Source organism: Calidris pugnax, unplaced genomic scaffold (assembly GCF_001431845.1).
Source record: "Calidris pugnax isolate Ruff unplaced genomic scaffold, ASM143184v1 scaffold20, whole genome shotgun sequence".
NCBI classification, from domain to species: domain Eukaryota; kingdom Metazoa; phylum Chordata; class Aves; order Charadriiformes; family Scolopacidae; genus Calidris; species Calidris pugnax.
Genome location: NW_015094510.1, coordinates 22,222,762 through 22,348,116, shown reverse-complemented (window position 1 = coordinate 22,348,116; position 125,355 = coordinate 22,222,762). Strand labels below are relative to the sequence as shown.

Genomic DNA, 125,355 nt, shown 5'->3' with positions numbered 1-125,355 from the left:
CCTGGTCAGGCGGCCTGTAGTAGACTCCTACCACAAGGCTCCCTTTGTTGTCCCAATCCCTAATTCCTACCCATAAACTTTCAACCTGGTCATGGCTACTCTTTAGCAACAACTCTTCACATTCTAGCCACTTCTTTACATAGAGGGCAACACCTCCACCCCTTCTTCCACTCCTGTCCCTTCTGAACAGCTTGTACCCATTGATGGCCACACTCCAGTCATAGGAGTCATCCCACCAAGTTTCCGTAATTGCTACTATGTCATAGCTTTCCTGTAGCAGGATAGCTTCCAGTTCCTCCTGCTTCTTGCCCATGCTGTGTGCATTAGTGTAGAGACATTTCAGCTGGTCTGCTGGCCACGTCACGTTCTTAGAGGGACACTCCACTGATCCCCCAAGATGCTTTGTGGCTGCAACCCTCCTGTCTCCTATTACCTCAGGGGCTCTTGGTCCATTATTTCTTGCTTCAAGTCCAATGGCAGGCTGGAGGGTGTCCTTAAGCTCGTCTCTAGTGCTCCTGTATTTAACCCCCTCCCCCTTCAAGCCTAGTTTAAAGTCTTAAAATTAAAAAAGGAGGATTTAAGTCAGACATCAGAAAGACACATTCTAATAACGAGAAGTAAATACTGAGGTAGACTTTTGCATAGTAGCTTCTAATGGTATTTCAAACAACTGTCAAAGTAGTTTGGACCCAGTTAATTGTGCCTTCTGGCTGGAACTGGGAGGGAGGAGACAGAGGAGGACTAGGGACTGTGGTTGAAAAAGTGATGTGCTGGATTGTATTTTTGTTTTCTTCCTGTAGGGGCTACTCAGCTGATAGTGTACCTTTTGGCTTCCACAGGGTTCGGAGCTCAGTGTCAGCCAGGAACTGGGAATCAATGCATTGCACAGCTGAAAGATGCTTTTGATTTCTGATGTCTCCATGCTTTGAGAGGTAGCAAGGGTCCTGCTGTGAGCAGATACGAATGAAATTACCTTTTGAGGTTTCTTCCAAGTCCTGTCTGATCCCACCCCCTGATTTTAATATTGTGCATTCTGTAGTAGGGTAATCTGCTGGAAACAATAGTTTGTCTTTCAAACTTATTATTCAGACCGAGATCCCAAATCTGTTTACAGTAAGTTCACTGCCAAATAATGGTGATGAAAAGACAAAATTGTTACTGTTTTAGAGAAGATGGTTACCAACTGTTAGGCGTTGACCCTGGCTGAAGGTGAGCACTCGCACAGCTGCTTGCTCACTCGTTCCCCCAGCACAACAGTGCATAAAGGAAGAGCAAAAGCAAGAAAACTTGTGAATTGAGATAAAGACAGTTTAGTAAGTGAAGAAAAGAGAGGGAGAAAGACCAAAGTGATGCTCACCAACTCTCAAAGCAGAGCAATGTCTGTACAGCCTCCAAGCAACAGCCACTTTGGAAGAGAACCCTCCCCACCTTCTTCTAACCCAGCTTTTATTGCTAAGCATAACTTTATATGGTATGGAATATGAAGGATAGCACCATCTGGGCTGCTATGAAGAAAGTTAACTCCATCCTGGCCAGACTTGGTACACTGTCTCTTTACAGCTTTTTAGGTGAAATTCAACAAATGAGTTCTTTTCCACACCATCTACATAAACTTCAGTTACTGAGGTTTACTGTGTAACTTATAGGCATTTTCTCAGGATTGGTGGTGGTTTCTGTAGAGATGTGTAAAGATTTGTTATTGCTGTTAAGTAGCATAGCATACCGGGCATGTCTGCAAAGCAGTTTTTCCAGAGTCTTAACTGAGTGGTTTTGGTTTAGAACTGTGTTTTGGGGTGTTTGGCAATGCTTTTCTTAATGATTTTGACATTAATCTCCTGAACATCTTCTGACTTTTATATTTCCTCTGTGTAATGTTCACTTGATGTTGCTGTATTTGCACAGTTCTGTACCGCATGTGATGTTCTGTGTGTTTTGTGATCCAATTCCATCTGACTTACTGTATCAAAGGCAGAATGAAATAGTCCTAAGGGAGCAATTGCTGGTGGATGTAGTCTAAAGCTGCTGTGAGGCTAATACAGGCTGCAATGAGTGCAGTTGCTCTGAAGCGACATCAGGCTGTAATGGCTCCTAAGGGCCATTTCATAACTAAAAATTTCTGGAATGAGGAGTGTTCTGGTTCCTACTGTCAGTTTTGCTCAATAAGCTCCTCATCTGGTTAACTGTCCCAGCCCTTGTTTCCCCTTACTCCACTCAGCAGGATGAGGCAGATGCCTACCTTTGAGGGAAGAAGAGCAGAATTCAGAAGTCCTTTTCAGACATGATCAAACTGGTTTTATTGCACAGAGCATGGTTTTGTGATTTTGTTCATGTCAAGGGATGGTTGTTAGGTGACTTCATTACTGAGCGAGGATGGTTGGCAAGCTCAGAATTAAATCATTTTACCTTGAATAATGATTGACCTTTCTGCCAAATAAGAAAATTTGCTGTTTTGTCAAAGTGAGGGCCTTCAACAGGCAGCAAATACCAACTTCTATGCTTGGAGACAGTTTACAGACCCAAAATTATAGATTGATTTTGTCTGTAGGTATGTGCCAGGTAGGTGTCATGTCATTTTCTATTCTTCTCACTACTGTTTCAGAATAAGAGAGTAATTTAAGACTTCTTGAGGTCATCCAGTCCAATGCCCAGCTCAAAGAAGAGCTGCATCTGAAGTTGCTCAGGCTCCTGTCCAGTGAGTTCTGAATGTCTCCAAGGATGGAGATTCTTCAGCCTCTCTGGGCAAGCTTGTCCCAGCATCTATCTCTGTGATTTTTTTGTTATGTTCATTTAGAATTTCCCTTACTGCAACTTGCTTATTCTCTTATTCTCTTATTCTGCTTATTCTCTTACAAAGGCTTATTCTCTTGCTGTGCACTTACTGAGGAGATTCTCTAGCTTTCCCTCTCTAGACAATTGCAGGCAGCAATTAGATTCCCCTTTAGTCTTTTTTTCCCATCTACCTTGAACAATCTGTTACCTCGGACCTGCCTGGTACACCACGTGTTCCAAAGCCTTAACCACCTTAGTGGCTCTCCGGTGTATTTGCTCCAGTTTGACAGTCTCTCTTGTGCTGGTGGGCCCGAAATTGTACAAAGTACTCCAGGTGCTACCTCCAAGTAACAAGTTGAGGGTATTAATCACTTATTTTGTCCTGCTGACTGTGCTATTGCTTGTGCAGCCGGTTGTATAGTTGGCCTCCATTATCACAAAAGGGCACTGCTTTCTCACGTGCAGCTTGATCACCAGGAGTCCCAGGCATCTTCCAGCAAAGCTGCTTCCTAGCCAGTCAGTCCCCAGCCTGTTGGTATTACATGAGGTTATTCTCATTCAGTTGTATTTGTTGAAAAACATTAAGGTTTCTCTCAGCCCATTTTTAATGCATATCAGTGGCCTTTTGAAGGGCAGCCCTTCCCACCAGGGTTTTGACTGTTCCCCTAGAGCTTGGTGTCATCTGCAAACATGCTGAAGGTGTGCCACCCAGGAATTGTTCAGAAGAGTGATAACAAAGGCCAGCAGCTGCCTGTGTAGTCCAGAGTTCTTGGTGTGAAGGCAACTGCTGTATTTTATCACTCTGTATGAGGTAGCTTCAGATATCAGGGCAGAATGTAACACTATGATATCATTGCAGAAGCTTTTTGGGGATCTATGAGGTTTGGACTCATTCCTGTTTTCCTACTGTATGCCAGAAAATGTTCCTTGCTGATGATGACCACAAGAAGATGATTTGTTAACGTACTGGCCCTCTGTTAATCAGTCCATGCAATTTGCAAGCTTTTTGACACCCTGTGTGCTGGGATGCTGTGAGGGTACCCATGTTTGAAAGCTACTCCTATAGCAATGGCATTGGCATTTCTATTATCTCAATTAGAGAAGAGATTTCTCTCAAGTGTTGTTAAGATAAGAACATACGATATTTAACATAGCTACAAAGGTTTATGGAGGCACAGATGACAAAGTGAGAAAACTATGCCTAATCTAGTTATATTAGAATAAAATGCAGAGACCTACCAGCTAGTGGGGATTTTCCACCCCTGCTTGTTCAGAGGCATGATTATGTGCACACCCAAGTTGGTTCACAAGAAACATAGTTCAGCTAAAGAAACCAGCTCTTATATTCCTGCCATTGCTTAGAGCGATCATATCTAAGTGTTAACCTGCACATCTTGGGATTACTGCCATTGAAAGCTGTAGGCCAGACATACCCCAAAGTCTTTGGCGTCACCATCTTACAGGATGGATTTTTTCAGGGTCTAAAATGTAGTTCAGATGTTACACACTGTTTGAACATCTCTGGATGTTACTGTGACTATTTGTCTCTTCTGCTCCCAAGGATTACTTTTTAAATTATTGCTTTGAGGTTTTTTTCTGCCAAATTGGGATGTCATAACAACTTTTGAGTTGGTTCATAGTTTACAGTGCAGCTGTAATAAGGTAAAACAAAGTATGCAGAAGCCGTTTGTGAGACATAGAACATCTTGAGGCAGTAATCCCAACAGCTGATGCAGGTTAGTCAGCCTTCAAGGGATCACATTATTTACAGCCCATCCAAAGAGCAGAAAAGTTAGAAACAAGTTCAGAGGATGTTATTTGACTACCCACTCCAGAGTTCCTTGAGCAGTTCACCTTGTTTTCATCCCTGCTACTATGATTTAGTACACAGTGAAGAAGGCTAGGTGATTCTTTATACCACTATTTCTCACTATTTCAGGAGTAGAAAGTAGTCAATATGGCCTAAGCTCTTTAAGATATATGGAACCATTCTGTTCCTACATGGTTTTGCTCAGTTAAATCCCTTCCTGTGCATCTATACTTTGACTCTCGGTTGACAAGGTAATGTTTTTGTATGTTGATAAAAAGACACTGTCAGGTAGTTTAGGACTAACATTTTGTATTTTCAAATAGCTGCACTTCAGCAGGGAAAACATAAAGAGCTCAGATACACTTGGTAGAGGCAATTCTGTGTCAGATGGAAGCAGCAGGAGATGAAACAGAAAAGAGTATAAAGTCTGACAGTTCTTTTAGGCAAGCTGTTCATTTGACCAAAGGAGTGGGCAATATGCCCTTGGCTCATAATTGAGACTGAAAATTTCAGTCCTCTACATCTGCCTGTAGAAGTATTACCCTTGTTTCTCCTTGCCTGTGTGCACTACAAAGACAGGAACGTAAATCATCTTCCTCTCATCATGCATTGGTTGCAAGAAATCAAAATAATGCATTTTCTCCCTAGTTTTAACCTGGCAGCCATTTGTCTGCAGATAGATTCTGAAAAGAGTTTATACTATAGATTTTCAGGAATGTTGTACTAAAAATAATTCATAACTGAATCTTCCTGCCAATATCATATGGGTTTAAATAATTTCAGTCAGTTCTGAACCTAGATAAATTTATAATCAAATTATTTTATTTTAAAAGTAATCTTATAGAACAAAACCAGCATTAACACTGACCTTCCAAAAGTCGAATAGGAAAAGAAAAAAAGGCCAATGGTCTCTTGTGGGCTCATTAAAAAGAGCGTGGCCAGCAGGTTGAGAGAGGTCATCCTGCCCCTCTACTCTGCCCTGGTGAGGCCCCATCTAGAGTACTGTGTCCAGTTCTGGGCTCCCCAGTTCAAGAAGGACAGGGAACTGCTGGAGAGAGTCCAGCAGAGGGTTACAAAGATGATCAAGGCACTGGGGCACCTCTCTTATGAGGAAAGGCTGAGAGACCTGGGCCTGTTTAGCCTGGAGAAGGCTGAGAGGGGATCTCATCAATGCTTATAAATATCTAAAGGGTGGGTGTGAAGAGGATGGGGCCCAACTCTACTCAGTGGTGCCCAGGGACAGGACAAGGAGCAATGGACACAAGCTCCAGCACAGGAAATTCCACCTCAACATGAGGACAAACTTCTTTATTTTGAGGGTAGCAGAGTGCTGGAACAGGCTGCCCAGAGAGGTTGTGGAGTCTCCTTCTCTGGAGACATTAAAAACCCACCTGGACAAGTTCCTGTGCAACCTGCTCTAGGTAGACCTGCTCTGGCGGGGCGGAGCAACTAGATGATCTCCAGAGGTCCCTTCCAACCCCATACGATTCTATGATTCCTGTCCAGCCTGCTCTAGGTGACCCTGCTTTGGCAGGGGGGTTGGACTAGATGATCTTCGAAGGTCCCTTTCAACCCCTACAATGCCATGATTCTGTGAAAACTTTCTAATAGCACATAGTTGAATGTTACAAAATATTACTACCAACTTAGGGATAATAAGGTCCTTTCCACAGGACTCTGACAGTCTGAATTCCTTCTATGATACCATAGCTCAGTATAGTGATTTTCAGGTAGATTGGATAATCTTGTAGGAGGGCTTTTTTAGTGATTAGATATACTGTAGCTAGAACAAAGCCAAAGAAGGGGTAGACATTTAGGAGTGCAGAATGAGTAAAGCCAACATGGTGACTTTGCAGGGAGAATAAGAGCTGTAGAGAAGATCTGAGGATGTTCTACGATCTAGTCAGTGAAATTTAATGTTTGAAACAATATGGCAAGAAAGACAAAGTGGATTCTGCAACTAAGCTATGATCCCGTGGGAAGGAGGGATAGTCAAGTTATTGACTGAAGTGGAGGAAAAGAAATGGGAAAGGAGGTTTCAAGCAGGGGAGGGAAGGAGGGAATTTAGATTCTGGGTTCACCTTCCAAAGGATTCCAAATTCCAAGTTGCTTCTCTCCCACAAACCTGTTGATTTACTGTTGCTGTGTGTTTTAAGCCAACAATCTAAGAAATGTGAACTTGACAAAGCTGCAGCTATATGTTAAGTTCTTGATGATACATGAATAATACACGTAACCATTTTAAGTTTCCTTCCTGCTGTTTCATTGAGATTAAGCATTTCAGAAGGTAAGCCACACCTGGAATCTAGCAGTCCGGAGGCAACAGATTTTCAGTGATGCCTACAAGAATGATCTAATCAGAAATTTCAAGATGTGGTTTATAAGGGAGATTGAAGCACTGATTGAAGCAGCATCTAAGTGGCTGCTTTAAGGCACTCTGGGAATCTATGTCAAGTTCCACAGTCGGAAAGATCTCCTGTTTCTCATCTGTGGCTTACTCTGTAATGGTTCAAAGATGTGTACTCCCCCAAGTGTATATACTCTGCCTCTTGGACAATCCTATCATGAGCTCCAGAAAATATGCTACATAAGGTATTTTCAGTGTTTCTGTGCCAGATGACAGAGCGGAGCTGGCATTATTGGCCCATAGGAAAGGAATCATCTTTGATCCATCTTTATAGCCTGTTACAAATCTGTGACTGATCACTTCATGCCCAGTTGGTTTTTTTCTGGTCTTTTTCTAAAGAGTGTGTAATCTAATAACAGTGGTCTCGATCATGAGAAATTGATTGGTTGAACTCTGTCCCCAGGACTCTGCTACAGCCCCAGACCAGTTTTCTGTAAAGCTTTGACTGAATGCCCTAAGACTTACCTCAAGATGGGGTCCTCAAATTTAAACAAAGAGCAAGCACTTCTATATTAACCTAGAGAGAGGCTCAATTCAGACTATACTATGGGCTGCCACAGGGGTTGACTGGAGCTGGCCTCCCTCGGTGGTTTGGTTGTCAGGCTTAACAGCATGCATGTGCTCTGGTACTGCAAATTTGTCAATTCTTCTCAACAAGATGGGGCAAGTCCCAGGCCAAGTGTCACTTGACTGAGTCATGTCTACAGCCAGAGCTCAGGGCTTTCCCCACTACTGCAGATTTCTCCCAGGGAGAGCTATTTAGAGTGGTCCAAATGGGACAAGGGAGTGTCATTAAGAGCTGAGCAATGCAGACAATCAGAGCTCCCAGGCTCAAGCTCGCTGCCTGGCATGTGACAAATGTAGCTGTGCTCCCAGGGTGCTAGCTGGATATTGTGATGTTAACAGAGCTATCATTGAATTACTCTCTTGAGTAGCTAAAAGCTGAGAAACTCAGTTTCCAGATGTGTGTTGTGATTCAAAAAGTAATTGTGTAATTCTGAACTCACTTGGGTTGGTTTTGCTGACTTCCGCAGGATTATTCAAGGCTAGAAGTTGTGCCCCTGCTTATGGAACTTGCTGAGCAGCAGAGAGGGGTCAAACTGCAGCAGCCTGAGGAAAAGCTGGGACAGAACTCAACTCATGTGATTAATAGGCCTGCCTCTGCTGAAAAGGCTTCCCCACCCCATCCATTGCAAGAAACCGTACAAGTACACTGTCATTCTTGGATTACTTAAACATTTTTCAAATGGCTACTATAACAAAGTAGTTCCAGTCAAGTTCTCTAACTCAGTAATTGCTGTTGTGTCTGCTGAATAATCTCTCTCTACTCCCGTAGTATAGTTCTCCTACAAAAGCAGGTGACAGAGCCATCAGAGCATCCTGCATCTCTGCTGGGCTCCCTGTGCACAAAGGGAAACCACCCTTGAAGCACACACCAGCCTGGCCAGTCTCAGGTGAACATTGTGGTCACCCATCTCTGAACTTCTCCCACAGCTCCCTTTTTCTCCTGCGTGGCAATCGGAGCACGTTGTTCTGAGCTGGAAAGGTTGGCTGTCCCTTGGTTTATGTAAAGGAATGGGTGAGTAACACATTAGCCCAAATGGCAAAGTTGGAATACAAGTAGAGTTTGTGCAAACTGTGGAAATTTATCTTTATGGTTGATAAAATATAAACATAGGCCATAGCTTCAAGCTTATTTCTCCATTGGGCCTCCAGATTCTTCGCTTTCTTGTAGCCATTTGATTAATGAGAAAGGTTAAAATAGTGACACTGGGTCTATGGAAACGTATAAGGACTTACATTTACCATATGAATGGTCCTGTTGATTTCTTGAGTGCTTGTGCTCATAAAGTGTTTTCAGGACCAAAATCATAGGTGAAAAGTTGTCTTCATTCCAGTCACTGACAGTTCTCAGTTGATGAAACATTGCTTTGTCTCTTGCATCAAATTTCTAAACTGAGGTAGATAGGCAAAACTTCCACAAATCCATAAGAAAAAATGTCAGATATTCTACAGGCCTCATAATCCCACAATTTATGATACAATACTAAATGTTAGTAACTAAAATGTAGTAATTTGGATGCAAAATTGCTGCATCAGTTGGTATTATAAATATATTGAAGGACATAGTCATTTACTTTATTATTTTAATTACTCTTTTTCCAGAAAGTCCAGGTTTACTTTTCATTCTGGAAAAAATGCTGGTCTTTTGCTTTTTTTTTCCATTTAAAAATTTAACCTGTGATGAATAATTAATTTTAAATGTATAAAATTGTATTTAATATCTGTAAAAGATATCCCACCAAGACAAAATAAATTTGATATACATAACTTTATTTGTGTATAGGTATATATATCTGACAGGATTTCTTTGTATTTGCCACCCCCCTTGTTAATCTGAGAGGTTGGGACAGCAATGGTGCTACATTTGAATTCTTTATGAATGTAAGAGATATGTAATACTAGAAGGAAAGGAAGCTTGGTGGTGCTCTGAACCTCTGTGTTTCTTCCCAGAAAGTTCATTATTTTCATCCTTCCCGAGATGGAAATTCTCAGTGGGGTAGTTAGAACAACAAACAAACACAATCTGGGTTTGTATGTAGAGTAGAATTCAAGGAAAAGATTTATTTCCTCCTCCCAGCCCAGAATGTAAAATTTAAAATAGTTAAGTGCTATTTTTCTTAACAGTTGGAGAACATTAGCTTTCATGATAGAGTTCCATATTTCTAGGGAGGTGGTTACAATGAAATTTCTCTTAAATTTGTGAGAAACCAAAACATTGATTACATCTCAGCAAAAGGATGTGGGTTTTTTTGTCTTTTACCCTTGCTGACTTGCTGCGTGGGGAAACATTTGAACATGAATATATCTTAACCATTTTGAAAGTGAAAAGTCATATGTTTATCCCAGCTGTTGTGGGCATGATCTTTGTGACGTGAATATTTACGGAAACCAGCAGAGAACAGAGAAATGGGAGAAAGGGCAGGAAATGCTGTTGCAGCTTATAAGGAAAAACAAGCAAATGCAGATACATGTGTTATGCAGAAGGATTTGCACCTTTTATCTTGTTATAGGTATAGAAATGGAAGGATAACTTAACGCTTTTTTTTTTTCCTGGTGATAAGCATGCATGTGTGAAAGTTGTGTGAAAGTTTCTATTTAATTTGCACAAAACTTATTATTCTTGAGGACAGTAACTTATTTAGTGAAGCAGAATGTCAGCAACAAGCAGTTGTTCTGTAAGGTGAATAACAGGCTGTGGTTGCTCACATTTGTATCCCATTTTCTCTCTCTACAACCTCATGCAATATAAGGGGGGTAATAAATACATAAAGTAAGCCTAATACTCCAAGGAAGTCTGGCTAATATATATTTCTCATTGAGATAATTTTAAAGGAAAGTGTGAAGTTTACTACTACATTACAGCGATCTAGATGTGCTTGCCTGAACTTGCAGCAAGAGTGAACATTTATCACTGTGAAAATATTTCCATTCATCTTCAAAATCACCTCTCTGGCAAACTTAAGGTACGCTGTTGTAAGCGCTTGATCTGTCAGGATAAGAATGCAGTAGGTCTAAAAGCTGCAGAGATTTGGGGAAAGGTCCAAGTTGGGTCCTATGATATTGGCCTTACTGGATTACAAATACGGGAAGTTTATGGCTGGCATGGATGTTGCACAGTTTGTCTCCAGTATTTGATGGGAAAATGTGTACGCACAGACCTGTCTGGAATTCATGTCTACGTGTACCAAACGTCTAAGGAATGGGTACCTCGGGGCACCAGGTGTTGCGCTCAAAATCGTATTTAAGGGCAAAGAGGAAGCACTTCTTTTATGTAAGGAAAGCCAAGAATTTCTTGTTATTATAGTTGAAATGTGAATGATCTAATCAGTATTAATACAGATGTAATTGTGATGGAAAAAGAAAGTGACAACGCAGTGAAAATTTTATGCACGCTGCCGGGTTTCTGCACCTTTTCCTGGTGTTGGGCTCCAACCTTCTGGGGCTCCCCTGGCCCTGAGGGTTGGCAGTTTCATTCTGGGGTGTACAGGGAGCGTTGCAGCAAGTTGTCAGCATCTGGAGTCCTTCACTGGGACAAATCTGATGTTCTTGTGGGTGATTTCTTCTTCCTTGCTCCGGGATCTACCTGGGGTAATTTTTTGTTTGCTAATAAGGTTTTATACATCTGAATTTTCTTTGTTGGTCTGCATCTCTGCATTACGTCCAGATTTACTATCTATATGGAGCCTTTTACATGTTAGCTACTTTGTGTTCCCTGTTACCCCTTAAAACCCGTTTTGTGTGGCTCCAGGTCTGCATTTCTCTGACCAACTCTGGGCGAGTGGTTCATAGCTGTGGAGTCCCGGGTGCCACGGCTGTGTCCTGCTCCTGTCCTTGTCCCAACTCTGGGCTGCACCCTGTATTTGTGCTCCTGGGATTAAAGAGTGGCGGTCTGGAGGTGTAACATGCTCTTTTGGGGGAATGGGTTGTGAGATGGGATGTGGGGATGGGGTCTGGAGGTGTAACACGCTCTTTTGGGGGAATGGGTTGTGAGATGGGATGTGGGGATGGGGTCTGGAGGTGTAACACGCTCTTTTGGGGGAACAGGTTGTGAGATGGGATGTGGGGATGGGGTCTGGAAGTGTAACACACTCTTTTGGGGGAACGGGTTGTGAGGGTTGTTCTAGAGATGAACTAGGTCGCTTGTGATTGTGGACCAGGTTCCTGTCATAGTGGTGGGTATCATTTGACTGGCAATATTTAGATTTGTTTGTGAGAGAAGAAGGATGAAGCTATTAACCAAAAAACGCTTCTTTTGTCTGAATTGGACAACCTAGAAACCTCGTTGGAGGACTTTTTTGCGGTGTTAATAATGAAGCATGAAGAATCAAAGCCATTATTAATTGTTTTTGGCAACAGTTACGGAGAGCTGTGCTCAGGGGGATTATTTTGGGCGGGATGCCTGGCCTGGAGCCATCAGCGGGGCTGTAGGGCTGTCCCGGGGAGCGGAGCCATCAGCGGGGCTGTAGGGGGGTCCCGGCACCGCCACCAGCCGGAGGCCGCTCGCCCGCGCTCCTGCGGCAGAGGCGGGCAGCCGGGCGCACCGTGCCCCTTTCTCCTCCGTGCGGCTGGGCGGCCCTTGCCAAGATGTCTCGGGAGCCCGGCTGCAGCCGCTGGCTCCTTTTCGCTGCCTGCGTTCACCTCTTCTTCCTTCTCCCGCCGCTCCGCACCCGGGGTGAGTGGCCGGGGGGCCGGGACGCCATGGTCGAGGTGAAGGGAAGGAGACCCGGGACGCTCGGCCCCCTCCGCCGAGGTGATGAGGGGGAGGAGGGCACGGGGCAGAGCTGGGGGGTGCGGGGGGCGCCGCCGCTTCCTCCCCCCTTGTCCCGCCCCGTGAGGGAGGCAGGAGGTGCCCCTTCCCCCGAAGTTTGTTGGGGCCCCCGCCGGCTCCCCTCAGCCGCCCGGGCTCTGAGGCGCCGGTGCCGAGCCGCGATCGTGTCCCGGCCCGGGGCCCGGCGGCAGGGTGCGGGGACGGGGCGGGAGGGCGGCCCTGTCCCCCGGGGCGGTGCGGGGACGGGGACAGCCCTCGCCGCGGAAACCGCTCCTCACGGGGCCAGGAAACCGCCACGGAACAACCGGCCCGAAACCCGCCGCCAAACTACCCCTGCCCCGGTGTGAAATGGCCCCTCTCTGACCGGGTGCGCTGAGGGGAGGCGGAGAGGTCATTCCGCCCGCTTAAAATGTCAGCACAGAGGGGAAAAAAAAAATATTACCGTGTTTTAGAGACGTTTTTAATGTGTCTGGGCAGGTGGGAGAAGATTAAAAGAGAAGGGTTAGTAGTATGTCAGCAGTTGGATCGCTACAGGCTCTCGGAGTTAGGAGCTGTTGCCGTGAGTGCAAGAGGCAGAAATAAGTGTTTACATCTGTTCTGCTTCCCATTATTGCTGTTCCTGAATGTTTCCATCTCTGTCAGCATAGGCTTGTCAGTTTGCTCCGAGCCGCTGGATTTGATTCTCTTCCACTAGTAGGGCTTGTGGATCAAAATCCTGCAGGGGAAGCCTCATAAAAATACGTTTTCAGCAAAGTAAAACTGTGATGTTTTGATTTTTCCCTTGTAAAAGACTTTTCCTTTCATCTATGCAGTTGGTTTTTGGAGTCCTAATACTCTACTGCTTTTCCTAAAGCTGCATTTTATTCTTTCTGGGGTGAGTAGTTCAGCTCCAGTGCTTCAGCAAGGTACCGTAGCGCTTATAATCTCCAACAGATTGTAATCACAGTCAGAGAATAGCAGCCTCGATTTTCTCCATGTGTGTATGTATATTTATTGGACATCCATACATGCATGTAGAAGGCAGAAATGGAAACACTTTGGTTCTTGCTTGTGCAATTACTGCTGCTTTAGTAGGTCTTGATTAATGCTTGTATAGAATTTGTTCACCTGAAGCTTGTTGCAGTATCATGGCTTTCTTGTAGTTTTTTTAAATACACTTTTATACTAAAATCCTTTCTTTCGTAAATATCCCATGCTTTTGAGATGGCCAGGAGAGTAAGTTTGCAAAACAATCAGCTTTTCTCTTAGAAAACAGAAATAATTTGGGTTGCATTTCACAGAAGAAAGTAATTTGTCTGTTGATAGTGAAGTCATTTCATAAATTCCAGCTTGCAGAACAGGAAAAGGTATTAATGTGATCTTGTTTGGTCTAGCTTCTAGACAATCAGAAGGGATAGTCATGATGTTTTTTCTTCTGCTGTTTTTCTTTGCTCACCTTTTATAAAGATGCTGGTGTACACAGCAGTCATTTAGACATTACAGTGGTGATTTCAGCTGCCTTCTTCCCATATGTGCCATTAGCCTAAAGAAATTTAATAAAGAAATAAAATGAGTTGGTTTTATTTTATGAAAAGCTTCAGATGCTGGAAATTTGTGTGCATCACCCTCTCTTCTTCCTCCTCCCCCCTCCTGTCTCTCCCCATTTTGGGTTGCTAAACCTGTAAGTCTTCATTCTTACCTGGCTAGACCAGGGTCTTTGATGCTGATAGGGTAGCCACAATGGTGAAATTTTATAAAAGCTTGCATATAAATACATGAAACTAATTTATTTTGCTTGCTAGTGCTCCTAGGCTGTCTCATTATGGAAGATCCCTTCTCTTTGACAGCACCAGTGCAGTTTTTCTCTGGAATCGTGTCAATCCATAGAATCCTGTGTTCTTTGAGAACTTAGACGGGGGAGGAAACCCAACCAACCTCCAACCAAAACAAAAATAAGGCTTTAAATTACAATTTGAAGTATAAATACGTTCTATTTTAAATGTGTTGTCTACATTGTCTCCAATCATCAGCTTTTGTTATTTGAAGTGGTTATTGTTAGTCGTGGTTTTGCCCATACATAATTCATAGAATCATAACTTTTTCGTAGCTCATTTAAACTGATCCCCAGCCCTGTGAGGTGATTGGAATGACTCTGGGGTCAGTCAGCCTTGAATCAGACCCTAAAAGAGGAAGATAGCAGAAGTGTTGCCTTTCTGTGTCAAATGGATTCTGTCTGTGAAAGCAAAAGAATTAACTCCTCGGTCTTAACATCCTTTGCACTTAAAGTATGTATAATTTTAAGTGTTTTGAAGTTGTCTACACTCAAAAGGGTAGCACTGAAGAATGGATAATTCTAATTTATAATATCGTATTATATCATTACGTATATTTATACAGTATCCTGTATTTTAACACTACAGTTTTAACATCCATTTTCCTAGTAGTTTGTTGGCACGTGTTCCTGCAGTTCAGCTGCCGAACAATGAAAATAAATGACTGAGATTTACTTTCTAGTGTTATAAGCAAGTCTGTTTACTCACCAAAATTTTAATGGAAATAATGGAACACTTGAGAAAAAATAAACAGGAGTTGAAGCTGCTTGCATTACATTCTCTGATTAAATTTCCAGGTATTGAATAGGTTTGAAAATGCTCTCTAGCTTTTTCAGTGGATTTTAGTCCTGCTTTCATAAGACGTAAAGATGTGACTGATGAAAATAAAGAGCGTTAAAGTAGTTCTAAAATTTCTTTCCTTTTCCTGCTTATCCTCAGTTTTTGAGCATTTAGCAAAAGGAAGGGAGGACTGGAAATCGACATGTTCAGCTTCTGTTTGTGCCAAGTGATGTGAATAGCTACCTGTGTTAGCTTCAAAGTACACAATGCCTTAAATAGTGAAGTGACAAATACGGAATTGCAAGTTGCATTTAAGACAGTACTTGCTGGGTTTTTTTCTGCTTTAGATAGCTTGGTTTGCAAGAAATGGTACAGTTAATCACCCTGGCCTTTTTGGTAACTGTAGTGCCTGCACAGTTTGAACTTTTACCGGTTTCTTCTTGCATGAATTTTTTTCTGTGCTCTATGGCAAATCAGTCATCCACATGAGGTGTGCTTGCATTGCATCAGAAAGGACTAGAGGAAACTCTTGATTTAGCAGAGGTGCCTCTAGCTCCAGAGATTGATGTGTGTCTTTGTGAGTTCATACAGTAAGAAATCTATTGCAGTTGTCTGAATTTATAATGTTTGGATGTGAGAAGTTACTGTTTTGTTATACTAGCATCTGATAGCCCCCAGATGGGTCTTTGTACCTGCGTACTTTACACACAAGAAGAAGATATCCTTGCCACAGAGAGTTTACAGTTTCTGCTTGTGCTGTGCAACTGATCTGGTCATGAGCTGCATGTGTAGTTAGAATTTTTCTGTCTGTGGTCCACTCCTGGGCACACCTTTTTCAAAAACCTCTTGGGAGTTAATTGTGGGTGGGTCAATTAATCTTAGAGATGTCCATCTGCACCCAGGCACTGTGTTTCATACCTATGCTGTGGCCCATTTGTTGGTAAGTCATATGCCAGCTAGATTTACTGTGTTCCTCTTGTGCCACCCTTCTCCCAGTAAATCCTTAGAAGAAGATATTTATTTCCAGGCTGAGAGATAGGTTTCTTAGCCAGAACAGTCTTGGCCATATATTAGGAAGACTTGAATTTACCCCACAAGTGGATCAAATTATGTGTGCATAACAGATTTGCTAATAAGGTTATAGAGGAATAAGGTTAGATTTGTTGCTGAAATAAATTCATACAGTCTGCCTGAGTGAAAAGCTTGGTTACTGTTGGGTGAAGACCCCTGAGGCTTTTTTGCGGCATCTTCAGGGGTCTGCTAGTCTGTTCAGTGAATGGTTCTTCAGTAGTTTAAAAATAACCTGAACAGTTCTTGTCTTATCATTAAAATGTATTAGCTGGAAAAAGTCTTCCTGGAACATTTAATGTAAAAGATATCGATTTATTTAAATATATTTGTTTGTTGGAAAGGAAGGGGAGGCTGCATGTCTGAAATCACTGGGAATAAGAATAATGTTATATAGAGAGACTTTAACATTGATCGTAATGTAAATGTTTGTTTAATAAATGATGTGTGTGAGTGTTGAAGTTGCACTGTATGTCAGGGCAGCTGCAACACAACTTGTTTTTAGCCAGGCATATTCAGTCTACCACAGTCCTCAAGAATACAGAAAGGTTGGTATGGGAGGTGGTCCAGGAGAGCTGGTTGATTTTCAAGGTTTACTTCCTACAACCTCAAGAATTGTCCATCCCCACATGCAGGAAGGAAGCACAGGTGGCAGGAGGCCCGCATGCATGAACAAGGAGCTCCTGACAAAACTCAGACATGATGGACACAAGAGATGGAAGCAGGGTCAGGTGACCCCAAGAGTAATATGTCTAAGAGTGCAGGTATGCTGTTAGGAAGGCCAGAGTCCACCTGGAGTTGAATCTGGTGAGGGATTCAACTTGTGAAAGGCAAGAGAAGAAGGGTTTCTACAGCTGTACCAGCATCAAAAGGGAGACTAGGGAAAATTTGGTCCTGCTTCTGAATTGGGGGAGGGACCTGTTTAAAAGGGGGATATGGAAGAGGGTGAGGAACTCAAAATCTGTTCTGATTGAACACTGGAAGAGGTTACTTAGAGAGTCTGTGGAGTCTCTGTCCTGGAAGATAATCAAAATGTGTCTAGTCACAGTCCTGAGCATCCTGCTTTGGAGGAGGGTTGAACTAGATGTTTTAGAGGGGTCCTTTCCAACCTCAACAATTCTGTGGTTCTGTAATGTGAAGATGAAGTAGGTTGTTAAAATAATTACCCAAAGAGCTTATCTGTGCTTTCAAAGACATAGTATGAAATTATTTCAAGGATCATGTGCCTTAATATTTTATAAATCTTGGAAGCAGTGTGGCATGGGTTATTGAATGTTACAGTGAGAGACGCAGCATCTCTTGTCAATCACAGTTGTTTCAGGTCTCATGTGTGTTGTTTCTCGACTGCATATTAAAAACTGAAAGTCATGAAAATTCTGCTTGCATTCAGTTTTGCAAATAAGCTGAATTTATGAGGCTATACTTCTTGAGATTAATACTATGTAATTAACACATTTCCTGCAATAAGGGTGTTTTGATCTTCTTATTAGGATCATGTCAAATAGAAGATGTAGATCTAGTTTGGGTAGGGGAAGATATTCCTTATCTGGAGCTCTAAGTACTGTTATGTTGGAAGAGGAGGAGAACAATGATCAGGACGTGCTGTCAGCAAGGGATATAACAGTTAGATGGATGTATTCTCTGTGCACTTTGGGGATATCTGGACCTAGTGGTGTGATTTGAGATTCAACTTAGTCAGGACCTGAAATGTCATTGTGAAACTCAACTCGTAGACACTTGACAAAATTTGGTCTCCAGTTGATAGATCTTAGGGCTATAGGTAATCAGAGATGGAGCAGCACAGGCTTTGGACAATCTCATCTTCTTGCTTTCCTACATTCCAGGTATCAAGCGTGTCAAGGGAATTGGCAGTTGCTAGCAATTCACTTTGAAATCAATTTCAAGTAATAAATAATTTAAACTTGCAGTGAGGCACTCCACTAGAATCTATTTTTTATCTGCCCCAGTTTTTAGGAAAACCATAGTTTTGACCATGATATAGTATTTTGAGTTCCTTCCAAATTATAGCAATTTACTTTCATTTGCATCTCTTTAGTACCTTTAAGAAAAATATTTCTTGTGAAGAATCTTAGCAAAGCTTTCTTATGTTAAATGGAACTACTTTTACAAATAAGGAAATTGAAACAAATTGATTAGACCAGTGCATCAATGAGCAAAAAAACCAACCAAACAAGCAACCACCCCAGAACCCTTTTTTCTGATTATTTTTCTCATACAAACCAAAAATATATGTATAGGGTGGTGTCAGTATAAAAGGTTTAAGGTAATGCTAGGTCTGTGCAAATTAGCTGTTTGGGGTCTCTGTTCCTTTTGTAAGTGTTTACTTAGGTCTCTTTTACATTAGCTAGTTTGACCCATGTTCAAAGATGGCATTCAAAACGCATGACAGCCATCTTCAAGTTTGAGAGAATTTTTCATCAGCTGCTGTCGGTTTCAGTGGTTCCAAATGAAGCTTTGGTAACCCAAACTTTAACCTGAAGATAGAGTGGAATGCAGGTCTCCCGTGTGATAGCACATTATGCTGTTGTCAAGTGAACTACTGGACTGAACAGATTTGATTTTTTTTTTTTTTCTTTTAGATGGGATTTATTTGCCTTGAAGCCAAGATGAATTGGCTTCACATCAAAGAGTGATCTTTTCAGCAATGTGCAGGAATAGAATTGTCAGGCAGCAAATGTATAAATCCTGCAAGAACGGACTCTCTTATGTTCATAAAGATTGTACTAATATAGTATCATTTAATGTGAAAACTACATGGTTTTTTTTTCTTTTGCTGCGAAACTTTGTCAAGTGTGAAAATGAGCTCCTATAATCTGAAAAAAAGTCTGCTTTTTCTTTCAGCTTTTGCTGTAAGTGTAAATGCGGAAGGTGTAGAAGATGAGACTGAACTACCAGCGCTGCAGGTAATAAATTTTAATTGCCAGAGCAGGAACATTTTACAGACATTATAAAATCATCTAGAAGAAACCTGAGCAGAAAGCCTAACATTTGTGACATTGATTATTTTGATCATTGACTTCAGTGGTACTAAATGCCATATGATGTCTTTCTGTTCTGTGTGGCATATAAAAGACTTTTAATGGGACACAAGTTGCATGCTCTTCTAGTATTCCCAGGATCTTAATCTATCCTATTAATTCTTAGAATTATTTGAATAAACTTGCACTTAGCACTTTTGATTTCTTTCTTATGCTGGAATTTTCTGACTTATACTCACATTTGTATTAAGAGAATTAGTTTTTTGGGCGTTTTGTTGTAGAACAAAATTACAATTTAGAAAAAAAATTCTTTTATTTTTTCCAGCAGCAGTTGATGCTGGAAACTTAGAGTAAAAAAATAATTGGCAATTTTGCATAGCCTCTACAAGTTGGTAGTGTTATTGCTGTTGAAAATATTTTTTGAGTATATAATCTTTATTAGTTCAGAGACAGGTTTTCCTTTTTTCTGCTTTCGTTAAATATATAATACATTGAGAGGGAAATGGCTGCCTCTCTGCTTAAATTAGCATTATTACATATCGCTACCCAAGTCACGGCTCAAGTAAAGCTTGCATATGAAATTTCAAATTAACAGATCAGAAGAACTAATGGTCAGAGCTAGCCCTACCATAAAACAGCATAGTGGGTTTTAGGTATCTATGTCTTTAACAGACTTCTATACTAATTTTTATATATATATATATATATATGTATATATATATATATATTCGTAACAGGTATTTGTATATGTATAAAAGAAATCTCAGGGAGGAAAGTCAAATAAAAGTACTGGAATGAATCAAGAATTAGAATCTATAACTGCCATTTAGATCTAGTCATCTCACATCAAATGCAATAAAAGTATGGTCAGATACACATACCTAAATAATTTCTGGTTTTGATGATGGTTGCTATATCTACAGTAATTTTCATAAATGCAAAAGATCCCTGTTGCAAACTGCTGGCCTGCTGCAGTGTTTCTAGGAGAGTAGGTATGTCATTCTCTTAATCTTCTAAGTCGCTGTTTGTCAAATTCCGTGACTGTCTCAATCCAGCTGTTTAACCTAATTCTTACATCAGATATAATTTATGAAAGCTTTCCAACTATTTTAGTTTCAAAACCTTCCCTTGGATGAAGTCAAAGGTACCTCCTAGAACTCTTCAGCCCAAAATATTTTTTTTTTTACAGGAATGTAAAAAATAGCAATTATTTTGTTTTGTGTTTTAATGAAGGTAATTCTAAAATTTTGTTTGTCACACTTTGTACCACAAAGCACATACATTTTTGTTTGCATAGAAAATGAATCTTCTCGTGTCATTTATGGTATAGGTAACTTAGAATTTGGTGTATATGACACTGTAAGGTGGCAGTACTGTGTACAGTCATCAAAATAAATTAGTCTTATAAGATATTTTTTTTTTAAACTTTAGACCCAGTCAGCAAAAAAGGGTCAAAAGCATGGGCCTATCGTTCTTGAAAAGGTTTTAGAGATGGCTACCAAGGAAATGGAGCTTTTGCATTTCAGTATACAAGTCAGATCTGGACAAAGGGAGAAATCATCTGATGCAAGTAGCACTAAAAGGAGTAGATGGATATGATATTAAAAGAAAGGAGGGGAGGAGAAATGTGTTTATAAATAGGAATTAAGTCACAAGGGTAGGAAAAACCATATATGAGCTTATTACTGAGGAGTGCCTTGTATGGCATTTCTATCTGAAGGTCTTAAAACATTTGAACAAAGATAACTCCTACAACATCCTTATGCAATTAGTAAAGATGATCTTGATTTTATATGTGGAGAAACCAAAGCGCTGAAGTGCTGTTACCAGGGAGAAATTGTGCAATAAATGAAGACTCTGTTTTCCTTCCTACAGTTTTTGTAGGAAGCGCAGAGCTATTTCCCTAAGTCATGTCTCTCTACCAGTCAGCAGTTCTTAAACAACACCTTTTCACCCAGCCTCTGTTATTTAGAAGTAATTGAATGTGCTCCTAAGGTATTTTGTGTGTGTCTTGGTTTCCTGGTTAAGGATGCAACTGCAATGTCACTGTTGCCTGTTCCTCAACACTCTGTTAAAATTCCATCAACAATGTATGTGATACCAGAATAAATCCCAGAGAAATCACATTATGTATAACAACCTTTTCGCATTTACTTGTCTTGATATAAATTCCTTTTGAGTCTTCTTTTAAGAATTGTATTTCAATAGGTGCTTAATAGGTGCTTGCTAGTGGATTTAATAAGTAAGAGTGTATTGGTTTTTCTTTGTTTTTTTTTTTCCACACACCAAGGAGGTGTCTGTTTATTATAGAGTTCCATATTCCAAACTTTTTGCTTAGGAGATGTGTATTTTAAAAAACCAACCAAACAACAATACACTGTTAGTATTAATTTAAGGAGCTCTGGTATAAAGTGTCATGAAAAAGCATTCCCTCTTTTTTTTTTTTCCCCTCTTTTTATTCTTCCACTGCATTGTCTAAGTAATAGTGTACAAATGTAGACTATCTATTTCAGTTCTCAAAGATGAAAATCTTTTTACATCAATTTTTTTATTAGTTCTTAATTTAAAACCTCTCTGTATGCATTTACAGTCTGAATGCTTTGACTCCCTGTGCTTCACTATAGAAATATTTTGACTTCTTGCATGTATCCTTATTTTGCTTTTTCTCCTTTCTTCTAGAAGTCTGAAAAAAGGGGAACAATTAGTAAAACAAGCAGAGGTAAGCACTGTATAGTCTGTATTTGTTTTCACTTGTGGCTGCCTTTTTAGTGTAAATAAAATATGGTTATGCTTTGAAAAGAGACTCTGTGAATAGTCCTTAAAGGCTCAACAGCATTGTTAGTTAATTGCTGATTCCCAAATACTTTGTATGTTTTTCTTTGCTTATGTTTCTCATCAAACAGAAGCCTCTCGGTCTTTGTGTTTGCAATTCTTGTCATTAGTTTCTGAAAATGTGCACTTGAACTATGAAACTGATGCATTGCTTTTTGTAGTATACAGTATTTTAAAATCAAATTTCATTATATTTAGTAGCAAATCTTGTAAAAATTTGACATTTTTAAAACTGCATTTTACCATTCTGCTAGGCTTTCATGTAATATCTAGGGTTATTGTAAATTACTTGTAATAATGTAGTAACTTTGTGATATCTGGAAACAAGAAATATGTCAAACATGCACTGTGACCTAGGGCTGCCTCTGCTGTGCTGTAGTCGTTCAGTTCTTAAACCAACTTGGGCTGTTGTGGTTCTTCTCACTCTTCTAAACCGTGAGCACTTGGCTCTGCTTCTTCTAAAAAGAGCCAGCTTGGCCAGGTTTCTGTTGCAGCAGTTCCTGAGTAGTTGTGAGTTCATTCTGACATCAAAGCTGAATGGCAGGAAGACAGCATGCTTTTAGTGGAGATGCTAACAGAACTCTGAGCAGAGCTGAGGATATCTTTTTGTTTGTTTGTTGGTTGGCTTTTTTTGGACTTAGTTGCAAGCTCTGTCCCTAACACAGATAGACACTTTTATGGAAAATAATGAAGTCCCTTGTCTCATTTATCTCCAATTTTACCATTGAAAGGTCAGGACTTGTCTATAGAAGTTTTATTACTCAGTTTATCTCTTCACCAACCTTTGTCTGGTGTCAGAGTCTGTTTTCTCTTTGTGTTCTTTCATCTCTTTCCGTACAATCTCATAACACATCCAGGTGCTAGTTGCTGCCTTTATCACTCCCAGCAGACCTGCTGTGTCTCACTTCATAAAGCACCCGGGGACACATTGACAGACTTTCTTTTTTTTTTTTTTTTTGACTTTCAACAGTGCTCCGTTTTCATAAGTTTTAATATAATCGCATTACTTGGGAAAGTCATATTTAGGAACATTACAGTGGTACATTAGTGATGTAACTACCATCTGTCATCTATTGTTTGTTTCAGTAGGAGATCACTTTAAAGCAGACAAACAGAAGCATTTTATGCAGCAGGTAGCAAAACATAGGAACTTGTTACCACAGGAGGTTGTGGAAGCAGACCATACCAGCAGTTGCAAAAGGAGACAAGTCCATAAATGTATGGTAAAATTAATACTCAGCAATGTTTCTCCTGGCATTTCGTAATATAGTAGTTGTGGATGCTGTTAGAAGCTGTGAGGAGCACTAGAGAAAGTGAAGGTCGTATGGTGTCCCTAAATAGCGTTTCCCTGTTGCTAGTGATTGAGACAATTCTTTGGACTAGATGGACCATTGGTCTGATCTAATACATCATTTCTTGTGTTCTCTATCTTTTTTTAAACGAAATTCTGGCTCTTCTTAAGAAAGATTTTTTATTTTTTTTTAAAGTCTCTTTTAACCCATTTCTGTGGGTAAAATCAAGGAAGGACTTGAAACAGAGAACAAAGTTCTTGATGGTTCTTAGTTCTGTGATTTTTTCATTCTTCTTTTTCAAACTGTTACAGAAGGAAATTCTTTCTCCTTTATGAATAAGCTGTACCTTTGTACCAAGGAAGAAAGTTACCATCTGTAGTTTTTCTTTCAGAGTGTTAAGACATCTTTTTAAGTGTCCTTAGACCAGCCTTTGAAGATAGGGAACAACCTCTTGATATCCCAGTCACTGGGAAGACAAGTGTAATACCAAGGAGACTGAACTTCATGTTCTCATGTTTGCTTTGCCTGCCCAGAATGTGATGTAGTCTTCTGGGGTGGCTGGTGTGCCAAGAGTTTCATGCATGGATATGTTATAGTCCGGCCAAAAGATCAGTTGATGCGTCTTACGAACATTGACTCATCAGTGCAGTGTCATGGCAAAAATCTTGCCCTGCAGGTGGATGTAGAAGTACTCTATTGGTGGCCATATTTGGCCTCGAATGGTAGGCTGTATTGCTGACCAACACTGTTTTCTGCTTTTAGAATATTTGGATAGAAAAAGCCAAATCTTTTCTTGAAGAGAGGCACTGGATATTTCAGGCTAGTGTATAAAATTTTGATTTTGTCTTGTTTGGAAATTCAAGGAAGCATCAAGCTTGGGAGTGTGAATTTTCTAGATTTCTTAAGTAGTCTGCGGAAAGAGAGGGGCACTTGCAGAGGGTGACTGAGATCCAAAGTAGGTTGAGTCATTCTCTCTGGAGATACTACTCTCACCTCAAGACTATGATTCTGTGATTATCGACTAGCTTTTGGCTGTGCAGCGAGGTTGTATTTGGTTAGGGTTTTTTCTTTTTTTTTTTTTTTTTTTTTAATATGTGTGTTAAAAGAGAGAAGAATAAAGTAGTCTTGAGGCTTTTTTTTTTTTCTTTGGATTTATTTCTTGCAAATATTGTGATGTTATACTTCCTCTGATCTGCAAATATGTGCAATATTCTGAAAGGATCAAAAGTATTTTTCACAGTTATGGCCTTTTAATATCCTGCCTGGTCTAGGCTTTCTAGGAGTTTGTGAGGGAAGATTGGGTTCGAAAGGTGAGAACAACATGCAAGGTTTAAGTAATTTATTTTCTGTAGTATCAGAGCAAATGAGTAGATGATGAACTTTTTTTTTTTTTTTGTTAAGTAAGTGTTAAGACACATCATGAGTTCTGAAGGGGTAAGCAACATACTTTATGTATTACAAAACTACAAAAGGGTGCACAGTTTGAGGAACAACTGCATACTATTTCTAATTTCAAGAAGTAAACAAGTGTACTAATATGTGGTGCATTTGGAACTGATTTAAAGGGGTTTTTTGGATGTTGCTAAGGGAAATAGTTTACTAAAATTCAGGAAATAAAGTTTCAGAAGTATTCAAACTGTGTTGAGAGAGAGTGACGTTAGGATGGCTTTCAGTTCTTATACTGCAGGCCATAAACAGGTAAAACAATCATGGCAATACTTATTGCAGATATAACTAAACAAGCACACACGCAGATTGTGTCTCTCTATCTAGCTATCTTTGCATCTCTCTATATGTATACACTCCCTTTAATTCAGAAAGATCCCAATGACTTTTTGTAAACACATTTAGAAATTATTAGTGTGAGAAAAGACTGGTCTCTGCTTTTAACTGTGGAAGCTTTATACTTAGGCTACAATAATCTGCTCAAAATATAAGAAATAAAAGATCCTGATCTGGAGTTTCAGATGGATTTTAGAGTTGGTATAAAAGGAGGAGAAAGCCTACAGAATATGCAAGTGACCTAATTTTTCTAAACGCAAATTGAAAGCTGAGTTTTCTGACCTACACAGTAGAATCTCTGGCTTGTCAGTTCAAGCACCAGTTTAGTTTTTATCTGTTAGGTAATTAGGAAACTCAGGAGCCATTTTCACTCTTCTCCGTTTCTAGAGCAATAGTAGAGAAGGAGGGAAAGCCACCTCAGAATATACTCCTGGAAATGAAGAGACTGACTTGGAACGGCAAAGACCTACATTTGGGTCCAAACTACCTTACAGATGAGAATTTCTTGCATCCTGGGTGAATGCTTTATCTTTTGGCTAGCAGAGGAAGGCTAGCAGGCAGCAGCATCATCTTAACGCTCTTCTAGGAGCTTTCTTCCTCCTTTTTCTTTTTTCTTTTTTTTTCTGAAATGTTTTTTTTTTTTTTTTTTGGTAGCTTTGACTTGACTGAACCAGCCTTTTGTGGTGAATAAACTTTGCAGGAAAAAAAAAAAAGAAATCGTGCAGGTACTCTATTCATCCTGGTCATTATACTGCAATCTTCCAAATAGCAGTATTTCCCCATTGTTGTATTTTGAACTGATTTAGTGCTAATTTCAAAGGAGGTGTATTTTGCATAGGGGCATTGTATACTGACTAAAACACACATTACTGTTAATGGCTTGTTGGAAGTTAATTAAGGCTCCATTCTGTTTTGCAATGAGACATGGTAGTGGTAAGACTCAGGAAGTTTCAACATTCCTGTTTCCTAATTTATTTTTTTTTTCTGTGAACTTCCAGTATCTTTCCAATCAATGAGCATTTGAGATTGTTGAAGTTATTTTCCAGATATGGAAATGTCTTCGGGAAATAAAGTATATCAATAGCTCTTTTTGGATATTAATCTTCCAAAAAACTCCATTCTTTGTCTTGCTTGGTTGGTTATTTCTGAACTTGAGAAACAATTTACGTGTTTAAAATTATACATATTTTCTGTTAACATTTTGATACACTGAATATTTCTTTTAATGAACGATTTTAAAGTGTCTATAGCAGAGGAAACTATTGCCATTGGGTTAAAGCAGTAGCACCAAAGTAGTTATTAGATTACTCCTAGAAAGTATTCTATTGTGGGATATCACAGCTGTTGTTAAATGTACCGTAAATGAAACTGAGCATAATTCAGATGTTTGCATATCTGTAAATGTACTGATACTAAACCAGTAATTATATAAAGCAATATAGTTTCTGCTTTTTATCTCTGGAGGTATTTTCAGTGTTGTGCATGTAGATTTAGCCCTTTGACTCTCACTAGCCTCGTTGAAGTGTAATTTTAATTACTGCATGAATTTTAATTTTTGCACAGGAAATCTGGCAAATTTCTTGCTAGATAGCAAATAGCTGCTGATCAGATATTTTTATCGTGCATGAGTTTTTAAGACGTTTGTTGGGTGGGTCAGAGCGTGAGGGAAAGCTGCGTGGGAAAAAATATGAAATCAGAACTGATACCTATGTCAGTGCTTATGCCATCTCTGCAACTTTATCACCAGAAACCTCACACAATTTGACATTTTCAGAGTTTGTCTTGGTGCATAAGCTAATAAATTGAGAGAAAAGAGTACTGGGGAACAGTTAGAAAAACATTTAATTGCAGCTCTGAGCTGTCATAGGTCTAAATTAACAAGTAACTGTTCAGAGGAACAAAGGAATGTAATTGATGGTCAGGTCTTGGACACGATAATCTTCTCATAATCTTAGCAAAGATATTTGAGGTTCATGTTGGTTTTGTTGCCACTGTTTTTCTTGTGATCCTGCTTCAAGTACTTGGTTTTTCCTCTTTTTCCTTGAAACTCCTATTTTCCATCTCCAGACATTTATTCTCCATCTTTGTTCCACTGTTCTTCGCTCATTCTTCTCTAACTGTGAAGTTAGCATTTTTAACCTGGAGGTCAAGATCTTGATGTGCAACTTGGATCTTTTAGGTTGACTTGATCTACTGTGCAAGAATATACATGTTACCAAAAAATACTGGATTATGTAAAACTTGAATTTATACTGAAGTGAAAGTGCAGATTAGAAGTGTTGAAATACTCTGCTGGCTGACCAGAAGCTTCACATCCTTCCTCTAAGATGCTCTGTCCTTGGGATATTTGTCTTCACACAGATGTTTCTTGAAGTAAAATCTGGCAGCTTTCAGTCAGCTGTGACTTTCTGGATTTTCTCTATTGAATGTTCATCCTGAACTGCCTTCAACTGGAGATCTCCTGTGTCTCATTGAAGGTTTGGTTTCAGTGGAATACCAGTAACTTTTCTTAGAAAGCTTTCCTAGAGGTTTTATATCTTTAGTTTCTCTGTCAGCTTTTACAGTGTTGCTAATGATGGTGGTCTAGAAGTTCTGCTTTTCTGAAATTTGACTCCTACATCATTTTTTGTTACCTATATAATTTTTTTGGGTGTGCACTTTGTTCCTTCTCCACATTTTTTGACGTTCTGTGTAGATCCCATGGGAGGTCATCTTTGGTTTCTTTCCTTTTGGTGCTATCTTGGAGTGATGTCATCTGTAAACATTAACTCAGCAGCCTTTTCTGTACTGTCACTTCCTTGAATTAACTAGAATCTGTTAACCTCGTGTGCCTGATCTGACTGTCACTTCGAGTGACAGAATTTAAATGCAGTTCTCAATCCCTGCCCACCTTTCCCACAAGTCGTCTCCTTATCTCCTTGAACACCGAACATCATTACTTTGTTTTTTGTTCCTTAGGCCGTAATTAGTCAGTCACTTAATTGTACCTCTTAAGTTAATAGGCCCCAGATTTCCTCGTCTGCACGCTTTCTGCATAGTATCTATAAAGTTCAGGCTTTTCTGGCAAACCAAACAGAAATAGCAATGTAATGTCTCCTCGTTTTATACGTTGCTATTCTGTTATGGTCTTGGGTGGACTGTAGAGCGTAGGTCAAACCTGTAAAGAATTTTGGAAAGGACATCTGTCCTTTCCTCTTTGTTTCACCTTCTCATCCTCTGCTGCATTCTAACGGGATCAAATCTGCTAGTTTGTCTTAGCTTTCCAAGTGCTGAGAGATTATTCTATTTACCGTCATCAAGAAAATTTGGCTATCTTCAGCTCTCCATAGTATCAGCCTTCATCACTTATTTCTGTCCATAAATGTTCACAAAGCTGCTTCTCTTCTAATTTCTCATTCTCCTCTCCTATCGAAAAGTCTTAAATATGGTGCCTTTAAACATGTGAGCACACATTTGAGGTGTTAGTGCTGTCCTATCAGACAAAAGTAGTACCTCATTATTCTCATATCTCTCTCTTTATCTGATGTTTGTTTCTGGGTAAGGTTTTCAACTCTTTATTGAGGAAGCATCTTTTTCCATTTCATGTTCATCCATTGCCCAGTGAGAGGAGATGCTGATCTGTGACTGACACCTTTTAACTCTGGTAAATAAGGAGTGCTGGTGTATTGGAGAAAAAGGAACTTTATAAATGTGGTTACTGTTAATTGGGGGCATAAGCTTCTTGGTTGCTGCAGATCTCCTAGTCATGTCATACTTTATATATGTGTTAATCCTTAAAAGGACTGGTTTGGATTTTTTTTGTCTGTTAAATAATGCCTCTTTTATTTCATTAAATGTTTGTGTAACTCAAGAAATAGCTTGCTATACAATAGGTTCCCCCCACACCTGGCTTCTCACTAGCTTTGGAGAAAAACTAAAAATAACTTAATTTGTCTTTAAATCTTCTTATTTTCTGGTTCACAGAATTAAAAGAAATTGTATTTGTCATCCAGAGTCAAAGTAATTCTTTTCATTCCAAGAGAGCAGAAGATCTAAAAAGAGATATTTTAAAACAGGCTGCAGATCTTGGAAAGGTATGTTTAGATAATATAGATTGCACCTTGTTATTTATATTTGTATTGCATTTACTAAAAATAGTTTTTTGTTGTGCCTTTTTTGATCCATTTTATTCTTTTTATTAATTACCTTCTGTGTGCTTACCAGAGAATATTTCAGTGGGTGTTTACTGAGTGTATGCCGTGATGCATCACAAATAGATTTAATTTGAACCATCTACCTTCCGTATAATTGGTTTTGTTTGGATGGCATTTGATGTAAAAGTGGTAACAAGAAAGACTTACAGTGTACCTTTAAGAAAAAGTCAGATGCTTTCTTTATGGAGTGAAAAAACGTAATCATTTAAACAATGATTTTTAGGTGAGTATATTATCAGAGCCAGTGAAGATGCTGTGATGTAGATACTGTCGGAATTCCATTGTACAACTGTAGCATTTCCCAGTCGAGCAGCAGTGTATGCAGACGTTAAAATCCTGACACAGGATTCCCTGCAGCAATGGTCCTTCACACCTCTCTTATCCTCAAGCTCCCCCCCGCAGCAGCACCTTCCCTGACGCCCCGTGTTCCTCTGCCGCCCCACTGCAGACTGGGCGCTCTGCCCCTCTCCTGCTGATGGGCCCTGCTGGCCTGGGACCTGCACGTTGTACCACTCTGATTTTGATTTAACACTCTAATTTGAAATTTTACCTGTAAAGCTTTAGCCTAGAGAGAAGAGCTTTTTAAGAGGCTTACGTGGAAAGTTAAGCGTGCACGAACAATGCTTTATTTTCTTTAATAAAAATAAGAACTAAGTAGAGGAATGCATCCTCTGATACGAAATACCTTGACATGAGGTTATTTGACCTATTTTTCAATTCCAGGTTCTTTGTTATAAGGGAAAAAATGTCTGATTTAAATTATATATCTTGGCTTTGGAGTGCCTAAATCAGGTTCCTGGATGTTTTAGGCTTCATTTATCCAAGCTTAACAAACCTGTTGTAATTAAATCCATTCTAAACACAATTTTTAATCCCTTAATGAAATCAGTCATGTGAACAGCCTTTGTTCTACAGAGTTCTGCTCTTTCAGAGTCTTCTTTGGGACTGTGACAAGTGTTCAGATACAATGTGTGTATGGGTGTATGGCTTTAGTTGTTAAAAACAAGGATTTTAGTCGAGTTCTGTAATCAGTGTTGCAGAATATGAATGATGAAGAGATCAGTAAGTGGAAGTATAAATAGTTTCAGTGAGACAGGAATATAGGCATGTTTTATGGCAGAGAGGTAAAGTCTCTTTTGTAATCATAGAGTTGTGCCTGCAAGTACTTCTGCCTTCAGCAAGGTGAACTGGCTTGTAAAAAAAACTTTATTGTCCAATTAAGGAGATTCTTTCATGGGAATGCTGAAATAGTGATGCTTTTCCGATATCAAGAGGTAACTGTTAAACAGCATTTGTGGCATATTAGAGATGCAGTGATGGAAATACGTCACACCAAAAATCTCATACCTGAAATCTGAGAAAAAGGGAAGGCCACCAGTGTACACGAAAAAAATGAGCATACTCAGGGTGTACTTGACATGTCTGGTTTTTGTCAACTTGCAGTTCCACTGTAGGCCACTGCGCGGCGTGACACAATAATATTAATTATGGAAAAGAGACAGAAATCTCTTAAATTCTGCACATCAACATTTGAAGTTCACATTTTTCATTAAACAGCTGATGTTTAATGGAAGCTAGCTGCTACATTTGTGTTATTTAATGAAACCAGAATGTCTGCATTGTTTTAAAATGGATTAAATCACTTACATTCATATTTACTGTGCATTAAACTTTACAAGTAATCTGACCATTTATTTTCTTTCACTGTTTACTTAAAAAGTGTTTTCACGTGAAACTAATCTGTAATTCTGGTCACCAGTAGATGTCATTATTGAATTCATGCTTAAAAACATATTTAACAGAAATTTATTCAATATTAACTAAAACTCTTAAATATATTAAACAATGGCTAGAACATAGCAGTGAAAAAAATTCCTTAAAATTTTCACCAATTTCCTTAACTGTCTGAGGTTTCTGCATTTAAGAGGCTCTGTAAACTAGGCCTTCCTAAGAAATACCAGATAAGGATAAGGAGGCTGTCAGAGTGTAAATGATAATATTTGGGATGGTTGCCTTTCTAGCTTCTTAAAAAATTGAAAACCAGCATTACTTTTTTGGCTGTTACATATAAGACTGGAAACCAGGTAAAATGCAGTTTTTGAGAAATGATAGATTTTGTGTGAAATACTGTTTTAGATGAAGTTAATGCTGTTTAATTGCCTGGAATCGTGACATTGTTTTGAAGATAAAAGTCTGTGTATTTCTTAATGAAAATTGGTCCAGTACAGTAAATGCCTCTTTTTTTTTTTTTTTTTCTCCACCTTCCTCCTTGTGGTTCTTACTTTGAACATCCTCAGCCAATTCATTACATTCAAAAAAATTTATTTTTCCTGAAAAGCCTAGACATTGAATGGTATCCTATGTATACCAACCAGAAGAAATATAGCAAATTTGTAGTACTCATTAAGGAGTTTAAAAAAAAAAGTACCACAAACCAATCATAGAGTCGTGTAGGTTGGAGAAGACCCTTAAATCACCACATCCAACCCATAAACCTAACACTGCCAAATCCACCATTAAACCATGTCACTAAGCACTTCTACGCATCTTCTAAATATGTCCAGGGATGGCAACTCAGCCACTTTCCTGAGCAGCCTCTTCCAATGCTTGACAACCTTTTTGGTGAAAAATGTAAGAATAAGATTTTAAGACTGATGCGATGGAGTATTGGAAAATGAAAATTAGTATCACATACTTCCATATGAATAATAGATGATGTGAAGTATGACCTCTGTTCTATAGAGGTGTTGTAACTATAATTTGCAGTTTAAGTCTTTGGTTTACTTTGTTTTGCACAAAATCCTGTATTTTGAACCATCTCATAGAAATTGTTTCACAGATTTAAACTATCCCTACATATAAAGGGGAATATTGCTTGTTGGTGAGTTTGAGGACTGTTACTGTAGTGATTATTAACATCAGTTTAAAAGAAACAAGTACAGTCAAAAGTATATAACTGTACATAGAAAACCTCCATATTATGTTGCTTGAGTAAATATTTGCTTCAGTTAAGATCCTCATTAAATTTTCTTAATTCTGTTTCTTTGCCAGCATCCCAATTTCCAGTTTGGCTAACATGAAAATAGGGGACAGATGTTAGGAGCATCCTGTAGTTGTATTCTTGTTTATTTAAAACAATTTTGCGAAATCCTGTTTCCTGAAGCGCAGCAGGAACAAAAATGATCAGAAACCCAGCTGGCCTGTGCCTCAGAAGTTCAGTCTCTTTGTTATGTTGCAGGATCGTGGTTACAGAAGGTTCTGTTTTTCTGCTTCCAACACACGTCGAGTGTAACTCAGTATCCTCGCTGCTGCATCGATCAGGTTGAAAAGACTCTTGGTGCCTATCTCAGCTTTATTATGTCATTAGAGTCATGGCCACAGTTATCTGTTGCCAAGTGCCAATTGTTGAGTATGGCATATGTGCTTTAAAAATCTGTTATTTTTAATTGCCTGGGCTGTACTGGTGGCAACATTACACTATTTCAATAATATGGAAGATTTCTTTGTTATAGTGTTGGAGAGGGGAAAAAAGTGTAATTAGTTTGCTTGAATTGTAAGCCATCACCATATTCTGAAATGATCTGTCTCCAAATTCTTCCTGCTCACGTTTTAGCCATCTGCGAGAGACTACTTTCAGGGAATTTGTAGACTGTTTGGGTTTTTTTCCTTCATTTCCAGTGGGACATGTATTCCCTTTCTGGGTGAATTAATGTTTTCTGAAGATCTTCCTAGCTCTACTTCCACATCTGATTTCAGATGCTGGAGTGAAGCCAGCTTAAGTTCTGTTGTCCAAAAGCCTTCTTAAATATTCCTCTGTTACTGTTTGATACTATTTCCACGATGAATTCTGACATGTATATCTCACTTTAAAGAGGCTTTGAAATACTATCAGCCTATGATGGAAACAGTCTGAAAATCTTTCTGGATTTTTCTTGGTCTGTAGTAGTAGTTGCCCAATTTTATTCCTTGTTAGATACATTCCACAAATGAACAGGCATTCGTTCCTCTTCCAGACCTATAACACGCTCTATAGCTAAAATTTCCCTATGGTTCTTACTCTTGGAGTAAGTCTGACGTGTTCTGTGTTTTACCCTTACTGTAAAGCTCACATGCATGTTAATAATGCTATGGCTATAAAATCTAGCGTAAGGATTTCTCATTCACTGTAACAGAATTGTTTAAACTGATCTGTATATTTAGACTTAATTTGTTGGAGCCCCTTCAAAATTAATACTATAAATGAAGGCAATCCATGATGTATCTGTTGCTTCAGATTCTAAATTTCTTGCTCAAATTCTAGATTCTAGTCTGAAAACCATTTCCTCCTCTCCCTCCTTTAATGGTTTCCCATGCCATAGAAGCTACTTCCAGCTGAGACGGATCAGATGATTGATTTTTGGATCTTGAAGTTTTAACAAGGTTTAACTGATTTTATTTAATTGAAGTGTTTTCCATAATATCAAGATCATCCTATTTTTTTTAATTAGAACAGATATATTTTATTCTTGTCAAATAAATCCTTCAGTCTCATGAAATGTGCTTGTCACCTTAGTTCTTAAAATGTTTATTCCTTAGCATGTAAGAGTTTATCCTGCTGGGCAGTGGACAGGTTTTGTTGACTGGATTTAGGAAAATCAAGGCTCTTTGGCATACCTTCTCCATTAGCTTTCCATCATTTTTCTCTCTTTGTAGAGCAAAGATCAGGTGCCAGTCTGTACCAGAGCTGTTGGGGAAGATCCTGTCATACCATCTGTGATATTAATCTTGTGTGTCACTCTTCTTGGCTCAGGTCTTGCTGGTCTTTTACTGATCAGCAGGACTCTTTTTCCACAGCAAAATGATGAATCTGGCACATGAGTGGCAGTAGAACTGTGTGACGGTATCTTGCTGAGAGGACAAGTCCTGCACTTCTCTGTGGTGAGGGCAAAGACACTGATGGGGTACCTGGAGCATCTGGCACTCTTTCATCTCAAAGAGATGAAGTCTGTGCAAGGGGTATCTTATGGACTCAAAAAATTCATTAGGGAACATGGTACTGTAGTGAAAGAGAGGGACGAAGAAGTTCCAGCCTTTATCGGTGGCCTCCTGAAACCACACAGATCCTTGTCCAGAAGTTCTGAGTATCATCACCCAGTACGTGTTCCTGTTGTGATGCTTTCTTCTGTCTGTATCGCTTGAGTCAGATCATAGTATCAGTAACTACTAAAAGCCCTGGATCATCTCTGGTTTATGAAAATTCTGGAATTTAGAAAATTCTGGAAACAAGATTTCTTTGTTCTTTTCATTTCCCCCATCCCCCTTTAGTCAATATTTTCCATTTAGGGAATGAACACCTAAATATTGCCATACTGATTTTTGTCCTGAAAAAACAGACAGAAAACAAATTAGTGGATTAATTTAGCATTTTGGACTTGCCCTCATTTTCAGATTCCTGTATATAGTTTAATTGGACCTTCATTTTTATCCAGTCTTTTTTTTCTCCTCCTTTGTCTTCTGTTTTGCCTGACTTCTATTTGTAACATCAACCTAAACTTTCATATTTATACACATCTTCCAATTCTGTCCATAAAATTTCACTTCTGTTGTGTGGGTAGAGCTTGCTGTATAAAAAAACTTGTCTCTAATCAGTGTGTGCATTTAAGTGTTCAGTGTATAAAATTCTTATTTCCCCTTCCGTGTCTATATTAACATGTGCATTTGGCTTGTTCTACTTACATACATTGTCTGATATCAGCATGTTCTTGGTCATTTTCTTTCCTGTTGCATACATAGTTTGTCTTCATAAAGCTTAATTTCTGTCAGGATTTGCATTTTAAAATGCAGCTGCTCATTTTGGAGCCTCAATATTTGTGTGTTCATCTTCTGAAATCCTCCTAAACTCTGATCTGTTGAAGGGTGAGGTGCCTCCAAGTTCTGAAAATCAAACCTTTTCAAAGCGTTTCGGCAAAAGTGTACAAAAGTATGATTTAATTTGGAAAATGTATTTCAGAGTTGTCTTGAATCTTTTCTCTTCAAGGTCATCTTGCAGGGCTTCACAAATTTGACTGAATTCTCTTTTATCTCTGCTTTCCTCCAGCTGTTCTCGTGGCTTTTTGTTTGAATGGTTTGATCTCTGACTTCCTGATATGCCTTTGCTTCTTATTCTGCAAAAGTAGCAGAATCCTTTGGACAATTGCTAGGCTTTACCATCAGCAAAATCCGTGTCTAGCTATTAACTATTTTATGCTTAAAACTGTAAAATTTGTTCCAGTGTCTCACCACCCTCACAGTAAGGAATTTCTTCTTAATATCTAATCTAAATCTCCCCTCTTTCAGTTTAAAACCATTACCCCTTGTCCTATTGCTACACTCCCTGATAGAGTCCCTCTCCACCTTTCCTGTAGGCAGACGACTGCCTCAAACTTGCTGTTGGTGAACGATGCTCCAGCCTTATCTGTGAATATAAAAATCTACTAAGAAATAGAAATACTTAAAACTTTCTGTAAGACTGAGAATTTTAGTAGATATTGCAATAAAAAGTTGAAGGTTGGTGAGTTTATATTGTTTCCATGGACTAAAGGGAGAGAAAAGCAGGAGACAGAAGTAAATTGTCGTCCGTTTGTGTGTACAACACATGGAATTTGCGGACCATCAAATGCTAGAAGAGACTCTATAGATTCTGAAGGGACAACTTGCTAATAGTAAAATAACCAATAGAATTGCATAAATACCTTAGTTCTGTTGTTTGAAGTGGTTCTATGTGCTTGTTCTGACGGAGAATGGATTTTAGTATTGTGGCTGATAATGTGTAAAGTGAGTTTTTACTTAAAAGAAAAATCTGTCTTAAACAGCTATTCTAAGTAAAGAATCTTATTCAGATCAGTTGGCAACATAATTATTATGGCTCACCATTAATACTTACTTTCATGAATAATAGGTGTGTACTGGTATATCATGTCTGTCTTCTGTATTATTGCTTTTATTTAGAATTCTTGCAAACTGTGAGCTGTGGAGACAGTATTCCTGACTGGTTTTTATCCACACAAGTGATAAGGAAATAAATGGCACTTTAGTGCAATTACTTATTGTCATTTTAGGCTACTGTCTCATTTTGTATAATAAACACTCTCTCTTTTTTTATAATAAATGCTCAAATCTTTTCCAGATTTTTCCACTTTTTTTTTTGTCGTGTTACAAAGTAAGACTTACTTTGGGATGCTGATGATCATTACCTCTCAAAAAGACAAAACAGGAAAGATGGGGGATATCTAGGCGGAAAATAGGGGATTCCAGGGGAGGAAAAAGAAAATGAAAAACAAATCGGTGAGAATTCTTATATTGGTTAAATTTCTTCCTACAAAGGTATACTTTTTAAATAGCAAGTTAAAATACTTGTCTCAGTTTTCAAAATTCAGACAGCCTCTATAACTAAACATTAAGCTGAGTTAAAATCCATGTAATTATGTTATTATTTTGTTAAATCCCAGCAAACTGAAAGTATGGCAGATGTGCCATATTCACTTGCACAGCTGGACTAATATTTGGACTATCTCTACATTAGCAAGTAGTTTGATGCAACAGGAGCAAACATGTAGTGCAGTGCAGTTGTTTCTGAGGAGCTGGCGCTGGTGTTACATGACATTTCAAAGGGTTTTACTTTGGACTAGTTCTGATTTGATTCTCTGGGGTCCACTAGGAGTTGCAGCACATCTTCTAGTTTGGTTTCATCCCAAAGAAATACAATTTGTGCACTCTGTGATGCAAGACAGTGCAGTGAGTGGGGAAAAATGCTCAAAAATGGCCTAACTTTGAATATATGAGGCAGTGTTAGGAAGCTGTAGGAGCTGCTTTTAGTGTAGGTCTCAGTCTTGCAATAAGGTTTAAACTTTATTTAGTAAACGTGTCTTTTTTTTCCCCTAGGTATTAAGATTTATGTTAATAATTTAGAAATGGATCAATACCTCTGAATGTTGTTCACATCTCAGTAATTGCAGGAATGGAATTAGGTTTTTATGTTGCTCAGTTTGAAAAGTCAGGACTTGACGACTCTATCAGCAAGCACTAATCGAACACTCCAGGCTTCATTTGATCTCTGAGACGTGTAGTCCAGTCTAGATTAAAGTAGATGAAATTAGAAGTATTTTTATGGTTTTTGACTAACTGGGGAGGCAATACTCATTTGTTGATAGACATAAATTTTGAATTTTATTTTATTTTTTTAAATTTAACAGTTTCTTGAGTCTTCTTACGTCCTGGTCATCTGAATTAAGATTTATTCAGGTTTTCATCTATAAGATTGAAGGCAGTTGTATTGATGTCGACACATTTTCTGTTCCTGATCGTGGAAAACATAGGCATGCTTACAGATTCTGTGTATGGCTGTTTTTCGGTTTGCTGCAGGACAATTGTTTGTACTAGCAGTTGAGGAAAATCTTGTGGTGTCACTTCAACATGATGTAAAGCAAATTAACAGTGATTACTACTGACCACAAGCGAATTATTTCTGGATCACAAAAACCTTACTGGACCTTTGATTTTTCTAATTGTGGGAGCTCTGGGCAGCATGCTAGCAATTGGCAACATTGCAATATGCAATTTACTCTGATTGTTGTTGAAGAACAACCCAGTAAAATAACAGTATCCGTGGCTACCAGAACCTTTCCCACATGAAAAAGTTACATCAATAATTACAGGTTTTTGAGACAGAAATATATTGGTAGTAGAAAGCTTTCTTTTTGATAATGAAGTAGTTTATTGCATACGGATTAATATTCTAGCTAACTGCCTAAAAAGTCCCTTCAGTCACAGAAACTTGCTGTGGCTGTTTTCCCAGGCAGTGAGTTGTTGGATCTAGCGTGCGAGCACTCGGGAGTCAGTGCTTTGGTTATGCATTCAAGTATATTTTCTCACAGCTAAGTTGTGTTCTGAGGATTTCAGTATAAAGTACAGTAGGAAAAAGGAATAAAATTACTTCCTCCTCATTAAAACTCTCCTTTTTTCCCCCTCATCTGAAGATAAGATCTTAGTCAGGAACACTTCAAATCACTTTCTTGAGTTGCAGTTATTACTTCCATATGATTGGGTAAGCGCTTCTATCTTTTCTTTAATGGTAAGATCCTTTGACGACAGACTTACACACAGCATCTTGATTTATTAATGCAGGCTACTGCTGTGGCCTTTCACTGAACCCTTAGAAACTGCACATAATATATTACAAAGACTCAGTTCTTCTTTAAAGTGATAACCAGGCATCTGAGAGTAGAACAGAAGTAGAGATTTTTCTCTACCAGAAAATAGTAGATTTTACTTCATTACTTTAGGCTTCCTAAGGAGCAAAAGACAAAACGTCTATTTATTGGATATTATGCTTTGTTAGCAACATGCTTTTAAAAAAAACCTTATTGTGGCCTTTCAATACTTAAAGGGGGCTTATAAGAAAGATGGGGACAGACTTCTTAGTAGGGTCTGTTGTGGCAGGACAAGGGGTGATGGTTTTTAACTCAAAGAGGATAGATTCAGACTAAGTATATGGAAGACATTTTTTTACCATGGTGGTGAGGCACTGGAACAGGTTGCCCAGAGAGGTAGTAGGTGCCCCATCCATGGAAACATTCAAGGACAGGTTGGACAGGGCTGTGAGCAACCTGATCTTGTTGAAGATGTCCCTGCCCATGGCAGGGGGGTTGGACTAGATGACCTTTAAAAGTCCCTTCCAGACCAAACCATTCTGTGATTCTATAATGGAGGATGGAAAGAGCTTGGCTTATTTAACCTTCCAAAGAGGGCTGCAAAGAGGGTAGGAAGGCTAGCCCTGAATGGGATTTTAGGATTAATTTCTGAAAAGAACATAAGAGAGATGGGAAAATGTTGTTGAGTGCTTGTAGAGCAAAAACTAGGAAAGCATTTCTAGTTCTGGAACTGTGCAATTCAGCAGCATTGTTTAGGATTCCTCTTCTTGTCCCTCGATTATGAGTTTCATGAGGCAATTTATTAAACTTACAAAGCACAGAGATATATGCAAGACACCTCCAGATGCCATTATAGTGGACTCAATAAGAGCAGATTCATATACACTACTGTATTTTTCTATAACGTGTTATAAGTTTGCTAATTGGTCTGATCAGGTGATTCAGTAATACCACAATAAATATATTACCGTCATGTTTTGCATTTCATTGCAGTTCTGTATCTGTTTATATGTTGTACTTAGAATATTGTGTCACATAGGGCATATAATGAATAGTGGTGAGCAACATCCAGGTTGAATTATGTTCTAAAAATCAAGTTGCCAGTAAGCCGTACACTTAGGGCAAGGTTTAGTTATGATTACATGAAATTCAGTGGACTCTGTTCTGCAGGAAAGCATAGCAAGCGCAGGTCTGCTGGGGGTCTTAGAGGTTTTGACCTTGCTGTGGCTCTGGAAATCCCATTTTAGCTGGGGATGATCTCTTCCATTCTGGGTGCTTACAGAGCTCCATTTTGCCCTTGCAGTCTATGAAGTCTTAGCCCTTTTCTTTGTTTTTTCACTGCACTGTTTTGTTTTCTAGAAATTGTGCATTTCTCATACAGGTTTTGGTAGATTAATACGAAATTGCATGTAGTACAGAAAGATTTCAGATACTTGTTTCAGGTTAGCGATTCTCTTCATTATTTCTTAAGAATTCTTTTATTCTGAGTGATCTTTTTCCTCATTGGATATGCTATTCCCCCAAGGTTTTTCAGGTGTTAATGAAAGAGGACCTTTAATGTTTAGATTAAAGAACCAGAGTTTGATTTTGGCTCTGTTGATGATTTGCTGTGAAAATGAGCGTGTGCTAGCATCTTTGCACTTCAACTTGTATAAATAATACGAACTGCTTTAAAGGTACATATGAGGCTGTGCCAATGTCTTTTGAATTGGTTTGAAGATGTGGATCTAACCGCTTTATTCACACTTGGGTTTTCTGTTTGTGAAGAGCTCGCAATTGTAATCTGTGGCAGGTATTAATGCTCTCTGTGCTGGTATAGTAGGTGCTATTTGGGATAAAAATGTCTTATACTATATCTCAGACCACAAGTGATTCTGTTTTTTTGGTTTTGCCCTTTTAAAGTCAGCTCAATCGTGAAAGTGGGTAGGGTAGTTTTTTTGGTCTTCATAAGTGATTAAATTATTTTATTTAGATTAAATTTGACTTATGCTTTCACACTTTACATATGGTATATGGGCTTTGTAACTTTGGAAACAATAGTTACAAGGTAAAATAACCAGGGAATACAGTAAAGGGTATGGATGCATTTGTAGGAGAGTTTTATGAGATACAGACAGAGTGTGAGGTACTTATCACTGTCTTAACTATCTAGCCATCCCTCGATGAGCAAACCTGCACATGCCCTTTTTGCCCCCCAAAGCTGGCATAAGGTACTTTTGGCCTTTTGTTCTTTGTGCTGAAAGTAGAACAAATAAAATGTATAGGTCAGACCAGTTCCACTACGTTCAGAGTGAAAATACCTAAAATGAGAAAGGAAAAGCAAGAGACATCCTCCTGTATTTTTTGGAAGAGGCCATTTAACCTGCACAGTGTTTTTTAAGCATCTCCTTCATGAAATCAGAATTGATGCATTGTTAGAGATGAGTGGAAGGAAAGGTATATGGAAGATACGTATTTTCACGTTTTAGAGGGAGTTGGGTAGAGAAAGAGAGCAGGCTTACGAGGATGTCTAAAAGGAAAGATGCCTTGCAAAAGTATGAGATTAACTCAAAAAAGAGTCCTTTTTCTTTATCATCAATCCTTTGATCTGCATAAAGGAAAAGACTTGGGGGTTTTTTTGTTAAAGAGGAGGTACCTGAGTATATGGTACAGCTACCTAGCTGTCATTTACTTCATACCTTTTCCATGGGAAAATGTTGTTTGTATCTGAAATTAATACAATTTCAGCCTTTATTGTGATGTAGACACTGAATAATTTGTTATTAACTACTATGTCTGTCTGGCTCCTATTGTACATGAAATACATGGCCACATACAAATACTAGCACAACTGCAGGGTTGGTATGCTTGTAAAAACAAATGTTCCTGTAAAGCCAGAGCTTTTCCCTTTTATCTTCCTATCTGCAATCCCATAAACAAACATATTTGTATGGTTTTACCATGAAGTGGTTACACTTAGTGAAATGCTAGATGTTGATCATACTGTTACTAAGATTTGCCACTTCCACTTAAAACCTCTACATTTCTTTGGTTTTGCAATAAACTCAAACATATTTGATAGATTGGCTTGAACTAGAACCATAAATCAGAACCGCTGATGTTTTGGATGGAGGTGAATTTCCAAATCAGAGCTTTGGCATTGTTTCTTTCCAATTTGTGTCATTCACAACAGCATAAGTATTTTTAAAACCAGCAGATTGTTATGTTTTGATAGGGTTGATGCACTCCCAAGAGACACAGTTCTTCAGAGTGGTAAAAATGTTTTCTTTAGAGTATGAAGTTTGGAGGTGTTATGTATTTCTAGGTACTGGGCTTAATTGCCTTTAAAAAGGATTTAAAGTAAGCTTGACAGAGTCAGCAAGCAGTGTGAACTTTGTCTTACAGCTTTTCTTAGAGAATAAATTATTTTTGTGTTTAAATGTAAATTTGATGTTAATGGAATTGGCTTATATTCATGAGACGCGTTCATCGAACAAAAATGTTTGGCATATGCATGGTGTAAGTGGAAAGGAATTAGGCCCTTGAGAAGCCAAGATGGTTTGTCCCAGGAGCTGCCAAATCTGCTGCAGCTCCTTGTCCCCAGGTCCTGCCAGTAGCGGGGCTGTGAGTGTGTTCCCAGTAGGCACATACGCGTCTATATACACAGGCTTTTCTGGCAGGAAGATTTTTGCTTCATTCCTAGTGCAGTTACCTAACCCAAATGGTTTAGAGATATGTGAGGTGGTTGAGACCCTAATGATGCTGCAATAGAGAATTGTACTTGTAAATGAATAGGTGGTTAATCAATGGAGTCACAGGTGATAGGACAAGAGGAAATGGCCTCAAGTTGCACCAGGGGAGGTTCAGATTGGATATTAGGAAAAATTTGTACACTGAAAGTGTTATTAAGCATTGGAATGGGCTGCCCAGGGAAGTGGTTGAGGCACCATCCCTGGAGGTATTCAAAAGACAGATAGACGTAGTGCTTAGAGACATGGTTTAGTGATGGGTTTTTATCAGAGTGAGGTTGATGGTTGGACTCGATGATCTTAAAGGTCCCTTCCAACCTAGACAATTCTATGATTCTATATATTATGGGAGATACATATATATATATATCTCCCACTTTTTACATCTATGAACTAATGAATATGTTATGCAGTTTGGCTTGTCAGAGGGCCATGTTTAAAGGGTGTTTTCTTGGGAACTTCCCCAGAATGATTGCTTGTCTGCTGGACATCTGCATCTGCCACACCAAAGAGATTTCAAATAATAAAAGAGCAAAGAAATTTATAGAAAGATTTTGCTTTGTAGGAAACTTCTTTTGATTTTTCAGTAAGAAAAAATCCTAATTCCTCATTTTGATTTTTGCATAAACCCATGGGGTTTTATTATGTTAATGTCAGAGGTCAAAGCTGAACTTAAAGAGTGTTACAACTTTCACATAAGCATTGTGTAACGTGGTTGTCAATGGAAGCCTTTGCATAATACTCTACATAAAAGACTGTCTTTACAGTATGGGATTTTATGATATGATAAAGAAATGAGTGTGATATGTTGCTTAATTGATTACGTGGAGCCTATACAAAGCATTTCACTTTAGGTGTATTAGCTTTACATCTAATACAGAATTAAGAAATTATGATTTGAAAGAAGCACTTTCCCTAAATTGCAGGTCACCTTGTTTTGTACCATCCTAAGTCATCTATTCTGCAGAGCTACTTGCCAGTAGAAAACAATGAAGAGCTAAGTAGTTGTTCCAGACTAATTATTTTTTTTAAGATTAGTAGGCATTTAGGGGAAGAAAGTGCATAAAATTCAAGTTTAATGGGAATATTTTTCTTTTTCTTAAAGGAATTGCCTACGGTTCTGCTTATTCATCAGATGGATGGGCATGAAGGTGCATGGACGGTATTACCGTTAATGAGAGAGTAAGTGTAATGAATGCTAGTTATTTTAAGAAGCATATAAATATTAATTACTCAGACCTCTTTTTTTTCAGAAGCAAAAATTTTTGAATGAGACTTGCAACCTTATCTTTTAACTTTCTTACTCTTCCTTTTTAGTTTTCCAAAGCAATTAATGTTAAATTTCATTAAATCAGAGAAAGCCATAAAAGAACAACAATAATATAATGTAACTGAGCAGCTACCTTCTTCAAATCGTTGTGGGTTTTAAAATCATTAAGGAAGTAAGCTAGTCAAAAGAAATACCATTTTAAAACGTGTATTTTCCTATTTGGTCCCCACTTCTCACAGTCTACAGTGTGAGATATTTCAGAACTTTTGACCATTCGGATTACTTGACTGAATGAAGTGGATAAATCTTTTTTTAAAATACATAATACCTTTGGGGAGTTTCTATCTTTCATTTCTTATAGTGTTTCTAAGAGGTGGTACACCTCTGCAGTGAAAAAGTAAGTGTTTTGACATCTTTTTAGAAGCTTGTATGGCCAGGTTTCATCTTAATATGGTCAGATGACAGGTAGTCTCAAATGTCTTTTCTTCTTAGCTTATTCTTCTGAGCTTATCCTGGCTCCAAGGAAGACATGCAGGATTTACCCTGTAGTATGTTGCAAACTGTTAGGAAGCAATGATTCCTGTTTCAAAAGGTCCTAAAGCTCCACAGTACTGCAGGCTATCCTTTGCCTAAAACTTGCATTTGAAACTGGTGCCAGAGGTTCTGCAGCCTCTTGAGGTTTAATTTAGTTAACATAATTTATTAGAGTTACTCAAAAGGTTGGTTTTTTGGTTTGGCGTTTTTGCATCAGACTGGTTGCCGGACAGGATGGTTTCCTCTCTTCTGCTTTCCTTTGCTTTCTCTGTGTATAGGAATGTGAAAAGAGTGCTTGTATAAGTAGCTATCTTTGAGATATATGTAAACTGTGAAAAGAATTAAAAGTAAAGAATTAAAGTAAATGGAAAAACTGTGAGATTACGTCATTTTTGGTTTTTCTTCTTACCTCCTGTTTCAGTGACCTTGTGGTTCCTCTTCTGAATTATTTATGTCTTGGTGACAGGATTTACAGGCTGAATGCCTGAATGGCAAAGAGTTGCCCAGATTTTAGTGTTGTGTAGGCAAAAAGTATACACTTTTGTGAACTAAAAGGATGAATGAATTCTGAGTTTTTCTGGGTATTACAGTTCAGCAGATTAAGGATCATAAGCAGAAAGCAGTGAATAATCAAATGCCATTGCAAGACACAGAGGAAAGGTAGCTCTATAGGAAGATAGTTTGTCCCAGATTTAAAAAGGCTGAACTAGTTTAGCACCTGGCAGCCATCTGGTGCATCTAGCATGTAACCTACAGACCTGCAGATGCAGGTATCACATGTTCTAGCAGAAGTATTTCTCAGAGAGTGGGTTTGGGGTTTTGGTTGGGGGGTTTTTGTTTGGTTTTTGTTTGGATTTTTTAGGCAAATACCGTTCCCTAAGACATAAATGATCATGTCACTCTTTTTTACTTGTTTTTTGCTCACTTATATCACTGCACTTTATTTTCATTGCTAATTTTATCAGTAGACAACGCTGTAGAGGAAGAAATCTATGATGTTTATAGGTGCTAATTTTCTCCTCCGTCTCCTCAGATTAAGTCAATTAAGTCAATGTAAAAGCTATGCAAAGGAAGCTGGAAAAGTAAAGACTGGCTTTTTTTCCATTAGGTTGTCATGCATTAATAAGGCTTTGTTTTGTTAAGTAGTGGAAGAATTAAGCTGGGAGAAGTAGAGAGATAAGGAATGCGAATTTTCTGAAGGGGTCAGGAATCCTGCTCTGAGATTTTTCTTTTGAGGAAGGCAGGGGAGTCCCTTCAGTCTGTGTAGTTTCACTGCACTGAGAAAGCTAATAGAGTTTTTAAGTTGCGAATGATGATTATGATCAGTGTCAACCAGCTGTGAGAAAACCTATCATTAGGCCCCTTCGTGATTGTTGGAATGGTGTTAGATGCCCAGCAGTGGGGCTCCTTGGAAGAAAGTTAAGGTACAGCGGGGGAAGGTAACCTTAACCGCTATCTGTAAACTTCTAAATTCATAGGTGATTATGTCTGTAGTACCTTAGGCATTTCTGAGTGCACATTTTTTATATATCTCTATTCATTTCTTTTCTTTCTGGAATAACAGGTGCTATATAAATAGATAGCAGCAGAGGCCATGTCTTTATCTGTTCACTGTAGTCCTTTGATATGTAATTCTAAGTTGCTAGTAAAAGTTTCTATTTCTGTGTAAATGAGTAATTGATTACAAAGTACTTATAATTGGGGAGTGTGGGTTGAATCTCTCATTCTGTTCATAAGCCAGTTTATTAGTAAAATGTTAATTTCTTTTGTTAGCTTCTCTGTTACCTATGGTAGGAACTCCTCATGGATTTTCTTCTGTGAAGAAGATACAAGAGTACACGTTGTAAAGCTGCTAGAAACACTTGGAAGATTTGATGGGTCTAAGGTGAAGTAAAAATGTAGATATTTAACTTTCCTTTGAATGTGCTTGAATAGGTTTTCAGAAGAAGCATGTGGAATCATTTTAAGCAAAAAATTATTAATACAGAAATTTAGGATTTCTAGTTACGGAACAGTTTCTGCGGTCCAGAATTTAACTTTATAGCACTACCTGGAGGGCTTATAACTCCAAACATTGGAAAAGATGTTTGGAGCTATAAGCTTAAAATAGGGGATAGATTTCTGTTGCTGAGGCTGAGAGCGAGCAAGGTATTTAACATGAAGCAGAGTATGAGTGCCTGTCTAGCTGTTGAAGAACTGTTAAAATTCAGCAGAAAAAAGATTCCTTCTGTGGATAGCCTGAAAATGATGTAGCATCAGTAAAAGATGGATATAGTCTGCTGTGTGGTCCCCTCGCCCCCATTTTCCTGTCTGTCATCAGTTCTGATTATCATCAGACAGAATGACTGACGTTAATTTGACTAACTACCTCTGATCTAATATAGTAGGGTGTTTTATTTGCATTCTGTTTCTGAACTGCCTTGATAATAAGACAGTTTTCTTTACCTGCTGGAAAAGAAACACCACCAAAAGACTTGCAGAACAAAAGAAAAATGCAGTCACCAAGGAACAAAGTAAATTTGGCTATGCAGCTGACAAGAAAGCTGTTAATGTTTAGAATTCTGAACATTCAGAAAAAAAATCAGCTTGATGTCCGTCCTTTGCTTGGAATAAGAGAAGCCAAAAATCTCCTGTGCAAAATATGTTTTGCCTCTTTATTGTTACCTTGACTGAGTGTTGAACTCTGCTTCAGGTCTCACTTTAGCATATTTACTTCTTTTGTAGACACATGGCCTTGTCGTATTTTCTCATGGTTCTTTCCTGCCATGGTAGTAATAATAATAATTCAGAGATCTTACGTTTTTAAACACTCTGTCTTCAAAATGGCTGACTGAATACATTCAGACCTTTGGAATAGCCATTTATTTCTGTTTCAGAAACGCTCCTAATGGATGTTCTCAGAATAGAAGCAGAAACAGTTTTTTCTAGATGCTGCCCTTACGCCAGTTTTAATTTCTCCTTTGCATTACAAGTAAATTCTATTACAATAAGAAATTATGTTCCAACCTGCATTAAAAGGAAAATAATATGCTTTGCTTTTGTACATAGTAATTGTCATCTTAGTTAACAGTTCATAATTGATTCCTTTATATAGAGTAGTAGTCCATCAGTCAAAAATTTAAGATGAGTTAGACCAGAATGAGCTCATTCATTATTAATTTTGAAATGTCAGCAGTCTGCATAATAAAAATCTGGTATACATTAATCACAATAAAAGGTCTACAAGGGGCATGTGAATAGTTGATGAGCAGCTTTTCAATCTGGATATATAGAGATTAGTAACAGAATTATTGAGACTGATATGAGTGTAATACTGAGTGACAGCCCTAGAGATACCCAGGATGAGTAAAACCAGCTGGTGGGCAGCGATGACTTAGTAGCTGTTGATACCTAAAGGGTATAAAAGATCTGCCTAAAGAATAGTTTGTCTTTGAGAATCAGAAGAACTCATAAGGTGCTGCAGTAAGACACAGTGAGAATGTGTCAGACACAAGTTTGACATGGATGAATTTGGTGCATTTGTCTTGGTATTTGTGAGTAAGCGGATACGTAAGTGGGTAGAACCAACTTGATTAGCAAATTAGGTAAAGTCACCTCTGCCCTCCCTGAGGTCTGATACTGAGTTTTGTTGCATCACGTTCCTTCAGCTGTTAATGTCTTCTATGTACTTTGGAGCGCTCTTACTAAAGGTGGGTAATTTTTGCCATTTTTGAAGCACAATATATTAACTGATCCTGTGGATGGTAGTTATCCATAATGCAATAAATCACATTCCTTCTTTTTAATCCACATTTTTGCCTATATGCAATTTGATTACCATAATTCCTTAAGTTACTTTTTAAGTTCCTTTGCATATAACTAATTTAACACCTCGTAAAGCCAGCCTGCACAGATTGACTTGTCCTACATATCAGTGTAGTAAATAAACAATGTTATGACTAAATTAGCTTAGGGAGTATTTGCTGTAACCTGGAATGCCTTCACTGTGATTTGTGGCTTAATATTGCCAGGAATAATAATATGTGACAGCCTGAGGATGGTATATGTATGGGTTTAATTTTCCATGTTTTATAGAGAAAGGAAAGTAAGATTGGTTGGGTTTTTTTAATCCATAGATTGTTTTGGTTTAAAAATTAGCATGCACAATTAGGCTAAGTAAGGATTTTTTTTTTTTCTTCACTCAGTAGCATAATAAAGTGGAGGTCCAGATAAATATTGTCTGTCTGTCATATTAAAATATTACTATGTATTAACTATTTCTGAAACAGAACGGTGTGCTTGTGTTATGAACATTTTGAAGCCTTGGAGGCCCTAAGAGAGTTTAAAAATGGTGTGCAGCAATGTTTCTAAAGAATTATTTTGATTCTTTTAAAGCAATTATCTTTTGTGCATAAAAATTAGTATGTTTGCCCATTTTCTTCTACCTCCCAATATTTTTTTTCTTTTTTAATCTGGTTCCTGGCAGAGGTGGCATCCTGTATCTTTGGCTCATGGTTGCTTGTGTGAGTCCTGGCCATCCGTGCAGAGGTGGGATTCTTGAAGCAGGCAGCACCCCGTAGCTTTGTCTTGGTGTGTGCAGCAAGCCAAGCATCCCTGGTAGCTCCAGGGGATTGTTCTTTTATTGCCTTCTGGGCAGCCAGGTTGAGTCCTGGCTGGAAGCCAGGAGGTTGCCAGGCTGAATGTCCTATGGGGGCAGCCACATTTCCATACTCCTGCCAGGCTTGGCCAGTTGGTTTTGGCTGGAGGTGTCTCCAGGTGCATGCAGACCTCTCTGCTGCTGTTTGCTGACTGCCGTACTCTGACCAAATCTCACCCGTGCCTCCTCGTTGACTCTGGGGAGCTATAAAATTTTGCTCAGTCTGTATAGCAACATCTGCTTCGAGTTAGAAAGATGGCTATGGAGAAGCAAGATCCTCTTGGGATTAGACTGGGTTGGGTTTTTTTGACCAGCTGTTTCTACAAAACTTTTGCTTGAATATTTTCCCTTTTGTCTGGAATTCTGTGTAAATTATTTATTTAGCTCATGTGAAGTGTGTGAACTGTGCTAATGCCTCAAAGGAATTTTTCACTGTCACTGATAGTTGCCCCTTTAAAGGAGGGGGGAAAGCAACTATGTCGGAGAGAATGGAGAAAGAGAATCTTTTTTGAAAAAACAGTTCCCCTAACTTTGAATCTGTTTTAGTTATGAACTTGTAAATTGCCAGGAAAAAAAAAAAAAAGCCTGAGTTACAGTCAAAACGCGAAGAACTTCACACATTAAAGATTTAATATAACCATTAAGGTGATTCAGAATTCTGATTCATCGTTTGTGCTTACAGGCCTGAAAAGGAGTTTATGTATGGTTTGGTTTTTTTTTTTAATTTTATATATATATCACACATATATTCTTTTTTCCCTTCACCAGAGTCCTTATTCTGCAAAAATTTGGGGGTATACTTGTTTTATATCCATTCTAAAGAGAAAGATTAGACCACTGACAGTAATGTTAAAGAAGTAGTATTTAGGTCAGTTAATTATTTTCAGACGCAGTGGACTCAGTAGTAAATCCTTAAACACAGTTATTAAAAACTCTAATAATAATAGTAGTAGTTAATTTTTTACTTTACAAATGGGACCGTCTTCATTTAACTGTTTTGAAGATCAAGGTATTTAAAGTGTCTTTTATTTCTAAATTCCCTAGTGTAAAAGAGTCTAGACAGATGGAAATTCAAAATGGATACATATCAAATTCCCGAATCCAATGCTTTTTGTGTGTCTTGTCTAGTCAGTAGTCGGATTGGGTGGTCAAACACCAAAACAGGTTTCCCAGAGAGGTTGTGGGGTGTATTCAAAATGTGACTGGACAGAGCCCTGGGCATCCTGCTCTGGCTGACTCTGCTTGAGCAGGGGGATTGGACTAGATGATCTCAAGAGGTCCCTTCCAGCCTCAGCCCTTCTATGATTCTGGGATTTGGTGCTCATTGAGCAGGTGGAATCCAGAGCCTATGCTGCAGTTGAAATTACAGTGTATATTTGAATTTGGAGAACTGCCTTTAGTTTCATTTCTTACCAAGTACAATTTTTGTCTGGATTATTATGAACAATACGCTTCCCTTGTTTTTGTTTTCAGGTTTGCTTTATTCAGCATGAATGCAGTCGACATCTTCACTAAAAGGATGCTGTAGATGAACAAAATTGTTTCCTATATTCCTTTACAGGAGTGGTTTTTAGGTAAAGCATTACATGATGAAGAATCTACAATAATTCACCATTATGCCTTTGCTGAAAATCCTACAGTCTTTAAATTTCCAGATTTTGCTGCTGGTTGGGCACTTAGCATTCCACTTGTTAACAAGTAAGAATTGAATTTCTAATCACTTTTTCTTTGTTGATAGTAATTAATGTTTAATTTATGCAATTTTTCTAGATGCTAATAAATATTACCTTAGTGAATTATGATTTCGTATGGATTACTGTAATAGATGAAGGTGTTCCCTGCAGTACAGTTGAAGGTCTTATTACAGATCATGTAGATACGCAAAGTCAACTTTTAATTTTTAGCTGTCTTTGAATTGAAGCCACTGATTGCAGCTTAGCTGGGGCAGACAGCTTGGGATGTCCTCAGCCAGTGCAGTCTGGACTCTCATGGATTTGGCTTCAGCGCCTTCACTGAGATTTTGCTGCTGCCACCTGTATTGTCTGCATCCCTGCGACAGCTGTAAATCTGATTTAGTTTGAGAACCCAAGGCACACAGCAAGGCATTCAGCCGGGCGCAGTGATGTGCAGCTGGCTCTGGGCGTGCCTACACAGGCTTGTGCCCCTGCTATAAACTTACCCAGAAAATAGTCCTTCAATAAAATTCCCTTTCTTCCTTATTCTACACATTGCAAGCATAATTATTATAATTAAACACTTAAGAATTCGTTATTACGTGAGGGTACAGAAATAGGCTTCTGGGAGTTTCCGTAGTGTAGTGGTTATCACGTTCGCCTAACACGCGAAAGGTCCCCGGTTCGAAACCGGGCGGAAACACCACTTTTGTGTCCAGTTTCGGGCTCCCTACCATAAAGACATTGAGGTGCTGGAGCGGGTCCAGAGAAGGGCAACAAAGATGGTGAGGGGTCTGGAGCACAAGTCTTATGAGGAGAAGCTGAGGGAGCTGGGGTTATTGAGCCTGGAGAAGAGGAGGCTGAGACCTTAATAATAATAATAATAATTAATAGACCTTATTGCTCTCTACAACTACCTGAAAGGAGGGTCTAGAGAGATGGGGGTCGGTCTCTTCTCCCAAGTCACAGGCGGCAGGATGAGAGTAAACGGCCTCAAGTTACGCCAGGGGAGGTTCAGGCTGGATATTGGGAAAAAATTTTTCACTGAAAGGGTTATCAGACATTGGAATGGGCTGCCCAGGGAGGTGGTTGAGGCACCATCCCTGGAGGTGTTCAAAAGACGGGTTGATGTAGTGCTGGGAGGTATGGTGTAGTGATGGTGTTGCTTTTTGTTTGTTGTGCGAGTGTCTATTTTTGTCAAAGTTAGGTTGACGGTTGGACAAGATGATCTTTAAGGTAACCTAGAAGATTCTGTGATTGTTGCTGTGCATGTGATTAATTTTGCTTTACTCTGCCAATCTAAAAGTTAGTGTCATGTCAGCTAGTTAACAGTTGTCCAGTACTAGTTGTTCAACTAGTTGAATACCATCTTTTGTCATTTTAAAAATTTATTCCCCCCCAGGCGGCAGTTTTGTTCCTGGATCTTAGAGTGACTTCATTACCCTCTAGAAGTATTTCTCATGCTATAGAGACAACCTAGATGTTTATTTCAGATTAGGTGCTTAGCTTTTAAATGAGATTTGAAAAGTTCATAGATTTCAGAAATTGAATGCATCTTGCTGATGCAAGGATTGATGTTTTCGTAAATTGAAGGTGTCTAAATACTGTGCTTTGGAATGCACAGAAAGAGAATATTATTTGAGATGCTGATCAATATTCAGCTTCAAACACACTGCAACTTTTAATCTGTTAAAAATGTCATGCCAGATTCTCCATCTATTCCAGATGAGAACTTTCTTCTTGGGCAGGAAGAACATATCAAAATTTGTGTGCTGAAAACTAATATTAACATCATCACACTTTGCTCAGGTGAAAAAACAATTGATATGAAAAAGAAATGCAAGTTTCTTCTTGGGGCAATAAATACAGAAGTGTGATTTTTTTTATATTTTTTTTTTCACTCCCCATTTATAAGATGGTCAATAATATCAGCCACGCTTTGCTGCATACACAAGTGATTGATTTTTTTTTTTTTTTAAATAAGTTCCTTTCTGAGTAAATTTCTTCATCTTTGATTGTATAGGCTTGCAAAGAAGTTGAAAAGTGAACCACTGAAGTCAGACTTTACAATAGATTTAAAGCACGAGGTAAGCAGTGATGTGTTGAAAAAAAATTAATATCAAATCTATATGTGTCAGGGGTGATGAATGATAATGGAAATAGCAACATCTAAGAAAAACCTGTTAAACGATTTGACTGCAATTGCATGTTTAATTTATTTCCATTCCTTTAGTATTGTAATACTTTAAAACTATATTTCAAGCATAGAAGGATTTATTAATAAAATTGCATTCATATAGCAATACGTATGTGGTTTTCTACAGTAAGGGATCTTCTACAGCTTGCACTATAAGGAAAGAGAGATGCTTCCAATTCATGAAGCATAAGCTGATATGAATAGTGTCTCAGATACTAGCTGGCCTCCCTCACTTTCTAAATCAGCCTCTAAGAGCTAAATAATAATGGGAGTTTGGATTAAATATTCTGAGGAACTTAAGGCTTGTGTGAACAACCAACTCTGCAACTTGCAGCACAGAAGTCAAGAAAATATTTTTTGTCGCTGGTTTGCAACAGTTTTGAAATGTAGCCACTAGGTCTTTCAGAGAATAAGTGAGTTGACTAGAAGGAACATGAGAAGAAAGGAGTGGGGAGATCCGAAAGAATATCAGTGCTACTTTTTCTGAAGTTTTTTTTTTTTTTTTCCTGCCTTCAAACTGTTTGTGCAGCTCAGGGTTTTGTACTGTCACCAAAATGAACTCCTGAACCAGAGTGGAAGGGGAGGATGAATCTGGAATAAGCTTGCTGATTTTGGCCTGAAATTATGAGTGATGTTGAATTTGTTTTAATTTTTTAAAACTCTTAAAAGTCACTCCTATAACTCCTAAAAACCACTGCTGTAAATTGTGGTTCTGGCCTGGAAAAAAACAAACCCACGCCTTACTTAAAACTACTGCTGCTGTTTCAGGTCTTTGTTCCGTAATGGTTATAAACCTCCCTATTTCCAACATAAATCTACAGCATATTTACAGAGTATAAGTTGGTAGCATATTTAAATGAATTTGGTTTTGTGCCAACACTATTCTTTGGCATAGTTTCCCCTCCCTGACTGGTGTATTTCTCAAAAGCAATTGGACCCCTCTCAGCTTTCATTTTGCTGCATGAAACAAGCCAACAAGCTGTTTCTTTCTTCTTGTTAATTTTTCTAAATGCAAGACCTTGGGCTTCACACTGTTAATCTTCTTTTTGTAAGCTACCTCAAAGTCATTCATATATTCCCAATATTCTAGTCTACCTCAGTACTGACAAGGCCTTTAAACATAATGTCATTTAAAAAAAAAAAAAAAGTCATTATCAGACATTTCTTTTATGTGCCACAGATTGTTTAATGAAAAACAATTGATCACTCGACTGGCGAAATTACTTCCATGCACTTCTTACTCTGTTAGCAGTTCTTTGCATATGTTTCATTTCAAATTTATTACCATTGATAACCTACTGCAGCCCTGGCAGTTATTCTTTCTGCAGAGTCTCGTGTCTCCCTAGAGGCAGCTCCATTCCCCCTCATTTATTTTATAAATCACCATCTTCTGCTCCTTAAATCATTTTTATCTCTACGTCGTTATTATGTGAATCAAGATTGACAACAAATCAAAGGATATAATCTGTGATCTTTAATGATTGTATGTAATGTTTAAATTTATGAAGGATGATAAATGTTTTAAGAAATGTTTTAGTTTCATAGGGTCCTAATAGCATGTGCCTCTAGTCCTTGGTATTTTATTGTGCTCTGCATCAGTTTTTTTTCACCCTATTAATTTCCAAGTTCCTATTTCTTATATCCATAATATTTGTATCACTTTCCATCTGGAAGGCCTGTCTTGCGAATATGGTAAAGGATTTTTTTCATGCTGCTTCTTAGCTGTAGATTGTTTTTTAGACTTTTTGTAACTGCACAATATATAGCATATTGCCTGATGAATATTCAAAAGTGGAAGTGAATAATGGATTTTTTGTATGTCTAACATTAGTATTAAACTAGGGCTAAGACTAAGAATATCTTTTGTCTTTTTATTGTGACTCCATTACCATTGTTTTCGGAATGGTTTGTCATATTGTTTTAGAACCTTAAATGGCACTCTAACCTCCCATCTGAAATATGGCAGCTTCACACCATTCTAAGGCTTTCAATTGGAGGTCTCATTTTTCAGTGGGAAATCTTAGCATATTATGAACTTTCATAAATAATTCATGTTGAGTTACAATTGTTAAATATTCTTTGTGCTGCAGGAGCATTTCTTTTTTGTTGGTTCATGTGATAGACATTAACTCTAACTAGCTGAATTCTGAACTAATACAATCTTAAAATGTACTGTAAGCTCGTTAGAAATCCCTTCCCTTGCTGTTACATAGTCTTCGCGCTGCAATGCAGGGTCAGGAACTACTTGAATATGAATATGGTGACATCAAATATGGCCACAAGAATATGAATGTGGTGACAAGGCAAGAAGATAACCTTGGAGATGTATATGTGATTATTGGCCGCTCCTTACCACGAGCGTGTGTGTGTTACGTGCTGTTTCCATACTTCTCTACTCCAAGTGCCATCAACAGTATTTATCTAAACCGCCACTCATGCTTATGCATTTTCCTCCCTATAGAGTGGCCTTTCCCTCCAGTATTTTGTTGAACTCATCTGTAATGCTAAGATCATCTGTCTTTTCAAAAGATGGTGAGGCTAAGAGAAATTAGAACTTGCAAACTAGAAAACTTGTTGTATTGAAAGAACCTGCAGCTGGGTTACAGGGGTTTAGCAAGTCACTATCAGCTGAGAAGCAACAGGGACCATGTTTGTACTCAAAGCTCCCAGTCTGCATCTGCTTAATTACAAGAAAGAATACAGTAATTTAAACTCTTTTCAGTGCAATCAAACGAAATATTTTTACTTTGCAATTGATGTGGTCTAAAAGTACACGTGTAGCTATGACAGCCCAATTACAATCAGCAACTTGCTAGAAAATCATCAGTTAATTGTGTTCTAGTATGTGACTGTACCCTATCAAAAGTATTTCAAATCTGGAAGCTTCAGTTTCAAAAATGTGATTGTATTCTCAAGCCTGCCCCCAGTCCTAACAGGGCCTGTACCAAACTGGCACTTCTATTTTATTCCATCTAAATTCCAAAAATGGCTGAGTGCAGGTAGATGGGATCTTCTGAGGATGTTGAGACCTAAATGAGTCTGATGACTTGGGCTTGTCCTGACCATACTTAATGCTCTTGGTCTGCGCTGAGGTCTTCCTTAGCACTGGGGAGAAGGAAGTATTATGCCCTTTTAATAGTAGCTTAATGATCACATTATTTGCCTGAAGCTAACAGTTCCGAATTAGGCATAAAACAGTGAAAAGGAGAATCATCTTCATGGCCTTTGGTGTCTGCTGGGTCTGGTCCCATATTCCAGTGAAGCATTTAGTTTGTTTTCCATTCAGCAGGAATATGTGTAAATAACATGGGAAACAGGAACTAGAAGCTGTAACTTTAACTTCTGACCGAGTTAGGCAGAAGCAGACCTAGAACCCAGATCTCCTACATCTTGAAGTTACGTTCAAACAGCTCTTGTCCAAAGGTACTTTCACGTCTTTGGCCTATCCTCAAGAGAGACCAAGCATTCCGAATCGGGAGTGTATGGCAGTGCAGCTGGGAATCTCTGGATCCACATAGTTACTGAGATGGTATTTACTGCCTTTTAGATTTTTGAGAACTTCATTTTGTTCTCACAGGTTTCTGAAGATTTTTATATGAAATGAAGTTAATTTTTTTAATGGTCTGAAGTAAGTACCCAGCGTAGAACTCTCCTGCCTGAATGCTTAATCTGGCAAAGTTATAAGCAGTAACAAGTATTGCAATAGAAATGTTGGGCAGGTCTAAGTGTTCTTGACGTGTCGTGAAGTACAGATTGGAATATTATGATTTTTATTAGGAATTGAATGTAAATACAAAAGGGTGGTTTTCTTCTCTTCATACATCACTGGTTTGCTTCCTTTTCTCTGTAAATTTTGGCTGGCTATTTTTTTATTTTGTTTTTGCATTTAAAAAGGACAAGAATCTACTATAGGATAGCATATCTACTACATTATCCTTCATTGTATTTTACAGTTTCTTAGAGTTTAATTACTGATTTCGAGCATTTTAAATTGTCACCAGAGAATGAGTGTATTTTGAAAAGCTGAAAACTGCCATATAGGCCTAGGTATTCCACATTATCAAAATAATTTAAGAAGAGCAGCACAATAAGGATTTTTGTTTACTTTAAAAGGTGTAAATATTCACTCTGCCGCTTCTTAAAAAAGTTGAAGTTGTTTTGATATGCTTAAATATATGAAAATAATTGTGATTCTGTGAAACAAATTTTAAAACTTGTCTATCTACAGAATTTCTTTCATAGCAAAAAATTACGTTGGCTCTATAAAGGCAAGCCAGAAGTAAGGTATGCAGCTAATTAATCAGCTAAGGGACAAATCTTGTACAGCATCCCGTATTTTTCAATTTTCCTGTAAAGTTTGTCCTGTAATATGATTTCTTTATATGTCCTGAGAATTTTTATACAGTTTCATTACTGATATAAATGTTTTCTGTTTTGATAGATTGCCCTGTATATTTGGCAGAAAGGAGAAGGACCACATCTTACTCCAGTGCCTGAGTTCTGCACAGATGATGTGACCTCGAATACGGTTGATCATTGTGCAACAACATTCAGTAATTTTCTGCCACTTTGTGTAAGTACCATATTTTAAGTACCATTTGCTTAGTAATGGTAAAACTTTTCCTAAAATGCATAATACTTGACTTTAAAAATCTCAAACCTTAAGAAAGTATTTTTCAACAAGTTAAAAAAAAAAGTGGCATTTATCTATTTTTGGATATGTTTTCAGCCTTCAGCTTTCAGCACTGGATATTTCGTGGCAAACAAATATTGCATATGTTTTTAGTAGGTCTTTCTACCACAATGTTTGATCAGACCGTGATCTATAAAGTACTTCTTACATTTCTGTGCGATACTGAAGTATACATAATCTTTTTTCACAGATGGGAGTCTGAAACTTGTTGAGGCTAAAGATAAAATGTAACTGGAACACAAGAAATTTCATCTCAAGATGCGGAAAAAACTTCTTTACTTTGAGGGTGGCAGAGCACTGGAACAGGCTGCCCAGAGAGGTTGTGGAGTCTCCTTCTCTGGAGATATTCAAAACCTGCCTGGATGCATTCCTGGTTTTGCTTTGGCAGGAAGTTGGACTGGATGATCTTCGAAGGTCCCTTCCAACCCTTTGCATTCTGTGATTCTGTAACATTTTGTGTTTGGTGCATCACAGTACAACCCATCCCTTCCACCTCTTGAAGAATCCATTTATGATATTATGGGTTAGCTGTTGATAGTGGCCAAAAAGTGTTCCATGCTTCCAAGGAGAGCAAAAATCTAGGTGCCAAAAAGGAAATAAAATTTTAAAAGTTAAATTATTTTATTACAGTTGAGAAAATTCAAAGATCTCTACTGTGTCGAATTTAAGCTTCTTTTTCCAAGTATGATATACTTCAATATGTTGTCATAGCAATTAATTTCAAAGAAATTAAGATAACATTCTTTTTCAGATTAATCATTCTTAGTTCAACAAGTTCTATTACTGGTTCTCTTTTCCTAATGGTACGTGTTTTAGTTCATGTTAGAATACCGTATCAATGGAAAAAGTATTTCAATAATATTATTTCAGGAATTTTAAAACACTAGTTTTTTCCAAGAGACAAAAATGTGCTTTGTACTGTATTACTGGTACGCTATTCTACTTTATAAGCTATACAATGAAAAGGTATTTTCTGTTTTATTATATGCGTAGACATACATATCTTATAAAATGTTACAGCCAGAGTCTGCAGTTACAAAATTCTTTTTTGTTCTGTTCATGTAGGGAGAGCCAGTGAAAAAGGAAGATGTCTTTGTTGCTGTAAAAACATGTCAGAAATTTCATGGAGACAGAAGTAAGTTGATGGTTAGTCAAGGGAGTAGTTCTATGCGATATAGTGTATGAAATTAATATTTAAAAAACAAGCTGATATACGCTGTCTCTGTAGCTCTTTGGGACTAAATGTTTGCAAAATCCACTGGGAAACATGAAAGCTTCAAAACTGTAAATAGCTTATTCTTTAGGTAGAATTTGCTATTCAGAGTTCTTCAGGAGTGCTGCGAAATGTTTAAGACAAGAAGTTGTGGTCATTTGATGTTTCATCATTAGTGATTGATTGACAAAAATCTTGAAGTTGAATACCTAAATTAAAAATTAAAAATATGCATAAAATTAGCTCATATTATTGCAAATTGGAGCTGTTGCAATATTAATTAATATAGTAGCTATTAATATCCTTCAGTGTGTTTCCCCAGGATAATTGGTTCAGTTTTATTCCTTGTACAAGCAGTGCCAATTATGCAGTGGTATGGAGGCTGACTTAGAAATTTAAACAAGCTGAAAGCTCTCTACCCTCCTTCCTTTTGTCCTCCCCTCCAGTCAAAGATTGAGCAGCTTAAAGAAAAAAGGGTCTAGGTGTAGCACAAATAAAATATAATTAAGAACTTAGAGCTGACTTTTTTTAAGTATCTCTGTAGTGCAGTGTTAAAACTTCAGTGTGATCACGAGTATTAATCCATATTGATAAATATTTGCATCAGCAGTCAGAAATTTCAAATATTTTTTCTTTCTTTGAAACATAGGAGTTTTAGAAATTACCAAGTCTTGTGGGATTCAGTTTACCATAAGCATTAGTCTGGACGGTAACACTTCTGTCAAAACAATCAAGGAAAAGAGGAGGACACTTTAGCCAGTAGCCCCCTGTAGACCACTTAACTGAGGTGGGACTCAGGTCCCTGCTTCAGTGAACTTTTTTTCATTTATGCAAAAAAGTGAGACTCCACTGAAGAAACTGAGAGGCTCAGTCTGAACAGCAAATAGTTCTGTGTGTTAAAGCACCCTACTGAGGTGGAGGTCCTTGGCTGGAGAACGGTGAAACAGCTTTTACTGGTGTGTCTCTTCTGCCAGGTGAACGTTGGAAGAGTTTTGTGTATCTGTGACATTTCTGTATCAGGGCCTTTCTGAAAGCTTTCTGATTTTTTTTTTTTCTTCTGAGAAACACTTTTAAAATAGAACATTTCCACAAAATAAGAAAATAATTTCCTGTCTACCTGTTTTTTTTATTCTATGTGGGGAAAAGTGTACATGGCGTTTCCTGTCAACACATGATTTTGCAGTTGTTTTATAATGTAATGCAGCATTTTTGAACAAAGGAGTTAATGTACTGTGGAATTCCCAGCATTGCATTTCAAAACTGCACTATTATACTGTATGAACATATCTTTTGTATATGATTCCCTTTGGATTTTTTAATTCAAAAATTCAAGAGCAGTGTCTAAAATGTGTCTAAAAGCAGTATCATCCATTGCCCAATGCTACAGAAGTGGAATTATATTTTTTCCAAATATTACCCTTTCTACTGAGTTCTTACTACTCTACCCTAACAGTCACCTTTCAGTTCATTTTAGCCTTATCAAACTGACTGTTGGTCAGTCAAGAATAATAAATCCTGCAAGTCTTTGTGTGATCAGGTTAGGGGGAAGTGAGCAAGTAGGTAGGCAGCAAACATCAGATTAGGTGATGGATGATTCCAGCAAGGGGCTAAAATGAGTTGTTCAGAAGCATCAGAGTTACACAGCAACAACGGGAAGTTATGTTAATACATCGTTTAAAGAGCTAGTTACTGCTGGTTAATCTAAGTCCTGACCATTTAATTTGTAAAATGGAGAAAAAAAAATCAATGGTTTTAACCTGATCATTCTCTTCCAAACACCCTGCAGGTGTTTGGCTGTTTTTTGTGTTATCCATAATTTATTCACTTCTGGATACAATTTAAACATTTATAGCATCATTATTAGTATTTTCTGTGATCAATTTTAACTGTTTATGCCAAATGGCAAACTAATAAGAAAAGGGTTGCCCTTGTAGAGAAGCATGAAGCAGTCCGTCTTTGAAAAGAGTCTCCATGGGGTAAAAACTGGTTGTATGATATTTATGAATGTCCTTTTGTGAGTGTGTCTCCAGAGACAGGTGTTTTTGAGTTTTAACATGCTGTTGCTGTCAGATATGATGTATATATCACACGTGTATATTTCAAAAGGTGCATTTGGTCTGTTTCTAACTCAGAATACTTTACATGCTGTACAGTTGGATGTGCTGTTTTTAAAATGTGACAGTTTCAATACTGGAAGAATGATTGATCTCTGATAGTGTTCGTGCTGATGTGTGCTATAAAGTCTACCATAGCAAGTGTAAAAGTAATGTATTCCATACTTTGGTTAGCATAGATGTGAACATCACAGTTTTCAATGTAATATGAGTGAAACTGTAGTCATATTTTAAAAGAAAATTTATTACTGTATAAATAAAAACGCCCTGACTGGCTTTCATAAAAATGTGGAATTGTTTCTTTCTAACTATTGTAAGAAGGAAAAAAAGAATGAACATGTAGAACCATGATGCTGTATTTGATACAGCATTTTTGTTGCCATGCAAAGGAGTATGTAGGTTAATAAGATGCATAAACGTTTTCATCAGGTACTTATTGTAAACAAGTTACTTATGTTTTAATGTCAACGATTGTTTTTGCAGTACCAGTTGTAAAGCAGACTTGGGAAAGAGAAGCTGCCCTTATTGAATACTACAGCGATTACGCAGACACCTCCATTCCTACTATAGATTTGGGCATTCCCAATACGGACAGAGGTGAGCTACTGACTGTTGTCATCAGTTTTGCGTAAATAACTGTCTAAAGATGCTAAGTTTTATGGAAGATATGTATATTTCACGTATAATGTATCATTTAGAAATTCAGTATTTCTGTAGCACATTTGTGCTGTCTAAGCTAAAAGAATGCTTTGCCACACGGGAAGTGGATGGACGGAGCTGGGACTGTTTAGTTTGAGGAAGAGGAGGCTGAGGGGAGACCTCATCACTCTCTATGACTACTTGAAAGGACACTGTAGAGAGGTTCGTGATGATCTCTTCTTGGAGGTAATTATTGACTGAACGAGAGGGAATGGCTTCAAGCTTCAACAGGGTAGGTTTAGATTGAACATTAGGAAAGAATTTTTCACCGAAAGAGTGATAGGGCATTGGAATAGGCTGCCCAGGGAGGTGGTTGAGTCACCATCCCTGGATGTGTTTAAGGGACATTTAGATGTGGTGTTGGGGATATGGTGTAGGGGAGAACTTTGTAGAGTAGGGTTGATGGTTGGACTCAGTGATCCCAAGGGTCTTTTCCAACCTAAATGATTCTATGATTCTATGAGAGTACAGTTCACCTATGTAGGTAGAGTGTTCTTTTTTTGTAGAAAACTAAATACTGTGAGTATGAAAGCACGGTACACTGATATATTCCAAGAGACAAAAATTGGTCTTATTACTCTGGGTAGGAGTAATAACTCTTGAGTTATTGATGATCTTGACTCAAGATCGTAAACAGTAGCAGAAGTCATAGCTTTATGTCAAAAGACCTCAGACAGTGCCAACTGGTTACTGAGCATAAACTCTCTGCCATATGGTATTCAGATATTAAAATCTTGTGCCTAGTATGTCTTGATTTAAGCACAAAACCTAAATGTTAATAGTTAATGAAAATAGTTAATGACAAATAATGTGGTTTTAAAGTATGTTACTTTGTGTTTGAATAGAAAAAAGGCTGTGGATATGATGGCTTCTATGAGTTTATTAATTTTAGGGTTTTTTCTGAAAAGGGTTTTTAGGGTTTTTTCTAAAGGATGTGATTTAAATTTGCATCTCAAATATGTTGCCTGTCATTTCCAAAATGTTTTGCATAGTGCAGTAAAATATTTATTTAATTTATGAATAACTGTTTATTACAAAATCTCACTTTATTTAAATGTATATATTCTGTTATTTCTCCTCTTGTAGGTCACTGTGGGAAAACTTTTGCTATTTTGGAAAGGTTTTTGAATCATAGCTCTCCCAGAACTCCTTGGCTAGTCATAGTGGATGATGACACGCTGATAAGGTAAATATTGCAATACTTCAGGAGTGACCACTGTTTGTATTGATTTTTCACTGTGAGGGTGGTGGAGCACTGGAACAGGTTGCCCAGGGAGGTGGTTGAGGCCCCTTCCCTGGAGATATTCAAGGAGAGGCTTGATGAGGCCCTGGGCAACCTGGTCTAGTTGGGGGTGTCCCTGCTGACTGCGGGGGGGTCGGACTCGATGACCTTTGGAGGTCCCTTCCGGCCTGGACCATTCTATGATTCTATGATAGGATTTTTAGCAATATTCACCTCCTCTTCTGTATTTAAGAGATACAACTGCTTTATTAGTTGTGTAGTTTTATGTCCGTTTAAGGGAAAAAAATGGACACATCAGCGTTCCTTGACTGATATTAAAAACAATGTAGTCTTGTAACTTGATAAAGACTATGCATATTAGTGTTACTATGTAATCATACAGTCTGACTATGATTACTCATTGTGATCATTCACTGTAGGTATGTCTGAGCTACAGGTATATCGTGATCATTCACTGTAGGTATGTCTGAGCTATAGGTATATCAGTGGTGGCCAGGACAAGAGGTAACGGGCACAAAATTGAACATAGAAGTTCCATCTAAACATGAGGATGAACTTCTTCACTATGAGGGTGGCAGAGCACTGGAACAGGCTGCCCAGAGAGGTGGTGGAGTCTCCTTCTCTGGAGACATTCAAAACCTGCCTGGACAAGTTCCTGTGCAACCTGCTCTAGGTGGACCTGCTGTGGCAGGGGGCTTGGACTAGATGATCTCCAGAGGTCCCTTCCAACTCCATATGATTCTGTGAGCTGATTGGCTTTAGTCATATGCTAATATACTTTCTAAGATGTATTCCTCACATAAATGTGCCAGAAGAAAGGTTCAATAAGCTGGAGTCAGTTGTCAGAGCACTCAGAACTGTCTCCAGGGTCTTGCCTTCATTAAAAAATTAGATCCCATTCACATGGAAACTGACACTGTGGTGTAAGAGAAATAAAGCACAGGGATCAACCAGCAAGATCACGTGGTCATGAACATAAGTGGTTCAAGACAATACATTAATTCACATGACAGAAGAATTTGGAAGGGGCTGTAATTGTAGATAAAGCAATATTTGTGTAACGAAATCCACCTTTTTGTTTGCATTTCCTGGGGAAAAAAGATCATTTGCTAAGATCTTACCATTGTTTAGAAAAAATAATTTAGTGTTTTCTCTGAGATGAGACTCAGTTTTGCTGAGAAACTTTGCCTGCTTCTTCAGAAAAATGTTTTAAGCTAATTGATTTATCATTTCAACAAATTCAGTAATTATATCTCATAGCAAAGAACCCATCATAAATTTCTGTTTAAAAGTTTGTAGCTCTGTTTTTTGTAGAAATTCAGAATTTCTCCTATTATTTTTGTGCTATTTTGTGCGATCTCTGTTTTAAAATGAATGTCTACATGATTTTTTAAATGGATTTTCACATTATAGTATTTTCAGACTCCGAAAATTACTCAGCTGCTACGACCCAAATGAACCCGTATTTCTTGGAGAGCGTTACGGTTACGGCTTGGGAACTGGAGGATACAGTTATATCACTGGCGGAGGAGGGTAATTTATTTAAACTCCTACTGAGATCTACATCAGTCTGATACTTCTGTATCTTCTTAGTGTTTATCTCTTAGTTTCTGTTCTGTCATCTGGATGTGGAAGTTTGGGGGTTGTTTTCATTCTCAAGTTTGAGCAGACAGAGACACAGATCATCCGTTTTGCTCCATACCCTGATTTTGAGAAGGTTCATTGTAAGCAAAGAATTCTATATAACTGAAGGGACACATTCCAGATAATCAACTAGCAATTTACGTCACACCTTCTGTGTAGCAACATATGCGGGTCACAAGTCTTAACTCTTGTTTTTTGGTTTGTGGGGTTTTTTTTTTGTTTCCCGAGGCTCTAGCTTATTTTTCCTTCTCTGTTTGATCTGAGCACTGAGATATGAATTTTTTTTTTTTTTTTTTTTTTTTTTTCTTTTTATGATACATGCAGTCTTCAAAGTTTCAGTGGTAGTGATGGAGTATCCTGACAGTATTCTCAGGTCAGTCTTTTTGCCTCAGCATTCAGTATCTGTAGAAGTTTTGCCGTGTCCCGGCGCCAAGCGAAGGATTGTCATAGAGTGAATGAGCTCATGAAGCCATGTAGCAGTTTTAGAGTGTGAATCTTCTTAGTACAACTCATAGTAGCCAGGGGACCCTGTATTCTGATCAGACCGGGTGGGTGATGTAACCTCAGAAAAGGCAAGAGTATATTCCCTCAGCTGTTGAATTAAAGACATCATCGTGTTTCTGGTCTATTGAAGGCTTATTTTTAGTGATAATGATCTAACAGCTCCAGGCTGTGCTTGGTATTTAGTTGAGCAAGGAAGCTGGGGTGAACAGAAGAGCCTTGCAGTGGCTTCGAGGAACATTTTTCACTTGCAGAGGGAACTCTATATAACAGAGGATTCGGGGAATGACAGTTCAGGTTTAGAGTTATTTTCATTTAATTGCTACATGGTAACTAACTGGGAAATAAATTGGAGTAAGATAGAGGAAAATAACCCTTTAAACTCGTGGGCAAATGTAGGATGAATTAGCTGCAGCAAAAATGGTGGCTAGCTAAGTAATTGTTGGAATGAAAAAAAATTGACATAATTGTTATAATTAATTTTGATTATATAAAGTAATTGTCTTTCAGAAAATGCCTCTTAGACTACTTGTCAGTACTGACTTCTCAAGTTTTGAAATTTCAGGGAATTTGTACAAGGGGGCTACGTTTCGTCTTGCAGTTTTTATATAATTTAGCAGTATTTATTAATTACAGTCATTTGGCTTCTGTAGTAGTTATTGTCTTATATGTTTAATTTGATTTTCTTATTCAGGATGGTTTTCAGCAGAATAGCTGTTCAGAAACTGCTCGCTAGTAAATGCCGGTGTTACAGCATGGACGCGCCTGATGATATGGTCCTTGGGATGTGCTTCAGTGGCTTAGGAATCCCTATAACACATAGTCCGCTTTTCCATCAGGTCAGAGAGTTATTTTTACCAGTATTTAAAATATATTTTATTTTTTTAAGTGTACACTTAAAACAGGATTAATAAATATTTCAAACTCAGTCAGTGTGTAGTAACTATCATCACGATGCTGCTGCTATACCTTATTTCTCTCCAGAACCAGTTTGATCAAGCAAATAACATGGATTACTACAATGCTTTAGTAGTTTATAAGACATTTCAGTTACCCTGTGACTACATTTTATAAAAAATGCATTTGTCAGAGGTGGGAACTTTGAAAAGTATAATTAGAAGCTACATGCTTTCAGTACTTGTGATATGTCCTCTAAGAAAAGAAAAAAAAACCAAACCACCACACCACTGTACTTTTTTCTTCAGGTAATGGAGCGCTGACTGTGAAACATTTCAGTAAATTTGTGTCTCTGCTTACCCAATTTTTCTATTGATTCAGTGTTTACTATTCTGAAATACATCATTAGTGAAGATATAAAATGTAAAAGAATTCCTAAAACCATTGCTTTTGTGGTAGATTCTGAAGAACGGTATGAACGGTATATATATATGATAAATTGCCCGGTGTGAGCACAAGCAAAAATGGGGTCACAAACCATAATTTTCTTATAAATATATTCTACAGTTTGGTAGAAGTGGGTTGGAATAGATTTGAATTTTGTTTCTGTCTTCCAGAGTATTTAACAATCTAACTGCAGTGTCACAGTGAAAAACACGATGCGTTGAGTCCCAGAGAGATTTGCTGCCTCGTAAACCAAATAAACACTTTCACTTCCTCCCATGGAATCAAAGAGAAGAAGCACTTACAATTTTTCCCAAGCACTAGATTTAAACAAAAATAAAAATCAGCCTTTAAATCAGTGTAGCGTTTGATGTTTTTCAGGTGTTAATCTCATTTGAAAACATGGGAGACCTGTGTACCTGAATATTAAATGAGATTAAGATCATCAGCTACTTGAAAATCAGTAAATTGCCATGTAATTCAAAGCAGCTGAAGTGTTAGGGGGGATGTTTGCTATTTAAATTATCCATTTTTTCCTATATTAGGATTTTCTTTTTGATTCCTATTTAGAGAAATGGGCAGACCGTGAATGTACTATTCGATGTTTTATTTCTTTGTCCATATAAAAAAAATCCTATTTGTTTATTTTCCTGTTTTGTTTATCATTGCTTACTCCTTTCAGTGTAAGTATGAAAGAAAGCAAGTAAAGCATCTTATGAAATCAACTGTTACTGAATAGTTTGTTGCTTCCACAGGTGTTTTAAAAGACCCAACATCTAATTACAGGAAAGTTGGAAAGAACAGAACTCATTTTATAGATTTGTAGGAACAGCTCTTATACAACAAAACAAAGTACTTCCTTGTAGTCCTTAATAGTGTGCATTTGGTACTGAGTCACTTTGAAAGTGAAATCCTAGCAGTTTGATTTTCCACACAGAAAATTACACTTGAACTGTAATTCGTCTTTACTGCTGCTTATAACAAATTCCAATTTAACATACCTTGAACAAAAATTAACCCTGAGGGGGAAAAAACTACTGAATGAAAATTGAGTGTGCTTATTCTATGATTCCCCTGTTATGCAACAAGTACTTTAAAAATGAGAAAACCAAAATTGGATTTTCTCTCAACCAGAAAATTATTTTTTAAAGGCCTGACGGAAGTATTATGATGTACAATGTTCCTTGAAGTACATGAATCCAACATTGTACTGAGTATATATTAAGAAACAGAAGCAAAGATGTCTTGATCCTTGGAGTGCCCGTGATGTGACAGCGTTTGCTTGTTCTTACTGGTTTTTCCTCTTTGCTACAAGCTAAAGTAGATACGTGTTCTGTAATCTGCCCCAGAGGCCTCTGACATGATGAGACTCTTGAAGAGAAAGGAACCTCCCCATGCTGAGTAGCAGCCAGGATTGTGGTCTTAAAATATAAAATCTGGGCAAAAGCAACACGTTTGGCTTTTGTGGAATACCAAATACAAATCCTAGCCCCCCCCCCCCAAAAAAAAACAAACCCTAAGTTTACAATAACTGATTCTGCAAAATGTAAGAAGGAAGAAATTAAGGGAATTTATATCTTAAGGTCAACCACCTATAAAGCGTTATGATTCTTAGAGAGCAATATAATAAAAATTGTAGTTACTAGAGCAAATCTCATGCTTTTAGAATTATCAGAACACCAAAATTCTGTGTATAGCTCAGTAAAAAGCTGATTGGTTTTCTGACAGCAAAATATCTAAAAACTGTTTCTACCCAAATTAAATTATCCAGTTTTTTGAAAACTAGATGTTCGTTAGTTTTTTTTCAAAAGTCTTGAGGGAGGTAGGCTCCCTCTTGATTTCTCCAGTGGAATTTTTTGAAGTACTCTGTGATTTAAATATCAAAATTAAACCAACAACAGCAACACATATTTAAATATCTTAATGTCAAATTCTGTTGCCTAATTTTATGATTGGAGTGTACACGGAACTGCATGATGAGTGCAGCGTGTAGAATTCATTAATAGCAGTGAAGTGTATAGCATTAAATCAGTTCCCAGCTCAGGCATCAGATCTGAGATTCAGTATCCAAATCACTCAATTTTCTTGTATTTTACATCTAGAAAAAAACCGAATGCTTTCATGCATTTCTCTTTACAAAAACTCTGTTTACAATGGCAAAATCTGGTTATTTTACCAGGGACCGCTACAGGTGGGGCTTTTTTAGATAACGATAACTGTCAGAGGAAATGAAATGTGCTTGGTGCATTAAGAAGTCAGATGTGATGTGGCTGTGCTGTGTTGCGATTCCGTCTCTTCTGATATCACCTGATACAGAATAACAGTGCAGTTTTCCAGCACCACAATATTTCCTGCATTTGGCAACCATCCCCCATGATAAAACTTCATATATTGTGGTTGCTTATGGCCTTATTGGAAACCTGTAATCACACAGATAGTGCTGGCAACTCTTAGTAAGAGGAAGAGCAGGGGAATATTACTTAAATTTATTTTTTCTTTATTTTTTCTTTATTGAACCAAAGTGATATATTACAAAGATGCGATACAAACTACAGCTTTTTAACAGTTGCTTTCACAGATGGTGACCGTTTCATCCTGAGAAACAGGGCATACTTAATATCAGTGTGTTCCATAGCGTGATCATTGCAGCATGAGTTTAAGATCTAAATCTAGAATAATGTAAAGAAAACCAACCCTTTATTATCATCTTGCATGCTTTGACAATGCCACATTGCTTAGTTATGATAGGGAGGCAGCTGAATGATGATACTTTCTTGTTCTGAACTTATTCTTCGTCACTGAGTACTACTGGTTTTGGTTTATTCTTCCACCTTAGGCACGGCCAATGGACTACCCAAAAGACTACCTCTCTCACCAAATTCCAGTATCATTTCACAAGCATTGGAATATTGATCCAGTGAAGGTATATTTCACGTGGCTGGCACCAAACACGGAAGAGTCTCTTGATGGAAAGAAAGTTGGGTATAACAGAGAGGATTTATAAGTAGTGGAAGAATTGAAGTGTTGATTAATGTACTGCAGATGAGAGCAGTCACTACTGTGATTTTTGTGTTGTTCTCACATTGTTCATGTGTTCATGACATTGAAGACAATGTTTTGTTCCTGCTTGTTACATTCCTTCAGAGCAGTGGAAGAAGGCACCTAACTGACTTTTGGGTTCTTCATTACTCTTGGGTTTCTTTCTACAGTGTTTTTGGGCTTTCTGCACCAATCAACTTGACACACATGTAAAATGTCTCGCACAACTTTGTTTTCTTCTTTGGACATTGAGTCAGACTCCATCAATTTACATTTCAGGAGTGATTCAGGAGTGATGTATTTGAGAGCCTAGTACTGAACATGTGTTGAACCTCTATTGAACGTCATCTCTCATTGACCTACAGAAAACAGTTCCCTAAACTCTTCTGGAGCAGGTTCCTGAGAAATCAGAGAGGAGACATGACTTTCTGTGCCCAGGAACTAGATTGTGTGAAGGCTCTGTTCGTTTTTACTCATTTCATATAGAAATATTGTGGTTTCCTGGGATGAATGGGCAGAGTGTGGACCACTGTTGTACCTTCTAAGTTTACCAGCATTTGTGAGGAATGTCATCTTCAAAATTGAAAAAAAGGTTAAGGACAGGGATTTCATAGGTGGCCACGGGAGGTCACTGTGGCTCCTTTAGAAACCTAAGTCACTGTGTATCTGTTTGGCAAGTATAAATGTGACTTCTAAGGATTTTTGCAGAACTAACACTTCAGTACTTCTGATGTGTGCATTTCAGTAGTATATGGATGCCAGCTTTAAAAAGTTTGTAGTATTCCTAATTTATATCATCAAGATAAGTAATTTTATGCATACAACTTGTAAAAAGTGAATCATATTTAAAATGTTCTTGATTTTTTTTTTCCTTTGAGTAATTCAGTTTTGTAAAGATGTTTGTACAAAAACTGGCTTTAGTATGTTCTAAACTAATTTTTATACTGTAAAACTGCTCCTTTTAAGATGACAGTATATGGCACTTGTATGCTGTTATTTAACTTCACTTGCTTATATTGTAACCAAATACAGGGTCTTAAAGCCATACTGCTGAAGTCATTTGTGGTTTGGTTTTTTTGGGTAGGTTAAAAAATCAAATCCACTCCAAAGTAATGCAATACTTGCTCTTAGGTGGAAGCAGGGGAGCCACTGATTCCTGGTTCAGTAATGACTGAAGTTATGTAAACATGGGTTTGTGAATGTTGTTTGTGGCATTTCAAGCGTTGGAATAGCAAGCACATACTCGTAATAGATGCAAACTCTGATTAAATAGGAGCAACCCATGTTATGTCTTTTTTTCTTTTTCCTTCCCATTTTCAGTGCCTTAAACAGTAGACATTTTACTGATGCCAAGACTATGTTCTCCAGTACCCTGGGTGAATTGTTAATTATGTTTACTGTTTAGAACTGTGAGAGCCGAAAGCGAAATAAAAGCACTCTTCTTTGAACTTTTGTGCCTTCTTCCTCTTTGCAAACTGAGTAGAGAATTTTTTAAGCACCGTGTCACAATTTTATCACCTGAACAGTATTCTGTGGTCAGTTGTAGTAAAAGGCAGCTTAAACATTTTTTTTTTAATTTATTTATTTTCATATTCTATCCTGACATGCTTCCCCAGCTTAGGTTAATTTTCAAGTCTCTAGTTTTGTGCAAATGAAAAATGCTTTTGCAGTGGACTCCTCGTGATTGGAAATCTTGATGCTGTCACAAAATACATGCTATTATCAAATTCTCCAAGGGTAGCCCAATCGCTTCCAGTTTCAGAGCGGATCTCTTCCATCTCCTCGGGCCCTGGGGAGGCAGAGTAAGTCTGGCAAAGACAATCAGCGTTGGGTCCATGCTGTTTGTTGCTTGCTTACTCAGACTTTTTCTTATGTAAAGGTAATAGTAGTTGTCTTAACATTCTTTCTTTTGCCATTAGCTCTGGATTTTACTGCAAGGATTCTTATTATTAAGCATTAGGCTTCTGATTCCCGTCTTCATAGTTTTGAAGGCGATGAAGCAGTCATTTACTCAAGGATTTTGCCCCCCAAACTCTGACTTTTGATGTGCAGCCCTAGCAGCAGCATGACAAAAGTGACCTTTTATTCCATCAATTAAAAAATACAAGATTATTTTTTTTTCAAGCAGAGGATCCCAGAGAGTTTCTGAAAACAAGATGTGAAGCCTTCAGCAGCATGACAAAAGTGACCTTTTATTCCATCAATTAAAAAATACAAGATTATTTTTTTTTCAAGCAGAGGATCCCAGAGAGTTTCTGAAAACAAGATGTTAAATATGTTAAATCTAGTTTTAGAAGACTCAGCAAAGCTGCTGCTGTCTGAAACCTAGAGACAAAATTGCACATTAATGAGCCTGAGCAGTGCTCATGTTTGTGAGAAAAATCAAGGGGATTATAAATGGTGTAATCTTAAAGCAAAGCAAGAGAAGGGGAATTCACAACTCACTTTTCTAACAGGCAGATTAAAATGGGACTGCAAATTTGATAGACTGCTTGAAGTTCCCTTTTCTGGGACATTCCAGAATTGCGGTGTGAAAAAGAAAATCTGGGAATCATTATTGACTGTTTGTTTTCTATGTTTATAACATAGAAAATTACCATGTATTGAGACACTTCTTTCATGGTATTGGCTTGATAATACAGTTGGTTGGTTGGTTGGTTAATCTGCTTTCAGGACCTCCAAAAAAATCTTGAAATACTGGTGCCTTCAATATATATATAAATGATGAGAGAAGAGTTATTTGAGTCCCACATTTCATAGAAGTGAGAATGATGGCTGTGAATTCATTTTTCTTTCCCTACATCTGCAGATGGCCCAGGCACGGAGAGACCCGAAAGGAACTGACCTTTGTCTCTTCCTTTGTGAATAGGAAAACGGGCGGGAGTCTGAGGCAGCTTTGCAGCTGGATAACTTCATTTTTGCACAGCACAACTTTCTACAACAACATCTACAAGGATGCAGACCCCGCCACCTCCTTGGCAACCTGTGGCACTGTTTGACAACCCTCCCAGCATGAAAGGGTATTCTTATGTTTAATTGGACTTTTCTTTGTTTCAGTTTGTGTCCATTTCCTCTTCTCCTGCCACTGGGCACCGCTGAGAAGACTTTGGCTCTGTCTCATCTACACCCTCCCATCAGATGCTTATCAATAAGATCCTCCCTGAGCCTCTGCCTCTGAGAAGTCCATGAAGCTGCTTAACAGGGGTTGAGATCCAATTTATTTTTACTTATTTGACAGGTTGTCTCTAACCTGGCAAGGTGACTCCAGGCACTTTCCTCCGGAGCCTGTTTACAGGTTTTTAATAACTGTCACGGTGCCAGGCATTTGCTGCGCGGTGAGAAGCTGCTGGGAATAATTAGCACCGAGGGGAAAACGTCAAAGAGATTCAAATGTAACATTTATACAAAATGCTGCTGCTCTTTAAGGTTCCTGTCAGCAGCAGCACAGGATCTCTGCCAGTCCCTGTCCCCTGGGGCTCACCCCACCTCCACCACTGTGCAGAGCAGGTCCCTCACCCAGAGCCCCCTTCCCCTCCCCTGCCAGGCTGGTGCCAGCAGCTCTGGGAGCTGCAGAGCCCCACAGGCTCCTTGATGCCCCTATGTCCCACACGTGGCACCTTTCCACAGGACAGGTTACCCACAGCTCACAGCCCCATAGGAAGCTGCCCAGGGTGTCACATCCCTCACCTCTCATCGCTGCTCAGCCCAGCTCCTCAGTTACCTCACCTTCCTCCTCAGAGTTGCCTCCAGCCACCCTGTCACTGTACCACGCTCTCCAGGTCTGCACATCAGTCCCCCAATACTGGTGATGAGTTACACGGCGCGTTCCTCCTGCTGCCCTCGTCCCACTGGACCTCTGAGGGGTCTAGAGAACAAGTCATACAAGGAGAGGCTGAGGGAACTGGGCATGTTTAGTTTGGAGGAGTCTGAGGGGGAACCTCATTGCCCTCTACAACTACCTGAAAGGAGGTTGTAGAGAGGTGGATGCGTTGGCCTCTTCTCCCAAGGGAATAATGATAGGACCAGAGGAAATGGTCTGAAGTTGGGGCAGGGGAGGTTTAGATTAGATATCAGAAAGAATTACTTTACTGAGAGAGTGGTCAGGCACTGGAACAGCCTGCCAAGGAAGTTGGTGGAGTCACCATCCCTGGAGGTATTTAAGAAACGTGTAGACGTGGCACTTCAGGGCATGCTCTAGTGCCCGAGATTATTGGTTTGTTGGTGTGATGTGGTGGGGTGTTGTGTTGGTTTTTTTTTTTTAAGGTTGGACTTAATGATCTCAGAGGTCCCTTCCAACCATGGTGATTCTGTGATTCTGTAATTAATTGCCCAGTTACTGCTGTGGTCTGCAGGTTTTAAATCTTTCACTTGTGCAGAAGAGTCTGTTTCCAATTAACGCTTTGCCCCCTTGCAGGGCTCATTACCAGTTTCTAGCAGAAGGGTTTTATTGCAGCCTTCCCAGGGGTTGTGCTGCTTGGACAGTGGAGATGTTGCACCAGAGGCAATGGGGAAGGGGTTGGTGATCCAAGCGTTAAAGGTGAAGGCTTTAGACTCCACAGCTGTAACTGTTTCTGTCTAAGCTCTTCAGATACCCAAGGAGCCATTCGTGGGAACAGCCAGAATGTCCTTGGTCGTGATGGTGTGACAGTGTCAAGACCTTAAGCCCTCCCCTGGGGTTTACCCCAGGCAGCGCTACAGGCTGGGGGCAGAGTGGCTGGAGCTGCCGGGCAGAAAAGGACCTGGGGGTGTTGGTCGACTGTCAGCTGAACATGAGCCAGCAGTGTGCCCAGGTGGCCAAGAAGGCCAACAGCATCTTGGCCTGTATCAGGAACAGCGTGGTGAGCAGGACCTGAGAGGTGATCATCCCCCTGTACTCGGCACTGGTGAGACCCCACCTCGAGTACTGTGTCCAGTTTTGGGCCCCCTACCACAAAAACGACATTGAGGTGCTGGAGTGGGTCCAGAGAAGGGCAACGAAGCTGGTGAGGGGTCTGGAGAGTAAGTCTTATGAGGAGAGGCTGAGGGAGCTGGGGTTGTTCAGCCTGGAGAAGAGGAGGATGAGGGGAGACCTTATCGTTCTCTACAACTACCTGAAAGGAGTCTGTGGAGAGGTGGGGGTCAGTCTCTTCTCCAAAGTCACAGGTGATAGGACAAGAGGAAACGGCCTCAAGTTGCATCAGGGGAGGTTCAGATTGGATGTTACGAAAAATTTTTACACTGAAAGCGTTATTAAGCATTGGAATGGGCTGCCCAGGGAAGTGGTTGAGGCACCATCCCTGGAGGTATTTAAAAGATGGGTTGACATAGTGCTTAGAGATATGGTTTAGTGGTGATTTTTTATCAGACCTAGGTTGGTGGTTGGACTAGATGATTATAAAGGTCCCTTCCAACCTAGGCAATTCTATGATTTTATGATGTTTCTGAACCAAGTAGTGGTGACAGGACATGTTCATCATCCAGAACACAAAGCTTTGCATTACCCATGCTCATGCTGACAGCATTATCTACAAGATGGGAAGTCATCTGAGAGTGAGCCTGAACGCCCATCTCTAAGCTTTGAGCAGAAACCCTCTGTGGTACCTGGAGCCTCTGCACTGCATGGAGCAGCAGTGGTGGACAGGTTGCTGTTGAAGATGTTCCATCGTGCATAGAGTACCCAGACTGTATAGATCCCAGCCTCTTTACTGGCTGAGAAGCTGCTGGATCTTTTGAGATAAAGACAGGTATGAGATCCACATGAAGGTGACAAGGCTGCAGTTGCCCATCTTCCCTACTGAGAAATGTTTAGTAAAGCTCTGGCTGTGGACACAGAGCGTGTCTCTGCAGCTGAAGGTTGTTGACATCCCTCTCACAGTAACTGAGAGACCAAAGAAAGACATAAACGTGCTGTTGGTTGGTGGATATTGGGCTTTCACATCTCAGGCACTGTGAGTAATGTTGCAATAGTATCTTAATTCTGTCTTATTAGAATTTATTTCTAAATGCACTCTTTGTAATACATCTCATGGAATAACTATTGCACAAACAGAAACAGCCCACGTTACACAAATACAAATCAACTGTGAGCTGATTGAGTCATCTCCTTCAGGGTACAGTTAATTATTCAAGAAGTACACATCCAAAAGTTGCATGAGAGCTCTCTTCCTGCTGAAATTATCAAATACGCTTAAAAATTTACAAAGAAAGAGACAAGAAACTTCAAACACCTTTGTGAACTTCCAGTTATTTTCAATATAGGGTCAAAGGCAGTATAAAACAACCACGTGTAACTCAGCAGACTGCTACGTGCTATGTGCTCACAGGAGCATAGACCCCCCAGACAAAAACATACCATAATCCATGAATCTTTTATTGTTCAACACTATACCACTGCCCTCACAGAAACCAGCGACAGCTCACGTTGTTGACTCCTCTGGGAGCAGAACTGCCCCTGAGATCACCAGTGGTCTCAGCAAGACATTGTGACTCCGTGGTGGACTCCATTTGGACAGCAGGATGACCATGAGCCAGCAATGTGCCCTTGTGGCCAAAAAGGCCGATGGCATCCTGGGGTGCATCAGGAAGAGGGAGACCAGCAGGTCAAGGGAGGTCATCCTGCCCCTCTACTCTGCCCTGGTGAGGCCCCATCTGGAGTGCTGTGTCCAGTTCTGGGCTCCCCAGTTCAAGAAGGACAGGGAACTGCTGGAGAGGGTACAGCAGAGGGCTACAAAGATGACTAGGGGCCTAGAACATTTCTTTTATGAGGAAAGGCTGAGGGACATGGGTCTTTTTAGTCTGGAGAAGACTGAGGGGGAACCATAGAAAGTTCCATCTAAACATGAGGAGGAACTTCTTTACTTTGAGGGTGGCAGAGCACTGGAGCAGGCCACCCAGAGAGGTGGTGGAGAGTCCGTCTCTGGAGATATTCAAAACCCACCTGAACACGTTCCTGTGGACCTGCTCTGGCAGGGGCCTTGGACTAGATGATCTCCAGAGCTCCCTTCCAACCCCATATCATTCTGTGATCCTGCCCACAGCACCCCTTTCCAGAGCAAGCACTGCACGACATCCGCTGCCAAGCGTCAGCATCCTGCCTGGGCAGCACTTGTCTGCAGCTGCTCTGAAGCTGTGTGCTAATTTCAGACAAACCCAGGGTAAAGCCTAAGCTTAAATCACTTACTGGAAGCGGTTATTGAATAGAAAATTATGACAGACTGTTTTTTCCTAACAGCGAGAAACAGGAATTTTAAACAACAAGCTATTGAATAAAAAACATTATAATCTTTGCTAGGAAAGTATCTCAAATAATTTTCTTTATGAATAAGGGAGATAAAAATGGAGATTTACTTACAGTCTGAAGAATATAACAATTTTTTATTTCCCTAATTGTTTGCCAAGGGTTGTAGATCAGCGCTGTCAGACAGGCAGGGGGAAACACTCTGTGAAACCAACAGAGGTGCATTAACCTGGTGGGGCTTCTTCACAGCCGTGCTGCAGAGCTCTAGGCATTTCATCAGTCCTGAAGGGATAATTGCCCGTCTGTCGGTTCCTCCTAAGACACTTTAAGCTTCCACACCACTTGGGTCTCAGAAACGGTACTGCTTAACAAATCTCATGCCATACAAGACTCTTAGAAATTCTGTTTCACACAGTTTTAAGTTTGACTTCCCTGCCAAAATAGCCTTCTCTATTTCTTCCTTTCTTTCTCAACGCTTTTCTTACCCCCACAGCTCGGTGGGGTTTTTTTTTCCCCCAATGAGCTTACCATCCAAACAGAGATTTAGCAGAGAGGCTGAGGGGACCTCAGTCATCCCCCCACCCCAACTAGGCTGGTGGGCCCTTGACATCAGCACAGAAGCCCTTTTGAAACCAAGGCTGCCTGTGAAGTAGAAATCCCAGAGCATCTCAGAAATATTCTCCTGCTCCTCCTGCTTGCCAGTTTTGCCACTCGTACCTATGCACTCACATACCAGCATATTTTACTACATTTTGCTCCCACAGAGGAGACAGTTGTGCCACCGGCTGACAGGGATGATGCAAAGAAGCACCCCAGGCTCACTGAGTGTCAGCACTTCCACTGGTCCTTGCTGCAAGGAATAATATGAAAAAAAAACCACGAAAATGTAGTATTTTCTTGCTTAGCAGAATTCAGCCACCTTGGGCACTTGGCAGCGTCTTTGCCAATCTGCCTTCCATATTTTTAACAGCCAGTCCCTTACCTGATGTTAAGGCTCCTGTATGTAAGTGCCAAATGCATTTAGGATTTGGCCTAAGTTCTTACTGTGAAGGAAGAATTGTAAACACCTGGTGAACACACTCAAACCCCTGTAGGAGCAGGCGGAGCTCAGTGGTCTAAAAACACAATGAAAAGGGGGGAGTTGTGCATCCTGTAATCACCAATGTGCACTTACTGTTTTGCCTTTAATCAGCCCCTCTGCTCCCAGCACCTGTGAACACTGCAGTGCTATCATTTCTCTGCAGAAGTGGGAGAAAATCATCTGTAGCCATTGGGATTCCTTTTAACATCCTTTTCCCAGAAAACCAGGCTGTTTCGCCTTCTTCTATGCCTAAGATTTTCCAGCTGAGTGCACAGAGTGGCTGTCTTAATTCCAGAGTGCCAGAAAGACTGGACAACCCCATGGTCATTCTGCTCAGGCTCAAGCCTACGCCAGCCTGGCTTTACCTGGTGCCCACAGCAGCAGCTTTGGGGCACAATGGTGAAAAATCTAGGGCTCTTGCACCCTTTCCTTCATCCCCCAACCTGCCCTGCATGAGCAGACCAGCCATTGCCAGCATCTTCCACCACCTGCAACTGGGGGATTTCAGACAGGTTTTGTTGACTGACCTATTTTCACTTAATTGTGTAATTTCCAAAACTACCATCCAGTATTATGCTTTAATTCTGCTCTCGGCTGCATTGGTTAAACCCCCATGGCCTTCAGTAGGTGTCACACAGCTCAGCAAAGAGCTGGAGGTGGCCTTTAACATGTCACCAAGCTCTTAGAGGGCCAGACAATGGGATTTCAAACTGTGTTTGATAAGAGGCAGAATTACATTAAAGCAGTAATCGAACAGCTTCAAAGTGCTTCCTAACTATGTTCGCAGGAGGAAAAGCTTTCTGGTTGTTGGTTCTTTTCATCCTCGGGAACTGCATCAAAGCAACACCCCCAGCAGCTTGCGCTAGTGATGAACATCAGCCAGGGACCTGTCCTGCACTCACACGTCCTGCTTCCTAAAGGTGAAATGAAAGGATTCATTGCTCACAAAAACTTCAAGAGCCTCATACCCAGCTTGCCAGGGCAGTCCTGATTCACTGAAGCTGAAGCACAGGGTGTCATGTTGGGTCTGCACAGCTTCAGTTCAGCTGCTGATGCCAGAGCAGCCTCAGGCTCCCAGCAGAGAGAGGGGCCATTCCCCCAGACATGGAAAGCCTCGTTCCCCACATTAAGGGAAAAAAAAAAAAGCTTCATCTTTGTGCTTGAATGTAAAAAGTTCAATAACGCCTTCCCAGGAACGTTCTCTTTCCTGCATCAAATTTGCTTCCAAGCTCCGTGTATTTGTACTTGCAAGTTTAACTGGAGCTTAAAGTTCCCCTACTGGGAGGTTCACATTTTGGAAACAGGAAGAATTTCATTTCCACAACTTCATTTGCCTCTATCTACTTAAACAATAAATGCATAAAGGTAATGCCTCAGATTTCTCTGGGACATGTATCCATTGTAAACTGGTGCGTTTGGGACCTTCTCACCACTCCGGGAGCAGGCTGCCTGGGAAGTAACAAGGACTCAAAGGTACCTAAAAGTCCAAGGTACAATTCTCCTCTCACTACAGATAGCACTGTATTTGGCCACAGGCTTTAAGGACGGAAGGAATTCATTACTGTCTAGTCCAGCATTCTCCAGAACAGAAAACATATTGCTCTGCTGGAGTCTGGGTGCACAATTTGGGGGAAGAGTGAGGTGGGCAAGATGGGACCTCGCTGGAGGGAGGCATGGCAGTGTCCCTGGGAGGGGGAGAATGGCCCACAGGGACTTAGGGGACTGGGTGGTCGTGGAAAGTGAGGAACAGAGGGGATATCAGATCAGAGGGATGGAGCACCTCTCCTATGAAGACAGGCTGAGGGAGCTGGGATTGTTCAGCCTGGAGAAGAGAAGGCTCCGGGGAGACCTTATAGCAGCCTTTCAATACCTGAAGGGTGCCTATAGAAGAGCTGGGGAGGGACTCTTTGCCAGGAAGGGTAAAGATAGGACAAGGGGAAACGGTTTTAAATTGGAAGAAAAAAGATTCAGATTAGATCTCAGGAAGAAATTCTTTACAGTGAGGGTGGTGAGACACTGGAACAGTTTGCCCAGGGAAGTTGTGGATGCCCCATCCCTGGAAGTGTTCAAGGCCAGGCTGGATGGGGCTTTGAGCAAACCTGGTCTAGTGGGAGGTGTCCCTGCCCATGGCAGGGGGGTTGGAACACAATGATCTTTAAGGTCCTTTCCAACTCAAACCATTCTATGATTCTATGATTCTATGATATCTGCAGTAGGGATGGCAGGAGCTCTAAGACCTGTGGAAAAAATGAAAGGAGACCCAGGCAAACAGCATGAGACCAGCTGCTCTGTTGTTATAGTCAGACCTGTTTAAGGGTTAACTGTGAAAAAAATACAGCACCGAAGGGACCAACTTCTTAAAGAAAGTTGAAATATGTAAATTTTATATAAGCTCAAGTATTCAAAGACAGATGGCATCTCCGTTCTATTTTATTATGTCTGTTTCCACTGAAATTCTATTTTTTGGTGATGATTTGGTTATGACTCTAAGCAAAATTTAACTCAAAACTAGGCCCCAGCAATGGGTTGTCCTTAGTCACGGTTTTTAAATAGTGATCAGCCATGAAAGCTTCTTCTCCTCCCGACCTGCAGATTTCCAGACAGTCCCTGTCTCCTGTACACTTTGGGTCATCCGATGAAAAATCTTTCCAGCTGATTTTGAAGGCCCGTGTCAATTTTTCCTGCATGTACCTATTGCTCAGGGGTGTTTAACCTCCTCCTTCCAGAGCACTGCTCTGTGCTGCAGTCCTGGAAAAGGTGATAAAACCCCACAGAGGCTGAGAGAGCATGAACCAAATCCCCAAAGATCACTCTGGGAGACGTGCGGAGCCTTTATGGGGCTGCTGGAAAAGTCACCTCCCTCTGCCGGCTCCTGAGATGTTCCTCGGTCAAGAGCAGCATCAGAAGAAGAAGCTGGAGCAGCCGTGCTGCAGAAGATGCCAGCAAGATGACGGGTACAGGGCACATTATTGGTTGAAATGGGCAGGAAAGGACAGGAAAAATAGGTTTTGGTGTTTTTTTGCTAAACCCTGCATGACCTCAGGTGAGTTACTGTGTGCCTGGTGAGATGCAATAGCTTCAGGCCTTAACAGTTACCACAGCTTCATGACTGGTAAAATATAGGTAAGTCCGTAGCAATTAGTGGGTTGCAGCACGTTTGAAAGTAAAGCCGCAGATATCTCAAACTAGACACAGCAAACCAAAAAAACTTTAGTGAAATGCGGGTTTCCATTTTATTTTCCTGTAATTTTCTGGCCACTGGAATAATCCATAGCTTTGGAAAACTGTATGTTTGGTTAAAGTAAATTTTATTGCCAATCGTGTATTATACATGACAGATGAGTCCCCAGCATTTGTTTGGTACATACACTTTTGCATACATATATATGAGCAGAGTAATTGCACAACTGCAAAAAAAGCTCTTCAATAAGGCTTTTTTTTATGAAACCCACAGAGAGGCACTTTATATCACAGATTCATTTTGGCTGACAAATATATTTTAAATACTGCTCCTTACGTCAGCTCTGCCAGCTCTTCTTTGATAATAAATTTGAGGTTTGGGAATCAAGACAAATGGAATGTACGTAAATGAAAGCCTATGTGAAATAAACAGTGTCAGCCATCGAGTCATAAAACTTAATGTATTGAAATCCATTAGTGGTAATTCTAGCTCTATCTGGCTGTTGGAAAGGAATAGATTAAAATATTTTTAAAGGCTAAGAAAAAGACAGATATTTCTCTTGATTTAAAATCAAGATTCAAAGCTGAGGTTGAATTGTTTGTTTTCAAAGAAAAAAGGAAAATGGATGGAAGCTGCAGCGTCAGCCAGGTGGAAGGCAGGGCTGCCCGACAGCCCCATCTCACGTGATTAATGTAAGGCTGTTTGCCACAGCAAGCACTATATCTGCCTCGTGGCCGATGGCAAACTCAAATCAGAGGCAGAGACTGGCTTTGCATTGAGGAGGTGGCACACAAACGTGACAAGCTCAAACCCATCCCCGGGGCCCATATTTCGGATCAAAGAGAGAGGTACTGTCTCTTCAGTTCACCTCTTAGAGGCCACTCAAACCCATCTTTTTCCCAAATGGAAATTCCTATGAATGTCACATAAGCACCTTCCACATTTAGTGGGATAATGGAAACAAGCGACAGGATCAGAAACCCTTGAGGAAGCCCTCTTGAAACCTCCTCCATGCCTGTGGGTACCTCTGCAAGCTGGATTTATTTAAACTCCTCAGAGTATTTCAAATGACCCTTTTATCACGTAATGGAGAGCAGACTATGCGTGACCTGCTGGTTTTAGAGTCCTTTTTCTCTCAATGCCGTTCATGCTCTGGAGTGTGTTACGTGGACCCTCTTGTGTTATGCAGCCTGGGATAATCTCTCATGGCAATGAAGTGGATCTCAAAACAGTGCCTCAGGTTTTCTGCTTGTTTCAATAAACCTGAACAAAAGCAAGAGATTTTCGCTGAAATTCTCTTGTCAGAAAAATTACCCTACCTTATTTAAAAGTCCAAGCCAGTAAGTCTACAAAGATGTCTTCAAAAACTTAAGCTTCTTGTAATACTTTTTTAATTCAAAATTAGAATAGAGCAGAAAACTTTGATCAGAAATACATTTAAGGGAAAAATTATGTTTTTGAAAAAACAGTGCTTTTCCGGAAAAAAAATATTTTTTGCATAGATTTGAAGTGCTTCTCATTTTTCTGTGACCTGTCATGAATTGTCTTGAGTCTGCAGGTTTTGAGGAGTCCTGGCTTGTTCTCCCTCTTCTTTAGTCTCATGGGAAAGGGTCTTCAGAAAATCATTATGTCCAATTAGACAACACATGCATTGGATGTGTTACGCAGTGTGCTGTGGAGGTCACACCACCCTGAATCTGTTCCAAACTCTTGCTCACAGAGGTCAATCAGGTAACCACCAAGCCTAAGCTGGAATTCCCATGAAGCAGTGGAAAACATCATATGAACCTGGTGACAAGATCAAATTCATTGTGTCAAAATAAAGTACCCTGATTCTGCAAATGCTGAAGTGATTTATTTTAATAGCCTTCAAAATTATACTTTTCTATTTTTGCCCTGGCACAGGATGAAAAGCACAGGTTTAAGGCCAGCATTTGCTGCAATCTGGGTCTTCTGGGCTCAGCTCACCTTGGAGGAGTAGAGCATGGGGGAACATCTTCCCTCACCTATGCAGTGAAGACTGGAGTGAACCCAAACCTCTTCGTGCTTTTCCTTAGAGTTCATTTGTTGAAGAGCCTATAACTTCCATGGTTTCATTGTGAGAAGTGAGCTAACGACATCCTGTGTCCGGCAGGGCGATAAACGTCTATGGCTGGGGACACTGGCTCTGTACTTCAGCTTCTACAGTGCTCATGCAAGGAATTGTCCTTCCCAAGAACCCTACAGGGACCAGCTCTTGCTTTCTTGAGTGACTGTTTGGCCTTGGTGCTCATCCAGAAAATGCAACAGAAATAGTTACTGGTTCTCCAGTTGCCCAAATTCCAGGGCCTCGGGCATGTAGAACAGAACAGATTTGAGACTTTGCTTTTTTAAAACAGCACCCAAAAAGCTCTCTTCTGGACCTTCCAGCAGGATGATGTTAGTGGTGCTTGTAGAACTTTTCCTGTGCTTTGTCTCTATTTTCTGTCTCCGGGTGGTGTGTCTCTGCTGTGTATCTTGCTTGGCTGCCCGGCTGAGAGCCACTCAGCCCCTGTCTCTGCATTAGCACAACACCCGCCGTGGGACACCCCGTGACTGAATGAATCAATATCACATATGGCCTAATTCTAGGGAGCTAGATTTAATTAGTACAAGCATCACTGACACTGCATTTTCCCATCGTTAGGCCAAGTGCATGCAAAATTGTCATCGCCTTCTGACTGAGACTCAGCGCTGACTGAGGCTCCTGTGTTTTCTCAAGCACCCAGAAAATGGAGCTGATACAACTATGATGAACCAGTCTGGCCCTCAGTGGCAAAATTACTGGGGCTGGATCAAACAGATGAAAGTACAGGGAAAAGATGAGTTTTGGACTGTAAAATGTTAAAGCCATTTGCCCGTGTCAGCACGACGCTTGGCTGTTCTTAGTCCCATGAGGCCAATGAGGTCCTAGGGTTACATCCACACAGACCTTTTTGCAGGATGCGGGGCTTGGGATTTGTGGCTCTCAGCCTTTGCACATAGTCATTATGGCAACATGCTTTTAAATAATGCATGTTTGTTTGCATGTTTTATGGATTTCTTTTGAAGATGTGGATCTCTTTCAAAGCAGTATGCAGAGTTTGACTGTGTTTCCCTCTAAGAAAAATCAAGGAAAAAGCCCTAAATATCTTTGAGCCAGTGTCTGCTCCCTCGAGGTGAACTGAGCACACCAGGCAGAGGGAGGTCCTGATGCAGGGGTGTGCTCTCCTTCCTATCTGAATCAGAGCAATACTGAACACTGTCCTCAGCTTGCTTATGTCTCCACTTTCCTGCTGTCAGCACCATTGGCACACATGGGTTTTCATCGAGGATCGGGTGGGGAGAATTTTCTGACAAATCTCTTACTGGAAACATTGCCTAAAAAGGATTGTTTTCATGTGTTAACTTCATATTATTATAGTATTTTATCTTCATCTTATAAAGGAATAAATGGACAGGACTCACCAAACTCTAACATGCTTGCTCTGAGATCTTTCAATTTAACTAACGTGTTATTTGCTTTGATTCCTGGAACATGCCTTGGCACATGCATGAAACAGCAGGTAACTCTAAGTGAAGGAGATGCCAGTCCTGTTTCTGCCTCAAAGCAGGGCGCAGCTTCAGGGAAGTCCGTCCCAGACCCACCTTCTTCCTGGTGCCTCATGAAGGATCCCTGTGGAGCAGGAGGTGGCCTTCAGAGCAGAGAGATCCAAGTCAAGTGGTCAACGGGAAGGTAAAAATGTGTCTTTAGTCCCTTCTGCTCTCAAGTGGCACAGAGCAGTTCAGCCTGGCACCCTGGGCACCCCGGGCATGCAGACAGCAGATACAGCCTGCCCAGAGCCTTGGGAAGCCCTGTCCCTCCCAGATGTGTCTGACAAGGGAGGGTATCAAGAAAGCAGAAGGAAAACCTTCAGGAGAGAGCAGACTAGTGTACAAGGTCACCTCCGACCACTGCATGCACCCTACCTTGGGAGGTGCACCCAGGTACCAGGGTTTCTTGACATGTGTGGGGCCTGGAAAATGTCAGGTGCTGTTCTCAAATATCCCTCCAAACCACACTATGCAGCCCCCAGTACAAGGCTGTTGGTCCCCATGGGCACCTTGAGTCAGCACAGTACATCAAACCCAGGGCACAGGGGTTATACACCTGGATGGAGGTGGCCAGCACAAAAATCAGGTATAAGGGTCTCATTTGAGAAGAGGGAGATCACCACTACACAGTCCTGTTGCAAACTGAAACCCTATTTGGAAAGGATCCTACCTGGTGTTCATATCATACGTCTATTGGTGTCAGAGTCCAACTGCTGTAGCTCTGTGTCTACATTCCTCATACCCCTTTGCCAGAGGAGCAGTAAAATAAGTGGAGCAAAATTACTTGCAAGAGTCTCACAGGAGTTCGTTTGCAGGGATTTCACTAGTCAACAGCTGTAGCATGAACCAAAAAATTCTCACTCAGATCTATAAAGCAACCCAAGCAACTTTCACACCCAGGAAACCAAATGGCCTCAAACTTAGCAGTGTCCGTTTCCCACAACAGGCTGTGCTACTGCTCTTAACCCCGGTGTGGAGGGCAGACATCCCACCCAAAAGGTACAGGATAAGTGGAGAGAAAAAGAAGGTAGGAAAGCAATTAGATCAAAACCTGTTCTTCCATAACTGAGCATCAAAAGGAGGAAATCAGTTTTCTGAATCATGGTAAAACATTATTCATGGAAACCCAGGGCCTTCTTAACATGTAAAGCAGGAATAGCCTCTAGAATTTGTTTTTCTCTTTTAGAGATGTCTAAAATTGGCTGCTAATTGATTCTCATCCGTGCTAGCCAAAAAAAAATAATCCACAGATTACTCACATTTGACTTAATTTGATTAAATGCACTATCACCAGCTATGCTAATTATCCTTGTACTTAGCTACTCAAATTAAGATCCTATGACTTCATCAAAGTTGGATAAGCTATAGCAGGGAAAAGATGTTTATTTGCCTAAACCTGTGCTCTTACTCACATGCAGAGAACAGCGTACAGCAGGGGTTTGCCTTTGACAGGATGAGTCTGTCCATGCTGCTAGTTCAGATCAGCTGGCACTTTTCCTGCCTTCTGAAGAAGGCAGTGGGGTTGGCTGCTCTCCCACCTCAGCAGATGGCAAAGGGACTGATGGTACCATTTTCACAGGACCTGACCAGGAAAAGGGAGAGGGAGACACTTTGAGCTGCTCAGAGAAAGTCTTGTGTTCTTCCTCACCTCTTTTTCTCACGTCCCAATCTCATTTATGACATTTCTTACCAAATCCTGAAAGCGCATCCCCGGGAAACGGAAAAGAGGTTGAGTGATGCAAGGGATGAAGATCGGGAAAAGAGCCCTGGAGGTGTTTTCCCATTGTCTGAGGAGAAGGGCAGAGTTTCCTCAGCAACACAAAATATAGAGATGTGCTGAGACAAGATAGAAGAAGGAAAAGAGGAAGAAATAATGAATGGGATGAGAATACAACCTACCTCTCCCTTCCAAAACCCAATAGTCTACTGCAGGTTTCTAGCCTTGTCATTTTTATATTTTTTTCCCTTTACCTAAATGTATGAGATCACTCACTGCAGAGTTCTTTTAATAAGTGTGAACCCTATAGGTCTTTGACCACAGGAATACAGTCTCACAAGAAATTTATCCGTAGGTGAGTGAAATCATGACTCAGTGCTTGAAAACGAGAGTCTCAATGTAAGAAAGGCTCTAGAAAGAAAAAGACCTATTTCCTGCAAGAAAGAGCAGGCCCATGCCCACGTTAACTCTTGCCAGCTCCAATGGTCCCATGGCAAAGTGATCACTTGCAGCTTTCAGGATGTTGGTGGGAGCTGCACATGCTTAACATCTTTGAAGATCACATCTTTAACAATACCAAAATGTTCCCACAAGTCTATATAATTGGTGCTTCACTGTTTTGTTTTGGTTTTTTTAAATTTCTCTTATTTAAACTGCCCTCAATGAGAACTTGGTCTGGGGTTCTTCAGCTAGAGTTCAAATGAAGAACAGTGTTTGATACGAAGCAGGACTGAAATCCTACTCACTTTCCCAGAGCGGCATGGCTGTGCACTCCCAAAAGAATTAACACTTGCTGCTAATTAGCAAAAAAACAGGTAACTGATGTGCTATGAAGAACATGTCCTTTCGAAGCAGTCTCAGTTAACACTTCCAGCAGTTATGCTATAAAGTATCAGGTAAATCAGACCCAAGAGTTATAGAAAGCATCCTACAGATCCAAATCTTACAAATCACTAGTTACCTCCTCTTCTAGACAATTTTGCATCACCTGCACTTGACTCTATTTTGCTAAAATTGCTGCAAAGAGTTGTTTTACTTCAGAAGAAGAATATATAGGCGAACTGCTAAAACAGTTGGGTTGTGTTCTCCAACTATTTATGGCTTTGCATAAGACCTTTCAAAATGTCTGGTGCAAACTGTCTGAGAGTTGTTCTAACAGTTGAGATCAACTAAGTTCAACAGAATCATAACCCAACAGAAAAGCCTCTGATAATTCTGTCACAGGACTACACAAAATTCTTACAGGTAAACATAACCAGTGGTCTATTTGGGCTGTTAACATGTGACCTTTCCCTGCCTTTATTACTGAGAGTAAAAACAGGCAGGGCATCATCATCCCCTACATTCATTTTGAATTTTGGCTGAATCAAAGCTCAGCTCAAGCCTAGGACACCTCCAAATTGTTTCCCAGTAGCCCAGATATCCAATTGCACATAAAGGTAATAATAATGAAAATTATATGAAAATAAATTTAGTATAGAGATCTGATAACAATCTCATTAATCAGGCTCATTTATGTGAGGAATACATCTTAGAAAGTATATTAGCATATGACTGAAGCCAATCAGTTCACAGAATCACAGAATGATATGGAGTTGGAAGGGACCTCTGGAGATCCTCTAGTCCAAGCCCCCTGCCAAAGCAGGTCCACCTAGAGCAGGTTGTACAGGAACATGTCCAGGCAGGTGTTGAACATCTCCAGAGACGGAGACTCCACCACCTCTCTGGGAAGCCTGTTCCAGTGCTCTGCCACCCTCAAAGTGAAGAAGTTCCTCCTCACGTTTAGATGGAACTTCCTATGTTCAAGTTTGTTACCCCTTGTTACCTCTTGTCCTGTCACTGGGCCCCTTCCTCTTGACACCCACCCTTTAAGCATTTACAGGTGTTGATCAGATCAGACCCTCTGAGCTTGATTTCTTAAATTTTTTATAGTGCAATTAAGGCATTTAGGATCTCTCCCTCCCTCCATTTTCACCACTCTCTTTCCTTTCAAAATCACTAATTCTACTTAGTAATGTTTTCTGTAGACATCTTAAAATACATCGTAGAAACAGACTTAATTATTCTCCTGATCCTTCTGTGCCTCAGCGTACTCCATTAGCCGGCAGGAGAAGCTCACTCATCCTCTGCTAATTGATGCGTCCCCTGTATTATGTAAACAGTCAGGAAAGTTGAAACATAGCATTACTAAGGGATTGTTTATAATCTGTTAATCCAATTAAATTTTCTGATCCTGTCAAAGTGTGTAAAGCTCTTTGTTTGAGTTAACTTGAGTCTAAATTATTCTCTGTTTTGTGACCTGTGTAATCCTTGGAGTAGGATAGTGCCGTTCCAGCCGCACAGTGACATATGCCAGCGTCGAAGTTGATCCCTGTTTCTACACCTAAGTCAAAACAAACATAAACCTGAGCCCAGCTCTTAGGAATTACTTGAAGCCCAGATAAACTCCCTGCCATTTAACATTTGCAATTAATGTCCATTACTCTTTTTTGGTAAAACAGTCAATTGCATTCATTCTATCAATGGGACTGTGCTTGTTAAGCACTGTAGTAAATATAATAAACTTTCAAGGAATGATATCAGTGCTTTTTCCTAGTAGCTTTTTTTTTTATTCTCTAGAAAGTGTCTATTCCCCTGCTGGTTACAGGCTGCCTCTCTCTCCTCCCTCTCGTCTGTGTTGGTGCTGCCATTGCTACCGCTGCCAAATGTGGGGGCCACCACCCCAGGGGGGCTGTGGAAGAGTTTGGTGGTGATGCTCACAGTCACCATGCTGTGCTGTGGAAGAGTTTGGTGGTGATGCTCACAGTCACCGTGCTGTGCTGTGGAAGAGTTTGGTGGTGATGCTCACAGTCACCGTGCTGTGCTGTGGAAGAGTTTGGTGGTGATGCTCACAGTCACCGTGCTCCTCCCCAGGCTCTTGGTGCCTGTGCTGCCAGCCTGATCTTCCCCCTTCATGCTTTGCTGCTCCCGGCTGGGTTTGTCAGACACAAAGAGGCTCAGCACATTCCTCTCCTTCCTTTCTTCCTTGCTTTCCTCCCCATTAGCAGGCTGGAGGCAAAGGTTCAGCTCATACAGGATTTCACTTCTGCTAAGAGCTGCTCTGCATCTGTCCTTGGGAAGCGCAAACCTTTTATTTCAGAGCCGGGCAACCGAGCACTGGGAGGGAAGAAAAGCAAACCCTTTCAGTAGGTACATGTCACAGCTTTAATCGAATCCCTGTCATTTCAACAGGGGCTTTCAGCAGCTTTGTGGGCTCGGCGAGCTGATGAAAACTTGAGCTGGAAAAAGAGCTTAGTGTGGCTGCTGGCCAGGACAGCTCTCCCCCACGGTCCCTGCCACGTCCTTGTGTTAGATGGGATTAACTGACACGGCAGCCTCTCATTTGTACGAGTGTGGCTACCACGTAAGAAGGCCACATCACTTCATTCAAGCTCCTGTTTGTCTTGCCTAAGATATAATTGTGAGGCATGGAGCAAAGCCTTTCCTATTTGGGTGAGGTAACGGTACATTTGCATTAGCCCAGCAGGTGAAACTGCAAAAATCAAACCAGCTTCACGTACTCTAGTCCCTGAAACCTTGAAAGGACAGGAAAAAAAGCTGCTTCAGAACCTCAACCAGGGTTTCTGTGCTCAAAATTTTAGTGAGCTCAAAATCTTAGTCTTCCAATTCTACCAGCTGATCTCCTGAAAGATAATTATCTCCTCCTACAAAAATTTGGCTCCCTTAATCTCCTAGATAGTGATGTCTACAACAGAACTGCACATTACCCATTCGTTTGTGCCTCGCCCTACATGTGCACTCCGTGGTGGTTTTGTCCAGGCTGGCTCATACAGTGAGGTTCCCTCAAAAGACTGAAAGCTTTAAAACTCAAAAAAACACAAGTAAAATTCAAATTAAAATTTGAATCTTTTAAAATAAAAATGAGTGGCTAGGCCAGGTAGACAGAAATAAAATTATTTCTATTTTTTTTCTCTATATATGTGTATATGTACCTAATAGGTAACTTCACCCTGCCCATCCTCGAAGGTATGCTTGAGGGCCAGTCCCTGTTTCCAGCTAACTCAGTGTCTAAACAGTAACAACCTGGTCCTCTCTGGTCCTTAGGAACAAGTCCTCTTTTCCTGGGAAGCCTGCCTGTACCTGACCCTCAGTGCAATATTTTGCCTTCTCTGCAATGGGATCCTCAGCTTCATGCTGCGATCTGCTCTGAAACCATCTCTCCTGGAGCTGGAGGGATACGGCTCCAAGGACAGGCACTGTCTCCCCTTGCCTGGAGCAGACACAGGAATATGGTTCAATGGCTTGGCCCTCATACCTGCTTCAGGGCATCTTAGAAAGGGTACAGATCCAAATAAGGTTGAAACAAAAAACTCCAACATGTAATTTTTGCTGGAAAACAGACACAGTTTCTGGAATTAAATACACTTAGTTTTGAACCAGATGTCTGTGAGAGCTATGAAGCTGGAAGGGTCTATTTCATTGAGCTCTGACTTCCTGGGAGTTCCCAGTGGGATAAAGCAACTCCTTGGCTTTGGGATAGTCCAAGATTTTCCACAGACCCTGCCTCACTTCAGAGCAGCCCATGATGTTCTTCTTTCAGGTATATGATCAAAAAGCTTGGTTTTTATTTAAATTCCCATGCAAAACCTGATTTAACTCAATTTTTACAATTTTTTACTTTATGTTGGTACTTGCTGGTATATTTCTTGTTTTCCACAGCTTTACTCCATACTCTATTTTTTTGGAGGTGAATATTCACCTGATTCTATAGTATTCACCTCCAGTCAACAACTGCAACTCTGTTCTTACAAGCATTTATCCCTTGCTTGAGTTGCATATTCCAAATGTTAACTGCATTTTTGACTTAAAGAATATTAAGTTCTTATAACATTCAAGACTTTGAGCCCATTTGCACACTTTGCTGAACTAAGTAGGTCCTTTCATATCTCAGAATATTTTCCTGTCATTTCTAAGCACATTTTCTTCTGCTCTGGTCTTGAAGAACTAGAGGCATTTACAACATATCAAGTTACTGAATTATAGACATGAAAGAGCTCAATATTCAGTTTGCTTCTGAATCAGTGAGTAGCAAAGGAGGATGGTAAGGAAGAACTGAGGCACAGGAGTTGTTCATTGTCTCTTTGCCTCTTTCCTGCTTGGTCTCCATGGATTAGGCTATTTCACCTAGAGCAGAATATAAAGAATAGTTGGAAATGAAGGAGTGTCAGAGTCATGCCTGGGTTGACCGAGTAGATCATCAAACTTGCTAACACAGTAGTCCCCCCAGCTAACAGAATAGATATGATAAATTAACTGGGGCTTCCAGGACAGCTGCAAATTCAATGAACTGGGAGATCTATACTTGAGGCTGTGCTCAAATTCTGGACAATTTTGTCCAAAGCCACCAGGTGTTCTTACTGTGCGCCTCTGAAATGGCTCCTCTCAACCATACCATAAAACCAGTCTTGTGCTCACCTTGAAATGGTGGTTTCCCCACTCTGCAATGATGTTATTCCCTTGCCATCCTCTTGGCCTGCTGGTCACCTCCCAGAGTGTCGTTTGGAGGTGCAACCCTCTTTGATGGCAGTTGGTTCTTCCATTCTAATGAACCTCATTAGTAACACAGCTTCAATGACTGTTTCAGTAATTACTTGCACAGTTAAATGTCCTTTCCAGTTTCCTGTTCAAAATAAAACTCTGGTCCTACTTTCTGGCACAACTCACAGAGGTTCAGTGCTCAGCTCAGCCACTTCAGGTAAGAGCACCACCTTGACTTTTGCTGGGGTTGAACCTGAGTGGGTGTCTGTGATGCTGCCTTGCACTGCTCTTGCTCAGACCTTGACAAATCCATTTTGCCGTTTTCATAGCCACAAAGAATGCTGCTGCTAAAAATAATTTCTAAGCATGTCATTTTAACCATGCCAAGTCTGCCTGTACAACTGCTGGCTGGATCGGTTTTGTCCATTATAGCCAGTGACTTCAAGCCTCTTTAGGATTTACCTCTACAGATACTGTAACATTTATTCACAGTCACCTGTGTGAGTCTTCTTCTGTTTTGAATGAACTAGCAAAATATTGCAATTTTCATCTAATTAAACATCATCTAGCAGATAGTAAGACTGATGTCATCAAACACAAGCTCTCCTTTCAAGAAAGCTTTTATAAAAAAAAGTTTTTATAAATTCGACTTTTTCTGGGTAAGATCAACTGCACTTTTTTTCTCATTGCAGCTTTCATATATCACTTATTTTCAAGATAACAGCTATGATAAACCAAAGGAAATTAGGAGGGCCTTAACTTTTACTGCTGAGGGTGGAAAGAATATTTTTTCACATCGTTTCTTTCAGGTGAGTATACGTGTTAGACAAAAAGTTTCTTCATAAGTACCTTTCTTGTGTGCACAGCCAGTTCCCAGACCGGTCTGCAGAGCAGGGTGAAGAACTGCAAAGCAGGAGAGGACGTCTCCAGCCAGCAGAGAGGCACTTACATGAATGCTGCTGCCCCCCCCAATACACCACTAATGGGCATGATGTTGCTAAGATGCCTCCTCTAAGCAAGAAAAGATTTGAGCGACTGGGTGGGCCCTTGTTTTGCTCCCATGTGGGTTACTCTGCTGCTTTAGCTCTATCCTAGACTAGCAGATAGTCACCTGAGGTACAGTCAGACTGGCAAACAGGGGAGAACAGTCCAACGCAGCTGCCTGCTCAGGCTCTGTTTATATGTGCTTCAAAGGAGAAAACATCAGATTGAAATAACTCAAAGCTGTGGAAAATGTGCAGACGTGCCTGTGAAGCTTCACTGGCTTTAACACCTTCTGAAGCACAAACCCAGCTTTGTTCCAAAGTAGTGCAGAACACAGTAATCCTAGAAAATGAAAAAACAAACCACGCAGAAGAATTTTCTTTCCATAAGGCAATCTCAGGACGTGATGCCCAGTAGTCCCAAAATAGGGTGTGCAAAATCTGTTTTTCTCCTGAGGTGGGGATTACCCACCCTTGGAGGGGAGAGGAATGGCTGTAGGGGGAGACATCCAGGCAGGAAGTGAGGAAATTGTTGCTTAAATACTGAATTGGGTAAAACTACTCCAAACCCTCCTGTGCAGAAAGAATGAAGAACATGTGTTGCATTTCTAAAGCTACCTGAAGATACGCAATGTTGCTGTAAAAACCATGACTGAAGACACAGCATCTCCAAGGTACCCTGTATTTATCAGAACACTGCATGGGAGCCCCCTGCTACCACTGTGCAAATGATAACTTTTGTATTTCTTATTTAGTGTTATGTCCTTCCTCAATGTCTATTATTTCCTGAAAGTCAGAAATTATTGGTATTCCCTCAATAGATTTTTTTTCCCTGAGGCCAAAATGGAAAACCAGCTACTATTACCTCAGAATGGTGTCCATTCATGGTTTAGGGATTTTTGTTTGCTTGTTTTACTTTGTTATGCTATATTAGTAGGTAAGCACCTCACTAAACAATATTAGAACTTTGGTTTAGGTTATCTTTTAATTAGTACATTATAGACAGCAGACATACAAGATCGGACTGTTGTAATTGTAAAATTGTACCGTACAGTAACATTCACTGCCTTGTGAAATAGTACTCACATAGTGAAAGAATCTCTTCACCTTTCCCACCTCTATCTTTTTTAAGGAACAAAATTGCAATAAGACAGTCTTAGCTAACACAGGAAAATACCTAGGGGGAACTGGCAAGCACTTTAAGGCTCTGCAGACCTCTGGATGGCAGCAGAACCATCAAACAGGGAAGTGCCCCACTTCACGTTTTCAAGACTGGCAAAACAAGATGCCTTATGAGTCTGAACTCCTTGGGCAGATGAGAAGAGGTTGGCATTGTCAGCAGAACATTCCAAAACAAGTGATGACCCATCCATAGTGCACCTTGTGTTAATGTGCCATAGGTGGCAGTCATCTGTACAACAAATGCTCAGTTCCACAGTTGGGTCCTTTCCTCATTCAGAAGAAAAACTCAGGTGACTCCTTCAACAAGAACATGATGGATGCCACTACTGAGACCACTGACTGAAGTAGGGAGTGGGATAGAAGTTATGGGGCTCATAATTGTCATGTTGAGGAAAGGCTTTCTGTTCAGCTCATGGAAGAGGCTGTGAGCGCCAAGTATTCCAGCAGAGCCAGGTCCACCCCAGGGGCAGCCCCAGCCAGTGTCCAGGAGCTCCAGGTAGGCCATTTCCACAGGGCATACTCACAGATGTGCTGCCACAGATGTTCTCTCCATCCCAGTCCCTATGAAAGTTCATGGGGAATATATCCACCTCTCCGAAAATATGCATCAACCTTGTAGAGCTGCAGTTATGGGTAAGGGACTTCTGTTTTTATCACGATCTTAAGCATACTCTTGGAGAGGGGAGGGAGGAGATGTGGAGCTAGCCCCAGATTCCTGTGCGTCCTGCTGGGAGGCCAGGGGACAGCAGCCAGGTCCATGTGTGTCTGCTTTATTTCTTCCAGGGATACAGAGAATAGAGGTTTATTTACAGCTTCTGTAAATAATCTGGGTGATTCTTTGGAGTGGAGGCTGGCATGCCTTGTACACCTCAACAGAGAACTGTAACTCATCTTGCTACCACAGGATGTACTAAGAGCTCACAGCTGGAAATTTACAGATGTTTTTCCAAGTACTGATTTTTCTCCCATGGTGAGAGGCGGTGGCAGGCCCTCTCTGCTCCTTCAGCGTGTCCCCTAGGGCTGGGTGAGTAACGCCACTTTCACAACCTGGGGAGTAATAATGCCGCTGAAACACCACAAACATAAAACTTCTTGGCTGAAGAAGCATTGAAAAGAAACACAGATGAGGGGTTCTCTAGGTTGGGAGAATATTTTCTTATGGGAGCAGATATTTGTCTAGCTGTGGTTGCCAGAGATGTTCTTTATTGCATGAACATGCCACAGAATTTACTATCACTGTTAAGACAGCTGTCATAGTGTTCGGATTTTGGATATGACACTGTAGCATGAATTTTATTTTCATCTGTGCAAAATGACTGAGTGATACTCTGCAGTGGTACAGCATATAAATAATTCAGCTCCTTACAGAGTGTTATAAATAAAAATAGAAATTATTTAACTTAACTTTTTAATCTGGAGGAAGACCAGCTACCTGCTTTTAATATTCTTGGCTCTAATTAAATACACATTTTTTCCCTGTGTCTCTCTTTTTTCATAAATGACAAATAAAGGATTTTTCCTCCAGGAGATATTATGTTGAATTGATAAAACCAATTTTTTTTTTTTTAATAATTTTGAATTACATCAGCAGAATATGCTTTTCCCTGTTCTTTATTGTTATAACTTCCTCCAGCATTCACTGTATGTTATTAGAGGAAGAAAAATAATTCTGTGGTAGAAATATAGGACTGCTACCAGAAAATATCAGTTTGCTTTGTGCTTTTTACAGTTTTCATTACACTTTAGAAATGTAGATACGTACCAATGTTGCAAGGTAGTTTGGGTTTTAATTTTATTTGCTTAGATTTTTAGATCTTTTTACAGTGGTCACTTTATTCAGGCAAAGTACTGCTTCCTATCTATTTTTGCAGGGTGCCAGTCTGATGGTACTTCTCTTTGATTTACCAAGTCATTAAACGCTGCGAGATGCTAGCTGGTGTTAACAATCATGCTCATACAGCTCTACCAGAGGTGGTTCAAATGGTTATTGTCACCTGGAGGCCATTTCCTCCAGCACTGAAAACATCAAAACTGATTGTGTGAGCACTCCAGGCTGCTTCACAGCAAAGTAACCATAAATTAACTCAAATGGTCTTCGGCCTCAGAGGTCAGGAAGCATTGGGATAAAGTGAAAACTGCCAAAAGGCAAGCTAAATTATACCCTGCAATTACCTTACGTTTTCTTTATGTTGCAATGAATAGAAAACCCTTCTTAAGTCATACGAATTGAAAGAGAAAAATAAAAGATACAGGGTGAACAGTAAGGGGAGAAGGAAGCCATTTGAAAACATTCTGGATACAGTCCCCAACTAAATGCTTAAGCTGACTTTAAGTTTTGGGGTGTGATGACAAAAGCAGGATGGACGTTCAGAAGCAGGCCGTGGAAAGAGAAATCTGAGGAAGGAATAAAAATCAGCTTGATTGCTGAGGGGCATAATTCCAGCTCATGGAATGAACTGGCGTCAGAAACAGTGGGTCTGATAGCAACAATTTCAAATAAACCTCTTGAGCTGGGAGAGGTGATTGAGAAAGTGAGATTGGCAATTGAAAGCACAGCTTGTTACTCATGTTAGTTTTTAAGTGGCTGTGGACATTATTTATTTGCAAACTGCCAGTTTGTGCCATCAGGCATGTCCCTGCCTTTGCACAGGCTCAGCAAAAGGCTGCCGGGGGCACCAGGTATACCCCCACCGTTATCTCAGAGGACACACCAGCACAAAGGGATAGGCCGTGGAGCATATGGCAATGGTGGTGCCACGGAGCAGATACTGAATCTGCCGCTGGAGAAAAAAGCAATGAGGAGGAAATCAGGACAGCGGCTGAATCTGCTTACTGGGTCCAGCTCAGAAAAACACACCAACGAAAGCCTTTTACCCTGTTAATAATGTTCCACTCTATAAGCTATTACAGTTCTGTTGCAAAAACATCAAATATCAATTTATTCCCATAATGCATTCACTGAGGTACATCACATATTTACTGAGCAGCTGAGGCTTAGCACACTGTGGTCTGCAAGCTCTCTTCATGCCAGCAGGTAACTGATGATAGGAAGGTTCCCTGCCAGATCCTCAGCCCCGTCTGTAGGATGTCTCGAAGCAGGAAGAACCCCCTGCACATCTACATAATCTTATCTGCACTCATAAACCCAGTCTGATGCTTGCCTGGCTGACTCAGAAGTAGCTCAGAAAAATCCTATTTCCGCATTGAATTGTGCCAATTATTCCCCCAAACGTGAGATGCTCCCCCTCCTCCTCCTCATTCTTTTTCAAATCTGTAAATTGTCTTCTCAGTTGCAACAGGAATTTTCTGATTTGCACATCCTTGCCCTAAAGGTGAAAAATGATGTATGTTCAGTTTGGGCCCTTGTGCTCTCATCCCTTCTCTTTGCATTACATGCACGTGTCCTCTGCAAGCTCTTCTTAGTAACCCATAACCCAAGTGGAAGCCCTCCTCCTCTCCTCAGACCCTGTTTCAGCCCATTTGCTCCCATGAATAACTCTCTTGCTAATGGCAGAGCATTCCCATCCCCATCAAGGAACAGATGGTGGCAGTTTATAACTATGCGATGAAAGACAACTCTGTTCATGACAATGTGTAACTTTGATTCCTAACTTAGGGCATGTTCTAATTACATTTTCCATTTGCAGCTCTGTGTTTATTTCCACATTCAATTCTAAATTGGTTCTACCATCAATATTAAAATGTCATCTTTTCAGCTGCTCAGCTGGATTCAAGAATTCCACTTCTTGTGATTGTCAGGGACCAGTATTGTGTTTTGAATTTAGGAGCATATTTTATAATACAGAGAGACCAACACTACCCTAGTAATGCTTTGTTTAACTGACATTATTATGACATGTGAGAAAATAGGAATACAATCTACAGTACAATCTATCTGACCATAAGGAATTAATTACTAGAGGAAGATGGAGACCACACAAACCACTCCCCATCTCCTTTCTCTTTCTTCCTTCTGCCCAGTTTTTCATGGCGATGAGTGCGCCTGCAGCCTGACTCCAGCTGTCATGGGACTTCTCTTGCTGTTCGTAGGAGTAACTATTGATTTCAGGATGATAGAAGATTGATCACTGCTGAGTGTGTGTGGGACTGAGGCACCAAAATCCAATTTAAGGAGGTTTCAGGCAACCTGTGAAGTGATCCTTTAGCTATAAGTGAAAAGAAATATTTCGCTCGTATTTTTCAGGTAATCACTTGTATCTATCACAAAGTTTGGTTTCACTCATTGCATTCCCAAAGGAGAGTTGTGTTTAGTCTCTTACGCCAGCTGATATACATGTGCATATATATATATACATGCACACATATGTTATGTATACATATGCTATATATATATAGGTATAAACACATATGCTGCTTTTTTTCCAATAACTGAGAGCAATTTTAAAATGTGCTTTGTTGTTGGAGGAAGAGATTTAAGAAATGGCTAGAACAGTTTTCCTTTAAAACTTCATTTTTCACAAAAATATTGTTTTTATTTTTTACCAACATACATCTCAATGGCATTTTAAAAGTCATAATTTCCCATTTCAGATTTTCTTAATGGTAAAATGTCCAGTTTTGATCTTGTTCTTGATTTAGCTACGTTATATTAAAATACTAATTGAAAAATACTATTTTCCACGTGTGCTTTTCTGTGCTGGATGCAATAAGCAGATTCAGATTTCCACTATTTCTGTAATATTTCAATGCAAGCTTAATACTTAAGGAATAATCCACATGATGAAAAATAAGGAAGTAATCACTAATTGAAACAAAGCCTTCCTTGGTGCCAAAGTTGTTTGCAAAAACATCAAGAAATCTCTGACAAGCAGCACTGAGGACCCGTGGTGGGAGCGGAGCCACAGAGAGAACGGCTGGAGCGTGTGCCAAAGCCTCTTGGGAAGGCAGCTTTGTCCCCCTGTACTGGGCACTGGTGAGGCCCCACCTCGAGTACTGTGTCCAGTTTTGGACCCCTCACTACCAGAAAGACATTGAGATGCTGGAGTGGGTCCAGAGAAGGGCAACGAAGCTGGTGAGGGGTCTGGAGAATAAGCCTTATGAGGAGAGGCTGAGGGAGCTGGGGTTGTTCAGCCTGGAGAAGAGGAGGCTGAGGGGACACCTTATTGTGGTCTACAGCTACCTGAAAGGAGGCTGTAGTGAGGTGGGGGTTGGTCTTCTTTCCCAAATAACAGGCAATAGCACAAGTTGCAGCCTCAAGTTGCTCCAAGGCAGGTTTAGAATAGACATTAGGAAAAAGTTATTCACAGAAAATGTTGTCAAGCATTGGAACAGGCTACCCAGGGAAGTAGTTGAATCACCATCCTGGGAAGTATTTAAAAGATGAGTGGATTTAGTGCTTGTGGAGGTGGTTTAGTGGTGGTTTTGTCAGTGTTAGGTTGAGCGTTGGACTTGATTATCTTACAGGTCCCTTCCAACCACGATGATTCTACAATTCCCTAATTGGGGCAGGAGCTCCAGAGCCAGGCTTCCCATCTTCCAGTCAGCCAGGGCACCTGTGCTTCATGTGAGCTGGAGACCTTCCTGAGAGACCTTGCCCGAGCCTGGGTAGAGACCTGTGAGCAGAGCTAAACTGGAAGATGTGGGGAGAAGCATGCACCTCAGCCAGCCTTGCTTGCTGCAGGAGGAGAGCTGGGAGCAAAACAGTTCTGTACGTTCTTAGGGACTTCGGTCTTTCCAACAGGTACTGGCCCTGGACTCCCAACCTGAGCCCTTGTTGTGGTTCACCTTCTCCCTGCAGTAAAACTCTTCTGGTGCAAAGCCTTTCACATAAACTTCTTCCTGCCATGTGGGGAACTGTGATTTCTCCTTTTGGGTCTCTGTAACAAAATCCTGCCGGTGTCCTTTTTAAATGTGTCACTTTTGAGTTACTGGCAGATGTAAGGTAAAGGTCTAGAATATGATATTGTGACATGGCCCCAGGAACAGAAGATCTCAAATGCAAGGCTACAATGCACAAATCATGACCCAGCACTGACTGTTCCTTTAACTTCCAGCACATGGGGTCACAGGCTCATAGGAAAATTCAGGCTGGAAGATACCTCAGCTGGTCCAACCTCCTGCTCCAAGCAGGACAAGCTGCAAGGTCAGACCAGGGTACTCAGGACTCCTATTCAATCTTGTCTTCCTTGTACTTCAGACATTGCTTGTTTCCAGGCTTCTTTATTTTCCCCAGTTTTACAGACCCACCATGTTTACTGTTACCAGGTGTGTCCATCCCTCTGGACTGCCCCAGTGCTTGTGTTGCCAACATCTTTTACTCTTTTTATTCTTGCCAGAACTGCAAACTGCTATAGTCTGGCCTCTGCTCAGAGAGCTCTCTCAGAATCCCTCACCCACCTGCCATGTCACCCGGCCTACCGAAATTCATTGTTTGGACAACTTTTCTGTCCTCCCCTGATGATGTTGGCTCAAAGAAAAAGGTGGCAGAAGGAGTAACGTTGAGGGAGCAGGTGTTTGGTGGCAGTCCATGCAACCTTTTAATCTTGGTGCACAGGTTCGGATGTGACTGTCAGTGGAAAATATGAGGTTTGTGTGGTAGCCCAGGTGATGAGCCAGTCCAGTTTCTTACTCCCCATTAGCCCCTCCTGGTGTGCCATGCACTTTTGTATCATCTGCCATGCAACAGCCCACGTTCTGCTCCATCACAGACAGATTTGGGCTGTGCCCACTCCTGCTCCCTGTGCATGCAAGTCTGCAAAGGGGGAGATGAAAATAAAAATATGCAATGAAGTAATTGTTTTCTTAATAGTATGCATTTATCTTTAGGAATATTTTTGTTCTACTAAGTCGGAACTAGGTTTCCTTTTTTTTTTCCCCCACCATTTGAGAGGATTACTCATGAGGCTTTGAACATTAGATACAGTCAATATACTGTCACAAAAATAGGTGTCAAAGTTGTATTACAAAATGCTCCCACAAACTTGTTTAATGCAAATTACACCTTACTCTTGAATCCCAAACCTGCTTTTGACAGCAACAAAACAAAACAAAGGAGTTCACAAATCCCAGGTAAAATGTCACCTTTAAGAAAGTATAAAAACAAGTGGAAGACTGTTGACTGTCAACACGTGTCATCAAAACATCTGCTTGCAGATTAGATGTGTTAAGAGGACTCACATATGGAAATCAGTGATTTGTAGGCTTTTCTCCGGTACAACCTACTCTTCTATTGCCAATACAACAAGCACATCCACTTAAAAAGTTCTAATGGAAAAATATGCATAGGAAAAATATGCCTCAGATAAATGTAGTTTTGGTGCAGGGAAAACATTTCTGCTGAAGCAACTTAATGTAAAAAAAATTAAAACAATATTTTAACTGCCCTGCTTTACTTCAAAATACAATAACAGTTTGGGGGCCATTAGTGTTAAGTTATCTTTATATATTATGTAATATCTTTATTCATATTATTTAATTACATCATGATTAATATTATATAAATATAAGATGATACTATTTTGATCCAGCTTTCTGAAAGTGTAAGATTTCAGTTCATAAAAACAAAAGCTAGGTTCAAATAAAAAAATATTTTAAATTTTCTTTCCATGGAAACATATAAATTTCAGCTTGGCTAAAAACAAGCGAGGGAACTGGCATTTTATGTGCAAGTGGGTATGTGATTTCTGGTTAATCCTAGTAAGCTTCTGCAAGATGAGAATCTCCATCCTTTATTGGATGCAGCAGCAAACTTGGTGACAAAGGATGAAGAAAAGGCTTAATGCCTTCTCTGCCTCAGTCTTCAATAGCAAGACCAGTTGGTCCCTGGATACCCAGCCCCATGAGCTGGACAACAGGGACAGGGAGCAGAATGAAGCCCCCATAACCCAAGGGGAAATAGTTAGTGACCTGCTACACCGTATAAACACACACAAGTCTATGGGGCCAGATGGGATCCACCCAAGGGTACTGAGGGAGCTAGTGGATGTGCCCACCAAGCCACTTTCCATCACTTGATAAATGTAGTTGTGGCTAACCAGGGAGGTCTCGATTGACTAGAAGTTAGCAAATGTGATGACCATCTACAAGAAAGGCCACAAGGAGGATCTGGGGGAATTACAGGCCTGTCAGTCTGACCTCCATGCCAGCAGATTGTCTTGAATGCCATCATGCAGCACATGCAGGATGACCATCATGGGTTCATGAAAGGCAGGTCCTACTTGACAAACCTGATCTCCTCCTATGACAGTGACCTGCTTGATGGATGAGGGAAAGCCTGTGGATGTTGTCTACCTAGACTTTGGTAAAGCTTTGACACGTTTTCCCACAGCATTCTCCTGGAGAAACTGGCTGCTCATGGCTTTGATGGGCATAAGCTTTCCTGTGTGAAAAAAATGGCTGGAAGGCTGGGCCCAAAGGATTGTGGTGAATGGAGTTAAATCCAATTGGTGGCCAGCCACAAGTGGTATTCCCCAGGGTTCAGTATTGTGGCCAGTTCTGTTTAATATCCTTATCAACGACCTGGATGAGGGGATCTAGTCCATCCTTAGTAAGCTTGCAGATGACATCAAGTTGAGCGGGAGTGTTTATCTGTTTGAGGGTAAGAAGACTCTACAGAGGCACCTGGACAGGCTAGAACAATGGGCCAAGGCCAGTGGTACAAGGTTCAACAAGACCAAGTGCTGGGTCCTGCACTTGGGTTACAATGATCCCATGCAGTGCTACAGGCTTGGGGAAGAGTGGCTGGAAAGCCTCCCAGTGGAAAAAGACCTTAGGGTGGTCGTCCATAGCTGGCTGAATATGAGCCAGCAGTGTGCCCAGGTAGCCGAGAAGGCCAATATCATCCTGGCTTGTATCAGAAATAGTGTGGCCAGCAGGACTAGAGAAGAGATGTTCATCCTGTACTCGGCACTGGTGAGGCCACACCTTGAGTACTGTGTCCAGTTTTGGGCCACTTAAAACAAGACAGACATTGAGGTGCTGGAGCATGCCCAAAGAGCAACAAAGCTGGTGAGGGATCTGGAGAATAAGTCTTATGAGGAGCGACTGAGGGAACTGAGGTTGTTCAGCCTGGAGAAAAGGAGGCTGAGGGGAGACCTTACCGCTCTCTACAACTACCTGAAAGGAGGCTGTAGCGAGGTAGGGGTCAGTCTCTTCTCCCAAGTAACAAGCAATATCACAAATTGCAGCATCAAGTTGCACCAAGGGAGGTTTCGGGTGGATATTAGGAAAAACGTATTCACAGAAAGGGTTATCAAGCATTGGAACAAGCTGCCCAGGGAAGTGGTTGAATCACCACTTCTAAATACCTCCCTGGTAGGGAGGTACTAAATACCTGGAGTTATTTAGAAGATGTGTAGATGTAGTGCTTAGGGACATGCTTTAGTGGTGACCTTGGCAGTGCTAGGTTAACGATTGGACTTGATGATCTTAAAGGCTTTTTTTCAACGTAAAAATTCTATGATTCTGTGATGATTCTGTGATGGAGTCCGAAAAAGTCTACATTTTTCAGCTATGCCACCATCAGGATAGTTACACAGATTGTCCCAGCAGCACTAATTACCCTGATCCTTCCAATTTGAGCAACTTAATGTAAAAAAAATTAAAACAATATTTTAACTGCCCTGCTTTACTTCAAAATACAATAACAGTTTGGGGGCCATTAGTGTTAAGTTATCTTTATATATTATGTAATATCTTTATTCATATTATTTAATTACATCATGATTAATATTATATAAATATAAGATGATACTATTTTGATCCAGCTTTCTGAAAGTGTAAGATTTCAGTTCATAAAAACAAAAGCTAGGTTCAAATAAAAAAATATTTTAAATTTTCTTTCCATGGAAACATATAAATTTCAGCTTGGCTAAAAACAAGCGAGGGAACTGGCATTTTATGTGCAAGTGGGTATGTGATATCTGGTTAATCCTAGTAAGCTTCTGCAAGATGAGAATCTCCATCCTTTATTGGATGCAGCAGCAAACTTGGTGACAAAGGATGAAGAAAAGGCTTAATGCCTTCTCTGCCTCAGTCTTCAATAGCAAGACCAGTTGGTCCCTGGATACCCAGCCCCATGAGCTGGACAACAGGGACAGGGAGCAGAATGAAGCCCCCATAACCCAAGGGGAAATAGTTAGTGACCTGCTACACCGTATAAACACACACAAGTCTATGGGGCCAGATGGGATCCACCCAAGGGTACTGAGGGAGCTAGTGGATGTGCCCACCAAGCCACTTTCCATCACTTGATAAATGTAGTTGTGGCTAACCAGGGAGGTCTCGATTGACTAGAAGTTAGCAAATGTGATGACCATCTACAAGAAAGGCCACAAGGAGGATCTGGGGGAATTACAGGCCTGTCAGTCTGACCTCCATGCCAGCAGATTGTCTTGAATGCCATCATGCAGCACATGCAGGATGACCATCATGGGTTCATGAAAGGCAGGTCCTACTTGACAAACCTGATCTCCTCCTATGACAGTGACCTGCTTGATGGATGAGGGAAAGCCTGTGGATGTTGTCTACCTAGACTTTGGTAAAGCTTTGACACGTTTTCCCACAGCATTCTCCTGGAGAAACTGGCTGCTCATGGCTTTGATGGGCATAAGCTTTCCTGTGTGAAAAAAATGGCTGGAAGGCTGGGCCCAAAGGATTGTGGTGAATGGAGTTAAATCCAATTGGTGGCCAGCCACAAGTGGTATTCCCCAGGGTTCAGTATTGTGGCCAGTTCTGTTTAATATCCTTATCAACGACCTGGATGAGGGGATCTAGTCCATCCTTAGTAAGCTTGCAGATGACATCAAGTTGAGCGGGAGTGTTTATCTGTTTGAGGGTAAGAAGACTCTACAGAGGCACCTGGACAGGCTAGAACAATGGGCCAAGGCCAGTGGTACAAGGTTCAACAAGACCAAGTGCTGGGTCCTGCACTTGGGTTACAATGATCCCATGCAGTGCTACAGGCTTGGGGAAGAGTGGCTGGAAAGCCTCCCAGTGGAAAAAGACCTTAGGGTGGTCGTCCATAGCTGGCTGAATATGAGCCAGCAGTGTGCCCAGGTAGCCAAGAAGGCCAATATCATCCTGGCTTGTATCAGAAATAGTGTGGCCAGCAGGACTAGAGAAGAGATGTTCATCCTGTACTCGGCACTGGTGAGGCCACACCTTGAGTACTGTGTCCAGTTTTGGGCCACTTAAAACAAGACAGACATTGAGGTGCTGGAGCATGCCCAAAGAGCAACAAAGCTGGTGAGGGATCTGGAGAATAAGTCTTATGAGGAGCGACTGAGGGAACTGAGGTTGTTCAGCCTGGAGAAAAGGAGGCTGAGGGGAGACCTTACCGCTCTCTACAACTACCTGAAAGGAGGCTGTAGCGAGGTAGGGGTCAGTCTCTTCTCCCAAGTAACAAGCAATATCACAAATTGCAGCATCAAGTTGCACCAAGGGAGGTTTCGGGTGGATATTAGGAAAAACGTATTCACAGAAAGGGTTATCAAGCATTGGAACAAGCTGCCCAGGGAAGTGGTTGAATCACCACTTCTAAATACCTCCCTGGTAGGGAGGTACTAAATACCTGGAGTTATTTAGCAACAAGACCAAGTGCTGGGTCCTGCACTTGGGTTACAATGATCCCATGCAGTGCTACAGGCTTGGGGAAGAGTGGCTGGAAAGCCTCCCAGTGGAAAAAGACCTTAGGGTGGTCGTCCATAGCTGGCTGAATATGAGCCAGCAGTGTGCCCAGGTAGCCAAGAAGGCCAATATCATCCTGGCTTGTATCAGAAATAGTGTGGCCAGCAGGACTAGAGAAGAGATGTTCATCCTGTACTCGGCACTGGTGAGGCCACACCTTGAGTACTGTGTCCAGTTTTGGGCCACTTAAAACAAGACAGACATTGAGGTGCTGGAGCATGCCCAAAGAGCAACAAAGCTGGTGAGGGATCTGGAGAATAAGTCTTATGAGGAGCGACTGAGGGAACTGAGGTTGTTCAGCCTGGAGAAAAGGAGGCTGAGGGGAGACCTTACCGCTCTCTACAACTACCTGAAAGGAGGCTGTAGCGAGGTAGGGGTCAGTCTCTTCTCCCAAGTAACAAGCAATATCACAAATTGCAGCATCAAGTTGCACCAAGGGAGGTTTCGGGTGGATATTAGGAAAAACGTATTCACAGAAAGGGTTATCAAGCATTGGAACAAGCTGCCCAGGGAAGTGGTTGAATCACCACTTCTAAATACCTCCCTGGTAGGGAGGTACTAAATACCTGGAGTTATTTAGAAGATGTGTAGATGTAGTGCTTAGGGACATGCTTTAGTGGTGACCTACAACTACCTGAAAGGAGGCTGTAGCGAGGTAGGGGTCAGTCTCTTCTCCCAAGTAACAAGCAATATCACAAATTGCAGCATCAAGTTGCACCAAGGGAGGTTTCGGGTGGATATTAGGAAAAACGTATTCACAGAAAGGGTTATCAAGCATTGGAACAAGCTGCCCAGGGAAGTGGTTGAATCACCACTTCTAAATACCTCCCTGGTAGGGAGGTACTAAATACCTGGAGTTATTTAGAAGATGTGTAGATGTAGTGCTTAGGGACATGCTTTAGTGGTGACCTTGGCAGTGCTAGGTTAACGATTGGACTTGATGATCTTAAAGGCTTTTTTTCAACGTAAAAATTCTATGATTCTGTGATGATTCTGTGATGGAGTCCGAAAAAGTCTACATTTTTCAGCTATGCCACCATCAGGATAGTTACACAGATTGTCCCAGCAGCGCTAATTACCCTGATCCTTCCAATTTGACTGCCACTTGCTGTCACTCTTTGAGGAGCGTCTTCTCCCATCTTTGCTCTTGGCAACAGTAGTGTCCTATAAAATAAACTTAACATAGATAAGCATTGTACAGAGCACAGCTGATGAGCAAGTAGAAGTATTTGTTCCATTTTAAAGAAGGAATTGATTTTGTGTTTCCAATTATTTTTACGCCATTATTCCTTACAAAGCCTGTGCACAAAAATTTTGCATCAGAAATTTCGGAGATTCAGCCAGTGGATTAGACCTTCAAATTTATTCATGCACAAAGCCTTTAGGACCAGATTATTGAAACGATCTCTTGAAGATAAAAGATAAAGACACAATGAGCATGTCCTGCTGCCTAACTACATGCATTAACGAAGAGAAGAAAATTTCACGAGCAGCTCATGAAACTACTTGTACAAAAAAGCTTTCCTTAGAGGATCACAGGTAGAATTTGACAAAGATAGCTACCTTCCCTAAATGCATTTTCTTTGAGACAGAAAGTTGCACTCTATACAAGAAAAAGGAATTGATGTCAGCCAAGATGAATAATATAAAACTTTGATCCCAAGTTCAAGCTATACCATTAGAACCACTGAGAGCCATATTTGCAGTCTTAGTGCCATGACAGTCGAAACCTTGATTTTTGTAGTAATGTAGTAATTTAGGATATTTCTTGCTAAACAAGAGATGTTGCCGAAATGAAAGTTGTTGGCTATACCCAGTATTGATCTTGCTGCTCTTCAGAATTCCCTGGGTAAAGTATTGACAGGGCATTAATCATTCCCATGGCTGACTTTTTCCTCTTAATTTCAGTGAAAAGAGTTGTAGCTTTCCAGGAGTTATGTCCCTAGCTGGTATGTTCCATCATCCCTTCCCTGAAGTTTTCCTAATTTTTTTATCAATTAAAGATAATTATAAGTTACTATATGCTGGACCAGATCCAGAAAACATAATGTATGAACTTTGGAGCATGTAAGGCAGTCAGCAGGATTTCTCTACTTCCAGCATAGGAATTTTTTCCCTTTCATTGGTGCCAATGCACAATTCCCACAAGTAAAGCTGTTTAATGTGTACCCCAGTGAATGTTTAAAATCAGGTGTAAAGGTTTATAAACACAAACTGACCTTTACCTGACTCTAGGAATTGTCTCAGTAGGAAAGAGAAGCTGTTTTGTGTGTGCATGAAGCTTTGAGGACACCCGATCTAAGCACTGAATAGAGAGGACAAGTGTCAGAGAGGAAGATGGGCAAGGAATAGAGCTTGGAGCAATCATAAAATGGTGACCTGGAAGGAGCCAGGAAGTTCTCTGAATCTCTGAAGAGATTTTAGACATAAAATTCAGAAAAGAAACAATGGCTTATTAAATTATTTCTGAATTTATTATTGAAATTACTTGCTGCTCAAGCTTCCTGTATCCTTCCCTGGACGGGGCATTGCACTCTATTTATGCCACATATTTTAAGAATTTCACTCAGGTATCAGGACTAAAATTGGCTTCAGGGGAGGGCAGGGACACAGCAGGGAGGCATCTTGGTGTCAGTTATGTCAAGCTGATTGCATCTCTCTGACATTAGAGGTGGGTTTTCAGCAGCAGTCACAGTAGCTCCCGAAAAACATTCAATTTTAATCCGCACATGTCAAATCTGGAGCTTTTGTGTCTCAGCCACCAGAGAAATTATTTTCTCTAAGGATTTTACTCTCACCTCAGTTGTGTGTTTGACCCTCAATAGACAATTACTGTGTCACCTGCTGCACTTGCTTGGTGGCAGAGACAAATAGAGGAATTTGTGCCATCTCAAATGGATTTTCTCCTGTTCTGTTGCAAAACTTTCTTTCGCTGGTACACGGAGAGCCCTACAGATTGAGAGGAAAACAAATGACACCTCTCTGCCTGTACGGGGCAGTCACATCGCGAGCAGAAGAGGAGGCCAGGCTGAGGCAGCTGTACAGTGGGGTTGAGACTATGGTGGTGTCAGCAGAGATTGGTGCCTGCCTAACACTAAAGACCAAAAGTCTGTTGGTGTGGTATTACATTATGTGCTGTGACAGCTGTTTTCAGTGGCTCTCCACTGGCAGACAGGTATTGATGGGTGTATCCCATCCAGGCGTAGCTGTACTGGTAGATTTTATCCAACCACCTCTCTTTCTCCCGAGAAGATATGTCTCTAGTTTCACTGAGTTTTATGTACTTTCTGCACTACAGAAATGTGTTAAAAGACACGTGAATTAAATGCATTACATCTACAGCAACAGTACATGGCTCTTTTTAACCTCTTTAAAAATTTCCTCAGATCTTTGTGATATTTTGGTATTAACGTACCTTTAAGAGTCCAACTATTTTCTAGATTTCTTTTCTCCAACTTTCTGTTTGTTTCTCTTTGCTAAATTGGAACAATTAATAGGGTGAAAAAAGTAATAAACATTTTAGTCAGTTAACAAAATTGCTACCCTGTGTTGTCACCATCCTTGAAGTGTGTTTCTGAGGAAAGAGTCTCTCTCCCAACTCCACCACCAGCACCAACTTCATCTCTCCTCACTGTGAATGCAGTGTAGGTTCCCTGCTCACATGTGATACCTCTGCAGAGGCACAAAAAATGCAGTGGTTTAAACTACAGCGGAGTCGCAGACCAAGAGGTTTAGGGACAGCCAGGAGTGTCAGTGAGCTACCATCTTGCTCTAAGATTGACAGTGAAAGTTGGTAGAGTCAAAGGATGCTCTCAGGTTATGGAAGTTGCAGGCTTTTTGAAGGATAAGTGAGAAAAGTGAAACTTGGTGCATACCTATCTTTTCTAGCCTTAACTATATAAAAGAGGAGTTTAAGCTAATCATTAGAGCTCTACTTAATAAGGGAGGGGAAAGAGAGAGAGAAATTAGCATCTCCAGAGAGCTGCTAATGCACTGTAGAAAAATCAGCATTACAGATGTATGGACTGAAGTGATGGACTGTGGAGGGAACTTAACACGCTGCAAGTCCCCTCTAAATGGGTACCAGTTATCCCCACTGCATGTGGTAGACTGTATGGATTGCCAGATGACTTTTATTTCTGGAGGCAGATGCTGGACCAAACTGTGGGAGCCTTCAGAACATAATAGGGATTGCTGACTGGTAAAAAGCTTTCTAGTTGTGAAATTTTTCCATTGAGGAATTCTTAATGCATTAGCGTCTCCCAACACCGTGTCAAAGTCTTATGATAATTAAATCTGAGAAACAGAGAACATGAAGTGTACAGCCGAGGAAAATTGTATTCTTTGCTAAAAAGACCAGTTTTAAAATTGATAGGTCCAAATAGTTATCGACTGAATTTTGGTAGGTTTTCCTGTCTCTTCCTGAGCGTGTCATATAATAATGTGCATTTTAATACTGGACTGAAGTATTGCATCATGGTATTTAAGGGCCATACAGCCTGCTTCCAATTACAGCAGCCATTGCAGAAGAAAGAATAATTTTGCCAGTGGTACACTCCGTGATGAGGGGAGGAGGGGGAAATGAGTTTGTTCTCAGAACTTTAATTATAGAATATCCTCTTCTGAAGATCTTACTTCTAGGAGCTGCCCATGGTGAAGACTCAGTACTAAGTGTTGGGACTAGCAGCGTACATACAACCCACTAAGGACCCAATGTCCTTGGCCATAAAATGACTTTAGCTATTCCAGATAATTAGAAATGTCTACTCATGAACTTGATGGGGAAGGGAACAGTTGTTTACTCATACTAACAGTCAGAAAGCCCTGATACATGAGTGATCTTGGATAGAAAGCGATAAGCACGGGCAATTAATCAAAACTATTTAGAGTTGTGGGAATTATTGCTATTGCCACCTGTCAACTTTCATTCCTTCAATTCAGGCATGTGTAGAAACAGCTGTCAAAATAAGATTTAAGTACCTATGGAAAATTTAAACCTGACTGAAGTAAATAAAATAGCTACTTCTGTTTATTATTGAAATTGCCAGCTGGGAAATTGGCCATAATCATTTGGAACTGCTACAAATGGTTTCAAATTATGGGATTGAAATGGGAAGTAACTGAACCACCAGTTCAGCTGGAGGAAAAAGTGTGAATAGCACATCTGGCTCGGTCTGTGCTAGAGTCACCCATGCAAGGACTGGCCATCACAAGGGGATCCAGCTTAGGTTTAGCTTCAGTAGAAACCACTGAGAACAGGTATTTTCTCATATGCAGTTACAGATTCCTCAGCCACCTTCTCATTGGTGTTCATTGTCTAATAATCACTCCACACACTCTGCAGTGTGTTTTCTCACTAGGATGAGTCTTGATCGTGCTAAGTTTGATCTTCACCATTTTTACAGTAGTGTCTCCAAATGGGTATTTCCACCTTCACTGTGGATTTGCACCATTTTATATGAAAGGAAAAACTGTCCCAGTAAAATCACTTTCTCTGCTGCACAATACACCTTTGAGTGCCTATCTGTATGTAGGTTTGTATTTGAAGTGGGCAACTTACTTACCTACCCTTTGCCCACCATGATTTAGGCTTTCAGTGACTTTGTGGAGAATGGATACCTGGTGATGGCTGAATCTTGACAGCAGCAAGGACCAGATTGACACCTGACAAGTTCCTGCCAGTGGACAACCTTCTTAGTGCCACAGCCCCCTAGCTCAGCTTGCCTTTCCCTCCATTCCTATTTGCCTTGTGTCCAAGTCACCACCTCTTCGCCTCGTAGTGCCTTCTCCACACTTGCTACTGCAGGTAGGTGAAGGGAAGGGGCTCGTTCAGCCCTTTGGGTAGCAGCCAGGTCCCATGCTCCAAGGAAGGGAGCTGACTCAGCCAGCAGCACCTCAGGCTTCCCAGTGGACCATGCTGCTTTAGAAACATGAAGGCTTTCTGTCAAATACAAGTAATTAATTCTTGGACTGCAAATCCAAGGGATGCTGTGCAAAGGTGTACAACTTGCTGCAAGCATTGGTCGTAGGTTTGTGTGGGACATGAGCGGTGGAGGTAACCTTTGGAGACAGCTATTCCCCTCCTCTGAATATAGGATTTTGTGCTCCAGTGCATTTCCAAGGTGTGAGTGGACTGGTGAAGAGATGAAGAGGTGTGAGTATCCATGTGAAGATAGGTCTGTGCACTATATGGTGAGTAATACAGAGGGTTTCTGTTGCTTTATTGGGTGAATAGAATGATTTGGAACAAATTTCCTAGGAAAACTCTTATAATTTAAAACAGGTGCTTTCTGTAGACATTTTGAACTGACGTTCAAGTGAAGTGTTATATAGGTATACCTACGGAAGTGAACAGAAAATGACTGTGAACTCAGTCAAAGCACATTTATTTAATAAAAACATTTCCTGAAAAGATTCTGTGGTATTCATGCATTAAATATTTCTGAAGCTTGAAAGAAGCTGTAATGGGAAGAGTGACATCAAAGACATTAACAGTCCCCACCAAGTGAGCTTGGAAAATATAATTGAGATTTCTCAAGTTCTTTGCTTGGAAAAAAGGTTATTCATACTTTCTTCCTCTTCTGAAAGGCTACCGTAGCATCTAATGATGTGATGAAGTTAATCATCTGATTGATAATGATTTTTATTCTGCTTGGTTACTGCTTGCTAGTCCCACTGTTTGTGTGAACAACATGGATATCTGCAGTCTGGAAAGTGGTATTTGTAGCAGTAAAGGCTAAATTATCCTTGACTGATGCTGATCTCTGCTTTATCAGCTGAAGCTATTCCTCATGAGTGTGCGCGCGTGCGTGTGTGTGTTCAGGAATGACTGTAATTTTCATTATACTCCCACCTGTCATAAATTTGTGTCATCTCATTACAGAACCACAAAGTCTGCTTTCCCAATGATCTAGCAGTTTACCATACTGGTTAGCAAAATCTAAGTTCAGGTCGCGCTGGATGGCGGCACAGCCCTCAGGGGTGTCAGCCAGCCCTCCTAATCTCTGCTCTCCGAAAGCCATGCAAAATAAAGGGGGTTATTGCCTAGAGGGGAATGGGACTTGCTGTTGGATGCAGGGGCAAGAGAATTCAGGGAGGGTGTAAAAGTCATTATAGGATATTTAAAGGGAATTGTGAGAATTTGTGAAAATTATGATTAGGAGAAGGACCAAAGGTGAGGAAATGGAGGGACCAGAGTGGACAAGGGAGAAATAAATGAGAAAATATAGGGGTAAAGGAGATAAAGTTTGCTGGTCACATGTAAACAAGGCTGCTGGTCTGGATGTCTCTCTAGCTAGACAGCCTGTCAGTCTCCTTATTAAAATAATCCCATTTTCTGTCTGTAAGTGCTCCTTGCTCTCTGTGAGTGGCTGCATGTGCATGTGTGCTTGATCCACCAGCAAACTGCAAGTCGGAGTAGCTGGAGAGCAGGACAAGAGGTCCAAGTGCCAGTCACCAGGGAGGGACCGCAGGTCTGAGAGGCTCCTCAGTGTCAAAAACAGGAGGTTACCAGGCAGTGGAAGACTGAGGTGCATAGATTCAGGGTCAAAGAACAGGTACTGGGGACACACATGGGGAGGGGGTGTGTGCACGTGTGTGACCATGGGGAATACCTGCTCAGAATCACTGCTGGCAAGTCCTGGGGATGCAGAGCCACAGCTGGCAGAATCAGCCGGCAGCTTCAGGAGAAAGCCTCCTGGTCCTCAGGTTTACTGGATCTTGCAACCTCTAACAAAATTCACAAGCCAGAATCTATGTATATCTATGAATGTTTAATATGCATTACAATTTTTCATCAATTTGATATTAAAGCAACAAACATAAATTCAGAAAGTCTCTGTAATCAGAGGCAGTGTTGGAGGACAACTTATTTCACTTGATGTTAGTTCATATGCTAAAGCTATATTTAAGCATATCATACTGAGATTAGTTTTTAAACAGTAATTAGATACACTTTTGAACATAACACCTCGATGTCTGGCAATTTATAACTTCACTTTGAAGTCTGAAAAAGAAGTAAAATAAAATTTTCATTATCACCTCATGTAGATTTCAGCATTTCAAGCTGGAAGTTGACTAAATGGCTGCAAAATTATATATTCTGTTTATAAATCATTGTCAGAATTGGGTGCTTTACATCCCCCAGGACCACCAGAAACATTTTCCTGTAATGTTCAAAGTCATCTGGAAATTCTTTGTAAAACTGAGGCATATTCAGCTGTCTGATGTGCTAGCTAGAGAAAAGAATTCATCTTTTGTTCTGGATTTTTTGAAATAAACTGAGTGAATTCAAAGAAGCAGCAGACACATACCCTATACACAACACCAGGGCACTGGGTTTATGAAATTGCTGCTGTTCTCCCTCCTGATAATATCTTGTTATTATGTCTACTTGCCAGGACATTTTTGCCATTTTTAGATTAAACTTGCTTTCACTTTTCTGGCAGGTGTAAATACCTTCCTTTCACCATCTTGACTCTAAGGCTTTCAAGATCTGAAGTTGTTTTTAAAAGTGCATGGAATATATTCATCACTTCCTGTAGCATCATCTGAAGTTTTCACCAATATAAGGGGACCAGCTATTTGCACAGTAACTCTCTTGTTTGCAATTATGTCATCTTATCACTCAAGAGTGTGACTGCCCTAATTTTCCTTGTGAATAAAAGTAATATTTTTGAGACCTAAAAGCAAAAACTGAAGACCTGCATAGATTTTAATTTGTTTGTCATTACTTTGAACCATCATTCAGGCAATATCCCTTTGTTTAGAAATAAGTACCCAAGTGCAGTGAGTTCTAGGATTCTGACAGCAGCTGGGAAAACCCACTGTTTTGTTGTGGATTTTATTATATTTGTGAAATTATCACAAACTTTCTTAAAGATGGCAAAATCCCCTGCTGTTAGGACATCAGATACTACATGAAAGAGATGAGCAACACAGGGAACACGTTGCAAACAACTGTGTACTCAAATAGGATTTTGAGCAGGTACCTGAACACACAATGAGAACAAGACGTGCACATACAGTATTTCTTCCTAATACACTCCAAGCTTCCAACTGTTTTCAGCTCCGGGGACCTCCTTAAATTGATGCGGTCTCTGTGTAGTTAGGAATCCCTCTAGTTTTCTTTCCACAAAATTGTCTCTTTGAACCCATATGAACTGTTGTTATCCTCAGCAACCTGAAGCAAGGTGTTCAGAGAGTTACTGCATTTTCAATGAAGAACTTCCCTGCATGACTGTCGCCTGCTCACGGCTGAGTCACACCCAGATTTTCCAATCACTCAGAACAGCAAAAGAATCATAATTGGAGCATTGTACACAACTTCTGAAGTACTGCCGCTCCACTGGATACTGCACATTAAAAATCATGCAGCTCCTGGAATTCCTTGCAAATTTGCTGTTTCACCAACAATTTGAGAAAGCTGATGACTTTATAAACAGTTTGCTTTTTCTGTTCTGACTATGCTTCATCTTCCAGTGCTCTGGAAGGCATTCCTTCACCAAGCACTGACTCTCACTGTAAGAGAAAAATACATAACACATTCAGACCAAACATGCTGTTACTTTGGTCTGTAATTTTTATTTATTTCTATGTTTTTGCTGCATCTTTTAGTTTGATGTTACTTGCAGATACATGTGCTAAATCTGAGTTTGCTTTGCCAGCCACAACAACATTACAGTATTTTTTTCCTTAAAATTTGTCCTTCACCCAAGCTATTTCTTCTGTGGGTTGTTTTATTTCCACTCCAAATTCTTTATGTGTTGCTTATGACTTTTTGCCTTTTGCAGAGTCAGACTCACAAACCGGCACTGTACTTTGCTGTCAGCCATATTATCCTCATCCTTGACATGATCTTGTCTCCTCTTGGCCAACCTCAGAGTTTGCAAGATAACCAACACTCTTCAGAAAATAATTTTTTACAAAAAGACAAAAGCAAACCTACATTTGCTTGTGCCCACACATCAGACTTCTTTGTCAGACGCAGTCCTCTGTTTCCAGGTAGGTCCTGTCCTATGGACTGTCCAAAGGCTAGAGACGTTACAGCTTCCAAACTCCTGGTCATTTTGCCTGAAGTTGGGCAACCCAGGAATCTGGCTGACCTGGACACTTAGAAGCCTCATGTTCCTCAGCTAGTCAACATCTTATAGCTTGCTGTTTCCAGAAAAAGGTATTGCAACACCTCAGCTCTTCCAAAAATTTCTTTTATGATATTTTTGGGAAAATGCATTGAGGTTTAGTCACAAGTTGGGATATGACTGCAAAAACATCTGGAAACTGCTGGCAAAACTGACAGAAGTTAGGGTTTTTTCCTGGCCAGTTGTGTCATCTGTATCATTTCAGTTGCTTAGAGTACTGAAATTTTTATCTAAGTCACTACCCTGAATGGCCAGCAGTGGAGAACAAGCAGTTTTGACATAATTTAACAGCTGTACATTAGATGTCCCCATAAGGACAAGAAGAACTGTGCTCTGATGTGCCTGTTTCTTTTCACTGACCATAAAGGGAGCCAGGGATGACCAGCTCCAATGCAGATGTGCACAATTAATTAGATCAATTCCACCATTACTTCTCACATTCATACCATGTATTACATTAATTTCATATCATGAATGTCACATTCAATATAAATTAGAAAGTTTGCTGAGGAGTTCTGTCTCTCCTATGATGGCTGTGTTCCTGAGAACTTCTTGCCCCCATACCAGATTCCTGAGCCCTTTCTTTCCTCCTGAAGCCATAGCTTGCAGTGTCCCACATCTGCTGTCCACTGCTGGGAGTGCACAGCTTCCTGATCTAAGAATGGGCTGAGTATAATGCTTGTATATCTTACATTGGTATTGGGATCAATATTGATTCTTTAGTGTTATTAATGTTAGTTATCTAGTCTTATTCTACTAAATCTGTTTATATTTCAACCCTCAGGTTTCCTTTTTTTTTTTTTTTTTTTTTTTTTGCAATTCCACTTCCTCCGTTGGGAGGGGTCATAATTATCTAAACAACAATAAATTGTTGTGGGTTCCTCAAACAATAACAGCCCTTTATGGAATAATACACAATAAGGAAAACAGATGCTATCTAAAATAGCACAGCAAGGAGCAACAGTGAGAGAGAAGCATAGAAGATGGTTTTAAAGTGATGTTCCACTGGTGCAAAATTTGCAGGGTAACTTGAGCTAAAGGGGGAAGGGCAGCTGGGACCAGCAGGACAACTAAGAGCTGTTTCTGGCAAACAAAACATTTATCTCCCTTTTCAACCAGTGGTACTTGCTCCCTCCTAGCCCCTCATTAATATTTCTGTGTCCAGAGGGACTGCTCAATCTATCCAGGCTTACTTGGTTGCACTTGCTGCCAGTATCCCACAATGATGGGACTCTACACATCTTCTCAGACATCCATTTTCTTTGCTCCTCAGGCACGAGACGGAGTGGCCAGAACATTAGTGCAATGGATTCACATTACTGAAGTGACACGAACACTAAAATGATTTAATACTTGAAAAATACATGACTGGTTGTAAAATGTGCCAATATGATATCAATATATAAAATTAAATGTGTACTTAAAATGAAGTCCTGTTGAGAATGAAGTGCTTTTTGGGTCACAGCATTTGTTAAAGAGCTTTAAAAGGAATGTTTAAAAGGCTTCTTAATCGGTGTTTTAACTATAAGCGTTTTCATTTGATTTGGCCTTGAACCAAAAAAACAGCATCCAATTTTGCATGTCTTAAATTTGAGTTCCTCTCTGTTTGGACTTCAGTGGCCCTCTGACTGTTTATATTAGGCCCCAAAAAAGTTGGCTTTGGCTAAATGGTAGTAGGGTATTTATTTTTAATAAGTCTTAAGATTATTAAAATAGTATTGCTTTACTGTATAATCAAGTACTCCAGAGCAGAGACCAATTATGCCTATCTGTCTTTATTTAGCTGTACTGCTTGGAATGCAAAAATAGATATAGAACCATGTCACTGCAAAAGAGGGCATTTCTTATCCTATTTTCTTATTTATTTTTGTATAATTGATTAGCTGTAATGCCAAATGATACCCAGGAGCTATCAAAATGTGTGTGTAAAATGCGTGAATTTTCTATTAGAAAGAATAGTCTTTCTGTAGACATTTCTACCAGGAAAATCCAAATGACATATTGTCTGTGTAAATCCTCATGTCCCCCTCAGGCATTTCAAAATCCTGTGCTCATAGTCCCAGTGCTGCCTTGATTCAATTTTCCACTATGTGCCCATGAAACCATGAGTCCCCATCACTCTGGACTCAGCACCATCCTCCCTGCTAGGGAGGTGCTGCAGAGGTGAGGGCACAGGTAAGACCACAGCTCCACAGGGAAGATGTGCCACAGGAGGAGAATCATAGCTCATACATTCCTGAGCTACGATTCATAGAGGGCAACGTGCTGGGTCTAGAGGATGCAAAGATGTTTTCTAAAACAGAAAAGATTAAAATGTAGCTAACTGTTTTGTTGTTTTGCATACGAAAGCAATTAGACTTTTAGAACTTTAAGTATTTCTGCATTCTGACTTTTGTCCTTGTGACAGAAAATCAAAGACAAAAATATTGACATCTCCCACACAATGGAAACCTGGGAAAGGCTTATCTCATGCAGTGGTAACTTTGCTGGAATACTGGGGATATTTGTTAGCAATATGGTATTTGAGACCTAGACAAAAAAACTTAAAAAAAGGCTGAGCTAGATATAGACTTGGTCTTTTTGTCTTATTCCCACCATTTCTTCTAATTTGAATTTGGGCAAACTAAAGCGTACAAATAACTGGTGTGCAAAGCTACCATTGACAGTAGTAACCAGACTTTTTGCTTTCGTTCTCAGGGAAAACAAGCAAATGTTGAAAATAATGGAAAAGTAATAAAACCCATACCATAGGAAGTACTGTGGCAATGGAAGGAGCTCTACTAAAGAAGTCTACACAAACACTTAGGTGGAGCCATTGGCATAGGACTAGAGTCAGCTGCAGTGTGGACAAGGTAGGACATCAGAGGCACACCTACAATGACACAACACCTGTGAGGCACAACATATGAAACTAATGAAGATGGGAGGAGGATACAAATCCCTTTTCTGTAAATATGAAATTTCTTCAGCTTTGGCATATGGACCGTTTCTCAATAAGCTTAACCATATGGGAAGTTTGATGCATCTGTGCTATTTCATTACTTAGCTCAATTCCGGTATGAATAGAGTCTGACGCATACTAAATTTCTTAGAGTGTTCAGTTTTCATTAATTTTCATTATTAAGCTACCTAGCAGATTGAATTGTAAAATTTCAGAAAATTCATTCAGTTCACCAAAGAGTATTAATACTATAAGGGGAAGTTATGTTTTATTTCTCACACATAAAAGAGAGAATGAATCTCTACTGGAAGAAAAAAAAAAAAGTTATACTGTTATAAATCTGTATAACCTATCAACTGAGTCACATTTTTACTTCTACAATTATCTGAGGTTGATGATCAACAGCCAAGATTTACTCCTGGGAGAAGCTGAGCTGAAAAATCCAGGTTCTTCTGCTGAAAAAGTCAAAGCCATTTTCCCTTGAAATATATGATCTACATATAAACACTCTCATTTTACTATGCCTGGGGTTTTTTCACTTTATACTCTCACTTGCACATTGTAGTCATATTCTGTAATAAAACTGCAGAAGTTCTATGTTCCCCACAAGTTGGGTGTAGGATTGTTATTTACTACCACATCATCCTCTTCACTGCCTGTGACAGGCATACAAATCTTTACAAGAGAGATTTTTAAGAGCAGACAGTTCATTTCTTCTGAAATTCAGACCAAGAATAAGAGATTACATGACCCCAATACTTTTGATTTTTTTTGGTTGGGGTTTTTTCCGTGTAAAAGCTACTGAGTTTCCTGGTTTCTAAATTTCAGGCTGGTTTTGGGATGTTCTATATCTCTTGTCAATGAATAGATAAAACCGAAAATAACAGAAGGGAAGATTCAGAGACATTTCAAGTGATCAGTCTTGTTTGGCCAATATGCTTCATGTTGCAGCCACTCCTTTTCTTTGGCCCTTGTGGTAAGAAGACACAAAGAACACTTGCGACCTTTGATTTCAAGATGGTATGTCCCCCTACGTATCGCAGGAAGGGCAGAAGGCTTAAATCATCTCATCCCACTGCCTGACCACTTCAGGGCTGACCAAAAGTTAAAGCATGTTATTAAGGGGCATTGTCCAAATGTCTCTTAAACACTGACAGGCTTGGGGTATTGACCATCTCTCTAGGAAGCCTGTTGCAGTGTTTGACCACCCTCTTGGTAAAGACATGGTTGCTAATGCCCAGTCTGAACCTCCTCTGGTGCAGCTTTGAACGATCCTGCCACTGGATACCAGGGACAAGAGATCAGCACCTCCTTCTCCACTTTCCCTCCTCGGGAAGCTGTAGAGAGTAGGAAGAAAAGGCTTTATGGTCATATAGAAAGGCACAACAGTTTGCCTTCTTAACAGACCATGAATGACCAATAAATGCCTAAAATGGAAGAAGGCTCAGTAGAGGTGAGCAAGGACGATGTGCCCATGAAGCATGGAGAGTAATGTAGGGTGTGATCAATCACAGCTGTTGCAAATAAGCTGACTTTATCTCCACATGAAGGGACCAGCAGGTGGCCTTTGCTATATATAGATAAACACTCATGTCAGTTGAGTGGTTCATCTGAATATATCACAGTTGAGCGGATCAACTGGTGGTGTAATGTCTCCCTGAGTTAGCCAGACCAGAAAAGAGGGACTGAATATTTGATTGGGTCCAGCATAGAGTATAAATAATTAAAAAAATTGGAAAAGAGCAATGGAGTTGAGCTGCCTTCAACCCAGACACTCCTCAGCAACTGGGGGCGCCCAGTATCCTGACAGTACCCATATTATAGAGCAGGATAATGGGGATCACGTTGTTGTGATTGAACTGTGTGTTGCAATTGCCATATTTATATTTTGCTAAGTGTAACTTACATTTTTATTATTACTTCAGTATATTTTGTGTCAGTCTGCTAAATCAGAAATCCTGTGTAACATCAAATATCTTCAAATAAATAAATTTGATATTAAATGTTACACTCTCCACATGTGGAATATCTAAAAGAACTTTGTCAGAGAGTATTGGACTCTGACACAGATTTATTGACGTGCATTTGACTCCTGTGAGTTTCTGACTGTGAGTCTCAGTGGAGAAGAAGGGGTGTCAAACAAGCAAGAAAGTGGTGGAAATGAGGCAGTGCCAAACCGGCCGAAGTTTTAAAGAAGATCTGGGGTAACTTGTTCATTTACTTGCATATTCATATTTGTCCCATTAAAGAGAGGACGTAAAATCCTCTGAACTGGCAAAAGATTTACTAACAATATAATTGTCATCAGGATCTGGTCCGTAGCACGCAGTGAATGCTTTGCAAAATAAAGAAACAGCAGTGGCAATATGAGATCTTTTGTGCAATGAATCATACTGGTATTGATCACTGCTGTCATTTATCATGCTCACCATGCTTCCAGCATTTGCTCATTGATGTACTCCATTGGCAAAAATAGAATATTTGTCACTCATTAGCACAGAAATTTGCAGAACATCTAATTGATATAAAATGCAGCATATTGTTGTGTTCAAAGCCATGGAAAACAGAAAGAACACAAACAGAATAATTTGTTCATGCCCACCTAGGAGAAGTTGTTTCTTTGCAGTTTTCTCATAGTAATTTTTTTTTTTAAATCACTTTACTGTAGAAACAAACTGAAAATAACTAAGAATAGACAAAAAATATAGCTTCTTATATACAAAAAAGGTGCTTCTAAGGTTTTACTTGCTGTGAATTAATTCAAAATTTTCCAGCTTTCTTTTCTTTTCTATCTCCTGACAGAGCTATCTTCATAGGACTTTTCACATGGACTTAAATTTCAGGTATAAGAGATCGAAAGCTCTTTTAAGTGTTAATAGCTTTCTTTGAACTTCAAAGATGGTATGTCTGCAAGAAGGTACTGCATGAATTTACAGTAATGCAAGTGCTAAAATACATTGAAAACATAAACTAGTAAACACTGGAGTATTGTGACTAGCTTTCAAATGAGAAGTTAGTAGCTGAACAAATTTAAGAAATTACATAGCTCAATTGTGCATTTTATAATAAAATCATTCCATCTTCCAGAATTTTAGGGCTTAATCCAATAGAGATATTGCGTTGTTACCAACGTACATCAGCTGTGACAGTCATTGCACCATTGTCTCTGTGAAGCAAAAAAGGATCTTTGGCAGGTGTCTACACAAGAAACATGTTCCTGTTCGTGCTTCAGTAGAATGTGAAATTGTCATCATTTTGAATGCTGAAAATTACTACTATCTAAACAACAAGTAGCCATAGTCTACTTGTTGTAGAGCTTTGTGAAGTTATTTCAAGTTTAAAAAAAAAATAATAAATCTTGTCATGATTTGTCTCCAGTTATTTTCCAGTTACTTTGAGTACTGCACTGTGTTGAGTACAGTAGGGCATCCACTGCAACTGTGCTGATTAAAGATTTTGCTATTTATCTCTTACAAAATTATTTTTCTGGATGTTCAAAAATAAGCTAAACTGAAGAAGATCTATGTCAAACATAATCTCTTTTATTTTTCATTTAGAAGCAGGTTTGTGTGTGCAAAGAGCGGATACAACAACTAGGATTCATGAGTGCAGCGCTGATTTTAATTTACCAAAATCCAGCACAGTACATTTGGCATCTCCACAGCCTGAGTGCACCTCTCAGTGCTATCACCACATCTTGGGTAGATGGCAGTAATGATGTTTCACAAGGACAATGAGCTGTAGAAAAGCCCTGAACCATCATGTTTAATTGAATACGACTTAGAGAGCCAGAGAAAAGGGCAAAGATGTGAACAGGTCATCCCCTCAGACTGCAAATAACCCTGCTGCAGCAGGCACACATCACACAGAGTTCAGGGGAAAACAGCTACAAGTTCAGAGGAGAGACTTTTACTTGATGGAAGTTCAGAAGAATCATGAAATATCAATATGCAGTTTTGTTTCATTTGCTCTTTCTCGGATTATGTGTTTGCATGTTCCTTGAAAGGAATCCAGATGGAGTACAGAAAAAGGTGCCATAAGATTTCTGATGTGGGGGAAATCCTCCAAGACAGAAAGAAAGAATAGAAATATGAAAAAATATAGATTTCAATTTGCTAATGTTTAAATGGACCTCCATGGATGTAAAGTTCTGTTTTAACCCAACCTGTGGCAGGTGAAATTTTCTGGACACAATTGCTATTAGCACTAGATTCAATAGATAAGGTAGGATGATGTCATGGTTTGGGCTGTGCTGGCCACAATATGAAGCAAAAGAAACATGCACCATGTACTGAATGAAACCATGGAAGAATGCATGAATGAAAATGCAGGAGTTTCGGTAGCATCCGGACTATAACAGAGCCATGACTCAGAAAGACAAAATGCTCAACTTGACTAGATAGGTTTTTTTAAAAACATGTTAAATGTTTCAAGCAATTTTTAAAACAACATTCATCTCTAACCCTTTATGGCATTATTGCAATGATAAAACAGGAAATGAAAAGAAGCAGTGGAGCAGTCCTGTTTACCAGTCATAACACATTTGTTTGAGGTAAACATTTTTAGAGTCTAGTAAAAGTTAGTGAGACTTCTTTTTCTTCTTGCTCCTTTAACAGACTGACGAAAACAGGGTTGTTCTTAATATTAAAAGTACACTTACCTTTTTGCTACTTTTTTCTTTATTTAAATACATCTCCTATTCACCATCTTAATTTTTTTCAATCTTTTGATTCAGCTTCTTTTCAGTTACTTAAGTTTTGTGATTTCTGATCTTGCCAGTAGTTCTGCAGCTTTTATTTTGTAAGGCAGAAACAACCATTACTAGAAGAGGCCAGTAGTTTTCCACGCATAGAGCCTACAAGAGAAAAGGAAAAAAAAAAACCCAAACAAACCCCAAACAAAAACCCAGAATATTTGCAAAAGGTAGATTAGGAGTATATGAACAATATGAAGTATTACTATTGGCTAAGTACTGATACTGATACAACTGAGAAGTTCATTGGCATGTTCTCACAGTATAACCAGTCAGTTGCAATAGTTAAAATAAATATACCCTTGAACTTCGTTATAGCAGTGCTGATATGATTTACCAAGACAGCACACACAGCTCTGGCATTCTGTATGGGGTAAATGCAGGCATATGATTGAACTCTGGTCAAAGCCCAGTAGGAAAGCCTACCATGGGTACTTCCTTGTTTTTCTTATTTTTGCTTTTCAAAGATGAGCAAGAAATCCACAGCCTGAGTCTGTTGTGTCTCTTAAGCCTGACTTCTTCTATTTTTTTAATTGCCTCTCATCACTATTGCCTTTTGTGATATTTTCTACCTTCTCACGTTTGAGACATAGTAGGAAATGAAGGTTTACTTTTTTATTTTTTCCCAAAGTGGCAGGTTGTCAACTCATTCTTTTTGCAGTTAGGCAGACTCTGCAGGCTGTTTGCACTAAGTGCTTCTGCAGGGCTCATGCTCCAGTGTGTGTATATTCCTAGCTCATCTTCCCCTTCCCTTCTCACCACCTTTGCTTATATACGATGCTCCCCCGCTGGATTGTCCTACATACAGATGGGGAATGCTTTAGGGAAGGCATCTGCCTTAGTTTGTAAAATTTGCTTTTGATAAGCAATAAATATTACTGTTTGTGTATAACTTCAGGACACAGGCTGCGATCATTTACCATTCAGTACATGTATTATCTGTCTGATGGATGAGCAGGATTTGCACATCAATCCATCATCAAACCATGGTCTTATTCCCATTTGGTCTTATTCCCACTGAAATAAAGCTCACTGCCGATGTCAAACAGTGCAGGGTCAGGCGGTACAGACTTGAAAGCGTTCTGTAGTGCTGTATTTGAGCTGAATGATCTACTCAGATTTATAAAATTCAGTAAACAAATATGCTATAAAAACAAGAAGCGTGAGGGCCCAGTCCTGCAAGGATTTGAGTGCTTTGGTTTTGATCCAACAAAGCACAGAAGTATGTACCCAGCTTTAAGCATGTGTTTATTCCCCAGGGTATTCCTATACACTTTAAGTTAAATGCGTGTTTAAGTGCTTTACTGGATCAAGGCCAGAGTATTTTCAGCATCTTTTAGGTCAAGTTCTTGCATAAGACTTTTTCTCTGAGATCTCAAAGAATTTCACAAAACACACTAAAGACAGTTCCTCAAAATAATAAGATTAAATGCTGTCATAGGACAGAAAATGATATTGTTTCCCTGGATGGGTACAACATTCCCATCCATAACTAAGGCTCCTAGCTTTCTAAATCAGTGACAGAAAAATAATATTTATTTTTGCTCCATTTACTAAAAGATGCCCTGTTCCAGTGAACACAGAAATAAATGTCATGTAAAAAAGGGCAGCTTTAAAGTAAGCTACAATGATGAAATTCCCTAGCTACAGGGGCTTTGTTGTTTTTTGGTTTTTTTCTCATGACTGAATGCAGAGGGATGTGGCTTATTTCTTTAGATGGGAAGGATTAACTAAAGACCATTTATAATAGATGCAGTAAATTGTCTTGAGAGAAATATAAAGGAGCTGTATAAAAGGTAAGGTCCTTGTCTGGGTTACTGAACTAACTAATAGCAGTAATGTATGTTAATACTGCACATATATCTCACTCTAAATAATCATGCTGTAGAAACATCAAAAGACCCTATCTAATTTCTTTGTGCAAGCAGCGCAAACATATACGGACAATTAAAATGTACTTAACGAAAGTTCTACAGCACATATGCCCAAGAAAGACAAAAACAAAACTAAAAACTGTTATTTCTCCTCCTTTCCTAGATGGCATCCCTCCACTCTTCTGCACTAGTTATTTGCCAGTCTGAAATGTTGGCTTCACCTCAGGAGGTACCATGTGATCCTTTGGGCAGGTCTGGCCACAATCCATTCTTCCAGTCATGCCCTATTGCAGCTGCAGAGGATGGGATTTGTGAACTTCCATGTTCCAGCCTCGAGAAACACCTTAGGAGTTCTGCTAGTGGATAGCCAGTCACTCCACCTCTTTTCTACTATATCATTGTCAATCCAAAATAAAATTTAAAAAAATAAAAGAAGACAAAATGCTGACAAGAGACTAGAAGGCTCAACAACATGAAAAGAATCAATGCTTGAGAAGTCTGTGCAAATGAAAAGATACACCTTTGAACCTTTACAGTTTTGTCAAATTGAAATAATATTAAACCAAAATAACATATATGCCAAACACCATTCCTACAGTTTACCCAGCAACATCAAAGTTCTATCAGAGGGCTGGAGCACCTCTCCTATGAAGACAGGCTGAGAAAGCTGGGGTTGTTCAGCCTGGAGAAGAGAAGGCTCCAGGGAGACCTTATAGCCCCTTCCAGTACCTAAAGGAGGCCTGCAG

The 125,355-nt window shown here is 40.0% G+C and overlaps 1 protein-coding gene and 1 non-coding gene across 4 annotated transcripts; both read left to right on the top strand.

Moving 5' to 3' along the window:
* The first annotated feature begins 12,030 nt into the window (after positions 1–12,030).
* On the top strand, positions 12,031–70,215 carry B3GLCT (beta 3-glucosyltransferase). 3 transcript variants are annotated; one of them, XM_014966131.1, is made up of 15 exons: positions 12,031–12,222; positions 18,840–18,901; positions 21,656–21,695; positions 28,846–28,955; positions 43,076–43,152; positions 45,548–45,659; positions 49,972–50,108; positions 52,107–52,170; positions 56,722–56,853; positions 58,039–58,108; positions 60,784–60,897; positions 62,086–62,185; positions 63,656–63,775; positions 65,082–65,226; positions 68,565–70,215. In XM_014966131.1, the coding sequence occupies exons 1-15, from the start codon at positions 12,135–12,137 to the stop codon at positions 68,730–68,732; spliced, it is 1,539 nt and encodes a 512-aa protein (XP_014821617.1). In that variant the 5' UTR covers positions 12,031–12,134; the 3' UTR covers positions 68,733–70,215. The 3 variants fall into 3 exon arrangements, with proteins under 3 accessions (XP_014821617.1, XP_014821616.1, XP_014821618.1); XM_014966130.1 differs by having other exon boundaries at positions 12,031–12,300; XM_014966132.1 differs by lacking the exon at positions 28,846–28,955 and having other exon boundaries at positions 12,085–12,222.
* TRNAV-AAC lies at positions 50,714–50,786 on the top strand. Its single transcript has one exon. It is a non-coding gene; the product is annotated as a tRNA-Val (tRNA).
* Positions 70,216–125,355: the final 55,140 nt, after the last annotated feature.

Coding starts and splice junctions, on each gene's coding strand:
- B3GLCT (XM_014966130.1), top strand. CDS start 12,135: ATGTCTCGGGAGCCCGGCTGCAGCCGCTGGCTCCTTTTCGCTGCCTGC. Junction 28,956..43,075: donor AGGCTGCAGATCTTGGAAAG/GTATGTTTAGAT, acceptor TTTTTCTTAAAG/GAATTGCCTACGGTTCTGCT. Junction 45,660..49,971: donor GAAGATTTGATGGGTCTAAG/GTGAAGTAAAAA, acceptor ATTCCTTTACAG/GAGTGGTTTTTAGGTAAAGC.